This window comes from Coturnix japonica, chromosome 20 (assembly GCF_001577835.2).
Source record: "Coturnix japonica isolate 7356 chromosome 20, Coturnix japonica 2.1, whole genome shotgun sequence".
Taxonomy (NCBI): Eukaryota; Metazoa; Chordata; class Aves; order Galliformes; family Phasianidae; genus Coturnix; species Coturnix japonica.
In genome coordinates, this window is record NC_029535.1 from 2,806,431 (window position 1) to 2,950,609 (window position 144,179).

General features: G+C 43.8%; 4 long non-coding RNA genes across 7 annotated transcripts; all 4 read left to right on the forward strand.

Annotated features, from left to right (window-relative positions):
- Positions 1 to 13,487: 13,487 nt before the first annotated feature.
- On the forward strand, positions 13,488 to 19,108 carry LOC107322870. The gene is made up of 3 exons (XR_001559072.2): positions 13,488 to 14,209; positions 14,936 to 15,226; positions 15,391 to 19,108. It is a non-coding gene; the product is annotated as an uncharacterized LOC107322870 (long non-coding RNA).
- A 5,788-nt stretch (positions 19,109 to 24,896) lies between these two features.
- On the forward strand, positions 24,897 to 71,043 carry LOC107322885. Of its 4 annotated transcripts, XR_001559076.2 has the most exons (11): positions 24,897 to 25,051; positions 31,838 to 31,961; positions 53,151 to 53,287; positions 53,516 to 53,619; positions 62,575 to 62,703; positions 63,302 to 63,445; positions 64,026 to 64,218; positions 65,632 to 65,713; positions 67,011 to 67,072; positions 70,252 to 70,392; positions 70,935 to 71,043. It is a non-coding gene; the product is annotated as an uncharacterized LOC107322885 (long non-coding RNA). The 4 variants fall into 4 exon arrangements; XR_001559078.2 differs by lacking the exon at positions 67,011 to 67,072; XR_004309408.1 differs by lacking the exons at positions 24,897 to 25,051; positions 67,011 to 67,072 and adding an exon at positions 31,177 to 31,356.
- An 11,111-nt stretch (positions 71,044 to 82,154) lies between these two features.
- On the forward strand, positions 82,155 to 89,532 carry LOC107322886. Its single transcript, XR_004309410.1, has 2 exons — positions 82,155 to 85,046; positions 86,202 to 89,532. It is a non-coding gene; the product is annotated as an uncharacterized LOC107322886 (long non-coding RNA).
- A 14,877-nt stretch (positions 89,533 to 104,409) lies between these two features.
- Positions 104,410 to 106,942, forward strand: LOC107322868. Its single transcript, XR_001559070.1, has 2 exons — positions 104,410 to 104,444; positions 104,555 to 106,942. It is a non-coding gene; the product is annotated as an uncharacterized LOC107322868 (long non-coding RNA).
- The last annotated feature ends 37,237 nt before the right edge of the window (positions 106,943 to 144,179 follow it).

The following is a 144,179-nucleotide window of genomic DNA, read 5'->3' on the forward strand; positions in this document are numbered from 1 at the left end:
CTGAATTTATAGCCAGATTCATGTCACCTTCTGTTCCAGAAGCACCTTGTGCATCTACAATGTGCTTTGGCTCTTGCAGGAACAAGTCTTATACCTAGAAATTTCTTCCTGTACCTTTCCATTTTCCTCTCCACACTCTGGATATGTTTTGGTTTTACTGTGATGCTCAGTGGTCCATTCCAAGCAATAGTCAGATGCTTTCCTGGCTGTGGCTTTAACATTTTTCTCACTATGTAAATGTTTTTCTCCTCCAGTAATTTTCAGTTCTTAGCTCCTCAGGCTTCTGTGATTACATTTATCTAGAGCCCTACCAAAGCCAGAGATCTCTGTGGGTCATACAGTACTTCCAGCATCAGGTATCCTTATCCAGGAGCATCTTGTCTTTTTGCATCACCCAGTGCTGTCGATGCTAGTTCCTGCTTATCTTTCAAGGTGCTGATTGGCACTAAGGTGCAGTTGTTTGTGCACTCATTGCCAATTGCTTGTTTTGTGGTGCAGAAGAGCAGTGTGAGATGTAGATCATGAGGCCGCCATATAAAACCACGTGTGGGGAGGAGGAACTGAGAAAAGACTACAAAGGCAGGAGGATCCTTTTTCTTTATGCTTCAGTTTAACTCCAAATGAACTCGTTGGTTTTCGGCTTCTACTGAGGTCCAGGCAAGAGCAGAAGAAGAGCTCTCCAATTTACTCATGATTATTCCATCTCAGATATAATTGAAGCACTTTGCATTTGCTCCTAAAAAAGGACAGGATCGCTTGAGCTTTTGTTGCTCGCAGTGACTGCTTCGTTAGCTGCTCTTGTGTTATAATACCATTTTCAATAGTGTGAGGCTCGTAGAATACATCTGCTGCTCCAACATTTTGGGGCAACTGCTTTCAAAGCTGCCAGTTTTAGCAGGTGACGAGAGTTCTCTTGGGAAATACTGGAGCTCAGACTTCAGCAGACTGATCGTACCACAGTGGAGTCTTTGCATTGATTGCAGGGACTTCGCTTCAGGCCTTCAACTGATGCAATTTGGGATTTTAGAAAGTGGGGGATCTATAGAGAATTACAGTTTGCATTTCTTCCTTGCACACACCCGTTCGGAGAGTCCCACAGGTCCTGTAACCATGACGACTGAGTACCAGTTATGGATTTAGCCATGCCAAACCGTGCAAAGATGGGATATATCAATAACCCATTTAGAGAAAAGGGTGAGGAAAGATTAAAGGATTTCTCCTGATTAATGCATGCACAGTAAGGCACTGCTGGAAAAGGCAGCCTAAGCTGCTGTAACGGCTCACAGCTGCTCAGAGGTGTGATCTTTCTCCATCCTTCCTTCCTGCTGACAGGCCACCAGCCTGCTTCACGGTGGCCCATTGTCTTTCTGAGCCACACAACACTATTATTGCCCATGGTTTGTTTTATGTAGCAAATTAGAGCTGTGGAGGGAGGTGAGGGCTGTAGACAGGTTCCTGCCCAAGGGACGCAATGGCCCAGCATCCTGTCCTTTCCCTTCAGTAGTCGAACCCACTTATTGATGCCTTGCCTTGAATTACTGCATAGCTTGCAGAGTAATTGCCATTATCACCAGTGGAAGCAAAACCTTCTTGCCGTGCTGTCACGCTGATGCCACCTAAACCCATGGATGGTGCTATGAAGCACCTGCCAGCTCCAGCACATGGTGCCTGCAGCCCCGTGCTGCCCTCATGCTGCTTCATCTCCCGGTTGGCCACAACAGCTCCAAAGCCTACCAGCTTCCCTTCCTCTGCTCCCAGGGTGCAGATGGCTCATCTCCCTGGCGTGTTTTCATGAGACGGCATATTTGTTATCGATTAATTCCCACGCTGGAAGTACACCCGTCATTCTTGGCAACATATGGCAACTAATCTGTCCTTAAGCAGTTAATTAGGCACCATTTGTATGCACATGTCGCCCTTAGCTCACTGCAGATCCTGTCGGAAGCTGTTTGTTCTGGGCTTTCGCTTTCCTTTGTGTTGGAAAAATGAGATGTTTCTAATCCCTCGTTTCTTGTTTCTTACCTTGTTTCTTACCCTTTCTTACCCTTACTGTCGTGGTGTTATCTTAAAGAACAGAAGTAATGAGCACCTGCACCAGGTTGCCAATGCTGGGGTGATGCGATCTGGTCCCACAGTGCTGGTCTCAGAGTGGGATGTGGAGAATGCAGCTTTTACATGACTATTGGGGCAGGAGCTAATTTGGCAGGAACTGCTGTCCCTGTGCACTGAAAGGCGGCAGAACTTTTCAGGCAAGGATCCACTGCAAGGATCTGACAAGTGATGTGAGTTTGTTGATTGTAGATATAGAAACCAAACTCGGGGTCTGGAAGTGTCAGACCCAACTCTGCAACCGAAAGCCTTTTCTTCCCTAGTTCAACTTGTAGTTTAGTCTCTGTGTGTCTGACATCTGGAGGGCATTCTAACAATTTCAAGGGAAAAAAAAATGTGTAAATGGATCGATCAATAAAACTGTTTGTTTGGGGGAAATTTTCCCCCACTGGAAGGATAGAATCAAGGACTGAAAGGCGTGAGAAAGACTTCTCAGTGCTATCATCAATTATCACTTGCTGTCGGCTCCTGAAATTGAATGGAGAGCTCAGCGTCTGACTTGGTTTGAAGACAAAGAAAGCACGTGTTGCTCCATTACCTCCAACTTCAGTAAACTCCTTGTAAGCCTATGACAAATTGCTAATCTGTCTGCAATTCTTCATACCTGTCCTGTCTCCATTTTTGCTGTGCTTTTGTCGTGATTACTGCATATTCTATCTCACAGCATCTTGTAAATGACCTATCAGCCTTATTGAACATGTGGATCCCTCCTGTATTTGATGAGCTTAGGCTTGATAGCATGTGACTGTAGCCTGAGTTGAGCATGGTGGTGAGAGTTTTCCCTGCTGCTCAATGCAGGAGGCAGATTGCTAAGCAAGTTCATAACGAAAAGGTTCTGAATTCCCCCAGCAAGCGGGACTTTCTCCTATACTTAATAACAGCAGCTGTGTTAAGCATTTCAGTTTCACACTTTCCTCTAGTGTTTACTGGTTCTATTACAGTTTAATGCTTCTTTCTTTAGAAACAAGTATAAATGCCCTAACTACAACTAAACACAGAGCAAAAGCAAATGTTGCAACATGACTGGTTTGTTAATCTGTCTTTGAGTGTCTCTTCCCCCATTACCAGCCTTGTTAAGTCAATCTAAATTTTTGTTTCCTTCCCACTGTGACTGCTTTTTTCTTGTGTACAGCTGATAAATCCCATTCTTGCAATGTAATGTATCAGTCACAGATTCTGATGAATTCTTTAGGGTTTCCCCAGGAAAGCCTGAAACCTGAAGTGCAGCAGGAGCAGGGGGCAGCTGTAGAGAGCTTTTCAGCACTGTTGCTACTCATGAGCCCTATATGAATCCAGGACCTGTTGAACTGGGTAAGATACACATTTAACAGGAGGACATTACCCTTCTACAAAGACTTCACAGGCCATGTACAAAAAAGAGTAAGGTATGGGGAAAGATAAATTGATGTGAAATCCATCAAGGCAGATGCCTTGAGAACGAGTTCCAAATAATAGAGAAAAAGCACCAAGCAGCAAAGCAACACCACAAGGCTCCTTCCCATGTTAGGAGACAGATAATGAGATAGAAAGCATTTTTTACAGCCAACATTGTGGCATCCCCTGGCTGCTTGGGAGCAGCTACGTACTGCACAGTTAGCAGAGGGGACAGGTTTGCTGCCTTTCAGGGCTGCCCACTCAATGGGCTTGCCTGTTCTCTGATCGTGTTTTCTGCTATTCCAAAGCAAAGAGATCCTGTGGGGAAAGAATGGATGATACTAACTGCCAACTGTTATTGGTTTTGGCTGACTTTCCCTTGTAAGTGTGAAAGGATGGGACAATGCTGGTACTGGCTATGAGAAATAAAGCCTTAGAAATGAAAGGTGGCAAAGTGTATGGAGGTGGAGCACTAATATCTCTTTGGGTAAAATCTATCGCTCCTAGAAACAGTATTTTAAAGTTCAGTGGTATTCATGACTACATTCTCCTTGTAATTGCTCTCTGGTGTTACTGTCTGTGGGTTTTGGGGTCATCTAAAGGTGTTGGACACATAGCCCAAAAGAGCATGGGATTCAGCAGCAGCTCACAAACCAGCATTTACTGTAGCATATGTGGCTATTGTAGCATATTTCAGTGGCTACACTGCTAAGGATGCTCAACCCATGAACTTCAAAGCTCAGCTGGATATATACATACATAAGGGAAGTAGGTAAACATGCTTAATAGGTGACAGACACGTCACTTTGTCCTCTGTCTTGAGAGAAGAGAGCTCTTGGGAGAATGCAGGATGTTCTGTGCTTGTGTAGGGGGGTCTCAGTCCTATAGCAGAAATTGATAGTTTAGATTCTGGCTTAGGAAGTCAAACCCATCCGCTGTTCGTGGGTTGCTGTAATGAACAGGTCGTGTTAAGGAAAGAAACTACGGCATGGAGCACGTTTCTTTTAATTACTGTCCACTTTGAAACGTGTCAGCACGTGTTCAGCGCCTCAGCTGGGAGGAGCTGCGTCTGCCTCGAGGGCGGGGACACGGGTTGGGTGCAGCTCCCGCAGCGGTTCCTGCTGCTGCCGTCGGGCGCTGACAGAGCCGGGCAGCCCTGCAGCCCGAGGCCCGGCCGCACGTTGGATGCGGAGCCGCGTCCGGGCGGCTGCGGCGGTTATTGAGGCTGCGGAGGCCGCGGCTCCGTGCCCGGTGGGGGCCGTGCCGGGAGATCATCACCGCCCTTGTCCCCCCTGGGCCTTCTGGGCCCAGCACCGAGCACAGGCCGTGCCTGGGCAGACCCTCAAGTACCCACATGGAGAGGCACAGACTGGTTTTGCTTTTTTAAGAATTGCTCAGGTTTTTATTGTTATTACTTTGTGTTGTCCTTTTAAATCGGTTGTGGCCCATTGTTGAAACAAAAGTCCCAATGGAGCAACTGCGGTGGACCTTCATGCTGCCCTTGAGCCCTTCTTCCCATCCAAAGCCAAGTCCTCTGCTTCTCCAAAGGAACAGCCGCCTCTGTAGCTTCTGTGCCAGCGCCTGGAGGCCGCAGGGGCTCGGGCCGTCCGCTGGACTCCTCGTGCTGTGTTGGTGCAGCAGCTGAGAGGACACCAGTCCCAGTCCTGCCCTCTTGTCAGGCTCAGCTGGAGGCTGCAGGAAGCTGAAAGCCATCTGTTGGACTCCTTGTCTTGTCCCGGCGCAGCAGCTTGTAGGACAGCAGTGCCAGTCCTTCCCGTCTCCTCAGAGTTAGGGGAAGAAGAGGTGAGAGGTCTTGGGGAAGGCTGAGGATGGAGGGCGGGGAAGAAAGGGCGGCAGGGAGCAGCAGCTGGCGCAGGGGCTCTCTGGCGGATGGTGTCCATTTCAACGCCAAGATGGAAATGGAGAGCCCCTGGTGCGCCGCCGATGGAGTAGCAGCGTCGCCAGGCAGACACGATGTTGTGGTGCCTGCCCTGCCTCGATGGAGGTGGATCCACCTCCATGGGTTCATCCTGCTGTGGGATGTCCACCTCCATGGGCTCGACGCTGCTCTCAGGTGGATCGACATCCATCGGCTCCGTTTGCTGCTGCTCCCCTGAAGCCGCCGCTTCTTTGGTGGAGGAGGATCCATCCTCCTCCACGAGGGACAACAGGAAAGGTAGGAAATTGCTCTGTTAATTGCTCCTTGGGACAGAAGTGTCAACCAAGGCGCGAGTCTCACTAGGACTGATGTTCTGTTGTCAGGGTCCCTGTATTTATAGCAGTTGTCAGGGAGGTGCCTCGTGACATCAGTATGGCATGACACTGTGACCATAAGAATGTCCCACCATGACCAAAATATGGCTGTGCCGGGCAATGGGAGGCTTTGGGCTGAGAGTTGCCCTATGTGCCACTAGTGGGGCTCTGCAGGGCTCCGTTATTAAACCAGTTCTCTTTCGTGTTTTCGTCGCTGAATCCAATAAAGATCTGAAAGTTTTATGAATTGCATTTGTAGATGATGTTTAACTGGGAGAAGCATTGATTGCCTTCACAGTACAGAGGCCTCACACCACAGTCAGATTTGAGGGCAGTTTCTGTCTGCACGAAGTGGAGAAGTGCTGGGTTGTGCACCTGGGATGGGGCTGCCCGGGCTCTGTGTAGAGACTGGGGGATGAGGGGCTGGAGAGCAGCCCCACAGAAAGGGACCTGTGGGTTCTGATTGCTTCAAGTTGTCCATGAGTCACAGTGTGCCCTGGCAGCCAGAAGGGCCAGCCGTCCCCTGGGCTGCATCAGGCCGAGCTGGCAGCTGGGCGAGGGAAGGGGTTGTCCTGCTGTGCTCTGTCTGCTGCAGCCTCCCTTGTGTTTTCAGGGTGCCAGATGCACTGGAGAATGTTCTCAAGTTCTATTTTTTTTTTTATCTCCTTCATTACTTTGTTCTTTCATTTATGCTTTATGTAATGGTTATAAATGTTTCATTGTTGGATCTGTTTAAACATAGTTTTGCACGGTGCAACCAGATGACCACAAAATCCTATCATTTGAGATGTAATGTTCACTGTAATAATAGCTACATCATGTAACTTGTGACAGTGATGGTCCTAGCTGTCATATTAGGAGAGACACAAAAATGTGACAAGCGCTGGGTTTTAATTCCGTTAAAATAAAGAGGCTTTAAAAAGTGTATGTCATGAATTCACATCCATTTGAGAAATTCAGCAGAATTAGCAGTGAGAGCAATTAACCCATTCATACCTAGAAATGAGGTATTTAAAGTAAAACGTACGTTTGTACTTCAGGCCATCTACCCAGGCCTCTGAGATGCTCACATACCACTTTCTGTTTGTGTCCAAAAAGAGCCCAATTGTAGAGGCAAATTGTGCTTCAAGAATAAAATGAACCAAGTCAAAATCTGACTAATTGAAGAAGCTGCTTTAAGTCCATCCTCATCTGTGGCACTGCTGAGAAATGCTTCTGGAAATAAGCACACATGGACTCACTTGGCATGGGATTCTGCATGCACCAAAAATGAGAGAGAGACAGAAACCCCACGGGGACTCGGAGTTTGCTAATTTGCTTTACATTTCAGATGTTCTGATACCATGGTGATGGGCAACAGTAGAAAGGCCTAAAATAGAGTATAAGTGTTTTCAACAGCTTTCTCTTACTAAGTGCACTTCATACTATCATGAGAAAGTCCTCTTGATTTTTTTCCTCTTTCTCCCACTTCAAATAAATTGTCTAGTACCTAAAAGGTCATTTTGAAGAACTTTGCTTTTCTATAAATTACCGGATTTTGTAAAAACACTGAATCTAAGTGACAATCTCTTGTCTGACTGTATTTAGTGTCTTACTTTCAGACTTCCAAGAGAGAGCCTTTAACCATTCTCTCAACAGAAAAAGGGATGAGGGAGAGAGGAAATACCGCGCTGCATTTTCCTTCTGAATTTTCTATGTTTCTTGAACAAGAAAGGAATGACTATCCCAGAATAATTAGTGTAATGACATTAAAGAAGACTGCGAAGAGGCTTATCTTCTAAAAACATGTTTGTTTTTTCTTTCTGCAAAGAGTGCTTTCAATGGCACCCTGTCTGCTGCGTGGAGCTTCTTGATAGAGTTGCATTTGAATAAAAAGCAGCAGTTTGGGGGGATTTTGCTGATCTTGTAATTAGTTTTTCCCCGGCCTTCTGGAGCTAATCGGATGCCTGACTTCAATAATTTTGAAGGTATTTGAGACTCGTATGTTACTTGATGGAGCTCGGTTTATTAATGCTTCTGTCTACTTAAATCCACTACATGATCCCAGTGGTGACGAACTGGCAACCACAATTAGTGCCAGTAATTGAGAAGTAACATACTGCACATGTAGGGCTGGCTTCCAACCTGCTCCAGACCAGGCAGCCTCTGTACAGAACAGTGAGTTTTTAAAGGCTGAATTTATAGCCAGATCATGTCACCTTCTGTTCCAGAGGCACTCTGTGCATCTACAATGTGCTTTGGCTCTTGCAGGAACAAGTCTTATACCTAGAAATTTCTCCTGTACCTTTCCATTTTCCTCTCCACACTCTGGATATGTTTTGGTTTTACTGTGATGCTCAGTGGTCCATTCCAAAGCAATAGTCAGATGCTTTCCTGGCTGTGGCTTTAACATTTTTCTGCACTAATGTAAATGTTTTTTCTCCTCCAGTAATTTTCAGTTCTTAGCTCCTCAGGCTTCTGTGATTACATTTATCTAGAGCCCTACCAAAGCCAGAGATCTCTGTGGGTCATACAGTACTTCCAGCATCAGGTATCCTTATCCAGGAGCATCTTGTCTTTTTGCATCACCCAGTGCTGTCGATGCTAGTTCCTGCTTATCTTTCAAGTGCTGATTGGCACTAAGGTGCAGTTGTTTGTGCACTCATTGCCATATTGCTTTTTTGTGCGTGCAGAAGAGCAGTGTGAGATGTAGATCATGAGGCCGCCATATAAAACCATGTGGGGAGGAGGAACTGAGAAAAGACTACAAAGGCAGGAGGATCCTTTCTTTATGCTTCAGTTTAACTCCTAAATGATCTCGTTGGTTTTCAGGCTTCTACTGAGGTCCAGGCAAGAGCAGAAGAAGAGCTCTCAATTTCTACTCATGATTATTCCATCTCAGATATAATTGAAGCACTTTGCAATTTGCTCCTAAAATAAGGACAGGATCGCTTGAGCTTTTGTTGCTCGCAGTGACTGCTTCGTTAGCTGCTCTTTGTTATAATACCATTTTCAATAGTGTGAGGCTCGTAGAATAATCTGCTGCTCCAACATTTTGGGGCAATGCTTTCAAGGCTGCCAGTTTTAGCAGGTGACGAGAGTTCTCTTGGGAAATACTGGAGCTCAGACTTCAGCAGACTGATCTGTACCACAGTGGAGTCTTTGCATTGATTTGCAGGGACTTCGCTTCAGGCCTTCAACTGATGCAATTTGGGATTTTAGAAAGTGGGGGATCTATGAGAATTACAGTTTGCATTTCTTCCTTGCACACACCCGTTCGGAGAGTCCCACAGGTCCTGTAACCATGACGACTGAGTACCAGTTATGGATTTAGCCATGCCAAACCGTGCAAAGATGGGATATATCAATAACCCATTTTAGAGAAAAGGAGGTGAGAAAGATTAAATGATTTCTCCTGATTAATGCATGCACAGTAAGGCACTGCTGGAAAAGGCAGCCTAGCTGCTGTAACGGCTCACAGCTGCTCAGAGGTGTGATCTTTCTCCATCCTTCCTTCCTGCTGACAGGCCACCAGCCCTGCTTCACGGTGGCCCATTGTCTTTCTGAGCCACACAACACTATTATTTGCCCATGGTTTGTTTTATGTAGCAAATAGAGCTGTGGAGGGAGGTGAGGGCTGTAGACAGGTTCCTGCCCAAGGGACAGCAGTGCCCAGCATCCTGTCCTTTCCCTTCAGTAGTCGAACCCACTTAGTTGATGCCTTGCCTTGAATTACTGCATAGCTTGCAGAGTAATTGCCATTTATCACCAGTGAAGCAAAACCTCTTGCCGTGCTGTCACTGCTGATGCCACCTAAACCCATGGGACTGGTGCTATGAGCACCTGCCAGCTCCAGCACATGGTGCCTGCAGCCCCGTGCTGCCCTCATGCTGCTCATCTCCCGGTTGGCCACAACAGCTCCAAAGCCTCCCAGCTCCCTTCCTCTGCTCCCCAGGGTGCAGATGGCTCATCTCCCTGGCGTGTATTTCATGAGACGGCATATTTGTTATCGATTAATTCCACGCTGGAAGTACACCCATCATTCTTGGCAACATATGGCAACTAATCTGTCCTTAAGCAGTTAATTAGGCACCATTTGTATGCACATGTCGCCCTTAGCTCACTGCAGATCCTGTCGGAAGCTGTTTGTTCTGGGCTTTCGCTTTCCTTTGTGTGGAAAAATGAGATGTTTCTAATCCTCGTTTCTTGTTTCTTACCTTGTTTCTTACCCTTTCTTACCCTTACTTGTCTTTGTGTGTATTCTTAAAGAACAGAAGTAATGAGGCACTGCACCAGGTTGCAATGCTGGGGTGATGCGATCTGGTCCAACAGTGCTGGTCTCAGAGTGGGATGTGGAGAATGCAGCTTTTACATGACTATGGGGCAGGAGCTAATTTGGCAGGAACTGCTGTCCCTGTGCACTGAAAGGGGCAGAACTTTTTCAGGCAAGGATCCACTGCAAGGATCTGACAAGTGATGTGAGTTGTTGATTGTAGATATAGAAACCAACTCTGGGTTCTGAAGTGTCAGACCCAACTCTGCAACCGAAAGCTGCTTTTCTTCCCTAGTTCAACTTGTAGTTTAGTCTCTTGTGTCTGACATCTGGAGGGCATTCTAACAATTTCAGAGGGAAAAAAAATGTGTAATGGATGATCAATAAACTGTTTGTTGGGGAAATTTTCCCCCACTGGAAGGATAGAATCAAGGACTGAAAGGCGTGAGAAGACTTCTCAGTGCTATTCATCAATTATCACTGCTGTTCGGCTCCTGAAATTGAATGGAGAGCTCAGCGTCTGACTTGGTTTGAAGACAAAGAAAGCACGTGTTGCTCCATTACCTCCAACTTCAGTAAACTCCTTGTAAGCCTATGACAAATTGCTAATCTGTCTGCAATTCTTCATACCTGTCCTGTCTCCATTTTGCTGTGCTTTTGTCGTGATTACTGCATATTCTATCTCACAGCATCTTGTAAATGACCTATCAGCCTTATTGAACATGTGGATCCCTCCTGTATTTGATGAGCTTAGTCTGTAGCATGTGACTGTAGCTGAGTTGAGCATGTGTGTGAGAGTTTTCCCTGCTGCTCAATGCAGGAGGCAGATTGCTAAGCCAAGTTCATAACGAAAAGGTTCTGAATTCCCCCCAGCAAGCGGGACTTTCTCCTATACTTAATAACAGCAGCTGTGTAAGCATTTCAGTTTCACACTTTCCTCTAGTGTTTACTGTGTTCTATTACAGTTTAATGCTTCTTTTCTTTAGAAACAAGTATAAATGCCCTAACTACAAATAACACAGAGCAAAAGCAATGTTGCAACATGACTGGTTTGTTTAATCTGTCTTTGAGTGTCTCTTCCCCCATTACCAGCCTTGTTAAGTCAATCTAATTTTTGTTTCCTTCCCACTGTGACTGCTTTTTTTCTTGTGTACAGCTGATAAATCCCATTCTTGCAATGTAATGTATCAGTCACAGATTTCTGTATGAATTCTTTAGGGTTCTCCCCAGGAAAGCCTGAAACCTGAAGTGCAGCAGGAGCAGGGGCAGCTGTAGAGAGCTTTTCATGCACTGTTGCTACTCATGAGCCCTATATGAATCCAGGACCTGTTGAACTGGGTAAGATACACATTTAACAGGAGGACATTACCCCTTCTACAAAGACTTCACAGGCCATGTACAAAAAAGAGTTAAGGTATGGGGAAAGATAAATTGATGTGAAATCCATCAAGGCAGATTGCCTTGAAGAACGAGTTCCAAATAATAGAGAAAAAGCAGCAAGCAGCAAAGCAACACCACAAGGCTCCTTCCCATGTTAGGGACAGATAAATGAGATAGAAAGCATTTTTTTACAGCCAACATTGTGGCATCCCCTGGCTGCTTGGGAGCAGCTAACGTACTGCATCAGTTAGCAGAGGGGACAGGTTTGCTGCCTTTCAGGGCTGCCCACTCTAATGGGCTTGCTGTTCTCTGATCGTGTTTCTGCTATTCCAAAGCAAAGAGATCCTGTGGGGAAAGAATGGATGATACTAACTGCCAACTGTTATTGGTTTGGCTGACTTTCCCTTGTAAGTGTGAAAGGATGGGACCAATGCTGTACTGGCTATGAGAATAAAGCCTTAGAAATGAAAGGTGGCAAAAGTGTATGTATCGAAGGAGTAGAAACTCCTTGAGATCAAGGAGAACAGCACAGAATCAAGAAACCTTCAGTCATGGTAGGAGATTCTGTACAAAGGGGGGGCTGTGTGTTGAAGTAAGTCGTGTTTGCTGCACTGCTGCAGGGATGAGATGGTTTAGAAGACCTTTAGAAGTAAGCCAGCCCCAAAGGGAAGGGAACCATCATTGGAATTAACACAGCAACAGCTATTTGTATGCCAAAGTGACATAGGGAGGAAACTAAAAGGCCAAAGGCTCGAATGAGAAGTGGGTTTCAAGTGCCATCTGGGGAAAAGGAGAGAAAGAAGAAAGGAAGGAAGAGGTGGCAAAAGGAGGGAGGTGAAAGGTTGCTACAACTTGAAAAAGACATTTGAAGTGCCACTAGATTAAATGAGGAAGGGCATTGGGGGGAATATTTTGCTTTGTCAGAAGTTCTGAAGAACTGTGCTAATAAAGTGAGGTGAGCATCGAGGCTGAGGAGTCTAAAAGTGAGCAATGAGACAGCTCTGCTGCTCTGACAGATGCATGGCCCTCCACCTGCCAGAGCCTGGGTGTGGGACAAAGACTTGGAGTAAGAGGCATAAGATAAACAGCGGTGCAGGAAGGCTTTATATTACCAGGGATCAATTTCTTTGACATAAAGAAGGTTTCTTTAACCTCAGTTCTTTCATGAGTCAGCACTTCTGACTGGAAATGGCTTAGAAAAAAACAAACCAAAACAAAAAGGGAAAGAGAGGGAAAGAGAGAGAAAGAGATTGGACATGATTGCAGGCAGAGAAGGCAAATTTAAGAAAATCGGTGATTATGTAGAAAGAATGGAAAAAGATACAATTCTGTAGTTAAATGAGGCTGCATAGTGATTAGCCTGTGAGCAGAGGCAGAATTCAGAGTCTGTTTTTCCCCCTGATGATGGTGTCAAACATCCTGAGTTCCAATAGTGGCTCTGCTTGTTCTGTTTCTATTATAGGCAATATATGCTTTATCCCAGGCTCCAAAGGGACTGGGCTTCTCAGGCTCTAAATAGATCCACTGCTGTATGGGAGGGTAGAACAATGACACTTTCCTATTAACCCATGAACTTAGCACAAGCCAGGACTGACCTCCACTGTGCTAGCACTTAAGTTATCCAATTTGATCTCATTTGCACACATAATTTGCTGCCAAGGTGACATTACCAAGTGCTCATGGTGATGAGGATGTGTTATTTAGGGCAGGGGGAAATGAAAAAAATATGAGCTGAAAATCTGAGTTGGAGATAAGATTGTTTGAAGGGACAATGAAACCGAAAGTATAAAGATAATTGTAGGGTAGGGCTCGTTCAGCCTCCCTTTGAGATGCCTGTAGATCATGAAGCTATGCTGCTCAAACTGCTTGTGTGATTCCCACAGATGTTCTTAGAAAACCTGCTTGAGATTTCTCTTGGAATCATTTCTGCCGTGTGGTTTTTAAGTTTTTGTTGTAGTTTTCCTTGCTTGTTTTTCATCCTTTAAAGATGGCGAAAGACCAACAGTGCACTCCAGGGCTGGCTCAGGATTGGTTCAGACTGACACTGCAATCACATTGTTTTTTTTCTAATTACTGTACTAAATCCTTTTTACTTAATATTACAGCCACAAAAGGTTTGACTCTTTGGGGCAATTCTTGTGTGTTAATACATTTCTCATCTCTGTCCTTCTTTTTCTTCCCACCATAAAGGGAAGTACCAGGGAGCAGGAGGCTGTAGAAACTCAAGCATGGCTCTGTGACAGCATCTCTTATGCAATAAGCAAGAATCTTGTTTGGATGCAGAACGAGGATGCCTGGAGCATCATCAGCTCCATAACCATCATGCTGACTTTCCTCAAGAAAATGCACAACGAACCTGCTTTACTTCTGTCATGCAGCTGAAGAGGGTGACAGCTGCAGTGCAGTCAATGGCCCTGCAGAAAAGCTCTGAAGCTCTCTGTGTTTTTACCTCAGAGGGAAGGAGAAAGAATGCTGTTCTTCAAGCATCTGAATTATGCAGCTTAACACATGATTAGTTGATAGCCGAACTATGGTAACCCTCTGCATCCTCATTCCTGCTGTTCAGTTGTTATCACAAAGCCAAGCACGCAATTTTGATCTACATCTGTATATTTTAAAGCTCTTCAAAGATACACATATATAATGGCAATGCTAAGTCATGGCTTGAAGCAGTGATAGAGCACTTGGTGGGGAGGCAGGGTCAAGCCAGGGGAGCCCAGGTGCATGCAATAGAGACAGGATGGAGCGAGAATCCACCCCTTCCCACACCTCATTTAAGGGTTGGCAGTGGAAGCAAGGATATCCTGCTGGAGATCTTTGTATGCTTGAGGTCTTTTGAAGGTAAGCAGCTTCTTTATTTCTGTGGCTGTTGCATTTGAGCAAATCCTCACTTGCTGTAGCCTAGGACTTTGCTGCTCTGCTGTCATTGCTGTGCTTTCTATTGTGTTGCATGCATGCATGCATGCATACATACATACATGTGTATAGATATCAGTAGCCTTCAGAAACCAAAACCATCTTTTAGCTGTGAGGTACCACATGACAGAAGGATTCAGAGAAATTGTGCATACTGCTCACGTTCTCCCTGGGTTTCTATAGTTGGGATCAAGATAAGTAATGTGGGTACAAAGCAGCAGCTGGGCACTGCTGGACTCAAATCTCCTGGCCTTATCTTGTGGCCAGACATCACAACTACTCCTCACAGTGCAGGTAAGCTCCAAACATGGGTACACCAGCTCCTGGAACAGAGAGGGGAAGAGAATCAGAAGTGCTAAGACTGGCTGCTGTTTTTGTATCCCTTTGAGCTATAAAAATAAATGGGTGGGGGAAAAAAAACCTTTTTTAAAATGCTGGAAATAAGTCCTAATAATTTTACATATTTCTCCTCATTTTACAGCATTAGCTATGAATACTCCTAATGAGTCCTTTTATGAAAACCTCTTCTGGTGTGGGGGGAAGTTATTAAGCCTCCTACAAAGGGATTTTATGGTTTTAATTATAAGCAGGTAATGGTGTCTATGTAAAAATTACCTTTTGACTTAGCAATAAAACCCGTTTTCCCCCAAGGTAAGAACTCCATAAAGAGAGCATCGCACAGCAAGGCAGTGGAGAAGTCTGCTCCAAAATCAAGAGATGCCTATTGAACAGCAGCTTTCGAGAAGCCCTAGAGAACCATTGACCTTAGCCTGGGTGCCTGCGTGTCACCTGCAGCCCAATGAAACTGCAGAAGATAATGTGAGATCATGAGGTTTTCCAGGCTGCTTTGCTGTGCTGCATTAGATCAGCCTCAAGACTTCTGTAACAGGGTTGATTAACACAGGACCTTCCAAAAAACACAGCTGGTGACTGATGCGTAGTGTAAGCACTGCTTCTCTACTTTGAGCTGCTATAGTTAGAAAGAATGCTCTATGCAGCTTACCCACCCTGGCTTTCTTACTGGTTTTTACCTACTCTGCAGCAGGAATTGCTTGTATTTGAATCTCAGGCAAAGTCCCTGTATTGAAAGAAGCTTTCTCTTTTAGTAGGGACTCAGATGAGTGCTGGGCTGCCTCCAGAGCTGCAGGTTATCCATCCAGGAGACACTTGTTCTTCACTCTACATGGCCTCAGGGCTGAAGGCAGAAAGGGATCCAAGGGCAGAGGTGCTGGCACTGGGCTGCAGCTGGGCTGGGGTGACCACGGTGTGATTAGGGGCAAAGCAAGATGCATTGGCATCTTCTAGAGGAGGTTGTTCTGTCTCTTCCTCTCTCTCCTTCATGTGTCAGTGAAACCATGTGAAGAACAAAAGAATATGCTTTGCTCTTTAATTACTGGTCAAATTAATTGTGGTAACTGAGCAATATGTTCATATTTGTTTCTTTTTTGACCCCTTGTGGGGTTTTTTTGTTAGTTTTTAGTTAGTTTGGAGAACTGTGTGCACTTGAAGTCCCTTGAGGGAGAAAGATGGGACAACCTCACGGGGATGGGGATCCTGCTCTCTAGTCAGGGCCCCACAGCTGGTGGGAAGAACTCAGCTGCTCTCCTGCTTCATCACAGCAATAGGGTGAGCACGAGACTTGCTCCTTCTTCAGCTGCTCTGCTGGAGTCAGAGATCACCACAGAGAAATCAAAAAACCCCTTTTTCTGTGAGCCCTGTTCTAAAGAGGCAAGTCAAAGTTTGAGCTGTCAGAACAGCCAGGGCCAGGAGTCACCACCACCTTTTTTCCTCATTTGAAAGGGACTGCTGGTTTGCCTCCTGATGTGCAGTGTGTGGTTGGCTGATTATTAGAGGCAGTATTTTCTTGGTGCTAGGTCCCTGAGCTGGCATCAAGTGCTGAGCTCAGCTGTGTGGTCTTGCAGGCTTCTTGTGACCTTGAGGAAGTTGTTCCATTTTGCTTTGCCTCCTCATCCACCCCTCTTCCTTCTTCCCTTCCTTCCTGTCCACAGGGAGGTAAATTCTTTGATGAATGAGTTGTCCTTTTGCATAAGATCAAATTCTCTAAAGAGACTGAGTTACTGTGACTTAATGAGTTAATTACGTCACTTGTCTGTCAGCAGTAACGAGCTGTATGTGCGCTCTTAGCTGGCTCTGCCAGGAAATACAAGCATTGGTTTAGAATGCCATAAATAGAATTACTTCAACTAAGAGTCCTCTGCATTAGGAACTAGGAAATAAAGCAGGAGGAACAAAGCTCTCTGAATTAAAATGTTTGTAGAAAGCATAAAGCTTCATTTTCAGAGCACAACCCTGGTGTCCCAGCACACATCTCCATTGCAGAGCCCAGTGAGGCAGTGGTGGGAGCTCATCTTGCAGCAGGACCTCTCAGGGTAATACAGCATGATGGGCCCTTCAACAAGAGGGGTAAGCCAGTGCCACACCAACGGCACGGGTAGGACTCTGGTGCTGATGGTGCCAGCCATCATCATGGTGTATGTAGCTTCCTGCAAGTGTCAGGCAGGTCTCTGGTGATGGATGTCACGCTCCAGACCAAACTGTCCACACCATGCACTTAAACTAGCTAGTTATTTGACTAAGCTGGCCAATGCAAGTTTTAATTGCCTTCTTAGAGCTGAAAATCTGAGAAAGAGGTAAAGAGCGAAGAAGTAGCTTGAAACTGGAGCCTGTAGTTTGCTGTCTTTTAGCTCTCCTTGTATATAAATTCTAAGGATATGTAGACTGTTATGGCTCATCTGTATCCCTCTAATCGCTAATGAGCTGCCTTTCGTGTCTTAAAGTTAAAGTCATAAAAGTAAAGTGTGTTTTCTACTGCAGGTCCATTTCCATTCTTTATACAAATGTCCTAGTGCCCTTTGTAATGTATTTGCTAGAAATCTTGACAGCATTATTTGTTTTGTTTTTCTATCTAAATGCAATGCTGAGTGGAAAAAGGCTCATTATCTTCCTATTTCTGAAGAGGATTCTCTGCCTTTGAAAGGTGCTCTATTAACAGCCCTAGAGATAGGGAGACATACAGAAGAGGCACAGCACAGTTGGGCAGCTTGAGCCCCCTTCCTTGCTGTTGTGTTGCAAGTGATGGATGAGTGGTACTTTGCTTATCAGTCCTGGACTTGTGGGTTCAGCAACCAGGAGGCTCATCTGTGCCTCATCTTTTCCCTTGCTAACAGCAATGCCAGATGAAAAGATATTTACCAAATCTAGGGAAATAACCATTTTGCTTTTTACAAGTCAGTTTTTTCTTCTCTGACTTTGAGACAGTTGACTTGTAACAAGGTGACCCTGGTATTCGTATTTGTAATAATCATATAGATCACAGAGGTATCTGATGGTTAACAAGCCTGAATTTCTGCAGTACCAGCCTCTCTCTTAGATTTCTTGAGGTCTCCCTCCTGTGGTATTTTTGTGGCTGTCTCTGATACTTCTTTGCTTTCTCGTATTCTGCCTTTTAACTCTTCAGTAAGTGCCAATTCCCCCAGTCACCATCTGTAGCCTTACTGTGCCCTTGGTGATGTCCTCTAGGTCCATTCTGCTGTTCCTATATGAATCAGCCCAATATGGCTGTAACATGGGAGAGCTTTAGTCAACCAAAAGACCAATGCAATGATTTAAAACAGGTTGCTCAATTTGATTTCATTAAGGATTAACTCAACTCATGGCGGTATTTTACCCCAGTCTTACGGCAGTAATTCCAGTTACCCAAGATACAGAGGAGATAGCCCAGAAATCTGGTGATAAGCGGAGGCCCGTAATCTTTGGCAATATATTTCCTTCCTTTTTGAGAAGCTTGTCATTATGTACATCATCAGCCCTGGAATTGGGATGGCTTTCTGAGAAAGAAGGAGGACTTGCAGTTGATTCTGAATCCCAAGTTTACTAATAAAAGCCTTTGTTTCCTGGTGAGAAAAGGAATCTGCTACCAAAAGAAAAAAAAAGGTGTTAGAAATGGGAAAGCAGAGAGCAATAAGTGAAAGGAGGGTAGGAAGGCAAACCATTCTGAATATCTTTCTTCTCTGCTTAAAAACCTGCCATTCCCCAAGGCAGCAGCAGCTCTGTGCCCAGCTGCATCCTGGCTGCATGATGAAGATGGCTTTAAGCCTCCATAAGGTCTACCCAAGGCTGCTGGCAGTTATCTATTAGATGGAGCTGATAGATGATCTCCTCCTTGTGTGTACCATGTGCACGTGCTACTTTTGTGATTCTCCACATCTTCAGAGAGCCTTCATAAGCACATCTAGGGGATCATTTGAAGTCCTTTGAAATCGAGAAGGGTCTGTCTTTTTCCTCCAGTGGGCTTTGGCTGTTGGGATTATCCCTATTTCACAGCAGTTTTATTTTCTACTTAGGAAATTCCTCAGCAGCTTTTCAGAAGAGGTCAAAGAAATGGCATCTATGCCTCAGGCCTCTTCCTGGGACTGTGATAAGATCGTACATCAGCATCAGTTCCAAGCTGCAGATGTTTGAGGACTTAAGAAGTGAAAAGCAATTTTAAAAGTGAACAAAAACCTCAGGTAACATAGTCTGGCTCAACAAACCACTCGTTATGTTCAAATCTTGTTAATCTCATTGGGAATCTGCTCTGTGTTTTGTTGTATTTCATCAAAACATAAACCTCCTGGCTCCCACTTAACCCAGCAGGGAGGTTTGGATTTATTTTCTCTTTCAACACATTCACCAAGGGTTTTCAGAACTTGCTTATGAGTTGTAAGTGTGTAGGGTCTTGTGAATTTATGGTCACAGGCTCACATTGCTGAAATCTCATTTTTTTGGAGAGTTCTTTCCTACGTATTAAAATCATTGGATGTATGTCTTTTTCCTCCCACCTGTTTTTCTTATTTCCAGTCATCCTGTCTGGTCTGCAGAAGTATTAGCTCTGCGATCCTCCTTGCGCAGCCACTTTGGTTCAAAGAAATGCAGATTGGGATGCTGCTTCACTTCAAAGAGCAGTGAGCAGGCAGGGAAGGCACCTTTTGTGCAGGGAGCTGCTTGCGTGACTGTCAGTGCTTCAGCACCTCCGAAGATGTCTTGCACCTGAGAATATTTCTGTTGTTAAAACGTACTTATCCATTTTGACTTTGACAATTAAGTATCGCATTGATTTTTCTGGGGGGTATTTATGGTTGGAAAAAATGCATCTTGATGGAGGGGGAAAAATACTATGATCCTGTGTTCTCCATATGCCAGGCTTCCTGCCATCACCCAGACATCTCTTCCAGAGTCCTCTCTTCTATACAACCTGCTATGCCCCCAGAAGCCCTGTCAGTACAATCTAGTTAGAGGGTTAGTTGTTGTTTATTCTTGAGAGTTATTGTCTTCATCCCTTTCACAGCTTTGGAGCTATTGAGTTGTAGACATTGGCAAATACTGACTTTTGAACTCTAGTAGTTCTAATTTTAAAAGGGATGGATGTGTTTATTTATGAAAAGGGATTTAAGGATGACACACAGAGGACTCCATAGAAAGACAACGTGTTGTTGGAGGCAATATATTGTAAAGTGCAATATTTAAAACAGTTTCAATTCCTTTTTCATTATTGCTGATACTGTGATACTGTGATTGCTAACTAAACCTGATGCAGCTATTTTCTTTATGAACAAGAATCTTTGAGCCTTATTTTTGTCCTGCAGAATGAAAACAAACAGGGAACAAGAAGAAACTTCATGAGGTCACCTCTGGATATGTTGTAAAGTTCCAATTGGGTAGGCTAAAAACCCTTTGAACACCCTTCTGTTAGTGCCAGCATGCTTCTCAGTCTTCTCTCCAACTGTTGGTGACTTAGTGATCCATCCTCTGGCTTATTTATAGGTTCTTCTTATTCAATATCTGAGGTGTATGGAGCACATCGTTGCCTGGTAGAAAGGTTGTGATGACAATTTGCCAACGTTGTACATGGCCATCACTTTGATATTCGAACTTGACTGAAGGTTTAGGTGGCCCAGTGCCACTGGGATGTCAGTTCCTCTGAACTGGGTAACAAAACATCTTTGGAGGTAGAGAGAAGTTGTTGTTGTCCAATGATATATTTAAATTTCCAGAGCTGCACCTGGCTGGGATGATTCCAATGGGATGCAGCCCCACTAGAGACAGGGCTTTGAAAGTTGTTATCTATGTGTAGAGAGGCGGGGGGTAAGATAGTGATGGGCAGTAGCATAAAACTTGTGCTTTATGATTTCAAGTGAGGAACAAATTGTGACCAAGGATATTGCCTATCTGTTCATGCTCTAAGGAGGCGAGTTCCTCTTAGGGGAACGTATTCCTCTTCTGCTGCTATTTTTCTTTCTCAGCTTTGAGAGTGACTCCAACCATCTCTTTCCTGTCAGCACAGCATATGTCTTCTCTGCACTGCTGTTATCTGAACAGAATACGAAATGAAAGCTATTTCCAGGAAGCACAGCTAATATTAAAACATGCAGAAGTGCAAGGAACAGGGAAAAGAACATCCCAGCAGTTATTTGACTCTCCTGAATATAGTGTGGCCTGCCAAACATTCATTGGGTACAGGCAGCTCAGAATAAGCAGACAGACTCTGAGCTGTTGTGTTTTACAAGGCTTATCAGCTGTGTGCCTTGTAGCCTTTGTACATTAAGTTAACACTTAAGAGTTGTTTGGTTCAGTGTCTTTATCACCCAGAAAGCTGGGGAGCCTGCAGTGTCTTGTCTGCCCATTAGAGTCTCTGGTGCTCAGGTTGCAGTTTTTGTCTATTTGCATGACAAAGATCATTTGCATAAGTTGTCTTAATGAAGGACAGAGCACTGTGCCTCAGCGTGGGTAAGATACTGACATAGTGGTGTGAGTTTGGAGGGCATCAAGAGAGGCAGAAAGTTTTGGAACCTTTGTTCTGTGAGACACCGAAAGCTCAGTAGGTTCCCTGATGGAAGGATTCCGACTGCCCCTAATGATAACACAGGGCACCCACAGTGTCTGCTGCCAGCTCAGCACTGAGGACTCTGGGCTGAATGGTGGATGTTCTGTAGGAAAGCAGAGTTACAGGTTGGTTTCTGCACTAGAAAATGAGACTTGACACCGTAGGGAAAGACAGTGAGCTGCAAGTAACTGTGAAAGGAATGATCTCTTGGGCTTGGCGTTCTGTTATCTTTAAATAAGACATAATTTAGTTCCTAAATCTGAGCTCTTATTACTTTAATGTTAAAACCAATATGACTGTCAACCCTGTCTGTAGCTGAGAATAAAGACAAGAATAGGAAAATGCAGGAGATTAGTGTGACATTGTTTAATTTCCAGCGAAACTCAGGGAGAGAGGAGGGATCTCAATTTATTTTGGGACTACAAATTGAGAGAGTTTTTCTTTGTTGTTGTTCTTGTGGTTGTTGTTTTGTTTTTAAATGAGATTCCAGCAGAAGGGGATAAATGAAGACAAGTGGCTGACTCAGGCATCCTGAAATTAGCTCTGAAGCTTTCTGTTGTAGTCCGTCATTACTCTGTGGACCTGGGAAGCAAGTGGAAAAATAAAAATGAAGTATTAACTGAAAATACCATTGTAACAAACTGTTCAGTTATAAGGGCTAAAAAACAGCTTATTTTCATTGGTCCTTACATGTTTTCATTTTGCTACTCATTTCTTGTTATACAAGGCATAGATCTCTAGAGGGAGAGAAAATAGACATATGGAGAACCTACCGACCTGTGTCTGCTATTTAGACTTTGTACACGTGTTATTCTACTACACGGATTTGTTATGCAGTAATAAATAATATAATAATATCTGAGATTTATATAGCACTTTCTTATTCCCAAAGATTCCAAAGCACTTTGGAAACAACAGGACTTAATTGTCTTCTCGCTTTGCTTTTATGCACTCTTGACTTCAGGGGAATTACTTGTGATTTACACTAAAAATATACAAAAATTGGTTATCTTCCCTCTGGAGCATGGCTAAGAGGAATCATAGCAATTATGAAAGATCACTTAGAAGCATGATAAGCCATTTAGGACAAAGAATGAAAGCAAAATTATTTGGCTTAACAGGACGAATCAGAATGCAAAAAGGCACAACTGGAACTTGGTTCAGAGCCTGTGATTCAGAACCATTTTTTTCCACATTGGTCCCTTTGAACATGAGATCTCTTAGAGTCTTAAGTGGCTTTGGGGTAATATGGGAGACACAATACTGAAATATCAGCGTATTGCTTTCATTTGCTCACGGTTGTCCTCTTGCCCTCATAGGGGCTTCACTGCTGACCTTGTGGGGGTGATGTGTACCTGAGGTTTGAAATGCATGAAGTTGACTTCTAGCAAGAAGTAATTCCTTGTGAGGCAGCCATTGGAAACAATCCTACAGTTTTTTTGCTCATCTATAAAGTGAGTGCAATCTAAGTTGTGTAGCAGGGAGATTGGTGTCCTATAAAGAATGACAGCGTGTATTGCAGCACTGAGAGCTGTGTCCTCAGCTGGCAACTGAACGTTTTCCTTTTTATTCCAAACACACACGCACAAAAAAATAACGCAGATTTCCATTTCTGCAAAAGCTGATGCTTTAAAAATCTGCTCCAAACGATTCAATTGATGCAGAATTATTCATTAGGAGAGAAATCAGAATATTCTGATGTTCTAAAATGCTTTACTGTTTTGAACTTTCCCTCAAAGTGATTTATTATTTTTTTCCTGCTTGATCTTTTAAATGAGGCAGTACAAATAGTGTTCAGCCAAGACCAAAATGGAGGAGAGATTAGATTTTATTTTTTTTTTCCCCTTCACGTATCTTCGATTTTTGGGCTTCTTAAAAATATAATGTTTTTGCTTGGATTAGAAACTCCTATTTTATTATTTAATTCCTAAAAAGAAATCCATAATTGTCACTCAAAAGTAGAGATACTGAAGTTATTGTTCTGACATTTGACCTTCGGAGCCAGGAGGGATCAACTCCTTCTCTCTCTATCAACTCAGCTTTGGCTGAGGCAGTAAAAAGGAGAAATCCTCACAAGGATGATTAAAAATGGATAGCATGTCTACAGTAACAGTGTTCTTATAGGAAGTTCCTGCATTTCCCAGCTTGTGTAGCTTTTGATTTGAGCAAGAGCTGTCCTTGAGAGCTGTGTTTAGCTTCATTTAGTGCAAGCTTCAGACAGTCCCTTTTTTGGCTGTTTAAGATCGCAGATGCTTTCAGGGCCAGCAGGACAGGACCTGCCCTCTGCTCTGCAGCAATTGCTGTGTCAGCAAAACTTTCTGGATTGGGCTGTGCTTAGCATGGTGATGGGCATCTCGTGTGTCCATAGAGAGTTCTGACTTTGGTTAAATCAGCATCTCTGTTTTGGTAGTGCTTGTGATGTGCCATGTACCAAAAGAAGACAGTCTGAGGGTCGAGTCCAGGTGGGCAGGATTTGCTGAGGTTAGTGGGAGGTACCAGAGGTTGAAATTCAAGATGCAGTCACAAAGTATGAGATGGGCTGAGATAACCACATCGGCAGAGGGGATGGATGTTATGAGTGATCATGAGCACACTTCTTAATGTACACTGAGGATGTGCTCAGTCCAAGAAAAACATCATCAGCTCTGCCAAGGCAGAACTGGGAGAGGCATCTTCCCAGAAGCTGATCCCAAGTGAACAACTTCCTCCTTCCTGCGCAACCCATCTAAGGCCACAGGTCTGGATGCAATTTAGTCCAAGCAGCCCTAAGCCCAGTGAGGAAGAAAAAATAGGAAAGATTTGAAAGCAGGAATTACATCCTCTCTGAGGAAAGTAGGAACGATCTGCAAAGTTTACTGCACAACAAATGAGAGCCAGTGGGTGAAGGCAAAGTGAGCCGGCTATTTACAAAATATACTTGTTTGTTCTAAAGGCTGAAGTGGTGCTTCAGAGAGATATAAAAGGAGGGTGAGAAGCAGCAATAAAGCAGGGCTGTTGTGCAAACCAGCAGTTGCCTTCCCACAGGAGCACTCCCAAGCCCTGCCGATGCAAGACATCATTCTGTGCTGGAAGTGCTCTGTAAGGGCTGCAGGAGACTTTCCAGGCACCCACCCGTGTCTCGGTCTCAATCTCTGTTTTCTCACTTATGGATCTCTAAGGAGAAGATTCTGTTCTGGGTATTAAGGGCTGTTTCTCCCTGCCAGCAAGCTAAATGGTGCAGGGTAAGTGGTAAATACCGAGGGAAGAAAGGCAATTTAGTGCACGCACAGAGCTGGAAATGCAATGATTCTTTGCAGATAAAGAGGATGCTCATCTCAGTTGAATCACTCTTGATCCTATGGAGTTACCCCACTTTATGTCACTCTTCAGAGGTGAGTTCTTTGAAATGGCCTTGGAAGCAAACAGGCTGCCATAAAGTCCTTGAAAACGAGCTCAGCTCATATGTAGTGTTACTTATAAACTGAACTTGCTCTCAGGAGGCATTTACATATGAATCCTGCCAAAATTAGTTTCAAAGTGCAGTAAATGGTCTGAACTCTTCCTGTGCTGAATGTCAGCAAAAGAAATGGTTAGAAGTAAGTTCAGCTTCAGCTTTTCCTGGCCATGCCTGTAGATATTGATTCAGAAGACTTCCTGCATGCAACTCAGCCTCCTGTGCAATTCCTATAGCTGGAAAAGGGAAATTTGCAATAATCTGAGCTCTCATTTTCTCATCTTTATTTCAGGAATGACATAGAATGGGAAAGGACGTTGCCCTGAGTGAGAGACCTCACAGAGCCTGAGTCGAACACCAGCTTTGAGCCCTTTCTGATGCTTCCCACACTGACTGCTGAAGGAGCCTACATGATTTTCACAAACTGTTCCCAAGGCTGACATTACATGAGGTGAGTCTGGGCCCTGGGGAAGCTCTCAATGGTTTTCCTGGGCTCTCTTCAAGGCTATCAGAAAACAAATACAACATTCTGGGATGATATAGTTACACTTGCTTTTTGTGAACTATTGATATTAGCTGTATTTCGTGCACAGGGAAAAAGCATTACCCTATTCTCCCTACATCACTGCATTGAAATCCTATGGTTTTGTGTGTGGTTAAATTTCTAAGACACTGTGGAATGCTGTTCTCTGTTCTGTGTGGGTCAGCTGAGGCTGTCTCTAGGGGCCAGGCCATGGTGCAGGAGGAGGTGCTCAAGGAGGAAGGAATGTCTTTTTCCCATTGAGAAGTATGCTGGTGTTCTGCAGTAACACCAGCATGCAGTTACAGCGATGCTTCCAATTACCTTCGTACGAGGTCTTTTTCAATACAGCATTTGAACAGCTCATAAACTTCTTAGTTGTTCTTGAGATACTTCTGTAATGGAAACTGAGGTTCAGTGAGCTGCGTGACTTTCATTGGGTTACATGAGGATTCTGAGAAACCTGGAAATTAGTCTCTAGTCCCAGTGTTGTTCCGTAACCACTGAGCTCCCTTCTGTAGCATTTTGGGACAAGGCTATAAGAGCTCTGCGTGTTTCCTAATAAAAGTTAGCAAGACTTCACAGTACTTCTCCTTATCCTGTTTGCAGCACGCTCCCCTCGGAGATGCTTTGGCAGGAGTTCAAAGCTGAGATTTTCCGTAGTGACTACCATGTTCTGCTACCTTGGGGCTTACAAACTAAATCCAAGAAGTAGCGAACTTCAGTCTTTCTCTTCTCCCAAAGGAAGAGAAGTAGCTACCTCTTCTGCAAGCTCCCCTTCATTATTGTTATTGAAATCAATAGCAGGAAACAGTTGAAAGTTAACGTTTTTCGTTCCCACTGTCTGTAAAACAAGGCATGGATGGAGCATCTTTATCACTTCAGCCTATGAAGAACTGAGGTACTTTTATTTGATCGAGTGGTTTAGTATGCAGGAAAGACGATGCTCCTCCTAAAATAACATTATAAGCATAATCAATAGAACAGAACTCCCGTAAGAAGAGAGTAAGCACTTTCATAAAAATAAATAAATAAAGCAGGCTTAGGTAAATAATGCTATGGAAGGGCAGAATAGAGACTTATAATGTTCCATTCTTCATCTTCTATTTAGTCTTTTTGCTTCTAGAAAAAGATACCCTTAGACAGTTTCCTCTGGCCCTCTACAGCTTCACATGCTTGCTGGTGAAGTGCTGAAAGCTGCTGTGTTTTTTTTCCCCTCAGCAAAACATGTGCCTGAATTTGGTGACCAGCAAATCCCATAAGAAAAACAAACTTTTCTCAATTTGCATTCATCTGTGTGGAACTGGTATAATATAATGGCTCTGCCAGTTTATTCGAACATCTGATATTTGCTAATATGCTTTGATTTATTGGCTTTCTTTTATCACAGTAAAACTGTATTGTTACATGCTTTATTTCCACCCCAATCCTCAGCATGAACAGTTCCTGCTGGGCCTTCACAAATTAATCTTTGATATTTTTTCCTTGCGTCTTGCACAAGCAGAGAGCACCATCCATCTCAGTTTGAAACTGATTATGCTCCAGCTTTCCTGTGTTCTCTTGTCTGCTCCCCTATCCCACAGCACTTTCCACTGGCCACATGTGTGTGTCCTTGTCCCAGCACTGCCCAGCATCTCCAACACTCAGCATGGCTGGGTGCACAGTGATGTATAGTGACAATAATGCAAAGATAGTACAAGAGAGGTGGTGATAAGTATCCAAAAGGTTATTTAAAGGAAAGACCCAATAGAGTCCTCCAGCCTGCTGGAAAACACTGAGGCAATCTCCACCAAGTAGCAATCTCAAAGAGATGGCAAATAGGTTGGCATTTAGATTTAATTGTCTCTTTTGACAGATAATAATACCTAGGAAATTGGTCTTGCTCTCCTTTGTTGATGTTTTGAAAGGTTTGGGTTGTTGCATGTAAATAGGAACGTTTAAAACAAGTATGGCCATTGTAAGCTCCGTTCTGGGTAGCCTAGGAATGAAGGAAGAACGTTATAAGGCAGCAATAAAGGCTCTAATTTTATCAACGAAGTTTGAAAGCTGGACTCACAAAAGGCTTTAATGGGAGGAGCAGGACGCCGGGTAACTTTTCCTTAACACTTTTAGGTACACTAACTGAGAGAGGGCTAATCAACTTTAAGTGACTCTGCTTAATTCACTGGAAACCATATGATCCACCACTGCGACAGCTCTTTTAAATGGCTTGTTCCATTATCACAAACAGTTTGGGACCCTTGGTGCACAGACGAGCGCAGAGCCCGAGCAGCAGAAGCCAGCAAGACTATTTCCCAAAGCTGCTGGAATTTTTATGATTGCTGTATTTTAAAGTACTTACAAACATACTGTTAATCTGCTCCCAAATACACCTATGTTTTAGGATCCAGATAAGTGCATTTGAATGCAAATGTGGGTAATGCAATGCAAATTGCTTTAATGAAAATGAGGCTGCCTCTTTAAAAGCACTGGCATTACCAAAAGAATACGGGCTAATATAACTTCCCGGAGTACACAGCATCAAGACTGTGCTTTCAGAACAAGGCACTCACCAAGGAAGGCCACATAAAAAAAGAGGAAAGTACAGCGAATGAGGAAGAGAGAAGTGAATAAAGCTGAGATGAAAGGAAAGATTGGAGAGAGCAAACTGAAAAGGAACAAGGGTGCTACAGGAATCAGTAGAAGATGAAACTTGTGTCTGTTCACAAAAGAAGGCAGAACTATGCTGGCACAGCCCAGATACAGCAATACATATACAACTAAAGGAAAATGAGAGTGGGTGGAATGGTTTTAATCTGACAGTGGTTTTGTAATGAAAACCCCTAGGCCAGTCTTGTTGCAGATCTAGCTGATGCCAGGTTGGGTGCAAAGGGTGGGATTTCCTCCCAGGTTCCCAGGCAGGAGGATCTGGTGCCATAGCTGTGCTGGGAATCACATCCTCTTCTTAACCCAGCAGCTGATGCTGGGTCTGAAAATGCAGATGAGAGGAAAAAGAGATTGCCTACCTTTGCAATCTAAGATTGTTTTGTTTTGAGCTGGGATCTGTGTGCAAAAGGCAGGAGAGACCTGGGATTGCTATGGTAAGCACAAACATTCTTGTCTTGCTGTATTGCACCAAGAGGAGAAACAGAGGGGCAGAAGAGCTATGCTAGCTCTGAGACTCTTGCTGGGGCTCCATCCCTCTTCTATTCAGCACTTAAGCTCCTGAGTATTCCCACTGACTCTGGTGGAAAGGATGCAAGATTTTTCTTTTATGTGGCAGTTTCAAATATGGCAAAGAAGGAACAACAACAACAACAAAATACATACATACATTTATATATATATATATGTGTGTGTGTGTGTATATATATATATATATATATTATATACATATATATATATATATAAAAGAAAATCTTCCCTGCTCCAGATATTTTCCTCCTGCCTTTTGGTTTCTCTTCTTCCTAAGTACAACAAGTAAATCTTCCTTGGTAGAAATAACAGAAACGAGTGGCAGCTGTTGCCAGCACCTCTCTGCACAGCCCTGGAGAAAGAAGTCTGCTCGCATGTCTATGTTGTAACAAAGCACACATTTGGATTTATGGATACCTGGTTTGCATCTCCCTGGAGGAGAAGGGAAGAAGCAAAGACAGTTTATAAGCAGTGTGGCATCACAGCGTGGAATGACGTTTTGCTTTCCAGCTTTGTGCTGTCGTGCTGCAGCAAAATAACATTTTGTGGCTGCAGGGTTGGCTCCTGAAAGTCATTCTCTGGATCACAAGTGCTTTGAAATCTCTTTTCTCTCTTGCACAGGGCAGTGGATATTTAGCACACCTTGGTGGATTAAAATGATTGATTACATGAGTGCCTGTGACTGCCAGGGATGGTCTTGAAGTCTCAGGTGGTAATTCTCAGACTCACTGATTACTAATCCCCTCCACAGATCAGCTTTTTGGTTCATACCTTCAGTGTGATTCAGAGTTGTGTGAAGTGGCCTTGTGAAGAAGAGCAATCCCAGGGCTTGCAAACTTGATGGGGCCGTGCAGAAATCCCTCTTTCCTTCTCAAATGATTTGTGTGGACAGAATCAAATGGCTGTCTCCCTTTCTACCTTAGTGTGTCCATCTGCAGCTGAGGGCTATGCGGCACGCTGCATTGCTCTCTAGCATGCTGCTGGATCCATCTCTGTAATGCTCAGGGAAGTATAACTGTCATTATACAGTCCCTTCTCTAATAAACTGCCTACGGAGCCAGGCTGGTTAAAACACATTTGTATGAGCCTGGTGCTAGGCTGCCATTTAAAGCTGGATAGTTTGCCATGGGCTGGTGAGCTGCAAGTTGATCAAAGGCCTCTGCTGGGTCCCAGTGATTACAGGTCAGTACGAGTATCAGTGGTTACAGGTCAGTATCAGCAAGTTTTATCTCTCCTCCCAACTTCCATGGTGATGTATTTAAAGGTCTTTTTCTGCTTTGTATGTCTGTAAAGGGGGACTGTATAGCAGCAATGCAAAAGTGCATTCCTATCCTTTGTATCTGGCCAATCTTTGTAGGTCAGATGGGGAAAGAAGGGATGGGGGTGGGAGCAGGGAGAGCAAGCAGAGGGCAGATGGCCCCTTCATCACCCTGCCCTCACTGCTTTGTCCACAGGACAGCACAGGGTAACAGGTTATCATCGCAGCCAGCAGCTTGCAGACCCATCCATAAAGCAAATAGCAGTAATCAAAAGGATCAGATTAGAGCATGACAGACAAATAGACAGACTGTTGCACCCCTAAAGTGGAGATATGTGGGCAGCATGCTCTATGTACAAAGGTCCATCACCAGTCCATGTGTGAAGAAGCTTCTTGAAGGAACCACCACCACAGCCATGGCAGCTGTGCCCTGGGGCCTCGCTGTGTCTCTGGTTCCATTCTGCTCCCTTGGGTTGAAAGGAGCTGAGCTCAAACTGTGCCTACATAGGAAGCATATTGCAGTCTGCTGCTTCTCTACTAGGTTTGTGTCAAATCAATCTTAGTGGATTACACTGCCTTAATAAATGCAGTCCCATTTCCATCAGCTCCAAGGCTACAGCCTGGTTACTGCAAGCAGCTTCTATAGCTCAGTACAGAGACATTTTACTGTGCTGGGGGTCATAGACTCAGCCCACACTATCATTCATCCTGGGCTACTCCAGAAAGACAAAGGCGCACTGCTTCAACTATTGGCAGTTGGCACAAAGGTGGTGCTCATTGCAGACAGGGCTTTGCACTGAGGTAGCCCCATGTAAACATGCTGATTTCTGCTTCTGGCCCTCTCTGGTTTCCAGACATCCCGAAGACATTAAGAACAACCTGTAGAGAGCAGCAAGAGGAACAAAACTCAGTCACATTTCTTTTTTTCTTCTTCTTGTCAATTAAACAGGATTTATGTCGTACCTTTCTGTTCTGTAATTACCCCCCAGGATTTATTTCAGATGGCTCAGAAAGCCAGTGTACCTCCAGAACTTTCTAGTTGCTGACAAGAGTTATTGCTGCACCTCCTCATTGTCTAGCAAAAAAACAACTCCCTTCGTTACTTACTTTTACCTTACTGAAGCAAAAGAGGGTATCCATTGTAATTTCATTCCTTATACGAGTCTGCATAAAAAATGGGCCCTCACCATGTCAGGTAAAGTGATTCCCTCGGATAAATTTAATCACAGATCACAGAGAGCATTAATTAACCCTTCTGCACATTGAGCTCTGAGAGCTCCCCTGTGCTAACCCAGGCAAGTTTGCTGCAGAGAAATTGTCATTAGTGACGAGTGGAGGCCAACCTTGTGCTTCTGGTGAAACAAGAAGGATGGGCTGAGGCTATGGAATTTTCATTTTGGGTTCATTTCAATAACAAAATAAGGGATGTTTTATTTTTTTGCATTGCTGCTTTGAAAACTGGCACTTTCAGATTCTATCTGGTTGCTTGTGGTTTTTTCTGAAAGCTAAAGAATGGAAAAGGGATTTGTTTGCATTTAAAGGAGAGCTTGACAAAAAAGAGAAATATTGACTTAATTTAGGTAGCATTCCCAGTAAACAAGCTGGTAGGTTTTGTTTTTTTTTAATAATAATTTACATCCATTCCTCTGCAGAGTGTACCCTGTGAATTTCTTACCCAAGACAAAGTCCATCATTCTGCCTTGCAGGCTTTCTTGTATGTATTTCTGCCGTATTTACCCAGAAATGTGGGTCTAAGGAAGCATCATATCAGCTGAAACCACCTAGGGTTTACACAGGTCAACAGGTGGGTTTGTTTTATTCATATGTAGCCTTGTTTCACGCAGCCCGACCTGAGTTTGTGCCCAGATTTACTTCTAGCACACTTAATTAGGACTACAAGTGGTCTCAAAGTCTTGCACATTGGAGAAGCGGCCAACATGTGCTAGACAAGCACACGCAGCAGTAATGCATAGCTTCTCCCTACAGATGCTGACAGGTGATTCCACCTTGGTTGGGTGATGTCACAGCTGTATGTACAGTGCCACTGGAAAGACGGAGCAGTTGCAGTTCCAATCATGTTAAGCTGTTCCTTGTTAAAGTGTTGTGATTGTTCCTCTTTGGGATTAAAACTTCAAATCTGTGCTTTAGATGCCCCTGGTCCCTGAGTGTCTCTGTGCCTGCAGGGCAAACCCAGAAGGGAGACTTGGTGTGGGATAATAGGAAATTGTGTTTGTGTCAGATATTCCAGTGCTTGTGTAATTGCAGCTGCTTCTGAATCTTTCCAGACCTCCTGCTGCTGCCATCCCTGCTTAACATGGACCTCAGCATTGCTCAGCCTCAGCTGTGCTCATCTCCCACTTCACATGCTGTCAAATGACTTCTCCAGACGTTAAAAAAGAACAACAAAAGGTATGAAATCTCAGTCGTGTATTAAATTACTGTTAGCAGGTAACTCCAAATTGGACTGTGTAGGTAGGCGAAAGACAAGGAAATTTAACACTTTACAGATTGCCATGAACAGAAAAGTGCTAATATTCAGCAAAGGAGTACATACATTAGAAACAGCATCACAGTCTTGATAGTGATTACACAGTACCATGATGCTGCCACCATTAGTGCCTGTAGCAGTGGACCTGAGGGGGTTCTGACCAGGGGTATGTATTAACTGTATGCTTGTGTATATATTAACCCATTAAATGTTGCTTTTTAGTGGGCATTCTTGGGTTTGCAGTATGGCTGGTATGGTGGACATGCCACTGACCCTATGGGATGTTTGTGACATGGCACCAGGCAGCTGTAACTGCTTGGGCAAAGCTCACATCTGTGGTCTGCAGAGCATTCACAAGCTGCATTTGCCATTGTGAGGCCTGGTGCATTCAGGGCTGTGCAGGCCATCTCCTGCTCCTGAAGTTTAATGACTGCTGGTTCCAGCTCATCCTCAAGCTGCAAATCACTTCGGCTGTGGGTGGCTTTGGTTTCTGCTGTCCCACAAGATGGGCAGCACCAGGATACTGCACCAAGTTCAGGAAGGGTGATGGCTTTCCCTTAGGTTATCTTCTCAAGCTTTGTCTGGAGGAGCATATGGCTGCCTGAAGCCTGAAACATCAGACCAGCCCTCAGCCTGGCAAGGAGAGATTTGCTCACACAGACAAGTGAATTATTAATGCAATTTGCAAGAGGTAACCTCACTGGATCACTTGCACAGCTGCTTCTTAGCCTGTGTGGAGAGCTACAACTATGGCAAGGTTAATACAGAGCATCCATCATTTCTGTTAATAGATGGCAGTGCTGCGTGGATCCCTACTGTGATCTACCTTTAATTATTTTTTAAGGTGGCCTCTGTATGTTTCTTTCAACAAAGGCTGTAATGGAGTGCAGAGGTCAGGTCTGTGGGCTGACTGATTAAACCTGCCCATCACACTTTCTGTACAGGGATCTTTTCATTGCAAGTAGAGTCTCTCAGCAGAAGAAATGGGTAGGAAAATGTGTTGTTGTGGCCTGTATTTGTGAGGAAGCAGTTTTTAAATAGATTCCTTTAGTTTTCTCTGCTCGTGGGTAAGAGTATTTATTTTCCCCCAATCCAAAAGACAGAGGGGACACTGAGCTGCCTTTCCTGGCTCTAGCCCCAGGGGGTGATGAGGGAGGAGGGCACAGCATTTCTGTGGGCATCCCTCATTACTGCTCTATTAGCGGTCAGGAGTACTCACAATATTTCAGTTTCATAATAAGCACTTTTAAAAGGTTGCCCATTACCTGAGAATGCTATTATATGCAGGGATATCACTTGCTTTTATCTGTCCTCCGGGCATCCAGCTGAATTCACATGGTTTATACCACATGAGCCCAAAGCACAGGAAGGATCTGGGGTTTACCAGATTAGCACACCTTACCTGATGGATTTAACAGTAATTTTAACATGCAAGAATCCATCCAGAACAATCATTTCTTTCTGTTCTGTCCAAGAGGGAAAAGTTCATATGGGGCCTATGTACATATAGGAGCTTATGAAAAAGCAAAAATTAATACCCAAATAAGCAGTGAAATAAATTCATCTTCATGGAAAAGCTTATGAATTGCAAATAGGGAGAGGTAGCATGAACAGGACTCCTGCCCTGACAGAAAGGGAAAAGACTTGGGTCTTGGAAAAGAGAACTGCATGTCAGACTCAAGGTAGTGTGACAAGAACTGCAATAACCCCCATTGTCGTTGTTCCATGGTCTCTTCTGTATTTACCCTTACAACAGTTGGTTATGAGGTAGGAGTAGCAAATATAATCCACTATAATATGAATAAATATAGTAAAAATAAATGATTGTCATGACCAGGATGGAAAATTGGAGATTGCTTCAGATTTGTGCTTGGCTCACTTCCTCTGGCATGCAGAAAAGCCACGAGTACTTGCACCTGCCCAGCCTTGTGTCTGCTGTGCAGCTCTATTGAAGAGCACTGGGAGCTACTTAAATTTTCTTGGCTGAACCTCTAATTGGACCTCTAAATTAGGGGTCAGGAAGCATGGAGAAAACTTGCTTGCAGAGTAGATGTCTGACGCAGTTCTCATCCCGACACACCAGCTTGTATGCCACTAAATAACGTCCATCCTCAAACCAATGCAAGCCGCTAAGGGGTCATTAAAATTCCTTTTCAGTCCTGATCATTAAACAAACCATACGAGAGGCAGACTCCGTACCTGGAAAAAGTGGCATGTTAATGGAGATGCACCCAGCATAATTGCTGTCATCCATCACCCTTGCCCCGCTGATATTGACAAAGTGCAGCTAAATATTTAAATAAGCCATTTTTCTTCAGAAGCCGAAGGATTAGATGCAGCCAAATTTCTCAGTCTAGTCAGCAAACGATACAAGTCCAGGGATTAAAGAGGATTTTCTGGAGTGAATGAGAGCTGCTCCTGCATTATGTTTTGTGAAAAAAAAATATTCCTTTCTGCCAAGACTTGTTTGGGATGAGAAGGGGTGGAGAGACGACTCTCCTTGTCATTGAAAGCAAGCAAAATAAAGTTAGTTCCTCTGAACTTGATGCTCTTGATTTACCTTGAAGGTGTAGTTGAAGGAATCTGCGCTTTTCCCAAGCCCCATTCATTACACCTGCACTTCTTCTAGGAACACTGTATTTAAGGTGGAGATGTTGGGGTTGCAAGGCTACGCGTGTTGGATTTGCCGCACTTCCATGGAAGGTTCATTAATGGTGAATGAAGACCTTCACAGGAAGAAATTGGTACTGACTTTTTTTTCATAACCTAAGTGTAAATTTTTTGCTTTGGTTACTGTTGTTTGTTTGTTTTTCCTGGGACAAAATGATGTGTTTTTATCCATGCATCTTTAACCATAATTGCATTATAGATAAAAAAGCAAAACAAGAGAGGAGCAGAGTGAACCAAACTGATTCTAATTAAATTAACCTATTTGATCTCACCCAAACCAAGAACATCAGAAATTTTCCTCTGAACCTTGAGTTTCAAAACTGACTTGAGTTTGAAGTGTGATCTGGAGGGATCTCCAATCAGTTTTCAGGAACTCCTGATCCCTTTTGGGTGCTCCCCTCAGCACTGACTAATGACTAGCTGGAAGCATTGGTGATTTCTTTTTTTCCTTCTGGAAGTGTGAAATCTTACTTTTCCAATGGCTTATGTGTTGGTAGGGGGAGGAAAAACAGATTTGCTTTTGCGCTGCTTAAAGAACATTCGCATGTCTTAGCATTTTGTAGGTGGTGTCCTGGATGTGTTGGTCTGACCCGGTTTGCAATCTGAGCAAAAACCTGTCCGTTCTCTTTAGGAACGGTATGAATAACAAGAAGAATTGCAATAAATGAATTGGCCGCAGCTATTCAGCTTGTGCAGTATCTGGGGAGATACTTTTTTTCCCCTCCAGCACTTCATTTCTCTTTGCGTATTCACTGTAATTTCCTGTAACATCTGAACTTGGGTAATGCTTGGGCAGAACTCTGTGTAAGGCTCCAGATATTACCTCTCTCCGTGGTACATCTGTCCAGCCATTGCATGTGTTTGTCTTGTCAGATTCAGTTACGTACTTCTTCCCCTTGAATCAATCAATGTCAGGAATCCAAAACTCCTGCCCATCTCAAGGGAAAGACACCAGAATTTATAAATCATGGGGAAAAAAAAAATGAGAATGGTAAGATAAATGTTTCTCAGCTCAGCCTTGCAAGGGGCTGTGGATTGAATATTTTCCTCTAAATGACAAGAAATAAAACTGTTCTACCCTGATATTATAGAGAGCAGGCTTCAGTGGAAATTAAGTAGATTATTCCTTATGACTTTATTGAAATTCTACAAGGAAGTCCAAAAAATGCACGAGCCTGTTGCTTTGCAGGGAGCTCAGCGTGTTTCATCTTTGTGAATTGATAGTGATACATAAATGTCAGCTTTATTGAACATGTCTCCACTGTCTGGCTATCCAAACAGTATTAATTAACTCCCAAAGTCCTGTTCCAGCATGCATTTGGACTCATTTAAAAACTAGCACTAGAGCAGTAGTTAGACGGATGCAGACTAGAAATATGGTGCACATTTTTTAGTGAGAGTAATTAACCACTGAAATAAATTACCCAGCGGCAAGGTGGATTCTTCATCATTTGAAGTCCTTAGCTTGAGGCTAAATGTCTATGTAAAAGATATGTCATAGCTCCTGCAGAAGCTGTAAGCTTGAAGATGGGCAATCTGCAGGACACGTTTATGTATTTACATCTCCATTGACCTGGGTGTGTAGGAGAGTTATTCATGTTCTGTGTACGGGTTACAGAAATCATGGGTGAGATGCAGCTCTCCTGCTGATTGAGGACAGGAGTTGGCACCTGGGGGCAAGTCTCCCCTATCTGCTGCCCACAGTGAAGTCATGCAGTGGGAGCAGAGCTTGTGTCGTTCTCACATTTCTCTCAAGTGCTGAGCAGAACACTCAAATCTGCTAAATGTCACCAATGTGGAAAACGTTTCAGAAATACCTTAAGTAGATTATATATGTAAATACACAGACATATTTTTTTCCTGTTCTGGGAGATCTTCTTTTGACTGGAGGCAGCCTGGTGGGTCTTGTCTGGTGGGGTTAGTCTGCTGAAATGGGGAACTGGTGAAATCTGGGCCAACCACCCAAAAGTATTAATCAACCCAAAAGGGAGGGAGTAGGTAAACTAAGGCAGCCAGCTGAGCATGAAGGGACATGCATGGTGAGCCTTGGGGCCCTCGGTCCCAGTGGAACTGAGCTCCTGGGGTAGCTCCATAGGATCACCACTGCAGGTTGGTGTCAGACAAACTCATCTCAGCCTAGCTGGAAGCTGGCGGGTAATGCGATTAAACAATAAGCATTTTGTCACAGTAATGAATGCTGGCATCCGTCTTTCTGATATGATTAAATCAGTCTGGAGACAAATTCTTCATTCCTGACACTGGGTCACTGCCGGTTGTTCCATTTTTTTTCTTATTGTTATTATTTGTTTCGTTAGCTGAGAAAGGTGCCACAGGCAGTAACAAGGTCACTCAGGATTAATTCCTTCCTCTGTAAACACCAGGAGCACTGGGGCTTGCTTGTTTGTGCCAGACTCTGCCTGGCAAAATGGTGGCTGGTTCCTTCCTTGGGAGAGGGATCCAACCCCATGTGCACATGCATGCAGAAATAACTCATTCCCATTTGCTCAGCATTCTTCAGCCCTGGTCATGAATAACAGAACCTGGTGTGAGGTGCTGAGAGGGATCATGCCATGAGATGTGCAGAGAGCAGTTAAACGGCCATATAATTATTGCCACTAATGAAAAAGTCCCTTTCATGGCAGTTCTGATACTTGTAGGTTGAAGAAGGCTTTGTGAATAGACGAGCAGCCGTTCACAATTAACTTGGTTATTGATGGCACTCCATAAATGTTTAAAAACACTGAAAGAGAAGTAATAAATGGTTGATTTGTTTGCTTGGCTGCAGCTGCTGTAGGCTTGCACTGTTAGCGTATAATTCCTTATTCCACTTAGCAGCAGCGGATATATCTTCTCTTACCTCCCTCTCTTTTAAACTGGGCTAATGAGATATCTTCTGCATTTTCTGCAGGCTGAGAGGAGCTGCCTGTGCTTCAGCTCTGATAGGGAATGCAGCAGGCCAGCACCCAGCTCCCACTCCACTTCCAGAGCTTCATGGCATTACTCCAATTCCATCCATGGAATGTGGACACATTTCCAACCTTCTCCTGAAATCTGCCTTTTGGTTCTTCCCTGACATCTGTACTTGGCTTGAGAACGTGGGGTGATGAACAAAACTCCTGTTCTGTCGCCAGGGAGTGCCTGCCTCACATTCGCATTGACTGGGGCACACATTAGTGCTCATCCCTCCTCTGGATCTGATACAAAATCATCTGGCCTTTTGTGCCAGTGCAACCTAGGACTTCCTTCCATTCATCATTAAGATCCGCAAATACAGTTTGCACTCAGACTCTGATCCAAACCTATGCAGTTTAAAGGCCAGTGCATGAATCTTTCTCCCAGACTTGTGTTTTCTTTCTCTTCACTAGCTGCTGTAGCAATTCATAGGGCACAGATTATGAGTTTGGTTACAGGATTGCAGAGAGGAAAAAGTAACTGCGTGATCAACAAGAAATTATAACTTTGGTGCTGTGGAATCAGCAGGCAGCACTGCTGTATGGCTTAAAAATAGCTGTCCTTGTTCCATGTCCTTTTTCACTCGCGGCAATAGTTTTTAGATGCTTCTAATCACTCAATTTGCTTTCCTGTGGGCTGGCAGGGGCACCAGCTACAGTAAAAAATAGTCTTTTCACTGGAATATATCTTTTCAGAAGGACAAGATTGTTCTTCTTGTCTCTTCAAAAAAGTCTCTGGGAAAGGGAAATGTTTGCTAAAATTCTCTTTAGAGTTACTGCATATTTGATGCGTTTGTATTGGCTTATGGTGCTGCAGGCTTGGAGCATCAAAGCCCCTCTGCATTGAAGCCTCCCCACTTCGTCTCGTTAGGAAAAAGGCTGGTCATTAGCATAAGCTTTCTGCTTTCAGTTTTCATGAAAATTTCACTGAAATGGCTCAATCCACATTATAGAGATCTGCAATGTCCTGATTCACCAAAATAATCCATCCTTTCAACTGTCGTGGTTCCTTACCTGCTGCTCATCGTGTCATGAAGGTAAGTGCTCAGCTCTGTGATGACTGTCCAAGAACTTGTGGTCAAGTACCGTATGATTTAGGGCTGAATACTATCAGAGCTCAGTAGATGGAAGGAAAATGGCAGGAGGGACCCACTGAATGGGAGAGTCTGAGTTGGAAGATGGTGTCTCTGGGATGGATCTGAGGCCATCATGGTTAACAGCTGCAACATGAGCTCTTAATTTTGCAGCAGAGAGGCAGTGCTGTGTGCACATGAACAGAAGACATCAGGTAGAACGAGGGGAGCATCCTCTGTCCTTGAGGTGCAGATGGCTGCTGGAAGACTGTCACCTTCCAGCACTGCCTCTCAGCAAGAGATATGAAGATCCTACAGAGCTCTCAGAGAAAGGCTGTGAGAATGACTCAGGCGCTGGGAAATGAGCTACATGTCACAGAGAACTCTATTCATTAGCTCACTGGAAGTTGGAGAGGAGATATTACTGCTCATTTTAAGAACATGTTCATGGAGAGGAGTCATGAGAGTCAAGAGCCTTTTGACCTTGCAAAATAGAGCCTAACAAGAAGGCTGGAAGACCAAGCATGGAGAAATAAGACAGCATTTCAGGCTGAGCAGAGCACGCTGCGGGCTTGCAAGCAAATTGTGTATAATGAGATTTGGTATCTTAAAAGAAAAGAATTTCCTTCCAATTTTAGTGCGAAGTTCTCTTCCTCGTGTGTCAATGCTGGGGAGCCTGGCTTGTTCGTGTTGCTGTCAGATTTGAGAGCTGCAGCCTCTCGAACACTGCAGGTTGTGCTCACACGGCTGCTGCTCCCCAGGGCAGGGAGCTGGGCTCTGGTCATTGAATGCAGGAGGGGAGCTGAACTCTGCCTTCTTGCATTTCTTTGATGGTTTTTGAACTTTAATTGAGCTGCAAAAATGGGCTTTTTAAAGAAATTCGAATCTTTCCCTAGGTGGTTGCAACAGCCAGGCAAAAGAAACAGGAAACTATGCAGTTCTTTGGAGACTAACTTTATCCATATATTTAAGTATTTAAGTGGCATGAATGGAGGCTGGGAGGAAGGCACCGGAATGAACTTAACCCTTTTCCTAGAAAAGGTTTGGTAAGTAGCATTAGCAGATAGAAAATGGTGCATGTTCTCTCTAAATGCCTATCTGCAAAGCAGGAACATCAGGAACATCATGCACTGGCTTTCAGTGGAAGGGAAGCTAGGAAGAGAGGCAAATCAGCTCTTTTTAGACCTATTTGTTGTAATTTTTTCCTTTTTTTCTTTAATTTATTTTTGCCATGTCACTTGTCCAGCAGCTTCAATCTAAACTAAGTCTTAGTGCATCCCATCATAGTACAGCACTGATGCCTTTGACCCATACATTTTGAAGCACTTGCACTCTCTTTTTGATGCCTGCTTCAATGTGTGCTATATTAAATAAAAAATAAATTAAATAAAAAGCTTCATTAAAGCAAGAGGCATTTGATCCAGTCAGCCTGGAGCTCTGTGCCTCCATAGAAATGAACATGAGGGGAGTTAATGGGGGATTTCAGGGGACTTGACTGTACCGGTGATAATTGAAACAAACAGACCTCCGTGGCCTGAACTAATTCAGCAGAGCTATATTCCTCTTCCTTTTCTATTATACATTCAGTAGTTTAGCACTCCCCAGCTCCCCACTGGCATTAAGAGACACTTACAGCTGTTCTCGTCTCCCTAATAACAGCACTCTGTAGAGTTAATGGTGGCCTCTGAGGGCTGATGAAGTGATGTGGGGCGCTGCCGACACCAGCCCGAGGACTTACCATATGCCTGGGGAATTTCACCTCTGTTTAGACTCAATTCAGCCAAAACTCCCAAGGTGAAATTCCATTTAGGTCGGTGCATTTCTGCTCTAACAATTACAGTTATGTGTTAAGTGCTTTCTTTTATCTCTGCTGGCCTGGTGTCTGTTGTGTGTAGCCAGATAGACGCTGCCTTCACCCCTGCCGTGGCTGTCCAGATTGCAGATGGAGAAAGAAAATTGAGATTTCAATGGGGAAAGCTTTACTTCCAACAGAAGTAAATAAAGAAACATGAGAAACATTGACAGCTTTTTATGCTGACTTTCTCTGCTGCTTTGCTTAGAGAGCAACAGGAAAAGAAGTAAAGTAGTTGTCCTTTCTGCCTGATGCACTCACCCATCCAAGAAATCTTATACAGGATTTCTTCTGATTTTATAGCAACTATGCCAGAAAGCAGATTTGTGTTGGTCATTACTTAGCATGAGCAACAGTGCCCAAATGAATAAGAAAGTGTCTATGGAAGGTAGGTGGCCAGTGACTTCTGTAATAATGCCTGTGCCTATCTCTGCAGCCATGAATGGGTGATAACAGCCCACGGTGCTCCTTGATCCAGAGAAAGTCCATAGTGCTGCCCTGGGTTGGGTCTGCAGACATCTGCCAGGCTTTAGCCCTGCTAGGGCTGTGGGCCTGGATATTCTATAGGGACAACAGGGTCTGTCACTACAATGCACGTGGGTCCAACCTGACAGTTATAAACATGAGCCCATTTCAGCTCCTTTCAAATCTAATGTTGAATTCAGCCACTGTGAGCATGGAAATGCATCTCTGACCTTTTGAGACTGTAGCTTCTATCAGTCATGTCTCTCACTAATTGCTGCCGCAGTTCACGGCCTTGGACGGAAGGAAGAGCGTTATAAAACTGCCCTCTCCAAATATGAATAATTTTAATTACAGTCAACATGCTCTTCATGTGAAACATGGTGAATTAAGTTTCCAGCTGGCTTTTTTAGCAGCATCTCTAAAATGCACAAGCATATCCCGGCTGGGCAAAAGATGGGCATGCTTGTGTCTGGGCTTACTGAAATACCACTTTGTAGGCTCTGGAGCTCATGTGTGTATTCCTGCTGCATATGCCTCCATGAAGCTGTCGTTTCACAGGAGAGTTACAGTTTTTGCAGATGCAATTAGGAAAACCTGCTTTAAAAAATGTGATCTTATCTGTTGCTCTCTTAATATTTTTTCTGTTGAGGTGCTGCAAACAAATAATGAACCTTCCCGCGTGCTAATCCTGTGTTTACCTTCATACCACAACCTCTTCTTCTTTAAATAATGACTTTCTTCTACAGTAAGGTTCATCAGGAAAGGTGCAGGTTCTAAACCTTAAAGCAGCTGCCAAAGCCCTGGCTTGTAGTTGATTCCTATTAAGCAAAGCCCTTAAGTGTGAGTCTCTACTGAAAGCCTAAGATCTGCTTTGGTCTTCACTGAATAGAGGCTGATTTAAAATTGTGCTTGCATACCTTGTGTAAAGAAACATGCAGCTGGGGTTTCTCTTCTTTTACATGGCTGTGAATCAGGCATAAATTCACTGAGGCCAGCATTACATGTGGGAGGAGAAGCAGGATCCCGGTGTTTTAGAAAATAGCTGTGAATATTTCAATCATCTTAAAAACTAAACCATATTTTCAGGTAACTAAAGCTATCAGTCATAGCTCTGCTATAAAAATCGACCCTTCACCTGCCAGAACATGGCCCTTTAGCTGTTCCATTTGCTCGCGTCTCCCTTCTAAGAAAGATGTATTTGAATGTTCATGCAATCAAGCTATCGTGTTGGCTGAGCATCCTTCGGGGCTCTCTAATATACAGTAATACAGCTATCACTTTGTGTCTAATGCGTTATAAAAATGCCATATATAATGCTACCTTCTTGGCTTCCTATCTTATTTAATGAAGGGTTGCGGGAGTTTCATTTACAAATGGTTGCTCTACCAATCTTTAAAAAAAAAAAAAAAAAAGGAAAAGAAATGGAAGAAAGAGAAAAAAAAGAGTGAGGATGCTACTGTCAAATGCTCTGTAATTGTGGTAGTGTGGATGGAAGTGGGCTTCCTATTCCCTATAGCACAAAAGCAGAGTCATAATGATCAGCAGCAGCACATCATCACATCTCAGTCCTGCAATTATGTCTTACATTTGTGTTTATTTTCAGCATTTCTTACACCTCCCATGTATGTGAATACAAGATACTGGGATTCAGAAAGTCTAAATAGACACACTTAACCCTTGATGTTGGTGACATTCCTCCCCAAATTAATTTATAAAACAGATAGATGTGGGAAAGCAGAAATTGATACCAATAGCTTCCTGAGTAGCTGGCAAGTAGGGTGTTTGTGCCTCCTGTTACCTGACTGCTCAGTAATCTTGTCCTATGTATTCAAAAAGAATTTGTCATGAGCAATTACTTCCCTGTGCTGCAATTCCTGCAGTTCCCAGGGACAAACTGAACTCCAGGCTCTGAAAAAAAGGTTTGTGGGAAACTCATTTTTTTCCCCACCAATCATTTCCGATCCATGCCTCCCTTTTTAGAGGCTCGCAAAGGCTATGTAGTCATTTGTAGTCTCACTTTTCCTAGTCAAGTATTATAGGTGCCTGACTTTGCCCATCTCTAATAAGCAGGCAGACATCTGAAAGGCTGCTCACTGCTTCTGTGGGTTCATTGACATTTTGAAAATGTGCTTCTTTTTATCATCTCTAAAATGTCTTCCCCTACAAACATCATACTTAGGATGATTTATCAGCCTTTCTGGAGGTTTCTGCCGTCTAGTGCTCACTGGGGGGTTTTCTAGAGGAGTGCAAGGGTGTAAAAATGTTACAATTGAATGCATACGTATAAGCATACATCTATCCATGTGTAAGTACAGATGCATACATATGTATACCTGTGTGTTTCACACAGTGCACCAGGACAGTCACCAGCCCCAGAAGCACCGTGTACTCCTTGGCAGCATGCACAGCTTCTCCTGCCATAGAGGGGCTTTGGCTCTCCATCAATGGAGCACTGGTTTGAGATCCCACTATATCCCACTGAGAAAGGGCAAATACATTTCACCCTTGACGCCAAGGATACTGCTATTGAAAATTCAGATGTGGATCTATCAATGTCGGAACTGTAAAAAACATTGACTTCCATATGCCTGTCCAGATTTCTCCCTCGCTTCCCAGATGGAGGTGCAGATGCTGTGTTGTGTTTGCAGAGTCAGCCCATGAATCCAAGAAAGGCATATTCTGGGGCTGTAGATACCCAAATGGAAGGGCTTGTTTGTTGTCAGAGGATGCTCATGTGTCCCGCCTGTTTCTCCAGGATGGTCAAAAGCAATAACTCTGCCTGGGTTATTGGTGGCCTCAAAAAGCCAGACAAGTGGCTTTCTGTTCAGAAAGGAAGTCAACTGCTTGTGAAAAGTGAGCAAAGGAGAGAACTGTTGAGTCATGGCCTGAACCACTGATTGAGCACCTGGGGAAAGGACTGGGTCAGCCCTGGGAGCACAGGTGAAGGCAGTTCAGCTGTGGGAAGGGGTGGAGCCTGGCTGCACCTCTCTTAGACCTCATTGAAGGGCTGACAGCATTGGGGAAGGATCTTTTTCTGGGTGAAATTTTCTTCTGTGAATCCCTGTGAAGTCTTCTGATATGGGTGAGCAATTTTCTTCCTTTCCTTTATAACACCTTTCTATTGCGCTGGTCTTTCTATCATCATACCTCTGTTGTAATGCATTTCTCATTGTATTAATCTGTCCAATTGCTATTGTGGCCTAAGAGGTCAAGAGCAGAGATTTCAGCGAGTTTCTAGTATATCTAACTTTGACATCAGAGAAAGGTCCAGATTTAATAGTTCTCTGTGATAGTATATGCTGTTGGGGTGCCATGAAGAGGCAGAGACTGAAGATGCAGCTCTGCCTTCCCCACACCTCTCCTGAACCATAGTGGTAATCCTCCACTCACTGCTATCAACACTTGCTTTCTTCAGCCTTAATAGGATTTTCAAAGACTTGAAGCTGTCTGGCAGCCTCTTGAATCCTTTTGGAGATAATCAGACTGATGTGTTAATCACATTTATGCTGTATTTAAAAATAGTGGGATAAAGTCTGAAAAGTGCTGAGCAGCACTCTTCACCTGCAGCTTGTTTACAAGCAAAGCAGAAAGAAAGGTGGCAGACAGCATAGCAAACAAGGGTGTCCAGATGCCTTGCATATGGATTAGAGAATAACCCAGACCCCGATTATTCACTGGATTGAGGTTCCTTTGCTATAATTGAGGGTGAGGAATGGAAAACTGCTGCCTCAGCTTGATCCCACCTGAGGATAACCACCCCAGGCTGATCCTTCCTTGGCTCTATGAACAGCCTGTGATCTGTGGGATTTATGCTATGCATGATTAGGTGTGAAATGGAGAGGAAGTTTATTGCAGAACGCTTGGCGTGGACTTGGGAAGTAAATTGATAAAGATGACATGTACATTGTCAAGTTGGGTGTTCTTAATTTATAGAAGCCCCGAAAGCCATTACTCAGTTCTGCCTCGTGCAATTCTCCTTGCCAAATCCTTGTGTATTTATAAGAATAAAAAGGAAGAATTGGTTGAATATAGTGGAGCCCCATACACACATGCGTATACTCATACAGAATGCTCAGTTTTTGAGGTCTTATGGTCCCTCTATAAAGAGAGTGCTTTTAACAACAGCAAACCAGTGTAGAGACATATAAAATGACTTAATTCTCCTTCTTCTTCATCCAAAAGTTATCTTGCATGTAATATAAACTACTCTCTTCAGTCTGCTAATTGAGTGCAAAAGTAGAAGGAAAAAAGGCAATGCATTTAAAATTTCCTAGAACCACTAGAGCACATCACAGCCTGAAATGATCACCTTTGGTTTCAGGGAATGCTTGCTTGCAAATGGAGTAAATTTGTTACTCTGACTTCCAGGTGCTTTTTAAACTGCTAGGGGAATACATAGGCTGCAGTTTCCCACCTGCTGTCCTGGTCCCAAGCAGGCACAATGAAAGGAGAGGATTCAGTTGTCCTTATTCTCTGTACTGTAGCGAGCTGGAGATGACATTGGGGCATATCTGCAGCATCTCAACTGCCCTGAGCCTCACTGCAGTGATGGCTCCAGTCAGAGCAGCCTCACACACATTAGTTGCCCTTGGTGAAAAGGCACTGTCCATGTTAGTTTTGGATGTCACTGTTAATGAGTATGATTATTCTCCGGCTCACACGTCTCTTCCCATTAGCTGTGGCATGCAGCTGCTGACACCCTGAACATGTTCTCTTTCTGCTTTGCATCGTGCAGCCTGCTGCATAAATGGCAGTGCAAATGTTTCCTTGATAATTTTGTCACACCAAATCTGATCAAATTTATTCCGTCTCATGCACACGCACATACACTCAGAGACATTTGCCCCGCAGCATTAAAGCCAAGCTCTGCTCTTCCTACTTGAAAAAGCACAGCAGGAAGCTGTCCAGGCTCAAACTGGCCTGGTTCACTCCATCCTGTGGGCTTTGCAGATCAAATAGAAGGCATGGTGGCAGTGCTCTTGAGATAAAGCATTGTTTTGTGGTGCACAGGGTCCCAGCCTTGTACAGATCAAGTTGCTCTGTGCCTGGATTTGATAAACCTTCCCTGTAGGTTTATTTACTGGAGGCTCAATTAATCTGTTTGCCATGTGCTTTTAGATGCTCAAATGGTGTCAAGAATACAGTAAGAAGAGCTGTTTCTTAGTTACAGGGCATCAGCAGCTATTTCTAAACCTGAGCTTCTGAACTCTAGCTCTTGCCTTAGCACACGTGGCAGCTCCTGGATGGTGTCAGTTCCCAGGCTGAGCAAGGCTGGACTTGGTGTGACTTCTCAATGAAGAGATTCCTCAGAGGCTTCTTTGAAGCCCAGAGCTGTTCCAGAACCTGAAAGATGAAAGCATCTGAGCTGGGTTTGGGAAGGAGCTATCAGAATGTGAGCTCAGCTGCCAGCTTCTCCTCCTGACATCAAAGCTCATCTATTCTCATTTGCCACGGCCTCCATATTTCAAAGGGCAACTAATTCCACTTTCTCTCTCCTCCTGAGACCCGCAGTTTGCTGCTTGCCTTTTTGATGGTTCTATTTTGTATATTCTACTGGGGAAACAGGTGAAAGCCAGGTGTGCCTGGAGACTGCTGGCAACATCCAGCTTCATTCAGTCATTGCTCCCTACCTGGAAAGCTCTGAAGTGAAATCAGAAGAAATCAAACATCATGCAGGAAAGCAGGGAAAAAAAAGCCCCAAAAGCAGTTTGGCTTCCTGTGATATGAGGAACTAAATCCATCTTTTTTTTTCTGATATGCAGAAACAAAAAAAACAAAAAAAAAAAAAAAAAAAAAAAAAGGGGGAAAAAAGCATTTCCTGCTTGGGAGTGATTTTGTTTGCTGATGGGTTGTAGTTTTGTTTGACAGCAGATTTAAGGCTGGAATTTCTCTGCAGTGTGATATCAAACTCCAGGACTCTTTGAATGCCCAGCAGCTGGAGCTGATATGTACAAGGGTTTAGATGAGGCCTCACCCTATGCTGTTGTATTCAATCCGGCATGGCAGCAGATAAGCATTGCCCTCCACTCTACAGCTCATGCACAAGCAAAACAGAGCATTAACAGCTGCTCAGTGTGTTGCATCTCCATTTCCAAAGCATTTTACGTAAAAAATTAAACATTAGCAGCTGTTTGCGAGTGAATATGTAGCAATTCCTCATTTGGCGTAATAGCCCTGAAGGACTAGTAAAACTTTTATCTATTCCACTTGGTGACATTACTGGGAAGACGCAGATCTGAACAAGGGCAAGTAAAAGAACATTATAATTAGGGGCTTATTGATTGCCTTAGAAAAATTAAATAGGAAGGTTTCATGGGGTGGAAATGCAGTCATGTTGTTAGGCATTCGGTGGGTCACTGACATGGCTTGTGTGTCCCGAGTTTGTGGAGCTGTGAGGCTGGAGGCAGCAGAGAGCTGCAGGAAAGCATCACAGGAGCAAAACCCAGAGTTCCTTCAGCTCTGAGGAAGCTTCAGTGGTCAGATAGCTGTAGCAAGCACCCTGTGCCCTGTGGGCACAGAATTGTGGAGCTGTGAGGCTCTGGAGCATGATGTAGGAGTGACCCTTCCCCTGCCTCAGCGCGCCACTTTGGCCAGTTGTGCATGCTATGTGATGTGGGCCAGGAGCACAGGCAAACTGCGCGTCCACAATTCAGCCTGCTCTTGACCTGAGGGAAGGAAGCTCCTTTATGCCTCTCAGAGCTGTTTCTTGGGTTTTAGCAGATCCTGGGCAATGTCACTGTATTGGTGATGTGCTGGTCATGTTTTTTGGTTTGTTTTTTTTCTCATTGTTTCCATGGGGCAACTGGAACATTTCCAGCCTTTTTAAATCTCCTGCATCTCCTGAGCCCGTTTACCCCCCCATAGGTAGCAGTGTGGTGGTTTGCAGAGGTCCCAAACTGTCTGTGGGTGGGGGTCCTGCTGCAGGGCTGGAGGTGGCTTTCAAGAGCCACCAAGGTCCATTGCCATGACTCCATGAAGCTCTGCAGCTCGTTGTTACAATTACTGGGGGTCCTGAGGCAGCCCCTGAGTCAGATTTGCCATGTCTCTGTGTCGTTTGCTCTTTGAATGCATCTTGCTTTTCCTCTCTCTAGCAGACATGTTGATAAGTGCCACTGTGCCCCCTCCTGTATGGTTGTCCTGTGCTGCCTTCTCCTTGTCTACCTTTGGGAAGTGATGTTCTTTCTCTACTGAGAAGTGATGGAGGTGGTCTCACTCTCTAAGTACAGAGAGCAGCCCCCCACCTCTAGGTTAGGACCTGGATTAAATTAAATAATGCCTTCCCACCTTTGTTAGTGACCTGAAGCCAAAGGGATCAACTGGGTGCTTCACTCAGCTGCTTGCCAAATGGTGTGCAGCTCTACTCTTAGAAGGTGGCTTTCTGTTCTGGAGCTTCAAAGAGGCAGTTTAATGCTTCAGCTCTGTTCTACCTGAATTCCTCCTCATCCCCAGAGTATTTTAAGCACAGGCAAACTGATAATTCTCTGTCAGATCTGTGTCTTTATAGTGACAGGCATCCGGCTGATGTAAATCACATTCCATTGAAGTCAAAATTAGGAGCTTGCCAAGTGTTGCATAAGACCGTGTTAGGCCATTTATTTTTATTAATTATTTTTGGTGGCAAATTATACAAAAATCCCTCTGCTGTGTGAGCTGTCCTTCATGGTGCTCACATTTTCTTTTCCATGCCTTCTTTTATATAAAAAGCGCACAAAGTTTTGCTGCTCTTATCCCCACGGAGTTGTTAATATGGACCACGCGTCTCTACGCTAACAGGGATCCTCAGAATGCTGTGGGGGTCTCCATGCTATCCCAGCTTGCTTTTATTGGGATTTGACTTCTTGGCACATGCCAGCTGGCTTTCTGGAATGGCAGAGCTTAGGGCTACGTGTGCCTGGGTTTGACCTGGCTCTATCACAGGAAAGGGGTAGGAAGTAGAAACCCAACCTGACCCTGCCAAACTCCTGCCCACGTTGGGGGAGCATGGGGTCACATCAGGACAGGCTGTGACAGTGAGGGCATGCAAAGTGAATGGAAGAAATGAGGTTGTGGCAACATCAAAAGATCGCTGCATCAAAGGATAATAATTGCCAGAACAGGAGAGATTGGAAATATCTGATGGCTCTTTTATGAGATTACCAGTTATCAGAATGGGGAAGAAAAAAAATGGAATTAAAAAACTTGTATGCTGAAAATGAAGGGAAGGAAGAGGAATGGCAATGTAGCGTTTTGGGTCCCATTCTCAAAAACAGAATGTCAGTGTCTGTGTGGAGACAAAGCCAGCTCTGACCCTGTAACGCAGCCACCAGAATCCTTCCAGGCTGGCAGAAATAATGTGATTTGTGCCTGTCTGATGTCAGGATTGCTCTCTTAATGTGTGTGTTTCTATGAGGAGGTGATGCTGGCATCAAACCCGATGTCATCCTGAGCCATCCGAGTGATCCCGGCCGTGTGAGCAGGTGGAGTTCTGCATCCACCAGAGCCAAAATGAGAACTTAATATAATCATTGAATCACCAAAGTTGGATAAAGCCTCCAGGATGATCCAGTCCAACCATCCACCTATTGCCAACATTTCCCTTTAAACCACATCCCTCAGTACAACAATGACTTGTTTCTTGAACACAAACTCATACGTTTGGTGTTGGTTCCTGGATGATGCCAGCTTATGTTCTCCTGCAGGTTCCTTCACTTCCTCTGACTGGCCCATAGGGCTGTTCTGTGCAGAGCAAGCACAGTTGTGGCTGTTGTGTGCCTCGTTTGTTGGGCACAAATAGATTTCCCTCTGAGGTTAAGGGGGGAAGACTCACATAGCAAAAAATTCAGTCTTTGCTGTTGTTTCCTGCAACATCAAGCACAGCACTTGAACCTGTGTAACTGAGGGGATGGAGTGAGCACGTAATTGCCAAATTTACAAAAATGGGGGAAATACAAAGGGAGAATGGCGAAATATTAAATGATCTCATTCTCCTGAGCCTTAATGGAAATGAATAGAAGCTGCTAGACAGCTCAGGAAGGCAATTATAGGGAAATAATCTGTGGTGTTTAGTGAAGCAGTGATGTGGGGCATGCTGAACATGATGGATCTGGCTGCTATTTCCAGTTAATAATAAAGCACTTTAAGAAAAGGCGGTGATGCACATGTTTGTGCTTTTATGTCTGTTTATAAAGTAGAGGAACCAGAGCCAATTTATTTATCTATTTATTTATTTTCCTGCCCTGGGAATTGCCTTGGACCCTGTGACCGAAGTGGCTGTAGTAGCACGCTGTTCCCCTTAAGGCTAAGCCTCTGTGAGATGCTGTTTGCTTTTGTGAAGTTGTTGGCCTTCTTTCCACCAGCCCAGCTGCTGGAAAATTGTGGCTTAGGGAGCTGTTATGCTCTTTGAGAGCTGGTGTGTGCCCTGCTTGATAGTCATTGTTGGCTGAAATCTCTGATATAGGTCAGGAGTAGTTAACAATGAAAAGTGTCTATGCCTGGAGAAAGGAGGAAAAAAAAGTACTTATTAATAAAGTCAAGCAGGGAATGACTTTTTCTTTTCTTAAACATTAGGTCTTCCTTTCTGCTGCAAGGCTGTAAAGGCGGCTGGGTAAGCTGTGATAAAAGAGCCTCTTAAAATTGGCTTGAACTGTTATAAAGGTTTGAATAGTTTGTTTGGGTTTTCTTGTGCTTGTCTCGCTTGGAAGCAAAGTGCCCATGGTCATAAGCAGTGCTGCCTGGTGCAGGAAATGAAGGTGTGGGTGGAAGGAATGTGTCCATGTCCTGCAGAAAACCCTGTCTGGGTATCCCTATGTAGCTATGGGTGAGCCAAAGGGCTGGTTCTTAGCACTAGGGTTCTTTTGCCTCTCTCTGGCAATAAAAGCCAGAGAGCAAAAACCCTCAAACTGACTTCATATGACGATGAGGTGTGAATGAGCCTCCAGGAAAATGTAATTGGTCCTGATGAGGCTGTATGTGCTGTTTCTGCTGGTACAAACAAGTCTCTCTCTTCCTACTTTCTTCTACTGTAGATCCTAAATCCACTCCCACCATTGCATTGCATTGCCAACCTGCCAAGTGCAACCACTGGGCATCACTGAATTATTCCGCATTTTATTTGTGAGATCCCAAATCCTCAATTTGATTTCCAGACCAAATATACTAGGATAAGCCCAGAGAAAATTACTAAAGATAAACCCATTTAAATATTGATCTGGAATGAAACAAATGAAATTCCCAACTCTTGAGATTTCCTTGTTGCTGATGATTTGCTAATGAATCAGTCTGATGCAGGTTGGCAAAAAAGACATTTCCCAACATGAGGGACCCATGTTTGCATCTTGCACTGATTATTTTATGAAGTATCTTCTATACCAGTAGGCTTCAACAAATCAGGTGAGCAGGGAAAGAGAGAACCAAAACATGATGCTCGGGAGCATTTCCACAAAATGCTTTGCAGGAGAATAACAGAATCCATGAATTTATTGTTCAAAGATTTATTTGTGAGTAATATTTCATAAACTCTCCATCTCACTTTAGAGCTGGGATGTGCTTCATTTTTTCTCAGAAAAGGAAAAAGGAGATGTGTGTATATATACCTGTTTTTCTGTGCAGGTGTATATAAAGCTGGTTCAGCGCTGGTTGAATGTTGCAGCCATAGATTTGTGCCCTCTGGTTATCTACACATTGTACTGAAAGCTTTTTCTGTCTATCTGTATGTCCCACTTCCAACTTTGCACGTCAGCAAAGACAATCTGTTTATTCAGCACGTAGTCAGTTGCTCTTGTGTTCACACCAAAGCCAACAAACTTATGTAGAAGACCTTAAGTGGTAAGATCCATGCCTACTGGAAATGTATTTTCTTCTGTATTTATAAAGAATACATAGATTGCTCTAAGCTGGTCTCCAACAGACTTTGATTTCCTCAAGGCTGTTTATGGATCCTTACAAAGAGAAAAAAAAATGGCGTAAATGCTAGGAATTAATGGCAGTTCTAAGGAGTAAAACTGAAAATCTGAGGTGAAAATGAGAAGGGTGAGATTTATGCACAAAATAGGCTACAGCTCAGAGTGCACCTTTGGTGAGGAGGAAGAAACTAGAAGGGGACTAGAAGGTAGAGGATACCTAAAGAAGACAGTACATGGTCCAGAGTGGGAGAAGAGACCCTGCTTGTGTTTGTGGGTGTAAATAGGGAGGAGTTTATGTAGCCATCATAAAATCACAGAATCGTAGGGGCTGGAAGGGATCTTTACAGATGGTCAAGTCCAACCCAGCTGCTAAGGCAGGTTCTCTACAGTAGGAAACACAGGGAAACATCCAGGCAGGTTCTGAATATCTCCAGAGGAGGAGCCTCTACAGCCTCTCTGGGCAGCCTGTTTTGGTGCTCTATTATGCCAAAGTAAAGAAGTTTTTCTTGATATTCACATGTAACTTCCAGTATTCCAATATGTGTCCATAATAGAAGTGGCATCCTTGTCCTGTCACTGCATTCTGGTGATAAGAGTTTGGCTTTATCCACCTGATTCCCATCCTTTAGATGTTCATAAACATTGATAAGATCCCCTCTCAGCCTAATCTTCATGCTGAACAGCCCTAGGTCTCTTAGCATTTCTTCATACAGGAGATGCTCCAGGCCCTTAATCGCCTCCATCACCCTTGTCTAGATTCCTTCTAGGAGATTCCTGCCTTTTTTGAACTGGGGAAGCCAGAAGTGGACACAGACCTGGCCTCAGCAGGGCAGAGTAGAGGGGGAGGATCACTAGTAGAGGGGAAAGGAAACTACCAGAGGGAGCCATGCTTGCAGAGGGATGCTTGTGTGTATTCAGGGCAGGATGCTGCCTGAAAACAATTCCATCAGCTTGGATTCCCATCTCAGTTCCTTTAGATTTCCAGTCACGCCCTGGATCCGCAGACTGCCATCAACACCTGCTCTCCTGCAGCGTCTGGTGCTCCAGAAACCCCAGGCTGCCTGTTGTGAGGCCAGGGATTGTGCAGCTTTCCCAGAGCCTGGCATTTTACATTGTTTGTAGTCTGCATTTTGGTGTCATTACTCAGTGGTATAAAAGTGCGTGCATGCGTGTTGGGGGGGAATAATTGTGCCATTAATGATTGCTATTTTGATTACAGGATGCAATTGTCACTGCGGTTGGAAGCCAATCAACGCGTTGTGAGTGGGAGCCCGCTGGTACTTTCCAATGGTCCTTGATTAAAAAGGAAGCTCTTGGCTATCTTCAAGCAGCAGGAGAGGAAACAGCACGGTGAAGGTGAGGCAAGTGCCAGACTCTCTCTCCTGATGGATCACAGCTCATTTTCACCCTTGTTTAGTCACACAATCTGATTTTTTTTTCCTCTACTTGGAGGCCTCCATTACCCTTTGCTTCCTACTGGCCAATGTCTAGAATAGCTTCTGCTCTTCAGTGACGAAATCTAAGTGATCAGCCCTGTGTTCTGCTGTATTTTCCTGCAAATTAAATAGCTGTATGCCTTCACAGTGCACCTGCAGGTTATGCAGACTGTTGCTGGCCTCTTCACACACTCCGTCTCTTTGCAGTTGAAGAAGCATGCAACTGGAATCCAGAGCAAAGCAAGTGACAAGGTACAGGCATCTAGTTCAGTAGAGCAATAGGGCATTTTAATCAAAGTGACAGCTGAAGATGAAAATACATGATTTTTCACCCCAGATTTCAGATGTGTGGATTTTCAGATAGTGGAATTCCTCATAGGAAATTTCCTTGCATCACATATGTCTTTTTATTATGGAAGTCAGACGACTGCTTTTAGTAACAGTGCAGAAATGTATTTCTATGTTTAATAACTTTGGCCCATCTCAAGGTATAGGAAACTCATGAAGGAAAAAGAAACACTTTTCCTGCAGTTTCACACTGCAGGAAACATTTTCTGACTGATGCTGTTGGGATGTTTGGGATGTTTCCCTTTGCAATCCAAAGTGAACACCAGATAGGCTTATGGGGATGCAGGGTAAAGTATCTTTAAGCATCTTTACTCACTTTAAGTGGATATATGGAGTAGTATTATCTGTATTGTAGAAATCAGTGTTATTTCTAATGTACATTTGTAGATCAACACTGATATCTCGCTCCTAATAATTCCTAGCAGAGAGGTTGGCTCTCACCCCAGCCCACAGAGAGGATTTCAATTATCTGGTGGGAAACACATGGCCTCTGGTACCTGGAGTGCTCTTGTCTGGCTTGAGAGTTATCTGATCTTCTGTTTTGCTACGGTTAAATGAAAGTGGAGATGTATTTGGAATTTAAAGGTGTATGTTCCTACATAAGCTGTGTTAGCCATTAATATGGAATTGAACTTGCTGCATAAAAAGGTCCCTGTCAGACCATGGCCTTGTACTGTGATGTGTTTGCTACATGATATTCAGCCCCACAAAAAACAACAGAATGTAAACAAGCTTCAATAGTCACTCAGTCTAACTGCAGGCGTCTGTGTCCTATGCTTTCAGAATCATTCCCATAGCTGCAAAGGGGTCTAAAAACCTTATTATGCTCTTTTCCCCTTATAAACCTTGCTAATGCATCCTTCTTTTTAGCTTGTTAAATGCTGAAAGGCAAACACTCAGGTGCAATTGTCATAGCAGAAAGAACAATAACAAAAAAAAATCCAACTTGAAAGATCTCTTGATATTGGAAATAATTACACGTCTCCAGTATCAGGTCTCAGGCTGTTTTCTGTACCTTTTCATTACCCAACCAATGTGACAAAGCAACCTACACATTCCTAAATAATTCTTTAAGAAAGAAAAGCCTCTTAAGGGATGAAGTGGATAGCTAGCATGCATAACAATGGTATCTTTGTTCATTAATCATGTACAAGTGAAGGCCATCAGGGTAGTGGGTTTCAGCTGATACCAGACAATTTGAAACTCTGAAGACCTGGCCTGAGTTTGATCAGTTTGGCTGTACTGTGGGGGGTGGCAGGCAGGAAGGCATCACATGGCAGTGCGCAGATTCAGTGCAAGGACTAACCCAACATCAGAGAATGTCAAGTGCTTCTTGTCTTTGATATCTGAGAGCTGATTCTGATCTGCAATTGGTGTCTGAGAAAGAAAGCACGTCACTGCTTCACTGGTAGTTATCTTCTGTGGATGATCTATTCTGGGAGTTGAAGCCTAAACCCAAATACTGCAGAACAGAGCCTCTTTGGCTTCAGTGGCCTTTGAATTGGGGAAGGATGTTTTCTAGATGCCTCTCAAAGCCCAGAACCATTCCATAAAATTCTAATGCTCTTACAGGATCAGGAAAGGGTAGAGCTAGTACTGAAATAGGGCACATGTCAGGCTCTTGGCTATGCTACTTGGTAGACTCTCTCTTTCATCTTCTCTTTAGCCTCCTGCCTCTCTATGGGCAGCCTTCCCTAGTCTCCTGGTTTGACCTTACCACCGTGTCATCTTTTCAGCTAAGAGCAGTGATCTTGCTCCCACCAACAGCACTGCTAAAATGAAGATAGATATATAGATGGTCAGACAGGCATTCTGAGCCATTCTTTGCAGGCTTCATGCAGTGTCATGGGAGCCTTTTACTCTTCTTTTGAATGAACTTCAGCTTCAGTTCTTGTCAATCTTTTTTCTGTCATCGGCAGTTTGCCTTATTATTGTTCTCTCCCGTGTTGAGGTTACGTAGCATTGCTGAATAAAACAACTCCTGGCAGACATTATTTTAAGACCTCACTGTTGACCAAAGCCATCCTTACCCTTTGTTATTTATTGTGTTGTCAGTCATTAACCTACAAATAGAGCCTTTCTCCTATGCCAGGGTGGTCTTGCTGCTTTAAGACCCCTGATGAGCAACTTCATTGAAGTCTTTTGTGAAATCCAGCTGCTACACTACATTGACAAATCCTTTCTATATACAAGGTCATAAACCTTCTCAAAGAACTCCAGTAGATTTCTGATCACAACTTCACTCAACAAAAGCTATGTTGACTCATTCTGTTTATTCACACACCCACTTATTCTTTTCTACATTACCTTTCCATAAATTTTCCAGTACAGACAATTGTTTCCTTACTAAAAGAGAAAGAATGGAAGAGGAGAGTCACCATCCTTTAAATTTAAACTGAGTGATGTTCTTAGGAAAGCACATCTTGAATTAACACACTCCATTTTTCTGTCTGTCATTCCTGTCATTCAAGGACCAGGGAGTAGAAGGAGCAGGCAGGACTTTGGTAGAAGCAGAAATACAGACAGCAAATAGATTTACTTATGCTGGCATTGTGGAGATAGAGGTAGGGGAAAAGATATTTTGAAGAGTAGGATGAAATTTCACGGCCAACTGCCTTGGATCTTTGTGGGCTGAAATCCTTTTGAAGATTCTCTGTATGGTGGTTTTCTGGAGGAGATAGTAGTAAAAAAGATAACGAAGTCAAATTTCCTCTGATGTGAAAATGCTTTTCTAACTTTTAATTTTTCTTTAGCTTTTAACTTTTCTGTTGGAGGGATATTTATTTCCTGGGTTTAGTTTGCCACCTGCAGACAAAGTGTAAACGAGAGTGCTTTAGCACATAGCCATATGTGGTGGATATTTATAGGTGACACATGTTCTGCAAGGAGAATGGTTATTGAACTTGAGTTTTATTTTTAACGTTTTGCCCAGAAATCCAACCTAACGATGTACACTGAGAGCCTGAGCTTCTGTAACTGTGGCTGAGTAAACCTGTAATGCTCTAAGGGGGCAAGAGGAAGCTTACCTCTATTGCAAAATGTAGATCTGACTGCTCTCCATGCCTGCAGCAGTAAATATTCTCGGGTAGAGCATGTCAGATCGTTTACTTCAGTTATGTAAGAGAATGCACACAAGCAACAACTCTCTGGCAGCCCACAGACTTTCACCCAGAAGCTCTATCTGTAACAACACCGGTGCTGCAGAAGTAATAATAAATCACAAGCTCAGACTGATCATCTGGAGCAGGTTCCTTTTAAGCTACAGCCTGTCCTGCTGCTATTAAAGTCAGTGACCATTCCATGCCCTGTCTTTTTGTCACTGATGCAGAAAATGGACTTTCTCAGCCTTCAGAGGCAACCCGGTATCCACACTACTAGGCACGTTTTCCATGTTTTACTTAGCCTGGATGGCTGATACGCTGCCTTTAAAGTGAGGGCTGTGCAATGTTGGCAGCATGTGCTGCTACAGCACCTCCTGCAACAGATTCCTCTAGCAAAAAACTTCATTTGGGAAGGACAAAGAATACAAAATCAAGCAACCTGCAGCGCCCAGATGCTCCATTTGTAGGGAAGTATATATATATTTAACTTGGATATTAATGCCCTCTTATGATTAGACTCATGTAAGTGGTTATGCTTGGAGCTCAAGCTCAGAATTATTGCATGACTGAAGGTACCTGGAGTTTGTCATTGAACAGAGGTAGTGTTTCTCCCTGTCACATTCTTTGCTTGCATAAAGTGAGATGCTGGGCACAATTGTGGTGGGAAAGATTGTAAAAGAGTGGTGATGGAAAGGAAAAAACAAGGAAGGAAAGACACATTTGTTTATAGGTGATGTCAGGAAAAGAAATAACCTCCACAACAGTGTCTGGGCCTCCAGGGCTGTGGGGGTGGCACTTTCCACCTGCATGAAATTTACTGAAAACATAAAATCCAACAAGGAGAAATGTATCATTTGTGCTGATAGCGAACTACAGAGATCCAGCTGGAGAAATTACCTCCCATCACTCATCCTCATGCAGGATCACCTCTGCTCTTGTCATCCAGAAAGGCCAGCTAATCAGGGTCTGCACTGCACGGCCGTGTTATCCTCTTGGATTACTATAGGCAGACAATCTCAGGTGAGGTTTGGCCAGGATTCCAGGTTCATTTCATCTCCTGTGCAGAAAGACATGATTTTTAGACAGACTTAAAGAGGACAGTTATAATACCCAGAATGATAATAGTTAGTCATTAGGAGTCCTTCTGAATGTGTTTGCAGCTCCTCTTTAGACTTACTTCATATTACACTAAGGGTTTGTTAAATTATTTTCCTGGGTGGTAGCTTTTTGTATTTTCCCAGGAAGCTGCTGCTTTGATCATTTTCTGAGAGAAGCCACTAGGTTAAATGGTCACTGGCTCTTCTTCGTGCTGGCAATTTTAATGTTAGTCAGAAAGATGTGGGTTGCCGATGAGAGACAGAGCGATAGTAGCACTGCCCCACAGCTGTCCTATCCCAGCCTGACTTCCAGCACTATTGAAAGGAGCCTGAGCACAAACGAGCTGTGCTGCTCTGCCCTGTGCCTACCAGCAAAGGCTGCAATCCAGCTCTGCTTTCCATTCTTTTTTGTCTTTGAAGACAAAAGGAAAGTAAGGGTGAGAGAGGAAAGCAGACAGCCACCAGAAAAGAAATCTGACATCAATGCAGAAAAGAGAAAAATCTCTGTTCTGGAGAGATACATATGTGGCTGTATAAATTCCTTCTTGCACTATGCTTTGCACACTCAGTCAGTGCTATAGGCAGCAGGAAAACTTCTTCTCCCATGTCCTCTCACTTCAGTTTCTATTCTGCTTGCTGGCTTTTGTTTGTCATGGTCAGAGGCTGCTGTGGTTGGGCTGGGGATTTTTTGGGCCCTGGTGTTATCTTGAAAGGGTGTGTATGCATAGAAACATAGAATCATAAAAGCTTTAAGTTTGGAAAAGGTGTATAAGATCATCTAGTCCAACCCCAACCCATCCCCACCATGCTCCCTAAGCATGTCCTTGCATAGTTCTTGAACAGCTCCATGGACTGTACCTGCACTGCCTCCCTGGGCAGTCTGAGCCGATGTCTCCCCAGCACTCTTTCAGAGAAGAAAGTTTTTCTGCTCAGGCATGAATTAAAGTAAAATTTTATCATCTTTCTATGTATTTTCACAACTTGTTGTGGGGAGAAATAAGAATATGGTTAGAAATGTTTTTTAATTGAAAAAAATGGGATGTTTCTGATTGCTGTTATCTCCTGCCATCCCTCCCATTAGCCAAAGACTCAAACAGAAATTGACTGTCAGGGCAATAGATTGTTTTTCTTCCCTTCAGCACACTATTTTCTATTTAACTCTCTCTCCAGTGTTTGTAATTTATTTTGGACGTTTCTTCATCTTCCATTCCTAGCCTGAAAACGCTAGAAGTTTTAACAGTAGCCCTAGAGGAGGAGAGCTTTGTGATGCAGATGAGATTCCGGCTTGGAAGCTGCGCTGAGTTCCTGGTGATGCAGGTTTCCCAGGGGGAGCTGCATGCAGCTGTACAGCCTGCAGAGGTTCCTGGGCTGGTGACTTGTAGGGACAGTGTGAGGACACAATGGGGATACGTGCATCCTATGCAACATGTTTCTCATGAGCATGGGTGCTGGCTGTGCCTTTATGTCCCTGCACCTCCATTTAACCTCTGTGAAATCAAACCAAGAACTCTTTTCTGTCCTCTTCTGTGTTTGTCCTCCATCTCTGGTCTGCAGTTCTGTGGTGAACAGACGCCGTCATCCCGGGATAGATCTGCGTCTGTGTGCATGAGTGTGTGTGTTTAACAGATTAAGTTAAAAACAATCTTTATCGCTTCATTTAACTAAAGCATTTTTCCAGACAAGTTCCTCTGCTCGAATGTTCCTTCTAATTATCATTTTCCCTTTACAATATGTTGTGTCATGCTGCTTAGGAGAAAGCTCATAGTGAGAGCGAGCGCTGGGGATGCACAGGAAATATGTCCTGGCTATTAGAAAGTTCAGTGAAGCACTGACTTTTATATCACCGCGTAGGGATGGGTGAAACAGTCCAGAAAAAAAATGCCCCCAGCTGAGCAGCAACGCAGGACTTAAATATCTCTCTTTCCCTATGCTTTTTTAAGGTTTCTCCATCAGTTGCAAGATGATTTTTTCTCCCTTTAAGTGTTTTTATCTGAACTGATTGGCGGCAGAAGCGGAGGCTGCGTTTGCTTGGGGCTGCAGCCCCTGCCAGGCTGAGTGCTCTGTGCTCTGAGCGCACGGATCTGCCCCAGGCTGTTCCTTGCTCAGAGGGAATGAACTGGAGTCTCATTCATTTGTTTTTATCCCAATTCCATGAGCTGTTTGCAGCTGTTAATTTAACAGTTTAGTGCTTCCATCTTCCATGGGCAGGACCGATTGCTTCAGTGCCTCAGACATCGAAACTTCATTTCCAGTAACAGGACTTGGAGGACTGGGAGAAGGCAGCAAAATGCTTCTGCTCCAGTGATCAGGGACGATGTGGTGGCCACGGATGTCAACTGAGAGCTGTTTTATAAAATGAATCTCTGTAAGCTGCTTCTCTACAGGGATGGAACAAGAACAGAAAAGCTGTGAATTCAAGGCCATCTTGGGATGATTTTTCTAGGACATGGAGTCTCTGCAGTGCCAAGGGACCTCAATTAGCCCAAACAGCTAAAGCATTCCATCTAAAGAGTCTATGCTCTAATTCAGGCTGGCTACATATCTTGAAATGCATAAGATTTCAGGACCTTTATCTGTAGGAATTCATCAATCTGAACCTGGAAGTATTGTATTACTTCAGCATTAGTTTCATGAAACTGAGAAAAGAGGCAAGCTGCTATATGCCATCTACTTATGGAAGAAAACATCCTTTGATTTTACATCATCTGAAGGAGTGATAAACTTAAAAATCACAAAGCTCCATTCAAAAGTTCTTACCCACAGACTGCTCATGAGTTAGTAGTGCTGAAATCAATAGGAGTCCATTCAGTGCTTCAAAATCAGCTTTTACTCAAAATTGGGATTTTTCCCCCTCTTCCTTTAAAGAAAAAAAAAAACAAAAAACAAAAGGTTTTGGTTTTTGTTTTCCAACCCATGTGTTAACTTGTCAGATCTGCTGTCAGGCTGAGGTAGAAGCTGAAAGCTTAATCATTGTGCTTTATATTTTTATTTGGAATTGTGTTTATTTACTCCTTGTTTCGTCAAGTCTGTTATCTTAGAAAGAGGAATTCATCTTCCAGCTGGGTTAGAAACTTCTATAGTCAAATTTGCCATTGCAAACACCTACACATACAATGAGAAGTTCTCCCTTACTGCACATCTGCTATGCTGCTCTGTCACCCTCTGGCTCTATTTTGAATTCTAGTACCACTAAAACAAAAAGACTTTATCGGAGATTTCAGTGTTAATTGTGACATTGTATTTTGTTTCAATACTAAGCCGTTCTATGGCACTTAAGCAATATTTCATGCAGTGAATCGTTGTCAGCATCAGCAATCTAAGAACAGGAGTTGTTGAAAAGATTGCCATTGGTGTTGGATGCCATTCAAGGTCAGCCACACAGCACTAGAAATCTTGCTGTCCTTTCTGTTCTAGGGCACTTCACAGGGTATTTGTACCACACAACTTCAGGTATCTCATTTATTCAATTAATTTAGGTACTTGATCTCCTCTAGTTCCCTCTGTAATCTGTGGGTAGCAGGGAGAGCTACTCTATGGTGTGACTTAGAGCAGCTAAATTAGGTTCCTGTTTGAAATGCTGCTTCATAGCAGGCTGAGTTTCTCCTTTAATTAAAGAGAAAGTCAAATTAGACTAGTTAGTCATCTAAAAATGAGCAGTGTGAATTCCTGCTTTCGTATACTTACCTCTAGCATCTAAATGAGAAGAGACTTCCATCAAGTCCTCCTTCCATAATATATGCCACCTTCCCCTGCAGCTCACTACGCCAGGCACAAGCATGAGAGGATCCAAGACTTTTAGAAGAAGCAACTTAGTCACTCCCACTCAGTGCCCACACTTAACTCAGAGCTGGAAGTCCTGAATTTTCACCAGTTCAACCAGACCAGTTCTTGCCCTGCACTACACTAGAAAGTGACAGTACAGCCCACCTCTGTGTTCTGTTGGAGCTCAACGAGCACCCCATGAACCACAGCTCCTGGCTTTATCCAAGGTTTCTGTGCTTGAGTATGTATGATGATTTCTAGGCTATTCATGAAGGAGCTTGAACGCCCTTCTCAGAGTCACTGGAATATATAGTTTTGTCCTGTTGGACGTTGCTGCCAGGGTTGTTTAGGATCTCAATGGTAAGAATGTTTTTTTCCTCTGATGTACTTTGTTTATCTCTGTGCTTTCAGCACTGGCATTATTTATTGGCAATGATTTCCACTTCTATAATTCTCCTTTGAATGGTCATTTGCTTTGCTGGACAACATTTAAGGCATGAGATCAGTGACTTTTCTCATGGCCCATAAAATAAGAAAAACCTGCAGTAATGCCATTTTTTACTTTATTTCTTCCTGATGGAAATCCATATTTGGAAAAGGTGGCCAGACTCAGAATTCATTGGCAGGCACTGGGGAACTTACATAGTATGAAATCAAACTGTAAAATATTTTTATTAGTAGGTGTGAACATTTTCAAAGAATCCTTGTGATCAGCAGAGTCTTCCAGGTTAGGTAAATAATCCCAAAATGTACAAATAAAGTAATTTTATGGATATTTGAGGTTGCCTGGTTAGACAGCTACAGTTATTATATGAGCTGTTACACCCAATGGGAATTTTTCTATGACTTTATTGATTTAGCTTATCTTGCAGAACTGGAGTATTTATAATGTTTTGCAGATACTCAGATGCAGCGGAATTCAAGCATGAAACTAAACAGCTTCTCAGATATTATCTATTCAGCCATCTGCTTGACAGACAATGGATAACCTTCTAGATTCACGGAGCTGCATCTGCCTTTTAATCCAGGTAAGCGGTAAGTAGCCAGCGTGGGCTTTCTGAAGTGGGGAACCTCAAGGTCAAAGGAGCATCCACACTCATAGTAAAAAATGCAGTTTACAAAATCTTCCTAGAAAGGGAATTCGAAGCACAGCCTTTTGCATTGCAAACCAGTCTTTAAGGCAGGCATGTCCAACCCGCAGCCTCCTGGCTGCATGCAGCCCAGCCCAGCTCACAGTGCAGCTGCTCTTGCCCAGCCCTGGGCATGCTCCTATTTCTCACTGCAACCAAACGTGTGTGTGATCAGCACTGTCTGGGCTGAAACCAGGACACAGGGAGGGCACAATGCAGTGCTAAGTCAAGTTATGGCAAAACGTTGTCCTAAACACAGTCCTGTGGACAGTGACAAATATGTAGCCTTGCTTTCTGTTTTAATACAGGAATTTGAGATTAAGTTTCAAGATTGAAGAAAAAAAAAAAAAAAAGAAATTGATTTATGTTTGTGATTCCATTTTCAGTCCAAGTAAATGCGTTACCTGCAACCAGACCTTAATAAGCTCTTTCTTAGCAGAGGAAGATATCCCTTGCTTCACAATCATGCCTTATTCTTGTCATTGCTTTTTGTCAGTATGTGCATTTGTGAACAACTTTTGCCAGTTATGAAGCACAGAAGAGTAAAACTCCATCAAAAATCACCATTGAACACCTTGAGAGTTCTATGTGAATGGCATCTGCTGCCACTGAACCAGACTGACGCATTCACCAAAACAAGGTCAAACAGCCTGTTCTATGTTTTTCTTTTTCTTCCTTTTTAATGTTTTATTAAAAACATTAGACATTAAAGTGTTTTCTTATATAATAACTAGAGTATGTATTTTATGAGGGTTGCTCTGAAAATAATGCCTCCCACTTTATTAATTTGACCCACAACATCAGAGGTGGACGTTGGTCAGGTGACAGTAGAGGCTGAATCTTCCCATCAGTGTTTCATTCCGTTTTGCTGCCTTGTAACAGAAGGTCAGTCTGTCAGAATGGTGTCTGACTCTGACCTGTGGATGAAGCAAAGGGGAGAACTGAATTCCTCCTTGTGGAAAAAATGTCACCCACTGGCATTCATTGACTCTTGCTGAATGTTTATGGAGACCAAACAGTGGATGTGAGCATAGTGAGCTGTTGAATGGTGCTTTGCAGCAGGGGCAACAGTGAGTCACCTCTGCTGGTATAGATTTTTGTGGGCACAAAATGCAGGCTCTTGTTCATATCCAGCAAAAATGCACAGCAAATGGTGGTGATGATGTTTTGTCAGTGAGAATTTGCACTATCAAATGATGTTATTGTGCTCTTTTCATCAGTGGTAGTTTCCATGGAAATAAAGAGGAGGCATTACCTGTGGAGCAGCTAATGTATATGTAGCCCAGAACCATTCCTCTGCACTCAATACAGCCCAGGCAAGCCAAAAGGTTGGACAGCCATGCTCTAAGGCTTCTGCTCATCCAGCAGAGATTGCAGGGACTTCAGGTGATCTTCGCCTCCTACTGAACCAGAGTGAGTACTGAGCATCTCAGGAAGCTGCTTGATGGTGACCTGCTAAGAGAGAATTCTTTACTGAGGTTATCCAGCAAATAATTTAAATGGTGAATAAATACAACAAAATCATCATCTGCCTGTGGATAATTGGAGAGCAGAACAAGAGGCCAAAGTCAGATTATTCATCCAGCTCTGCTAGGATTTTTGGATGGGACCTGCTCATGATAGGCTTTGATCTAGAGCATCTAGTCTTTTGTTTCTATGAATGCCAGATTCACCCAGACATACACTGGCCGACTGCAAAGAATTAAAACTGTGCTCTTAAGCTAACCAGTGCATTCACATACATTCAGGTTATTGGTGAGATTTTTTTGTTTATGGACCGTAGAAGAAAATATATTCTAATATCAGAGCCATTGGCTATGTTAGTTGTTACAAACTGCACCTGGTGCAGAAATGGCAAAAGACAGATATACCAACTTGGCAATTGTAAATTTAAGCAACTGATTTCTTAAGTGTTGTAATGTAGTTCCTTGATGGGAAAAAAAACAAACAAACCAAAAACACAAGGTGACACAGAGTATGACTTCAACACATCTCATGCAGATACTATAGGAGCAGCTACATCAGTGTGAGAAGTAGGAAAGCAAAGCAGGACTGAAGTCAGTGAGTGTGGATGCTTTCACTATTGAGGTGTGCTCTGGAGACTGTAAATTGAATTACACAGATTTGGGCAGATTGAGCGATAGGCATATGCTAACAAGTATAGATGAAACACTGTAAAACTAAGTGTTTGGGTGCCGTTTAATAATCAGTGTAAAAGACAGGTCTGCACCTTCTGCCTTTGTGCCAGTGTCAGAATTCATTTGCTGGGTGGGATGGTCCCTGTGCCCTTTCCAGGACTTGATTCTGACTTCATGATTTATTCGGGTGGTGAAATTGTGTGTTTTTACTTTGTCTGCAAATTAGTTTTGACCCAAAGCCTGGAAACATCAGCAGAATAAAAACATCCTCGTTTGAGTGAGATTTGAATTGAAGCTCATAAGTAATTTGACTCAAACGACCAGACTTTGTGAGTACGCCCATGATTCAATTCCGTCCAAGCCCGGGTTTGGCATCAAGTGATGAGACTCCTGAAAAGAACATTCTGAGTCTTTTTAATACATCTTTTGGTATTATAATCTGAGCTGTGCATTTTCAATGCATTTCCTCTCAGCCCAGCTTGCAGTTTTGATTATTCTTATGGAAGAATACTGACTCTCATATCAATCACAAGACTGCAGAAGCTGGGCTTTGAGGAAGAATTCAGAACTTTCACTGCTAAGTCAAACCAAATATACATTTGATAGTAAAGGAATGTAATCAGAAATGCTGTGTCTACCAGAAATTGGTGTTAAAATTATTTTGACTCAAAATATCTTCTCTCAATAGGTAAAAGGGGAAAAGGTTTTATTCTGATATCATCAGGAGCAATACTGCACAACTTAGGATCTCCTGCCTTTGGCCTATGACTGTAAGTAACCATTATTTGTATCACTGCTATCATATAATCCATGTTTGTGTGGCTGTTATCTCTGTCATTGCGAAGTAAAAATGAAATAATGGTTTAATAGTGTCTTCTGTTATGGAGACCGTTTTATATTACTTACGGATTATGCTCATAATATTTTGCCTAAGACAAAAATAAGATTATTGTTCAAAAGAAGCTTTAGGGTGTCAAAGATGTTCACATTTAGAGGAATGGTCTAATTTGAGGCAGCAAATACTGGGAATTCTTGGGAAAAACAACAGACTAAATAAGATACGTTGTCAGATGACCAGAAAATAAGGATGCATTTCTGTACTGGGGAAAAAGAAGACTGCTTTCTTGATGTTAATATTAAAGAGTATGGAAAAAAAACTCTAGCACTGATATTCTTTTCTCCCCTCAAAACTTATTCAAATTCACCATAATATGGTGATAAATGGAAAGGTAAAAATCCATTTGGGCAACGAGGTGATCGACTTTAACGGCCGTTTCATTTGATTATTAGTTCCAGCATTTAAACAAAAAGAAATGTTTTCTCTTTGTCTGTTGTTTCCCCTAATGGCAGCAGTGGCTCATTTTGGTTTGGTTTGTTTTTGCCTTTTGTTGAATGGTGAGAAGAGGTTTCAAAGGTTGCGTTTTACATTAAAAACAAAGATTTTTCATTTGTTTATCTAATCTTCTCCTCACTTCCCTTCATTGCCATGAATTGGAAGGTGACAAATGACTTCATGAGGGGATGAGAAAAAGCTTCTGCAGTGACATTTAAATTGGAACCAAGGTTTGATGGCATGCAGATGATTTAAATACATGTCACCAATGCAAAACTATAACGGCAGATTTTAAAAATGCTTTTGCTTTCTTTATTGTCATTTTACATGCATCTGGAGAGTGCTGTGATCCAATGGAGCCATTGTAAATAAGCTGCAATAGTTGTCTTTCCAAGCTTTTCCTTTACTTGCATTCCTCAGTTGAGCTGTGTTGTGGGGACTACAAATAATGATGGAAAACTCAATGCTTACTATGCAGAGAGAATCAGCAGTGATAAAGTCACCTGGCAGTAAGCACTCCTGACCTGTTTTTAGGTTTACTGTTCAGCAGAGGGTCCTAGCATGTCAAATTCCTGTAATTCAGAACTCCTCACCACTAGCCAGCAAACACAATTCATCCTTTCTCTAAACATATGAAGGAGGCAGAGCCAGGATCACCATCACTGGAAGCAGGGAGATCATCTTCTGCATTCAGCACGTGCCTGATACACATGCTTAACACACACCCTTTGTAGTTCACAGGAAGATCTCCATCCTCCTCCAATAAGAAGTACACTGCCATCCCTCCTAAACCCAGGTGTGTGCTTTTCATTATCCTCTCTTTTTATCTATAGGAGTCAGTTGGGATTAAATTCAAACCTATAAACACCACTGACAATTGGGAAAGTGTGGGTCTCTACCTGATTGTGGTAGTTGTGCTGTTTGGTTTATTGGTGAAGCAGAGCTTCTTTGTTTGGGGGTACGACTGTGTTGGTGCAGTGATTCATTAACACCATAGCCAAAATCCAACCGTGTCATGCAGTGTGGGAGAAGACCTCCAAATCCAGGGTTATTGATGTTTAATTGGCATAAAGAAGCCCAGTTTCCTTTGTGCTGTTTTACAAGCTGGGCAACTTTGATTTCAGCAGATTCTCAGACCCCATTAACTAAACTCTATTAAATAAAGGCAGACCTAATGATTAAAATCTTTCGGTGCCATTCATGAACTGAGACATTTTAACAGTGAAAGATCTGCATAATTCCCATGAAACAACTGATGTGTAGATATCTGATATGGTGCTAAAGGAATAGATTAATGCTTTTTTATGTTTAGCTTCTTCCCTTTAGGGGAATGGGAGATGAAAGGGGAACTGGCAGTTGTGTACCACAAGAAACATATCTGCAATCCATGAAGCAACTTATTTGCTTTCTATCCCATGCTGACCTGCTTATGTTGTACATTGTGGCCTCTATTTGATATATATACAAGTATGGAGAGGAAAAAATCTTCATAATCTTTTTGTGAAGAGTTGGACTAAGGGGTAAATTTGCTGTTTGCATATGTCACAGTCTCATCTTTGCATCTTGCTGCCCTTCTCTCTCACCTTACACAAAGAGTCAGTGCCTGGATGAACAGTGATGGTTCCTCAGCACACCAGAACGGCATCAGCTTCTTTGTGGAGGGAGTATTCCTTCTTTTGTCTTGGCAGTAGAATACTTTTTTGTCTATATACGCATATGTACGTATTGAAGCTGAAACTTCCCTCTCATTAGCTCTATTCACATCTCTTTTACCTCTGTGCTTGGTATGAGAAAGCTTGTAAGCCACAGAATTATCTCTGTTTTAATTTTCCTTTATCTATATCATTCCTGAATGCAGTCATTGTTTGGGGTTTTTTAGTGCTTCTTATACTGTTAGCTCAATCTACACTCCAAAACAGTCCTTTCAAGTCTTTGTTGTTCCTCTGTCTAGTTACTATATTTCACAGCCCTTTTGTTTTTCTATTCCATCACTTTCATCATTCTTGCTGTTAGACCCCCAGTTGTGCTGCCCCTTCTTTGTACATCCCTCTCCTTGTCATCAGGCAGCCTTTTCTCTCCTCCATCAGATCCAGCTTCCACACATTCCCTCCAGCCATCCTTTCCATCTCTTTCCCTCTACCCAGGATCCCTCACCCCATCCAACACTCAACTATTATCTACATTCTGCCTTGGCTCATCTGTCTTTGCTGGAGGCTCTGCTGGGCACAGGCTCAATCTTATTTCAGATTATTAATGGGGCTGGGAACCCCTGGTGGGAGGCTGAATTCCACATTTCCAGCACTGCCTTGCAGAAGTACAGCATCACCGCTTGAAGGCTGCGTCTTCTCCCCACCATGATGACTTCAGACACCGAGTTCAGGCAAAAACAGCACAGCATAGCACATATGTGAGCGTAGAAGGTCTGCGTCTGTCCTTTCACAAGAGAGATTTATTGTGAAGATGGTTCCACTATTACATTACTGAGCCAACTGGAGCCAGCCATGGAAATCTGGGCCAAGGCTAAAGTGAAATGTGCCAGAACAGCATGAGAAAGGAGCATTAAATCTCTGGGCATCTGGGCACATGGATGGCAGGGGATGCAGCTCAGCCAGGGCTGAGCGGAGCAGCAGGTGTGCAGCTGTTTGGTGGGGCAGCACTGTGAGAGGAGTGCAAAGTGGGGTCTGGGGAGACAGAGATGGCTGCTGGAAGGAAGAGCCATTCTGTAGAGCTCCCAAGGGCTGCTCTGCTGCCCCTCTACTCTGTGGGGAACTGGCAAAGAGGGGCTGAGCAGTGTGATGGTGCCAGTCACCACTATTGCTGGGTTGGTGCCTTAGTGCCATGGCTCACTCGCTGCCTTAGCCCACCCTGGGGGCTCGAAAGGGAACAGAAAGAACCCAAGCAGGTGAGGGAGAAGTTACAGAGGGGCTCAGTTGCTCAGTTGCCTTGAATTCCTCCTGGAGCATCCCTGCCTGCTGCTAGAATATAATGGAAGATCTTGACCCAAGAATTTAACACAGTGAAGGACATTTCGGGGACAATTGCAAAGCATTCAGGAGAAGGATTCATGGAGCGGAGGACCAGGAGGGACTATTATCATCATCTAGTCTGACTTCCTGCATAATACAGCTCCGGAGACCTCAGCTAATAATTTCTGCATCAAGCCCATAACTTTTCTTTGAGTTATAGCATCAATTTTCAAGAGACATCCAGTCTTGATTTAGAGAGGATAAACTTTGGGTTCTTTTTATCTGTCTTCCAGCCTTGGGGGTGCACTGACATCTGGTTTTGAGCAAACATAAAGGCTCACTACCAGCTTATCACAAAGACTAAATTAAATTAAAGTGGAATTTTTCACAGTGACTTGTTCATCCACGATTTGGGGATTTGAGCTGCACACCCCCAAAATGTGAATCGTTTTGATAACATTCAATTAATTGATCAGATTAATGGTTTCACAAGGTTTCGTCTTTCCTGAAGATTTCCATCCCAGAGGAGCTGACCTGACAGGCCCCATAGCGATGCTTCATGTGCCCTTCCAAGGTGGGCTTTGGTCAGCTCTCGCTCCAAAGCATCCAGAGCCACAAATTAAAATGGCATAAATGAGACTGAATAAAACAGAGGTTAATAGATGCTGATGTGGGAGTAACTGGGGCTGTCAGGGAGCGATTAAGCTGCCGAATAATCTTCCACCTGGAGCTGTCAGGCCAGTGTCTAATGTTTCATTCAGAGAAGCAGCTCTACATTCCTGATGAGCAAATGACAGAGAAGATTTCAATTAGAACTGCTCTGCGCCTCAAATCCTGACATATCCTGATGGTTTACTTTCAGTCCTCCCGCTGTTCTCCAGGGGACACCAACCCATTAATAACACATTTTAAGATGCATATCAGGGGCACTCCTGTGGTTGATTAGCAGGTAGCCATCAGTGGGAAGGCGAGTGAACCTTTCTCGAGCTGAGAATTGGCTTCATTACAGGTAGTTGGATGGGACAGGAAAGAAGACTGAAACTGCTTATTTGTGGGAGCTGCTCCTGTGATTACATCCCTGGTGAGGACAGCAGGCATTGCACAAGGAGGAACCTGCAGTGCTGTTGATGCTTCACTAGCTCCAACCAAGGTACGACCTGCAGTACAAGTTCCCTTCACTTTTCACCTAGCTCAGAGAGAAATCAGAATAGTTCACCAACTCAACATGCATTTAGTGCAGAATGCCCTGAGTGGGAGGGGAGGGGTAAGGAAATCTGTTTAGGTGAAGGCAAAACATTTTTGCTTGACAAGTGTTTTCTTTTTTGCTTTGAATTTAACGTGAATTAAGAAATGGTTGAGTGCCACAAAAACAAAATGAAAGCTTTCATTTTGGGTCAAATGGGATATTGCTGTTGATTGAAGGTGCATTTTCGCTCCTTTTCTATCATTATAGTGGGGAAAAAAAACAAAAAAACAACAACAACAAAAAAAAAAGTTTCAGGTCAACACAGATCAACTCTGGTTTATTTTCCAAACGAACTAAAAAATCCATTACACTCACAGCTGTACTCGCAATATCTCTGCTGCTCTGCTCCTGAGGTCCCCTATGGAGCTGTCAGCAAAACACAAGATAGAAAACAGATTAAATTGCTTTTTTTGTTGTTTTGTTTTGTTTGTTCCTTGATCTGGTAGAGACAACTGTGAGCCACACCTCACAGCAGAGCTGAACCTCCCTCTGGATCCCATTTATGGGTTTTAGAACTGGCTTCATCCCCATCACTGTGGAGAAACCAACCATCCCAGGCAAGTCCAAGGTTTCATTCATGCTTTGGTGGGACAGGCTTGTGTTAGAAAAGACCATCAGTGTGCTTTCGAGTTGGCTGGGTTTGAGGAGAGCAACTTTTGATACAACTGATCAGGAATATGTATGAACATCACAAGTCCCAGATGGTGGGGGTGGGCGGGGAGAGCTTTCTTATGGGCTGGGGGGGTGTTGATTCCACTGGAGAGCAGCTGTAGCTGTAAACAGGTGATTTAGGATAGTAATTCAATTGAAATAAAGCCACTGCATCAGAGAGAGATCTCATACCTACTCATCTCCCCCTGCATTTCAGTCGCTCTTCTATATCTTCCTGCTCTCCCTTGTTTATACATGGGATATTTCAGGCTGCAGAAAAGTCAGAGAGCACTTTGCCAATTTGCGCCTTATGAAGTCTGGTTTCCTCATGCTAATATGTAGCAATAGACCACTGTTATCTGCTGCAAGGCACTGCTAGTGCTGTGCTCTGCAACAACAACAGCCTTGTGCTGCTCAGTCAGTCCCTCTGCTGCTGGCCAGGTGCCCCAGGACTCTGCAGCAGTGGCAGTGACTGATTGTCCCGTGAAGTCACAGCAAGTTGGGTGAAAATAATGTCCCCACTCTGTTGAACTTGAGAAAAATGGTTCTCAAGCTGTTTCGCTTCTCAGGGAGCAGCCCAGTGTGCCACTATCATGTTCCACTTGCCTCAGTGAAAATCAATGGGAAAGTGGGTGGAAAATGCTGCCAGGTGTGAGCCTTCAGATGAAGCCAGTTGGGGTTTACAGGGAGGATGTGAAAACAGCTTTATTTTTCCCTCCCCTTTGGGCTGTGACAACTGAGCCTGGCTGAGAACAGCCTTATTTACATCCATCTCTCTTTTCAGCACCCCTTGGTTCATCCTCATTTCCACTCCCTGCATGCAATAAATCTCAGCGAAGAGAAGTCAGCTCGTGTCTGGGGCTTTGCTTTCCTCCCGTTTGCACTTTGCAAAGGGACATGCAGGCAGCAACACCTCTGAGCTGGCTCTGAACCTCAGGAAATGTTGTCAGGAGGGAGCATCATTTTCTGACTCACTCTTTCCTCTTCACTGGGCTCCACAGGCTCCAGCGGGGATTTATTGCTTCGTTCTCTCCTTTATCCACCGGGCTTTACTTTAATGAGTGCTCGGAGGGCTGTTCCACATTACTGTGTTGTGCAAAGGGGCACAACCTCAGTTTGGGATTTAAGACCAGAGCTCCCCGCTGCAAGGCTTGTCCCTACCATAATGTTGTCTCTGTGGATAGCACTTATAAAAACCCACAAGGAAAGTTAATGTATTATTTTGCTGGCCTGCATTGGTGCTGTGCGTGTAGGACCAAAACTATTCTATGAGTTTCCAAGTTATGTCAGGTTGGGTTCATCAACAGAAAGTAAAATTTGGAGTGAGCATGCTCTGGAGTTTGTCTTGCACCTGCTGAGCCTAATCAAGTTATACAGCATGGGACAGAGATTTCCATTTGATCTACTTATCCAGAGCACAGAAAGAGGGAAGAAGTGGTCCAGGGTTTGGCTGACGTCTTGTAAATGCCTTTTGTCTACATCAGCATTTGAATGACAATAAATATAAAATAATTCTTGTGATAATTGCTAGGTTCTGGTATTTTTAGAAAACTATTTGTAGAAGCAGAGACAGAGCTGAGAACTTCTTTCCTATAGGCTCCTTGAGACTAAAATTTCTCACATGTTTTAGGAAACATCAGTAGGAAATGCACTGTAAGCTTTTTCTTCCCTGCCTCTCCTCTCACTTCTGCTCCTGGTACCTTTGCTTTGACCTTGGTGAGGGCTCCCATATTTTTAGTTTCTTGGGTCTATGATGCTTCCCGTCCTGCTTTTCTCATCTAGGGCTGCCCCTGCCCTATTGAGCTATGAGCTCTCAGGATGACATCCACCGTTCTCCTTTTGATATATGATGCAAGTCCAAAGCCAGACACATGGATGGAAATGGACAGTGCCTTGGCCATGAATATGCTGTTTTTTGAGGTACCCTGTTGTGTGTTCTCCCATGATGTGTTTACCTCTTGGAGAGTGAATGCATTTCCAGAGTCATCACATACTCACACAAGGGTCATCAAATGGCATCTGCTGCCTTCCCTGTACTGCGGCTCCTGTACCTATCTTTGAAGAAAGGTCTCAACTCCTACATGGAGAGGCTGTGGCTGAGAAGGGACCCAACACTTGTCCACTACAGCTCTGCTCAGGTTCTTGGGGCAATTTGCAAATCTTACTTTCATCCACTAGCATAGGAGAGAGGAAGGGGCCGTGGAGGCTGGGCTGACAGTCACCCAGTAAAGCCAGGGCTGGCTGCTCTGCAGTGCTACACAAGGGGGTCCTGGGCAGTAGTGTCCTACAGATAGATTGTCAGGAGCAAAAGCCCTGCAAAGAAGATATCAGCACTGTTTTTGAGTTTGCAGCTCCCTTACACACCCCACTGCGTGTCCCTGTGGATGGGCTCAGTCTTGGGGCGGACATGCTCATAACTCTGGGGAGGGAGTGAAGAGCTCGCAGGGGTTGTTCCTACCATCTGTGCCTGTGAGTGATGGCTGAGCTGTACCTGGGAGAGGAGCAGCTCATTAGGCATTAGGAGGGTTTGCTGTATCCCTGTCACTCTGCTTTGCTTTCTTTTTATGTGCGTGTCAGCAGCAGGAAAGCAGGATTTATGGCCACTGCACAGAGTTCCTAATGCCTGCCCATGCATAAGAGGTGTACAGTACAACACACAGCATCAGTGTAACAGAAGTTGTTCCACAGGCTGTAAGTGATGAAACTTCACTAAACAGAGCCTCCTTTTAATAAACTTGAGAATAAAGTGTGAGCAAGAAAGGAAGGAGAGGTGGGGGCAGGAGGGAAGGAGCAGAGGCAGCGAGCTTCTAGCATCATTAACTGGCAGGCTCTCTTTGACATGCAGGTCTCCACCAATGTGCTTGCTGGAAGTTTAGTGGTGGAGACAGCACACCTAATGGGATCTCAGGGGAGGCATCCTCTCGCCCATGGATAACAGGCTGCAAGACAAAGCTGTCGGCTAGCTCTGATTTACTGCTCTCTTGCAGCGGGGAGATAAAAGTTTGCACTTCTTGTAGCAGAGCAGGCAATGGGACTTCTTATGGCAACGCTACGTCAGAAATGAAAAATCTATGAGTGACTTCAACCCAGCAGGACAAGTAAGGGAGAGAAATGTGAGAACCTGGTGCTTTACATTTGAAACGTGCCTACTGCATCAAACTCATTTACGGAGAACTGCCTCCTCCTATAACTCCTTGGCTCAGTGCCTGCAGGAATGCCTTCCAAGTCAGGCTCATGGCAGGAAAATCCTGTAGAAAAGAAAAGATCATTCAGTCTCTGAATATTTATTTATTAGCAGATTTCCAAGTGACAGGTTTAGAGTTGGTTTTTACCCTCAATAGGACGCAGCAACGTGAGTGTTGAGATGAGGTTTTGCAGACTTCAATTTTATGTCCTGTTTTGTATTTCCCGTGCAGCCTCAGCCCAATCAGCCTCTCCTTGCTCCTCTCCCCTCCCCACCACGCAGCCATCAAGGCAGTTCGCAGCTGGCCGTGCTCTGGCAGAGATGTTCATTAGAGCCTGAGGGACAAATAGGAACGACAGTCACAGAGACAACAGAAGTAACTCAGGAAGAGTTACAGGCCTGCAAGCGTGGCTAACCATAACACAAGGTCATGGCTCTAAATACATTATAATCTCCAGGAGAAGCACCTTGCTTTTAATTTTGCTGATAGCAGTTGCTAACAGGGATGAAAGGCCACAAGCAGGGCCAGCCTGAGGGCATAGTATTTCTATAGGGCTTTGGCTGGGAGAGAGATGATTTTTTCTATGCAGTGTCAAGGGATGTACCCAGGGGATGTGGTGGTGCCTGAGAATTCACAGGCCATGGCAGTGTCCAGAAAGTCCCTGAGCTAAAAGGGAGGTGAGGCTGCAGGTGATACCCCTGGCAGTGTGCAGGGCTGGGTGAGCACTTGATCTCATCTTCTGCAATTCTTCCCGCATCCATAAACAAGTCTGAGAGGTAATATGACAAAATGGGAACCTAGAGGGGGAAAACAAGAAGCCAAAGGGGAGCATATGTCCTTCTATCCTCATATCTGCTCTTCCCCAGCAGCATGTTGTGGATGAAAAGCAGAGGATGTGTACAGTGGGGTGATGTCTCCTGGGGATGTCACTGAAGGAAATGTCTCTGGGCATGTCCTCAGGTCAGCTCCCTTGAGTTCATGTCTGGTGTCACTGCTCAGTGCTGCTGAGCCTACCCTCACCTCAGCCTGCCAGGATTTATTTGGCTTTTATTTCACTTTAGATAGGTGGCAAGAGATGTACAGGTGTACAGATGACTCTGGAGTGGAGTCAGTGTGCATAAGCAAGCAGGGAGAAGGGAGACATTCTTCTCTTTAAATGTCATCTCAAGTCTTTCTGGAGCTGCCTATTTATCGTCAGTCTATAGGTCCACAAGATGATGAGATGGATAAAATGGGATGATAAGCTTGAGCTGGAAGAGAAACTATCATCAGACCTGTTGATTTATTGCTCTTCTCAATTCAGGTGGATTTAGGGATGAAGGAAGGATAAATCTTCCTCCTACTTTTTTCTACTCTTAGGTAACCATTAGCGCTCCATGGACCGCGATTTTCATTTCCCATTGGCTTTGAATAACTCAGCCGGGGACTAAAACTGAAAGGTAATTTCAAGAGGCAAAAAGAGTTGGGAGAAGCCCAACATTTGTATTTAATTCTGACTTAAATTCTGGCCTTTTTTAGGACTTGCATTAAAGACAGACTGATGGGAATGCTGTTGTGGCAAGAGGAGAGGACAAGATTGCCCACTGGATGAGGAATTATGGAGCAGTCCTCAAGGAAACCCCAGCAATCAGACCGATCCAGCAGAGGTACAACTGGTATTGCATTCAGAATAAGGGCACTGGTTTTTACAACCATGTAGTCTCCTCCAACTATATTTATCTGAGGCTGCCTACACCAGCAGTGCTTAAGCCAAGAGGGTGCAGGAATGTTTGGGGTTCTCCCCACAAATTCCTGTTTTGTTTCCCTCCTTCAGTTTGAAATGGTGCTTATAGACAGAAGTACAACTAAGTGAAGACTGCTTAACTTGAAGGAAGCAAATGGCCCTATGTCTAGAATATCCCCCCTAATGGGTTAAAACCCTCTTTCTGGACTGCCATAGTTATCCTCTAGGATGGTTCCAACACTGCACTGTTCATCCTTCACCTCACCGTGTACTTTCAGGCCAGGCACACAAACACCACGGAATCACCTGTTCTTACAGGTGCTCTGGAGAGGGCACTAGAAATTAATATAGATCATCTTTTTCATAATGGTTACAGTGCATTTTAGAAAGTGCCACCAGTGTTTGGTGTCTCAGTTTGCTCCATGAAGTCGTGGTTGGGGCTGCTTTGCATCTACCTGCTGATTACTCCATTCTTTCCCTTCCCCCATTAGGAGAGAAAAAGATTAAATTCACATTAATTAAAAGCTAATTGATGACAAGATGACAATACTAATATAGAAGCTCGTGGTCCTGAGTAACAAGCTGCTACATATCACCAGTCCAATTTAATAAGACAGCATCAATGTTAGCCTAACTAGAGAAATGTTCTTGCTAACTGTGGGAAATAACTCAAAGGCTTGGCTTGGTTGTCAAAGGAGAATGGGATGAAACCCCACAGAACCCAGTGGGCACAACCCAACTTGTGCTCCCAAAAGCCCTGCACCAAAAGGCTGCCTTGGCACTGTGCACACCTGGCTGCACAAATGAAGCCAAATCTGTGCAAGGATGAGGGATGCTGTGCACAGGGCTGGGGCCTGGCTGGCTCTGTTGGGGCAGGGCCTGCTCAGAACCAGCCTGTCCTGAACACACCATGGGAGCCAGCCACATTTGTAGGCTCTGGCAGCACATTCATGCTGCTTTGCTGGCCTGAGCATTCAGCCCTCCCCCTGGGCAAGGACAGGCATAGCAGCAGTGCCCATGTTCTGTCAGAGCAGCTTTGCTTGAACTCTCTCAAGCCCTCAAGGGGAGGAAGCCTGTCTCACCAGCCAGCAGGGGATGGGATACCAAACCGCTGTGCTGCTGATGGCCTCACACCCCTCCTGCCTCCTCCATCAGCTCTGGGATCAGCACATGCTGTAGTAGTAGGGCACCCAGCCCCCGCATCACTGCCTTGAGATGAAGATCTGTTACCTGAAGGTAGCAGCTCTGAAGGGCTGTGATTAATTAATGGATTAATTGAAATCCATCCTTTTCTTTATATATATATATTTCTTGGTTTTGCTGTGAATCTCCATTCTTGGCTGATAATACTTCCAGCAGTTGGGAACTGGAATTGTGGAGCAGAGAAGGCTAAATATAATCCAAACCCATGAGGTCAGTTTGGATCATAAATCTGCCAAGCCATCATGGAATCACAGCATGGTTTAAGTAAGAAGGGACCTTCAGATCATTGAAACTAATCCCCTGCCATGGCCAGGGACATCTTCCATGACAGCTGTCTGCCCAGGGCTCCATCCAGACTGGTGCTGAGCACTGCCCAAGATGGAGCACCTGTAGCTTCCCTGGGCAACATACTGAGTCATCCAAGGAAGCAGAGAAGAAGAAACCTAAAGGAAGGTGCCAGCACAGCCCTGCAAATGAAATCAAAGGAGAAGACAGATTAAATGTGTTCTGTATAATGCAGGCTTGGTTTCATTCCAGTCCATTTTGTAAGCAAGATTTCATGTTTCCTCTGAGTCTGAAAATTAGAGCTTTATGGAGCTAGTCTGGGTGAGACTTGTGACTTTCTTCATGATTTTATTGTGCCAAAAATGATCATAAAACTGCAAGAACACCTTTTTCAGTAGGTCTGACTCTCTGTAGAAGGCGTATTAAAGTACATGTAATAATAGAGCTGTGCATCAGCTCTGCCCTGGGACCTGAGACGAGGCCTGTGCTGGGACAAAACAGACCCACAGAGCTGAGTTCTGCTGTGAATTGGGAACACAGAGGCCCTCGGCACTCTCTGCTTCATCTGATGAAAGGTATTCTGAGGGCAGCTATGCAGAATGAGGAGCACTGAGCACCAGCAGGCCCCCCTAAGGACAGATCTCTGCAGACAGACCAAGGGAGGAGCATCTCTCCTGCACTCAGTTGGCACAACAATGCTGGCTCCTACCAGGAAATGTGCTCTGACACACAGGAGAAGCAAGGTTTGAATGTTTTCTCCTTTGATTCCGGGGTTTTGTGACTCATTTCAGGAGCTGAGAGTGGATGGAAAGTGGGGTGCTGTGATTTTGCTGGTCCAGCTTCTGATGGCTTATTGGATTTATCACGTTCTGCTTTCATGGTAGAACTGCGTAAATGTCAAATAGTCATATATTATTTTATAAACATCCTTCAGAGACAAGATTGAAAGTGGCTTCAGAGCTGTTCCCTGAGGGATTTGGTCACTGTCTTACAGACAAGAAAAGAACTGCTGGGCTGGGACTTTGTCATGACCAGGCAGCACCCCTGGGACTCTCGCAAGCTGCTCTGATCTAATCCTCATGAAGCCTGACCCTTCCTTTCAAATGAAGCCTAATCCATCACCCCTTGATTGTGCAAAACATTACCCGCTGACAAATGTGGTGATAACAGTGCTAATAGAGGCCTGACGGATGGCTGGGGCTGGCACTGCAGCTGCAGCTCTCCTGCCCAGCAACTCCTACCTGAGCTTCAGCATCACTGTGAGCTTCCTGTTCACAATGGGACCTGGGAGAAGAGCAGTTTTCCTGGAGCTGCCCCATACAGCCCAGTATTTTGGCTGGTCTGTGCCATGCCCTGCCCTCCTGGGTCTGCTATGGGAAGGACTGCAGCCAGGTGGGGCTGCCTTTTGCTGCAGGGCACCAAGCTTTTTTGCTTTCATCCAATCCAGCACAAAGGCATAAGCTTTCCTATTAGCTTTTATTGTTATTGTTAGTATCTAAATCGTGCAAGAAAAAGCATTCACTGACCTACTCTGCAATAAACTATAAGTGGTTCTGAAGACCATGAAGATGGACAACTTCTTAAAAATGCAAGGCAGAAGCATTGCACGCTCTATTGGGTTTTTCATTAGGATTTTTCTCTCCCCCTGTCTATTTCTCACACCCACTGGATTATGAATTTACATGCATTGTAATGAGAATAACTACAATCATGATAGATAGGATTTTTTATATATTTTTTTTAATCTTTATGTAAAAAGCTATGGAACATAAGCCAGCTGTCAAAGTTTGAAGGAATCAGCCCCGTTTTGGTCATACAATTTCATATTTCCTGTGGTGGGGATGCAAAGTGAGTCTGGGCTGCAATCTAAATTCTGCAGGGAGTTGTGGTTGACAGAAATAAAGCATGTGTTGAGGGTGCCACGTGAGCTGAACATAAACATGAATTAAACTCTGCAACTGTGAAGGAACTGGGGCTGCTGCAGAACTGGTGCTCAAACCATAAATTTAAAGCCTAAGAGAATGGGTTGGAAGCTGGTTTAATTGCCACAATAAAGGGGTAACATGAAAATTATGGGTGTCAGAGCAGATTAAATGTACTTCAGGAATCAGAATACAACGTTGATACATGATAGATGGATGGCAGAAGCCTGAAAGATGCTATTATGTCAACATAGTTGTATAGAAAATATGGTTTAGTGGTTAAGAAGGGTGAGTGGAAGTCAGGGGCTCTTGCTAGGGCACAGCATCTCTTTGCATTGTGGTGTAACCTTGGGCTGAAGCTTCTTAGTTGGGTTTGTTGAGTGGGAGCATCTTGCTCAGTCCCTGGGTGCTGTGCAACCGTTTTGATAGGTCTGGGAATCAACCTGCCCTTTGGAACACATCATATGCTCATTAGAGCAGTCAGTGCTAACACACTTCTGTTGGCAATGGAGCACAGGCTGAGTGTCCCCACACAGCACTGAATGTAGATGTGAATGTGGGACAGCAGATAGCTCACCTAGCTTGGGGCACCTACACCTGCACTCAGTTCTTAGGCTCCTTTTGCAGTCAATAAGGAAAATATTCCCAGCCATTTCTGGACTGCAATTCATCTCGTTGCTTTTAGACCTAAGCATGGATACAAGAGGGGGAACTGCTAAGGAATGGCTGCATGGGTTTCCCCAGAGTGCACACCGGTAAGAATGGGAAGGCATACAGTGGAGGCATCAGTATTTACATGTGGGGCTATGCTGGTGTGGTGAGAAAACAGCAGATAGAGACTGCATTCAGCTGCATGTAAATGAGAGCAGGACAGTGCTTGCTCATATGGATCCTGCTCTGCTCACACTGTGAATGAATGAAAGAATTGCTCACGCAAGCACTGCATGCTGAAATCATTGCAAGAACTTCCTCAGTGCTGCAAAAGAGGTGCCATGACTGTGCGGCTCCTGCAGTCCATCTGTGGGTGAAGGATGGCTGTCAGCACTGTCTGCAGCGGCTGCGGTGCGGTGGCACTTAGTCGATAGGAGGTGACAAGGGCTCTCAGAAGGGATGGAGTGTCACCACGCTGGCAGGCAGAGGCAGACAAACGAGAGGCTTTGAGACAGAATGCGGTTGCCAGATTCATAGCAGTTTTTCTAATAAGGCTGTGGCCAACAGTAGGAGCACTAGGAAGGACTTGTGCCACACAAAAAAAAGCTTCCATGCTATCTCCCATTTCCAGAAGTGGGTCACTTTGGCCCAGCCATGATGAAGCAAAAAGAAAACAAATTCCCCTCCCAGCAAAAGAATCACAGAATGGCCTGGGTTGGAAGGGACCTCAAGGATCATGGAGATCCAACCCCCTGCCACAGGCAGGGCCACCAACCTCTACATTTAATACCAGTCCAGGCTGCCCAGGGTCCCATCCAACCTGGCCTTAAACACTTTCAGGGATGGATGGGGCATCCACAGCCTCTTTGGGCAGCCTTTTCCAGCACCTCACCACTCTCATGGGCTTTGCTATACAACTTTTTCTGGTATTTCCAAACCAAGGGCATCCAGAGGAAGATGCATTGCAGGCTGCTGGTTTTCATAGCCCCAATAGAGTAGCTCCTTCTGGCTGCAGCAGGTTGTTGAGTTATACAGGTTTGGATGCAGCTTAATTTCAGAATGGGTACGAATGGCACAAGAACAAGGTAGTGTCTACAGGCAGGCAAGGTCAGATGAGGAAAGATGTCATCCTGTGAGCAGGATTGCTCCCATGGTGTCATCAGACATCTCTGTGTCTGTGCTTCTGTGTGCAAAGGAACTACTTATGAAGGAGTTCTCATACAGTGTCTGCCAGTAGCATTTTGGAGAGCAAAACACACACACACACACACAAAAACCCTCCAACAATCTCAATTCCCACTATTAACTTTCTGAAACTGCAGGAAGTGGCATGTGTATCTCAGGAGATTCATGTGTACCTCAGGAGACACATGTACATCTCAGGAGACACATGCATTTCCTAGCTGTACAGCTCCCTTGGTGTCTATCCCCCTCTATTCTTTGTCTGTCTGCTCACTTCAATTTAGGGGAGATCTCTTTACCCTTGCCAACTCATTTTCTTCATTATTTATCCATTCCTGACTCCATTGCAGGCTGCCAGTGTTGCTCTGGAGTCACACTGCCTGTGGATTTCCTATATTCTTCACCTGCTTCTGAAAGCCCATCAAAAGCCTCCATGGGTAGAACAGCTGCAGGAGGCCATATTTTGGGAAGTTTTCAGAGCCTCTCACAGCTTTTCTGCCTATGGCTGACAACTCAAAGTGGTGGAATTATTCATTGGAAATAAAGCATTGGAGGAATATAGCTATTGATTGTTATGAATGATTTATGCACTGTTGGTATTACTGTAGCCTTTATTGGTTCTTTATGGATTGAAGCTGTGCTGTGTTAAACTTTCCACGTATCTGCCCCAACTCAGTGTCTTTAGCCAAGGACAGTGAACCAGGCAGGTATGATAGGTTTCACAGAACCATGGAATCATTAATGTTGAAAAAGACCACTAAGATCATTTGGTCCAACCATCAGCCCATCACCACCATATCACTGAACCTCGTCCCCAAGTGCCACATCTCCACAGTTCCTAAACACCTCCAGGGATGGTGACTGCACCACCTCAATGGGCAGCTGTGCCACTGCATCACCGCTCTTTCTGAAAAGAATCTTGTCATAATATCCAACGTGAATCTCCCTCAGGTAGGTTGACCAATCCTGTCTGAGTGGCAGTGATTGTCGCAGCACAACCTGCCCTGCTGTTAGCAAGCATTCTGTGGGCATCTTTTCATAGGTGAACCTGAATGAGCTGTTTGGAGGAGAACAAAACAGCCTTTTTCATTCCTCCCATGGGTTGCGCAGTAACGAGCCAAAACAGAAAGAAAAGCTTGCAGGAAAATGGAACTGATGGGCAACAAAAGCTGGCAATATTGAGAGAGCAGAAGGCAGGTTTGATATTTTTTACTCTGTCTGCGTGCAGGTTCCCTTTGTGAGCTGCCTGTTCTCATGTTTGCCTGTTATGTGCTGAAGTCCATCTGTACTCTCACACACATTTTAGCCCAGAGTTGGTGTGTGAAATCAGGCTGACATCTGTTAGGGTTTGGTGTTCGGTTGATGGGTAGGGTCCTGCATCCCTCGGTGCTGCTTCTGCTCCCTGTGTGCCCTGTCCTGGCCCATCTGCCTGTGAATAACACCGCTGGGCTGAGCCTCAAACCTCCTGTGAGATGAACGAGATGAGCTTCTGAAGGAGGCAGGCACCATCCTCACTCACAGTGGATATTCTCAGTCCAGTGAGAGCAGCTTGAATTCACTGAATCGTTACAAAACAAGCTGAATCTCATCCTGGATTAGCATGTGCCCGCAGGTACTGCTGAGCTGAGCGGCACGAAGCCTGTGCCAGACCCCAAAGTAATAAAAGATAAATGATGATATCGGTAAGCTGGCAAATTAGGTTTAAGTGATATTGAACAGCTTCTCTGGTGCCCCATTACCTCTGCCCAGGTGACCAATGGATTTGTTTTGAAGGTGCTCTTTCAGCAACCTTATATAATAAGTAAGTTGTGTTTGCAGTGGATACCAGATAACAGTGTTCTGGATACACAGCAATGCCTCCCACAACTTTCTGACTATTCAGCATTCTGTTGAGCCTCACGTCTGGGAACATTCCTATGACAATTTGCCATGGTTTATCCCAGGAGGAGCCCAGCACCGCAAAGTGATCAACTTGCTGCCCCTCCAGTGGGGTGGCGGAGAGACAAAGATAAAACCTGTGGGCTGAGATAAAGGTACTTTAGTGAGACAGAAATCAAATGGAAAATAATAATAATAACAGCAGTAACAGCAATAATAATAATGATAATAATCCCCCAAACAAGTGATGCACGATGCAGTTTCTTGCTGCCAGCCCACCAAAGCCTACAATAGTGCACCCCCTCACCCAGCTTCCCCAGTGCTATCATTCAGCATGGCACCATATAGCATGGAATGTCCCTGCTGTCCTGGCTGTGTTCCCTCCCAGCTCCTAGTGCTCAGCTAGAAATCCTAAATCCAAACTGCAGCACAGCACCAGGTGCTAAATAGCAGATTAACACCATCCCAGCCAAAACTGGGACATGGTTATTTACACCACCACCACCCCTGCCCCCTTCAAGCTTTGCTGTTTTTCTTTCAGGCAGGAAATCTCCCTGCTTTGGCAGAGCCCTTAGTAAATACATTTTTATTTACGTGGCTGTTATGTTTCTGTCTTCCATCAGGCATCCATCTGGCTAAGCAGACATGAAAATATTAATCACAGGGGTGTTTAGACACCCACTCCAGAATGGGAAATTCAGAAATTCAGTGCAAGATTTTACATCAAATTTCATTTCTAAATAGCATTGATTTCACTTGAAGAGGACCAAGTACTTGGAATGTTTTCATGCTTTCACTTTTTTGTTTGTTTTTTGCACTCCTTTTCTTATGACCAGCTGGGAATGTTGGTCATTTTAGATGAGTTTTTTACTTAGAAATCATTCTAAACATCCTGAACAAAGATTAAGTGTGTTTAATATATAAAAACAGAGTCATAGAATGGTTTGTGTTGGAAGGGACCTTTAAGATCACGTAGTTCAAACCCCCCTGCTATACACCTCCTACTAGACCAGGTTTTTCAAAGACCCTTATAGAAGTGAATGGACTTCAGCCATGGAAGAAGTTTGTGCTTTAATAAAAAACAACACTCCATTGGCCTGGTATCTGTGTTAGGAATAGGTGTGAGCTTCCAAAGCAGAATTAAGATCTTTGTGCTTAAACTCCCACATACCTTGTAGCTTAATACAACCAGAAAGCTGCTGCCTTTTTTTGCCCCTTGAATTCATGGAGCTACAGCTTAGCTATAAGCCTTTATTGTATGTTTTTGCTTTGGTGGATCTGCACCTTCTAAATTGTAGCTATTATTGAAAGTAATATAACATCACTGAAAAGGGATAATAATGCCACAGCTATATGTATTTAATGAATACCCAAAGGCCACGAAGAAATAATTTTGACCCAACAGTGCCCCTGAATATTGAGTTTTGCCTGGGAGTAAAGACAGATTTAAAACATAATTCTGCAGCATCTGTTCTGCCATCCAGCAGCAGCAGACTTTTATTTTATTTTATTTTATTTTAAAGAAAACAAAGCCTAAACTGGTAGAAAGCAGAGCAGAGGGAGAGGGCAGGGGGGAGGCTATGGGAGGCTGTGGTCCTGCAGCAGCTCTGCGGGCTGCCCTCAGGGGTGGGAGAGACCTCCTGGGAAATGTTCTGGAGCCATGGAGCAATCCTTGCTTTTTGTTTCTTGTTTCCTGTTTTGAACTGGGTCGATGGGCACTAGAATACCTTCCAGGCACCAAGGTTTGTGGAGTCCAGAATGAGTGGCAGAAATCCTTGCGTTTTGGAAGCAGAAAGTGTGAACTATGGGGTACTACACCAATGGAGGAGAGCCAGTGTAGAATCTGTTTCCAAAGAAGAAAGCCCGCCTACTTTCAAAGTGAGTCATATTAAAGGAAAGGAAATAGGAGAGAGCTACCAAGAGTAACCCAGTTTCTACTAGAGATCATGATGGATCATGAGTCATTCTATGGAGAAGAACGACCCCACCTTGGTGACTAAGTGAAGATCTTTGGTAAAAGAATCACATTTCTTTAGAAAATAAAATCAGTTTTCATTGACAAAAACAAAGCTCCTCTCAGAAGCAGAGACACGGTGGAGGCACAGCGTTCAATCTCTATGCAGTGTGGAGTGGTGGTGGCTCACGAACTTAGCTTGGTACTCATCGGCCCCTTGCAGTTGGCTTCACTGTCTGGGCAAAGCACAGCTACACTGTGATTTTCATTACACTATGCTTCCCCCAGAAGGAGAGGGCAAGATGTGCCCTGGTATTCCTGTTGGTTAGAAAAATGAGGAGCTGAAAACAATTTGTCTCTTCTGGGGCATTCTGATGGAACCGCAGGATATAGGTACTTTATGAGCAAAAAGTAAAGGAAAAAGATCCATTTTCTGTTCAGCTTTACTGCTTAACTGGGTCAAGCTCAGGTAAATACTGGGAAGTCCCAGAGAGCCTAATACACAGAGTATGAGCTTGGAGGTTTAGGGTACCAGCAGGACCAGCTCAGCCCAGGTCAAAGAGAGCAATTAGTTCTCCCTGCCACACAGAACTCACAAATTGCTTTGGAACAAGGGTACCTCCCCGTGCATCTGCTCCTCTCGCTGATTTAGATGTTGCCACCTGGATCCTAAAAGGCTTGTATTTGTTTATCCATAATAGCTTCCTTTGTCTCCTAAGTATATATTAGTTCAATGCAGCTCCCTAAACTGCAGCAAGCTCCCCATGTGTGGTTAGGAATTATAAGAATAATGAGTTCATTAAGAGGCGTTGGGTGGATTAAGTCATGCACAAGGCCTGGTGTTATAAGAAAGGAGTTCTGCAGCCCAGTGTGTTACTATAATGTTATAAGAATCACAGCAAAGAAGCACCAAAAAGTGATTCCTGATTTGGCCAAGGCTCTCCCTGATTCCCTCTGGACACAGATTATTGTATTTCTTTTCTGAATCAGATCTCCACACTTTCAAACTTGTGTTACAGCAATCCCTATTCCTTACACAGACCACTGAAATTCTCTTTTTTTCCCCCTCTTTTACAGAGGCTCATTTATGAGATACGTACAGCTGAGGACTTGATCTTGGCCACAGCTCAGGTGATACGTAGGGCCAGGACGACTTTCAGAGGAGAAAGACAAAGGTCTGTTTGAAACTGATTAATCCAAAAGGAGATTCAATCATATAATATTCCAAGGTTGATTTAAATACATGGAGCCAAGAAACAGGGAGAAGGTAATTATGTCAGTCTCTTGGGTTTGAGCATTGCAGGGGCATTACATGTGACATGTGAGATCTCTCCTGATCCAAGATGCTCTCATAGAATAGGCAAAAGGTTGATTTGAACTTCTACAGTTTGCTTGAACTGGCACAAATGCACCAAGCTAAAGTTGATGGAGCAATTCTAAACTATACCTGCTGAGATCTGCTACTGATCAACACATTTTCTTGTACCTTCTTGTTGACTTGAATGTGTTGTACAAGTGTATATTATTACAGCTGGCCCTGAGACAAAAAAGTAACTCATGTTATAGGAAGAACCGGCCTTAATACAAGATAGATGTGCAGTTCACTACCTGAACTGAGCTTCCATTGAATGTGCAAAGCAGATAAATGCATCTGCAGATGCAATTTGGTTTAAAAAATTGTGTGTACAAATAGCACGTATGATTCAGTGCTCAGTGTAGGAAGCAAGCTCACATGATCCATCACTCTGGACTGTGCTTTTTGCTGGTCCTGCAGCAAGTGGAAAGTTTCCAAATGCCTGACACATTGGGCTTTCTGCTTTTTAATAGGTACTTCTATTCCAGAGTGATGAAATATACATATACAGTTAGTGCTCCTACCTCGTTGTGTTGCCCTTGGAGGGGGCAAACAAACCTTAGTGACCTGCTTTCTCCTCTTTTTCTTGAACAGTCCTTTAATACATGCAGCAGTCATCCTGAAATGCATTCAGTAAATCATCTCTGATTACACAGTTAAAGAGCACTACTCTATATGGGTCATTTAAAACATCTGCAAGAGTTTCATTGATGAAGACTTTCCGAAAGGAAAGTGACAACAAGAAAGATCTATTGAATTTTGAGTCACTGTATGCTGGGAGTTACATTAGAACCTAAATCAGATCCAGCATTTCACAAGGAAAAGAAAACAGAAAAGTCAAGTGAGATAAAGGGCTGTTTATCCATAGGAAGACGTGATGTGTGTAAAAAGAGCCACCTTGCAAAAGGCTTGGCTGTTCCACACGCTCCCTTAAAGAAGATACAATTAGAGCTTAATCGCTTCTCTCTTCAGTTCAAAGCTCCCACATCTAAGTTAATGAACACGTATGCCAAGTCAGCCCTATCTGCACCTTGCTTATCTTGACCATTTTAAACAAGCTGCCTCTGTGCTAACATTGCTGTGTGCAGAGATTGCACATCCCGGCGTGGGAGCATTGCCCTGTTCAGAGGTTGGCTTTCGCTCCATACAGAGCACTGAGGATCAGATGTAATTTCTTCCTTCTAAGGAAGTCCTAGCAATTAATTTACAAATAAGTTGATAGAAAGCTAATAGATGCTAAATTAACCACAGGAGGGCTCCTGATCTGTTCCCTGAACCGCAGGAACATGGTGGAAAATTACAAGAAGAAAAAAATCAATACAGAAAGAAGTTGGAGTCCATGAAGTTCAGGCAAGGTACAATTGTTACTTGACACCAGCATCTGCTTGCATAGTAAATTAGTTTATTAATGTGCACAATGCAGCCCACTGCTTTTCAGGCTGCTGTGTGTTGTGGTGAGGCTGGAAGAAGGAGCCAAGCTTTCCAAAGCCACGTCTGGACTAATAAAAGTAAATATACCCCCTATTATTCTGACAGTGAGGCTGGTGGTCTCACATCCATTCCATACAGCTGTTCTCCTTCTGGAACTGTCTCTTTCAATGCAGTGTCCCAATCTCAAGCACACAGGCTGGCTTTTCCCTGTTCCTCCCCAGCCAGCAGGGTGTCTCTTTCCCTGTCCATGCACAACACTACGGTTTTATGCTGTTGCATCTTTGACAAGCATGCTGCCAAGGCCAGAGAGTAGCAACATGTGTGTCCTTGGGGCATGGCCTCTGATGTTTGTCCATAGTGTCCATTGACTTCATCTGCTTTACAGCATGCTGCCCTTGGTGGGTTGACATTGCCCTGTACTTGCAGGTAACTGAGCACTTTCCTTTCCTTATGTGCATACACCCTTGTCAGTATTGAATCATATAATATCCCGAGTTGCAAGAGCCCCAAAAGGATCATCAAGTCCAGCTCCTGTATGTATGCTCACATACACTCCTGTACAGGCTGTGGGCTGGCAATTAGTGATAGCACACACACACCTCACTAAAGATCTCAGATCAAAACGATGGGATTATTCAAGGTATGTGATTTCAGTCCTTTAATTTTTGCTGTGGTCATATTTAGGGAAGTGTGTGCCATGGCCATGGGCTCTTCATGGTTAATTCTCTGGCTTAAGGTGGAGCACATAGTGAGTAGCACACAGGCTCCTCATGTGTCAGGGCAGCACTTCCAAATCAATGCCCATCACACTTTGTCTAACATGTTGTTTTCAACCCCAGGAGCTGCTCGTTCATCCTGCAGCCTGAAGAACCAATAACACCTGCAGCACCCAAAGTCCGTTGAAAGCAGTGAAAGCCAATCCCCAAAGCCTTGTAGTAGTGATGAGCAGAAAATCACAGCAGCCAGTGTTGGAAAAATAGGAATTCAGCTAAGGCAACAATACCTTGACAACACTTGGCACTGCAAACATCACTTAACTTGACAAACAACCAGTAATAGCTAGAGTGAAAATAAAGGGTTAGGCAGGTAGAGAGATAAAGTATGAAGAACATGCTGAGCAAATAACAGCCTTTTGAGAATCAACATTAGCATAATTACTAAACATAGGTAATTGCTGAAATAGCATTTGCTGGCAGCGCTGATGTTTCTAAATGCAACACTTTTGCTCTTCCCTATGCAATCTTCTGCTAGGACTATAGAGTGTGCTTACACTCTGCTTTTAGCTGAGAGAGAGCCAGTGTGGAAATTGGCACCATCTGAAAGCCAGGGGAAGAGCACATTTAACGCCCTGGAGCCCAACCATCCTTTTTAAACAAGCTTGTCATAGCCGGGGCTACATGCCTTGTTAAAATCTATATGTTATCCCATCAGCTCAGCGATTGTCTCAGCGCCCTACTCGATACTTGATAAGATTGGATGTTCTCGAATCAATTCTTATCGATTTCTTGCTGCTGAAATAGGATAAGCATGTGACAGACACAATGAGCATTTAGTGCAGCAGATCAAGCCATTCCAGCACTAGGAAACAACTTGGCTGCTCAAAAAAGAAAAAAAAAAAAAAGAAAGAAAGAAAAAAAAAGGGAAAGAACCCCAAAATAGCATGCAGTGCATCAGCCATGATCAAAAGCATTGGCTGGTGCTGCATTTGGCTACAGTTGTGATGGTACACCAATAGACTGGGTGGAAATGTAATAACAATAAGTTAATAAATGAGGTTACATCAGTGAAAGGTATGGAGCTGATACACACTTATTTATGAGCTCTGTATGTGATGTAGATACTGAGTTCATGCTGTCCTGCCTACTACAGCTCTTACTGCATGTTGCTGCATAGGGCAGGTAGGAAGCTGCTGGAGACAACAGGTGGCATCTGCCTCAGTGAATTACTGGTTCGTAACCATAGGGAGGGGAAAAGTATCTGTGCACTGTCAGGTGTGAACATTCCTCAGCCCACAGGGAGAAGGTTGATGTAGATGTTCAGAAGTCATACACAGCTAAAAAATCTTTTAGATTTTAAAATTTGCTGTGTGCTGGTTTTGAGTTTGGAAACTGACGCCCACCTCTGCCCTATTGGTTGTCTTGTGTGGGTGTGCTAAGAGAAATGGATGCAATACTGGCACCAAAGGGGAAGGACTATGGGGTGCCAAAGTCTGGAGCAAAACCATGAGAGCTCCCTTCTGTGCTCAGCTCCCCCAGCACTGCTCTGTGGTGAGCTCCATAGGGCTTCACAGAAAGCAACCCAGGCACCTTCCTCATCCAGCAAAAACTGCATTGCCTAAGGACCCTCTGAAGCCTTGAAAACTTGCATTTGAACATAGTTCCCTTGAAGGAAACTCAAGCAAGAAGCATGAGCCACTTGGTGATCCATCCATCAATACAAGCTAAAAAATGGCAGATCCTTCAAAAATAAACCACAAAAGCCTTCTATTGCTGAACACGGTGGCATTTAGATAGACAGGCATTTCTTTAGGCAAGAAGATCAGTATTTTGCTGTCATTCATTAAGGATTTACCAGTTTTGTATTGATTTTGTTGTGGCCTCCTATGTACTTTAATTGCTGCAATAGAAAAACAAGTTGCTATACATGACATTTCCTTTCGGAGAAGCTGGCAACAGAATTGCATGAACCACTGGTAAATTCACTGATTTCCCTTGTGAGTCAGTAATAAAATGATGACTGAAACAGCTTGTCCTTTTTTCTGTTCCAAAACAGCTATGTTTTTTATTATTATTTTTTTTTCAAGAACTCTTGCTAGCTGTGAATTTAAAAACAGAACTTTCCCTAATTGCCGGATAGCATTATAGACTTTGCAGTGGCATTTCAAGGTTATTAACTCTGGGGGCTTATTGCTTTCATCTGAGGCACCTGAGTGCTATTGCTTGAGCAAGCAGGGATGTCCATGCTGTGGGTAACATGCACCCAGGGCTGACCAAGAGCAACTGGAACAACTGACAAAGTGGTTTCTGGTATCTCATCATTAGACTGACACATGGTGCAGCTCTCAGGACTGTGAGCTGAAATGCCTCCCTCACTTGGGATGCCAACACAGCTCCTCACCTGAGAGGTTTGAAAGCTACTGTTGTAATAGTTTGTTTTCTGTACTTAGCCATCTGCTGATACCCTCTGTCTGGGTTTCCATAGCCGTATTCTCCTCACTTTGCATTTCTCATCCTGACCCAGCTTGCTGGTATATTTTAAAGCTGTGGCCCATCTAAAAGAAAATCCAAAGAAGGCAGTAGATGGAAAACAGTTCATTCTGTTGAAAACTCTTTCAGAGTTAGAATCCGTGGCAATACTGACTATTCTCCCTAGACTGGTTTGAGTCCCACTGCATGAATTAATGTGGTAAGAAAAAAGCTGCAGAATTCTTCCCTCCAGCTGCTTGGTTTGTGCATATTTAGGCACTGGGTTGAGCAGCGCTATAAGAAAACACCGATTAATGACTGTAATCCATAAATAAAATAAATTCAGCATGCCCATAAGTGAAATTATTCTACAGCAGAATTACTGGCAGTAAGTCAGTACTATAAGCATTGTTGAGAAGGATGAGCTGGGCTCTCCCAGCAGCATGTGAAGGCAGAACCTATTTCAGACAAAGAAGAGCTGTAGGAGTGAATCCAGGAGTGCGTGCAGTTTGAGGATACACAGAGTCTGCTTTCTAAAAAGCATGATTACCAGAAGTGGCACAAACGTGCTCGGTGCAGAAAGCAGAGGTGGGCTGAAGGAAAACTGAAGCTTTCTTTGCCTTCTGCTGATCACGCTTCAGAGCCTCTGGAAACCTCCACAAGGAGCATTTGCAGGCTGTTTTGCATGGCCATTTCAACACAGCCCAGCTGGTTAATGCTAACAAATCTGGGCTGGTAGCACTTCCTGAAATAAAACCCATCTTAACAGAAGAAGAAAGTCTAAGAAGAGAAAAGGCTGGTGGTATTTTTTCCCTCATTGCCTATGTACTTCTCAGCGACACGTAAACAAAGCCAACTTGTTGATGAGAAATATGTCAATCAAAGAGCTGCTGAATGTTCTGGAGACAGTTATCACTGGATGTTTTGACTAAATGTCTGAGAGCTCATGCTCTTGGGAAATTTCCCAATAGATCTGAAGATAAACACACAAGCTCTTGGCATCTCTCCTGACTGAATGAGAATCTGAGAACTGATCATTATTTACACTTTGTGCACCTTACAAAGCACGTAGTGAACCTTTCAGAAGGGAGCACCGGAGCATTTCACAGTGGTGTTTATTAATGGCAATATCCCAGTGAATGTTTAAATTCTGCCGGGGTGCTTGTCTTCATTTCACATCATGTCACAACACAAACACTGAGCTTTGTCATATTCACCTCCAGTCAGTGTGATAACAACTGAAATACAAAGGTAACAAAAATCAGATAAGAGAAATCTGGAAAGCTCTCCATCAGGGGTAACATCAGAGGCATTTGGTAAAGCGGGGAGAAGGAATCTGCTATTCAAAGCAACTTCCCTAAGCGTTCATTTAAGTCAAAAGTTTAATGATGCCCTGCTGTGAGAGATCCCCTGATGCTGAATGATCCTTCGTGGGGCAAAACTGCCACATGGAGGCTGGGGCTTTAGGGAGGCAAGATGAATTGCTGCGAGGTTGGCCAAGGGAAGCACGAGGTAAGGCTGACAGCCAGAACTGAACATTACTGAACAGATTTTTAATCAGAAAGCTCCAATTTTCCATCTCTGTTAGCAGCGATCTTCCTGATTTGTTCAGCAGGAACATGCATGGGGGTGATTTTTTTTTCAGTCGTTTTTGTGACAAGAATAACAAAGCAGAAGTGATTTTGTTTTCCACCCACATCACAGATACGCTTGTTTTCCTTTACCTGTTACAAACAGTCCCTCCTCCATAACACCCATCCAACTGGCAGAAACACAACCGCCCCATGGCCCATTGAGCAGCAAACGGATCTGTGAAATGTCATGGCATTAACCAAGATTTCACAGATCAGCACAAGGAATAAGTATAATGAAGAAAAATAGTTTGTTTACAAGAGTTCACCAGGCTCTGTTACTGGAATGAATGAATGATTTTCCTAATTCCTGAAACCCATAGACTTCCACAGTTGTGCATCTCAGCCATTTATTGGCTTGCCCAGACTTTACATCTCAATTAGGTTGACAGTATAAAGTCTGGTTCAGAGTAATCTATTGCAGGTATACACTGCGTTAGTATAAATACCACTGCACAGCACTGCAACAGAATGAGCATTTCATCTGATCTGCAAAATAACTTTCTCCCCCAAGCAGTTGGACAATGCAAGATGGGCAGTGTGGTGTGTGTTGCACTGGCCATCAGTCCTCTGTTGTTTGATCAATACGGGAAATGCTGTTGACATTATTCATACCCTGAAAGCATACCTCTAGATAGTAACCGCTCCTCTGTGTTTATACATATGTCTATATACACAAACATGAAACCAAGGTCACCAGCCGTGCTCAAACCCAGCTCCGGATCACTGGAGGAGAAATTTCTTTGGCAGACAGGATGAATGATTAGGCTGAATGTTTGTTAAGTTTGTATCTTCAGGAATAACTTCCGTACTTTCTATCTGACCCCACTAATGCACTTCAGCTCCGGCAAACCACAGTGGGAGCAACATCTCTTCTTTAGCCCATTCAGTCCCTAGCTGGTGATCTTAAGAGGAGGGATGGAGGTAGACCATCGTACAACCTCAGCTCACAGCTCAAACACAGTATGAATTACATCAGGCCTCCAGAGATGGCTGTCTGTCTGTCTGGTTATCACCTGTGCCCTTCTGAGCCAGCTGTGGTAGCAGGGGTGTTCCAGCTGTCCTCATTACTTCCACCATACTGGTTTTGGATGTTATTCCTCCTCCTCATGTTGAATAACCAATCTAGGCCTCAGATCAACAGAGGGCAGCTGTATTCCTGTTCTTGCAATTAAAATTATATGAACCACAGTCAGGGAAGAACAGGGGTGCTGCAGCTTTTTTCTGCATAATTTTAGATCTGTATTCTGCCCAGCCTGCAAACCAAGGCAATGTCATTCTGCTGTCGAAAACAGTCCATATTTGCTGATCCTTAGAGGTTTCCACAAAGACCGTTGCTGAGAAAAGTGATAACCTGAACTATCGTCTCCATATTTGAGCAGTTTCTGGGTTACTGTTCATTTACAGTCGTGTTACTGGAGCAGTTAATTAGAATAATTTGTTTGCACAAAATACTCTTCTAAAATGCCTGGATCCAAACATATGACTTTCCTAATTCATAAAAAGTTAAAGTAAACAACTCGAGAGCAAATAAACACAAATCGTAATGAATTTTTGATTCTTTCAGCATTCCTGAACCAATCCTGGGACCTGCCAGTCTCATCAATATTTTAATATGTTCAGGGCTTCTTGAAAGTAAGCAAATGGCCATCAGTGAGTAAGCTCTCCTGTGTTTGCTTTTCAAAATGAGGTGCTCAGGTAGGCTGCATGTGTGCGGTAGTCTGAGTATGTTTGCCTCAGGGGCGCAGAAACCAGGCTTAGGCATCTGTAAATGCTAAAATCTTGAATATGTTCACATTACACCCAAGCTGCAGATTATGTTAAATGTTTTCTCTCCCAACTAATCTGCTAAACACAAACACAGGGCAGATGGGAAACCAGTGACTCGGGCATATTAATCTCCGAGCGTGTTACTGACCTCTATCAATCCTTTCAACTGGGATCTCATTTGGCAAATAATGGGAATATCACAACATGTAAAAAGAGTCAAATTCACTTTGCGCAGATTCAGTCTGACAGTGTTACCTTTAAAAAAAAGAATCACAGAGAAACAATATTCTGAAAGAACCTTTTTTTCCTCCGGCTTTCTGCACTGAAACTCCAGGTGATCATGAGTGGCAGCTCATTCCTCAGGACCAGAAGTCAGTGAGGGAAAATCCACCAAAAAAAAGTCATTATAGACAGACTGGGAAGAAAACTCTATCGTCAGACTGCAGCTCAATAGAGGCAGCTCAGTTGCTAAGAGCCTCAGAGGATGGTTGGATTTAGCTGAGCACTGTGCCTGTGACGGCTCCATGCACCCTATGCTAGTAGGTGGAACAACCTGCAGGGCTGCTACAGCGTACAGCCCCAGAGCAAAGATCCAGCTCACACACCTGTGTATAAATTAGCCCCCCCCCCTGCATCTCCACTGATATTAAAGCTCTGGAGGATGCTAGAGTGGTGTAATTATGCCAACTGCCTGTGGAGCTCTTGCTCTGTGCAGGACAGTACCCTGCCCTCCTGCAGGCAGTGCTCACCCAGGGTAGTGAATTGGAGAGAGCTGCAAACATGGGTACAATGCATTGGGTCACAACTTGCCTTACCTGTGTGCTTTGCTCACTGTGATGCAAGTGGGAATGATGCACGGAGGCGTTTGGAGACAATTACTGCAGCCAAGTCCTCTTAGTGTACTTTCTTTTCTGTTTTTATAGTAGAGTGGAAACAGCTCTCTGTTTCTGCTAGGTCACAATGTCCCTTAGGACCTGAATTATACTCAGTTGTCACCAAAATGACAAATGATGTATCCTGCTATAAAGGCCAACCTCATGTCAAACCTCAGCACCCTGCTCCAAGGTGCCAGACATATTTTACCTGGGCAAAATACATGTATATTTGTTCAGAAACACTTGGCCAAGCAATACAGAGGCTTTCAGCTTACAGTTCTGGGTCACTGAAAAGAGCTATGAAAGTACAAGCATCAGATAATTATTATAATAAACAGAGCTATTTCATGGACATCACCACTCACAGAAGTCAGTGTTGGTGCATCTGTAAATGTACTGATACTTATTAAAACCAGCAATGAGCTAGGTATGCTATACAAGTGTGGAGCCCCATTATTACATATAAGCACATTCCCTTAATTGCCATCTGAAATTGTTGCCTCCTAAAATTCTGTGGGTGGTTGGAAACAAAATACTGAAGATTTATACAGTCTTGAACTGGCAAATTACTTACTGCATAGCTCAGTTTAGCTTTCTGTAGCTGCAATAAATGTGTATCTTGATGATATGTTTAATATTACATTACATTGTGCTGTTTTCCATTGTGCTGAAATACATTTTAGCATTTTTCCACACTGCAAGATGACAGAGATCAATTACAAAACCATTAAATGTCAATTAACATCTTTGCAATCTGAATCCCAAATGAACCTGCTAAAAACACTTTGTTACATGTCATTTATATGTATAAATTCTGGTTACATTTTTAATGAATGCACGGAAAAGTAATTACCTATTTACTGCTTATGTAGTGGTAAACTAATCCCATCGCTGTTCGTGGTGTCCAAAGGAAAACTAAGATTGGATTTGCAAATCGGAGTGGCTAAAACAGGCTGTGAAATGCATCGTTCATTATTCAGCTGTACTATGTAGTGCCTAAATATAGATTTGGGAATCCAATTTTCAGCACTTCAGCAGGACCATTTTGTCCTATTAAGCTGCAAAGTTGTTTTTTAGCATGGTCTAGGCAGTGCTGGTGCTCCTTATTAAAGAGCTTAAGCACTGTGCTGCAACTTTGAAGCTTTCCTGGAAAAGGCTGTCATTACATTAAAAAAAATCACATTTTTTAGCAGCAATTTAGACGAAAATGTAGTCAGTACAACAGCATTAACGCCTTCACTCATGGGAGAATGTAGTCATTGCCCTTGGGATGAGGTCTTTCCCCTTGCAGAAAATAAAGAAAGCATTTTTATTTATTGCAAGCAGTCAAGACTTCGGTTTGGCATTTTAGCTAAAAATGAGCACATCTTTGAACGCTGCAAAGGAGATCGTATCACCTTCGTCACGTGTCAGTCTCAGTCCCCTTTGCTAAAAGTCTGCTCCGTTTATCTGGTCTACTAACAGTGCAGAGGTTGAAGCTGTGAAGCTCTGCTGGAAGCACAGCTCCTTTACCAATGACTACAGAAAGCTGAAGGGAATGAGCCTCCTGAATCACTATGTTAAGATGGACAAAAAGGGAATGGTGCCCTTGCTAGGACAGACCTGGCCCAAAAGCAAGCTGCCTCTCAAGTCACTCAGGCCAGCACCAACACTTGCAGTTAGAAGAAGCATGTTTATCTTCAATGGGGGTTGTTCACTTGTCTTCCTTTCCCATCTTGAGGGTTTATCTGTGTGGGAGGGAGATCAAAAGGGCTTTTAAAGCCACTCAGGACTAGATAATGCACAGGCCCTACAAGAATAAAGAGTTGCCAACTCAGGATTGCTTCTGCCTCTCTCTCCAGGCTGGCAAAGTACAGTCTTCCCAAGGCTAAGCTGAGGATCAAAGGGGGATGTAAACCTCACAGATCACAGCCTTCAGGAAGCAATGGGGAGGAGTTGCCAAGCCCTGGCAGGCAGGTGGAGAGTGGAGGTGGAGAGGAGCTCCAAGCAGTGTGGGACCTCATGGACAAATCAGTCTGTAGTGGGCTCCTGTGAGAGCCCCCAGGCTTTAGGAGCACAGTGAGTGCTGCTACATCTTTGTTCCTTTCATCCATCCTTCTGTTCTTCTTGGCAAATACACCATGCTTTGTCTTCAAAGAATCTGTAATTAGAAAGTACAGTTCTCAAGTCCTAAAGGCGAAGTATCTGCAAGCTGCATGCAAAAGGGAAAGACCAACACTGAGCTGCACGCAAAAACCTTCTGCTATGGGGACATGCAGCCTGCAGCAGGGCTGGGACCAGCAGTGCCCCATGACCTGGCTCTGGCAGTAATTTGGATGGAACCGTGAATGAAAACACAGCCACCCTGCTGTACCACATGGTCTCCTGGCACTGCCATCATTCTTCCTCAAAAGCCACCCATTAATACAAGGCCAACCTGCAGGCCACAGCTTGCAATAGGGCTGAGCTCAGCATGGATCTTGGGAGAAACTTAGACTCATCAGAAGTTAGCCAGACATCCTGTGAAGGCAGGCACTGTTCCATATTAATTCCTCCTCTTGGGTATGCTGGGTCATGCCAGATGAAGATATTAGGGAATTCTCATTAAAATAAATGTGCATTGGCCAGCAGACCTTACCGCATGGCACTGCAAAGCCTTTCTTCAGTATCTCCTCTAATTTTTGTACCAAATGACTTCACACAAGGCTAATAACACTAACTGGGTAGGAAACAGACCAGTGGTAGCCCCTGCTGCCAGCTCATCCCATCTGCAGGTAGAATAAAGTGCTGCCTTGGAGGAGCCCAAAGCCATGCTTTCCTGCTCTCCTGGGGCAGAGCAGAGCATCAGGACAGGGGTGGCTTTGCTCCTGGAGCCTGTCAGTTCAGGAAGTGATGCATTTTTGTGGTTGGCACAACTTTTAACTGAAAAGAGGGCATTAAGAGCTTTATTAAGAATGGAGACTCGAGAATATTTTGCTCTTCAGGCATTGCACTTCTGAAGACGTTCTGGTGGCTCTAATGAGAGCAGATGCTCCAATATAAATTTCAAGAGAAAACACTGGAGTTTCCCTCCAAGCTTCCCCTAAAACAGAGTCACAGGCAGAGTGGCTTTCTTTGTTCAGTTGTTTTCGGAATGTAATTTGGTAATTTGGTTGCTTGTCTGATAAATGTCTGACCTCTGATCCCAAATACAAGAGACAGAGTAAAATGCAACCGAATTTGACAGACAGAATTTGTCTACTGTGTCTGAAGCACAGTGAAGCAGCCTGGGGAGAAAAGCATTACAGCAAATTATGTTTCTTTATCCGGCTCTGTGAATGGTGCCAGGTCAGCTCGAAGCAGGGGGTGAGCAAGTCTTATAAAGCACAGCACCCTCCCAGCTCAAAAGCAATGTACCTGCTGCTCAGTCTCCAGGGCTGGAGATGCACACAGACAGCCCAGCTCCATAGGTGCCTCTCCTTTTCAGGGAGTGGGAAATGCTAAGGAGACACACAGCAGAATTGGTCCCAGCACCCTGCCCAGGGCTGGCCCAGTCTGGCACCGCTACACTGAGTTCCTTCTTATATTGGTGTTTTTGACAAGGCTGCCTAGATATCCTTAAAATCTATAATGAAAATAGCTAGAACAGGGTGTGGAAAGGAAAAAGGCTGATATCCTCACTGGAAGAGAAGACCTTGCCCCAGAGCACTTGCATTCTAATCCCTAAATTCACATAGTGCTTTTCTATCAGCACAGTGGCTCTTGATGTATCTTCAAAGTGATGGGAAAAGGAGATGAGGAGATGGAAGACTTTTTTTTCCCTGTGTTCACTACCGGGATTGCAACTATCAGACTTGCCCAGATGTCCTCCATTCCTCCCACGTTAGAGCCTGCCTGCTCCTTTCCTGAAACATCCATCACACTTCAGGTCAGCTCTTCTTTGATTTGTAGGAGATGGCTTCCCAGACTGCCTCCCCTTTAATCATTCCTCCGACAGAAGCCTGAAATGAAAAGCTGGGGGGATCCAAGTAATCCATTTCCAAATGTAAAAAAGCCCCAAACACGGAGGGAAGAGTGGAAGGGAGCGAAGCAGTCCTCTGAGCAAACAGCCTGATTACGTCAAGGGACAGGAAGAGCAGTGCTTGGAAATCAATACGGATGAGGCTTTGAAAAGGTTGACTGACTGCACTGGATTAGCTATTGATTTTTGTCATTTTTGCAGCTAGTGCCATGCTCTCCACCCGCTGAGGCCATTAAGCTCTCAGGCCTTAATCTTCTAATCTCCCACTAATAACAACAAGACAACGGCCCGGTGAGCTAAGGATCTCACGGGATGTCCAATAGCCTTGGTGAGGTACCAGGTGTGCCAGTGTCTGGAGAGCAGTCACAGGATGCCCAGAGATGCCATATAGGAACCATAGCCAGAAGGATCCAGGATCCATCTCACACCCCAAGGCCAGCTGCAAATCAGTGTTTACTCACAAGAACCTCCAACAGCTTTTCAGTTAGCACTGGAGACATCACTTTTGCAGAGTCTCCCTGATCATTGATTTTTATTAAGGATAACTGCAGCCAAGAGTCCTGCTTGTTTTCAGGTTAACTCTGGTAGAGATGCACAACAGCGTGGGCTCCCTCTCTGATGGCTGAAGGGCTGAAGTTACATCCAAGCATCATGCCATCACCTCAACTCTGTGCACTCAGCACAGAGCTGCAGGGAAGTCAAAGAAACCCTGTTCTTAATTTGAAGTAGGAGTGCAGAAAAGGGATATAGGAGGGAGTCAGCAGGTCCTTACTGAGTGGAAACGAAAAACAGTAGAGGATGAAAGGAAAGGCTCTGGTGTGATGAAGGCAGCTAAGATAGAAAAGATGGATAGAAAAGATCTGGGCATAAATGAGTGCTTCCAAGGCTGGGAAACAGAGCTAGCCTCTTCCTGTTCATCACTCTGTATATAATATATATTATATATATAATATAATCTCTGTTTATAATATATATAATATATAATTTATTTATCTATTTGAGAACCTGAGAGCTCTGGCAGAAGCCACACATGCTGATAGAGGTTAGGGGCAGTTGCAGCACCGTGTCTCCACGCTCCCAGCCATGCTGTGTGTGCAGAGGGCTGATTAGAGTCAGCCCGCGGTGCCTGCATTGCAAAGTGAGTGCTCAACTTTTCTGAGAATCTCGGCCTAAATGTTGACAGTTTGATCCTGCTCGGGTTTGGTATTTGTTTTAAGATCCTTTGTGGTTCTCAGAAACTAAGGGATTATTGTCAATGTACAAAACAAATGCTCTCTGCCAGATTTCATCCCTTTGGAAGCAAGCGGATAATGCTCCTGGAATAGCAATCACCCATTTGCCCACCTAAACGGGCAGCAAACAAAAGCAGAGGGATGTGCGTGGGAGCAGATAGAGCTTCTCCATTCACAAATCCCATGCAATCCAGAGCAGGCAATGCTACGCTCTTCCTTGAGCCCTCTCACCAGGCAGCTGTCCAGCTGGCAACAGCAAGTCAAATTGAAATGTTCTCTCACTTTCTATTCAGATTGATCCCTGTTTTTTTATGGCTGGTGAATGGCTTCAGCCCTTCTGCCACGTAAGTCCTCCTGACATTCTCCAGAATCATAGGAAAGGGAAAAGAGATGAACGAAGGCACAGGAACAAAGGGAAACGACTGATTTCTTCTGCCTCCTACAGCACACTTGAATTACCCGTCCTGAAATCAATGGGCCTATTCAGAGTCAGTTCTGGGGCAAATGACAGAAACTCTTTAAGGTGAATCACTTCATGGTCACCGAGATGGAAATAGTTCTGTCTGTGGTTTCTTTTTTTTTTTTCCCCTAGAATTAATTGATGTGTGTTTTAACATTCTTTCAGATTTATTTGCAAGTATTTAAATACTTCCTCTTAAGAGTGGCTGGAAAAAAAATATACAGAAATCTTCATTTAATCTGAACTGAGGATTGTTTTCATTTGCTTGAGGAATTAAAACAAAACAAAACAAAAAACACCACAAACACTGTTTTCTTTCTACTCCAAATTATTTTCCCCTGTTTTCTCCAAACTGAAGAAAACAAATCCCTTAATTTCCCAGCTCTCATCAACATCCCCCTGAGGCTTAAGCAGAATGTTTCGAAAGAAGCATTTGAAGGGATTATTACTGTACAGCTGCTGGGAAGGGCCAGACTGGAGGTGGGGGCAGAGATTAGGAGACACAATCTCTCACCTTATGAAGTCAGATAACTTGGGGGAGACCCATCTGTGGTGCAAGTCACTTTAACTCAAATGTCCATTTTATTTCAGTATTTTATTTTTCAGAGGAATTCCAGTTAAAAGCTGATTGCTCTGAATAGCTATCAGTCGCCTCAAGGAGATCACAATTGGAAAAAATGAATCCCCTGAGCAATGCAGCTTGCTTATTAGGTAATACTGTCGTGCCTGCTTTGCCATGCTGTTAGGTTGATTCCCTCCATTTATTTTCTTTAAATAAAAGGAATGGGCTGTGAGCGGTACAGGGAGATGCCAGCAACAACCAGGAGAAGAACACGGGCACCACTTACATGACAAGTCTCTGTTAACCTGTGCATGGAGGTGAGTCCCCAGAATGTAGGTGGGAGGTCTGTGGGACCTTCATGTACAGTGCTGACCTGTTGTCTTTCTTTATGATTAGAAGAATGGTAAAAGCACTTGTCACAACTGACCATAGTAGCTAGCTCCATCACTTTCCTTTGCAGACTACACTTACATTTGGACTGAAGGCTGTACAGCACTGTGGTACTTTGCACAGGAAGGAGTTCATGGGATGTAATACATAAGCAGCACCCGAGTAAATATCTCCAACACTGCTCTACACTTTGCCATCTTCCACACCGCAACATTCACAGGCTCTCTCACGTCTGTCACTTCTTTTGAGAGGGCAATGCAGGGTGATCTCCATCCCAGCAGAGAGAGGTTGCAGCCTCCTGGTGCTCACACCAGCACGTAAACCTTGCCGCACACGCAGTGACAACAAGGCACCATGTGCTATTTATTTCACAGGAGGCAGAACACTTTCTTTTTTTGTTTTATCTCTTTCCAGACAGTTGGCTCAGTTTAATGGACTGTCTTTCAGCCTGTGCATAATTCTTCTCCAAATTAAATTCTCTTAGAAGCCCAACATAATACAGACCATGTTGTCAGCTCATTACTTTTACATCCTTTCTTGTTCTGTTTATGTGAGCAGAGGTTTAATTAACTATAATCTACTGTGTAGGCAACAGAGAAAAAAAAAACCAACAAAAAACACTTTACTTGAAGGTATGTGTTTCTGTTCTGTTCTATTTATGAACATTTTTGGTGGTGGTGGTGGGGGGAAGAGTTAACCTTTCTACCCATGAGCAGGGCTGGCAGTAGGTTTCTATGCAAACGCTTGAGGAAGCCTATGACATCCACATACATCTGTTCCCCTCCTAGGCACCCCCAGCAGCATCCTCTTCTGCACTGAGGTTTGATCTAAGAGGAAAAGCAGACCCTTTGTGGGCTGCAGCCTCACAAGATGACAGCACAGGCTGCTTCCTTGGGGGAAGGCTGGGTGGGCAGCAGCAAGAAGCAGCTCTCATCTTCCGCAGCCCAAGCTGACTTGCTGGGTGTGTTGCACCTAAGACTTCACATGTGCCTATGAGGTCACTGCTCTTTGTCTGGTGGCAAAGTGATTTTTCCACTAGCAAAACAAGGCTTAGAGCTTCGTCCTGTGCGCTGTCATGTATTCTCAGACTATGGATTAAAACATTGAGACAAGTTTATAAAATGGACGTCTGTTCTGCAATCATTTATAAAGAGATCTGTTTCATCCACAAATTCTGCTTTTACCTGAAGAACTCTCCCCAAACAAGCCCACACTCCTGGGCAGAAGGCAATAAGCACGCTTGGTTTTGCACAAATCAGAGTCTGCTGTTGGGTTGGACTGGGGTTAGGTGGGATTTGGTGCATGGCATGCATTTAGATCTCACCAACCAGACTCAGAATCTCTCGAAGACTCACAAGCTCCATTCAGAAGCTAGCAAAAGACAGCTCTATCATTCATGATTATTAGATGCAAAAATCAAATTAAGCAATTAAGCTGAATTGAGAGAAAATGTTGCTGTGCACTTTTTACCACTGTGCAGTGCTCTCTCTAGTTCGTATGCAAAGAAGGGATGTGGCTGAAAGTTTGCTGGCTTTCCCCCTTGATCAGAAGCTATTCCCCATCCCGTTCTGCCCCCAAATCAAAGGTGCTCTCCTGCTGGCAGCTGATGGCCCTGCCACATCCGTGCTGGGTAGACTGTCAGAATGGGGTTATAGCCAGTGGGGCAGGTGCTGTCTTGGGGATAGTTCAAAACATTCCCAAAATGTGCTGCTCTGTAACTGCAGTCATCAGATTTACATACGAAGCTACACCACCTAGTTAAGGATCTTTGTTGTACTGCTGAAACCTCAGTCAGGTTACCTCACTAAGGTCACAGGAGATTTCCGAATAATTTATCATAGTTGCTGGTGTCAAAGCACCCTAGACATTACAAGAGTCTGTTACAATAATTTCAACATTCAGTCTCAGCTCATCTCCCATTTTTGTTGCCTTACACCCCCATATCAATAAAGAAGTGGACTCTTTGCTGAAGGCAAATCATCCTGCTCTCACATCCACTGTGATGCCTCATTTCTTTCTGATCATCTCATCACCAGTGCCAGAAAACTTCTATAGCAATGTGTATGCATGAGCATAGGGCTTAAAGGGGAAATCTCATTAGATGTGGCCTGACAGGACATGATTCACCAATGGTCTTCCAGGTAGTTAGAAGGTCTGCTGACAACAAGTATTATGTTGGGAATAATTCCCCAGAAAATCCAAGAGATGCCTACTAGTAGAGTAATGGTAAGGGAAACTGTGGTGGAAATGCCAAATCATGGCCTGAAGCAGTGACTGAGCACCTGGTGGGAAGGCAGGGCCAACCCAGGTGAGCTCAGTTACATGTAATGCACCTGAGTGACTGGAAGGGGTGGATCCTGGCTCCACCTCTTCCCAGACCTCATTTAAGGGTTGGCAGCCTAGATGAGGGCATCTCTTGCTGGAGGTTTCTGCATATGTGAGGTCTTCTAAAGGTAAGCAGCTTTTTTTCTTTGTTTCTGTGTTTGTGACTGCTGCATCTGGCCTTGTTTTTATTTGCTGTAGCTGAATGCTTTGCCACTTTGCTATTTTCATCCTGTTATAGCATTACAGAATCATATTCAGAAGATCTATGGTTAATGTGTGGTCTATTGGGATCTTGCAGCTTGAAAGCAAGCCAGGTTCGGGTCACAGAAGTGGAGAGCTGCAGGTGTTGCTTTACACTCTCATCCTTTGCCCTCAGTAGTGCAGTGTTCCTCATAAAATGTAATTAAGTCTTCATGAGCCCTTTCTGATGGTCAAGATGTTCTCTCCTCCCACCCATAAACTACTTGCAAGATGTCACTTTTTCCCTGGGCGCCCAGCTTTATTCAGGTTCATCTCATTCACTTCATTACCATTTCGTGGATTGTAACGTTTGGACTCTAAAAGCTGAGGATTGATCCCACATTGCAGATTGAGCTCCCTCCTCCTTGCCATGGGAAGGTGACCTATGCAGTGGATGCTACAGTGAGTGCTCTCCTATAGGGAGTGACTTTTGGCTTCCCACACAAGCTCCAGTTTGAGGTTTCCACCCTCCAAGTGGCTGCAGGGCTGCAGAGGATGGTTATTGTACTTACAGAATGCTCCTGTGTGCACCAGTGAACAACACTCGCTTTCACACCAATGAACACAAATGAGCTTGAAGCCAGTATTTTCTCAATATGAAAGACTATTTGTGCAGCTACTTTCTGGCATTCCTTGTGCTCTAATTACAGCTACTTTCTCTTTCTTTGCTTCATTAATGAAAGAAGACACGTAAGGCTCAATTCACAAAGGCATTTAAACATCCGACTCCTGCTGAAATCCCTGGTGAATCTCAGCGGTAGACACTCCTCAGCTCTCCTTTGGTTCACAAAGTAGTGCTGGGGACCTGCATGGCGTTACTTCTGCTTTGTACTAAGCTTGGGCGATTGAAGAATGAGAGCCTCTGCATTTGCAAGAGAATGTTTCAGTGACAGAAATATGAACAGGGAGGCTGATGATACCAGTGCTGTTTCACAGCTCCGCACGTGATGTTGTGGGTAACCTTGAATAAGTCCCATCTTCTGTCTGCAGCCACCCGGCACTGCCTTATAAGTTTGTGAGCCTCTCTGCTTTCATGTCCACAGATAATCCAGTCTGGGCTTTCCAGAGGGGACTGGAGGTTTATGTCCCCTTTGGGATTCTTACTTCCTCAGTCTCTTTGAAAATGCCAATTTTAGAGATTACTGCAAGGAAAGAGCAACACGAACCAGAGCGGGCAGGAAGAGTCTGTCAGTCAACTTGGTGTTTCCATCTTTAAAAACAGGAAAGAAGACACCAGAAAAACATCATGGGCAAAATTAATTGCCTTATGTTTATAACTGGAGGATCTGAAGTTTCCTTCTGGAGTCACTTTTAGTCTTCCTACATCTGTTCGTAGGCAGGGCTGTGGTCTCCTGCTTCTGAGTGGCAATGTGTCTGTAGGCAGAACCTGTTGATTGTTTACCACTGCTGTTTTGCCTTGCATCTCTGTCACATTTTCCAAGGGCAACGTGATTCACCGACAAAAGACTGTGCTTTGGTGGAAAGCGCTGAAGAGTGGACTGATCCTCCCCCACGTGTCACTGCTGCAGGGCACGCAGGGAGGACCCCAGATGCATTCTGGTGTATGGAACTAATAATGTTTAGTGTTCCTGTCGTGCCCTCAATTGTACTGCTGGGTTGTACTGCTCTCTGTATTCAGTAAATTGCAGGGGAAGAGGGCAGTTAAAGTTTTTGTTTTCCTCCCTTTCAGATTTTGCCTTATAGACATCAGACACTCCAACTCTGGCCTCCCCACTGCAGAACCCAGCTAGGATACAGCCTGCTATAATCAAGTGTGAACAGTTTGTCATATGATGGAATCAGATAATCGTGTAGGTTGGAAAGATCACTAAGACCATCTAGTCTACCTGTCATCCCCCTCATGCTCATCAGACCATGTTCCTTAGTGCCATACCTCCATGGCTCTTGAGCACCTTCAGGGACAGTGACACCACCTCCCTGGGCAGCTCTGCCACTGCATCACCTCTTTCTGAGAAGAAATTTTTCCTAATATCCAGGTGTCAGATGTGAAGACACTGACTCTAAAAGTCACAGGGAATGGAAGTGAAACGTTAGGGTGCTATCAAAATCCTTAACAAAGCTGAATCCGCTCATCTCATCCCACACCTCTGTGGTAGGGGTGCAGGTCCTGGTGTGCTCACTCACAGCACGTGGCTGGGATTGGCAGGGGCATGGGGCTGACATGGACAAGCACGAGGTGCTCATGGGCCTGCAAGAGCGAGCCATCAATTTCATCCCAAAGTGGTTTTAGTGAGAAGCCACGCAAGACAAGGAATGAATTACTGAGCCCATTCATGCTTAGTGAGTTATTAAGTGTAAGGGCAAAGTCTGCAAGCACTCTCTGTGCTCAATGTCTGAGTTAATAAACCATCACTCAGAGACCAGAGAATCTGGCTGCAGCACTGAATGGTTATTATGAACCGTATTCTTCCTTCTACAAGTTGTGTTTGCTTGTTAGGGGAAGATGCTCAGAATGTGCAGTGCTTTACCCCGTGCATATTCCTCTCTTTCTGTACCCATCACCCAGGTCTGCTGCCTTGATTCCTGCAGTCTGGTTTTACAGCCAGTGGCAGCATTACATCAGAGAGCATGATTCAGGACAGCTTCTGGGTTTCTTGTGCAGCCTCATACTGGACACCTCTGAGACAGGAGAGAGGCTGTGAACAAGATGAAAGCAAAGAAATGGCTGCAGGCCCCTTCTCCACATGGGCTCGGTTAGGTCTCATTCTTTCTCCTTTCCTCTCCCTTATTTCAGAGCTGTGGGGTTTGTGATTTAGAGGCGGCACTTCAGGAAGACCCACGGTTCCATATATTTATACAGGCATCCATATAACTCAGGCTCTGGAAATACTTGTGAAGACTTTCATGCAAATCTAATACTCTGAGACAGACTGAGTTCCAAAATGCTTTAAATTGTGTTGTCTTTCAGTGCCTCTGCTTCAAGGTCTAGAATTGCACTTTGTTTGGGAATGGTTGTATGAACTCGCTCATACACAGAAAATGATGAACTAAATATCCTAAAAGTTCAGGGAGGACTCAATAAGTACAATCATCTTGCTTTAAGTCTTACTTTTCTGAGTGCTTCTCACTTGCTTCCAATTGTAAAGCTCCTCTCTCCCTCGTGCTGCTCCCACCTGCCTTTTAGCCAAGACTAAAGAGTCATCATCTGTTACCATAAAAGAATGAGACTGTATCAGCATATCCTTGCAGAGATATTTATTTCACTGAGCACTAAGCAGAGGGAGGGCTGGAACATTTGTCTTCTATGCAAGGGCTGTTGCTTACCTAATATTTCTTGTAAGAAAGATCCTCTACCATCTCAGAGGTCCACAGGGCTTTCCAGTCCCATAAACCCAGTCCTCACAGCTAAAATAGATGGTGTTTTTCAGACTTGGGGTTTACTGATGTATATAAAGAAGCCATACCTAAAGGAGAAAAATCCCATCGTCTTGGCAGTGAGAGTAGCCAGAATCATGGCCTAGTATGGAATCTAGCTTTGTATCTAGCTCAGTTCTGCAAGGGAGCTACAGGAAAGAAGAGGACAGTCTGCTTAGCAGAGTCTGTTGGGATAGGACAAGGGGGAACTGCTTTCAAACTATAAGAGGGCAGATTTAAACTTCATGTAAGGAAGTTCTTTATGATAAGGGTGGTAAAGAACTGGCTCAGGCTGCCCAGGGATGAGGTGGGTGCTCCATCCCTGCAGCCATCCGGGGTCGGGCTGGAGGGGCTGTGGATGTCCCTGTGCATTGTGTGTGTGTGGGGGGGGGGGGGGGGGGGCAGTTTGACCCGCTGGCCTTTGAAGATCCCTTCCAACTCAAACCATTCAATGAACATAAGACACTTATTATATTTTTTGTCTTTAAATGTTAGAGTGTCATCATTTTGCATGGTCATCAACACAGCTTGTCAGAAATAAGTAGGTGATGTATTTGGATGTTCTCAAAAAATTATCTAGGTTTCTTATTTTAATTTATTTTTGTCAGCATAATTGTCTTTAGTGCTTTTGGTGACAGAACTCTGCACATCTGTCATGTACTGTTTCTAGTCAGTTTTTTGCCTGACAATGTTCATGTATACACATAGTAAAACATACACACTTTTCTTTCCGGTACACCTTAGAATAATACATTATGAGTGGATATCTCGGAATGAGGGATTTAAACCATATATTGAACCTACAGCTGTAGGCTCTGTAGTGAATTGGTGATATTTTCAATGATGCAGAGAGTTGCAGGATCCTCTTTCTTTCCAGTGAGTTTAACACAGCTCCATTCATTGCTCTTAGAAGAGCTTTGAAGTTTTCGTGCTTGTGTGGAAATCCAGTATTTTCCAAGTTAAATTCAACCTCTTTTCTCCCCCAGCCTGACAGCAGCTATGCTATACAATACTTTCATGGCATATGATAACTAGCTCAGAAAGAACAAATGGTGCTTTATATCTGGGCCTCTCTCTAGAACATAATTATATCCCATGTGAAAGGCTCTGCTATTAAAGATGATCATCAACAAACTCAGATGGGGTCCATGTGCCTCCAACTTCCATCAATGTCCCAGGAACTCAGGAACACGTAGCAGCATTTCATGAAGCCAAGATCCCCCCAAAATGAGCACACTGAGTTATTATTCTGCTCTTTTTATTAACCATCATTGATGAAAATAGGTGGCATTTGATTATTTCTGCTTGCAATCAGTTCACAGCACCTGACATTCTTCTTGGCTGAGGGCAACAATCCCCATTTCAAACCCTGTTCCTAACAATTCCCATTTGAATGGGGATTGGTGGTTTAAATACTTCTGAGAATTCAGAATTAGAACTTTAGATGTGAGGACGAGCACAGAGGAGCTGTGAACTTCATGGGAATAGCATTGGGGCACCCAGAGCTTTGTCCTGTTGGGTCTTGAACTCCCAGAAGGGCAGAAATTGCACAGCGTCCTTATGCAAGCTGCTCCAATGTCTGACTGGCCTCATGGGTAAAAGTGTTTTCCTGATATCCAACAGGAACTGCTCCTATTTCAATTTACACCCTTTATCCTGTCCTCCCTCCCATTGCTTTGCTGCTGCTGCAAAGTGCCTGGCTCACCTTGCTGATGACCTGTTAGGTGCTGGTGTCAGATCCCTGCAGCCTTCTCCTCTGTGAGCTGAGAATGGTCCCCATGGTGTGTATGTGGGTTGTCACTGACACGTGTTGGGGCTGTATCTATCTCAATACCTTAGGAAAAGCAGGGTGGAAAAACTGTTACTATGGTCTCACATTAGAATTCAGAGCAATTTAAAAATGAAATTAGCACAAAATAACCACAGACAAAATATGGTAATTAATGTCAATTACCCTGGTTGCTATAGAAATGTGACTGAAACTAGCAGAAGTTACCGATAAGTTCAAGGTGAACCACAATTGTAAGTGGTTGGCTTGGTCTTTTTTCTCTAGCAGATTAGGACTTCTTTAGATCTTCTGGCTGACAACCAGTTATCGATAGAACTTAATCCATTTAATAAGCCCATAATCACTTTAATCCAGTTGGCTCAAAGTATTTTGCAACTGGTTGCTGTAGTTGATTAACAGCTGTCTTTTAAGAAACAAATAAAAGCTATCTGTTCACTGCATATTCATCAGCGTTTCAGGAAGAACTGTTTTCTGCAAGGCAGGATTGAATGTGTAGCAAAATCTTTGTAAATTATAAATGTATAACCTTAGGGTGCAAAGAGCTTTTAAGAGTCTTTGATTTCATTAACATGCACCAACATCCCTTTGGCTTTTGCAAAATGTAATCAGGAGCAAGCAAAGGAAACCTGACAAAGGACACCTCCTCCACCAGGTACCTTCAGCCACGGATGTGCCCCTATTGCACCAGGATCTGCTGCAGTGGTTGACTGATAATTCTGTGGCCAAATGTTTGAAGATGTGTTTTCTTCTGGTTTGGAACATCTCCCAGCTATTTGTGAGATCTCTTAGTGAACTATAAATTCCTCACCACTCCCTAAAATGCTATTCCTGAAAACTCCATTTCAAGCACGATTTATGGCTTGGATAACAAATAGAGATGTCTTTGCATCGTTCTATTTTTGCACGGCACTTCAAAGAGTGTTAGCAATACTGGGCAACACATAATGGGGCATCGTAGGCTTTTTGAGATGCTGTGTAGCAGTGTAAAACAGTTCAGATGAAGATATGCTAACCATGTCTATAATAACAGCACACTTTGTCAAGCAATTTCAGATCTCCTAATGAAAAAGATCACTTTATAGAGGCTTGGCATTAATAACTATAATGATTACTTGGTTGTTCAGCTCCAAGAAGTTTCTGCAGTCCTCTTAACTCAGGATTTATCGTGCTGTGATTTATGGGTCTCAGGTTTAGTTATAAATACCGTCTAGCCGGAGATTCTTCCACATCTGTGCAACACATCTGAGGCTGGGAGCAATTCTAAGAGTTCTGATGAACTTCCCCTCAGCAGTTCATGAAGCTGAACCTTTAGAAGTTTTAAAGAAAAGGAATTCAGGTGGATTTTCTGGATTCAGGCTCTACCTCGTCATTTGAGCTTGCCTGAAGGGCAGTACAGAAGGATAGCTGGTGGGATTGATTTTACCAGCTGAGGTCTCAGCTGTCACTTGCAGCACCTGGAAAGAGTAATCAGCTTGGGGCGCATTTCCTGGCTTGTCTGAGTGGTTCTTACAGACATCTTTTAACCATTCCATACCAAGAGTAGATTTTGCCTCCAGACACTCCTCACAGCTGGCCATCACAAAGAAGTTTAAATACTGACTGAGGTGATAGTGCCCTGCAGGAACCATTTTGGGGGCTATTTCTGCTTATTAAGCTTGGCTCCACAAGTTACTAGGCTCTTCTAGGCTGGAACAAATTGAATATAATAAAGACAATGCAGATTAATGGCTGATTTGTGTTTACAGCTGTAGGGAGTTTTCTTATTCTATTAAGTTTTCAGCTGAAGTTTTGTCTGAGTCAAACTTGAGATGTGAGTGAATCAAGATAGGGCTTCAACTCTAGATTGAAACTTGTATCTGGAAATTGGAGTCAAGCCCCCTGTGATCCTGGGTCCACTCCAAGCAAGGAAGACTTCATCTGTGCTTGCAAACAAAGGTCTGTGCCAACAGTAGACTTTGAGATGAGCTGCTCTATGCATTCATCCAAATATTAAAAGTGGAAAAGAAATAACGCTGAATGAAAAACAAACTCCTGTGTAAAGAGGGTGTTTGAGTCAGACTCAACTTTGTGCTGTAGCTTCTTTCATCCGCTGCTCCTCACAAAGCAATAGGGTTCCAAGTTTATTTTCCCATGCAATCAGTGCCTGAAAATGCCATTCACCACTAATAGAACTCTTGCTCATATCTCATTTGTGATAGCTAAGACATATCTACATTATGTGTTCATTCCTGCAAATAAAAAAGGATGGATTTTTCTCTGTTCTACATGGAATGAACATTTTCTGTTTCTCCTTCAGGCGAATTATATAGTAGAATTAATGGGCCTGCAAGTCCATAAACTAAAGTACATTTTTGAAGTGGGTTACTTGTACCTTGGTTAATATTGTGTATTATTTTATAGATGTAATGAAGGGATTAAAAACACCCAGCTTGAAGTGCTTTCAGGCTGCTCCTCAGGCTTTAAGATGATGTTTTATTTAATGCATTTGCAAGCTAGGGAAAGAGGAATGGTGTTACATGCTTCTTTATACAGTTTTGGAAAGGAAAGGGTTTGATTTCAGTGGGTTTTACTTGAAGACTGGAGGGAAAGTTCAGTCACAGAAGGGAGATGTGATCAGGAAGGGATGAAGAGGGACTGGAATGGTCAGCAGGGCAAAGAACAGAAGGAATTCCCAGAACATTAGTGAGGCACTGGCATAGGTCGCCCAGAGAAGTGGTGGTGCCTCATCTCTGCCGACACCCAAGGTCAGGCTGGATGAGGCTTTGAGAACTGATGGAGCTGTGGGTGTACCTGTTCAGTGCAAGGGGGTTTGGACCAGATGGTCTTTAAAGGTCCTTTCCAATTGAAACAATTCTATGATCATTTATGAAAATAAAGAGGAAGAAAGCATTTTAATGTGTCTTTCTCAGATTAGCAAAGGCTTTGAAGGAAACATTTCTGTTAGGGAGGAAGGACTTTCCACATGGGCTGGATGATGAGGGCAGTGATGGTCTCGATGCCCACAGCTGAGGTGTGGGCAAGTCTCTTGGTTTCCTAATGTAGCCCCAAGGATTTGTGGGGAAGCCAACACTGCTTAAAGTCCCTGGAAACAGAAGGAACTTTGTTTTCTTCCTGTGTGTACTCATACAGCTGAATAAAGCACCTGGTAAAGGAGTACCTTCACACAGAAGATCTTACATCTTAATTAAGTTTGGAATAGTGTCTGGCTAGTGTCATATCACATAAACCAGTGCTGATTCAGATACAGACAAAGTATTCCCAATTTATGGGCCTCTCTGCCGCTAGTATGAAACAAAACTTTAGTCCTATCTTTTTCTTGACCTGGGTAAGAACTTGACAGTTTCAGCTGATGGCATGTTTTGCAGATGCAGAGGTAGGCCTGAGGTCTGAAGTGAGTTTGAAGATTGAGATACTTGGTTACATTAGGAAATATCACCTAAAGGGAGATGGAGTAGCTCAAAAGAAGTCCTTTTTATGAACTTCCAGAGAAGCCTCCCCTCCTCCCTCCATTTCAAGTTTTGGGTGAATATTCTGCTCAGTTCTTCTCTGATCTTTCCCAGTTTCTACCTTTCCTGAGGACAACCTGGGGCAGAAAGTGGCACTTGAGAGTGCCAGGAGCCCTGCAGACCCCTTCTAGCCTGGGGTCCAGCACCTCTGTGCTGCTCAGAAGATATCAGCATCTTGGGACTGATGGTCAAACGTGCTGTTTGCTGCTTTAATGGAACTTTCTGATATGGCATTATCCATTTTGTTGATTTTCAGCTCTGCAGCTGATACTAGTTTTATACAAAGATTGTAGAGTGAGTGTTCCTAGACTGGAAGATGTGGGATTACTTTGTACTTGGGCCACTTTTGTTTGATCCTCATTAATTCCTTTCCTCCCAAAACAGTGTCATCTTAAGAAGAAATATTGCAAATATCTCATTCTCTGCACAAGGGTATAACTTCCCAGTGAGTTTGTTTTCTGCTTGCTGGCACTTACTAATGCCTAAAAACAACTTCTACAAGAAGAAAGCACAAGGCAGCAACTCTTTGCCCATGCAATTACAGTGATTGTCTACACAAATCAAGTGTTTTTGTATGCAAATGGCCAGTAAGCATCTAGTGGATGCAATGGCTTGAATTTCAATTTGCAGTGAATAGAAACATATGCAAACACGTGTTAAAATGTGTATATATTAATATCTTACAATCATCAACCTCCTTTTCAAATATTATTTGGCTCACGTCATTTAAAAACTCTTCAGCGAGCCATATGTAACCTCTTACAAGTGAATAGTGATTCTTCTCAAAGTAACGATCACTGTTAACTCCCAGTCACTATAATGCTTCCAGATACGGTAGGAAGTGCGTTCCCAATAATTAGTAATTAGCAGTAACTATTTTATGGAGCAGAAAAGAGTTGATTACAGTTGTTTTATCAGATGGTATAATAATAGGAAAAAACTTGTTTCAGAGAAAGGAGGAAAAGGGATGATTTCACAAAGTTGGCTCTCACTTGCCAGCCGTCCATCACCAAAACTACAGCTTCAGGGATCAGGAATTATTGATTTCAGGGGGATTAACTCTCAGCTACAGATAGTTCAGTTTCAGGGCATCATTTGTAAGCTGAGCTGTAGCCATAAACCAGCTGGCACTGGGGGCCTGATCCAAAACTCACTCACATGACTTGGACGGCAATTTCAGGGCGATCTTTGGGTTAATAGGTCCCCAGCTGGGAGGGCAGCTTGAGAGAAGTCTCAGTTATCAGAGCATCTGGCACAAGGGAGAGGCCCATTTACAGACAATTTCTTCAAGACACGAGAGAAGTGGTTTCTGAAATGAGGAAGGGGCTTCTTTCATCAGAGTGAGCTGCGCGCACCCAGCTCGCATTAATTCCTTCACAGCCTCTACTGCCCTTTGAGCTGGCAGAGAAAGAAAAGCAGGTAAACATCAGGTCTGCTCACACCAGGCTCTCCCTTCTAACACTTACCGAGTTAATTAATTTTTGCTCAATTTGATTTGACATTCAGATCTGTGATGTGTTTATCCTTCTAATGGGCACTTCTCCCTTTTCCTTGCTGCCTCTAAAAGGTTTAATAAATGATGGAGAATTTTGGGTGGGTAATGAGCCTTTAATTTTGTACTTATTTATTCATTAAGCTTTGGTAGTATCTGGAAAACAACAAATTGAAGGGCTGTCTATATGTTCCTTAAAAAAACATATCAGAATTGCCTGCAGCCACGGGTCTCTTATTGCCTTTGCTCAAGTTAGACCTGAGCTATCTCAGGGATTACATTTGCTACTCTGTAATTAAGATATATATCATCATAATGAGTCATATTGCTATGAAAACCTCCATGGCCTACTCAGTCCTTGGGATTCCTCTGGGGACTTCAAACAATAATGCCAGGCAGATTTAGCTCTAAATGTCCTTGTGCAGACCTGAAATGAAATTCATTTCCCATTTTCCTGTCGGTCCCTGCACATTTCTGTTACTGAGAGCTCAAGCTCTGCATGGCGGCTGCAGAAGAGTCTGTTTCCCATTTGAAGCCCACATGATTTAACAAAACAGGAAGGAAAGACAGAAAAGAAGGAATAAGGCAGTGAAATAAGAAACATGTAAGACAGTAGTTGATATAGGAATGAAGGTTGAAGAGCTGGGGGGGAAAGAAATACAGACACAGATCACAGAGCCAGTCCTCCATAGCACCTTGCTTCAGTGAGCATCAAGGTGGGACAAGCCCTGCTAAGATCTGGTTAGACAACTCCTATGAACTGCACACAGCAAAATCTGCCCCACAACTGTAATTTTAGATCTGGTGATGTTAGCAAAAGTTGGCAGACAGCTGGATACCAGCAAGAAAGCTGACTGGGAAATGGTATTTTTTCCCCACAGATCATTTTTTTCACAAATAATACTGAACTGGGAGAAGGAAATTTTCCATTCATGGAAAGAAAAAAAAATAAAAACAATAATGCAACCAACCAACAAAAGATATTCTGTCCTATGAACAGGCAGGATTTAAAGGAGTGGTATTTTATTTTATTAATCTATGCTGTTCTAGAGCACTAATTTTGCTTCCAGAACGACCTTCTTCCAACATCCCACTTCACTGAGCCATCTCTTGGAACATCCCATGATAACGGGTCTTTCTGGGGCTGCCCTTCCATGCAGCCCTCCTGCTGCTGTGCTCTCAATTTCTTTTCTCCTCCCTCCTCCTCCTTCTTCCAACTTCTTTTCTCCTCCCTTTTATTCTTCACATTTACACGTGGCAGATGCCTGAAGTAGGGACTGCTGGAGAGGCAGCAGCAGTACAAAATGAATGGTACAGGTGCACAGGGAAGTGATTAAGGTTGGAATTGAGAGAGGAGCAGGGCTAAATCCCTTGGAGATGTCCGAAGATCCCAAAACAGCTCTTTACATCTTGCAGTCTGATAATCTGCACGCAGATTCTTGTTTCCCAAAGCACTTTCATTTTCCCTTCTATCCTAATGTGGTTTCTTGCCTAATTCCTCATGTGATACCGTGCTTTCAACACTCTGTACATGTGCATGGGAGTAAATGTGTGTGTGTACAGATTAACCCCAAGATTTGCCCCAGAACTGCTTTCTATTCCATTTTATGCCCATCCATACTTTCCTACTGTGCTGCTCAGCACTCAGGGAGCTCTCAGATAATCAGCTGATACACACTTGCTATTGTAACCCTATAATTTTACCTAGTGGGTGGCTCTGGCATGGCTGACAGTAATGGGAAGGAACACAATGTTGTGATTACTAATTGTTAGCAGGAATGTCGCTTTTTACCTCTGCATGCAGGTCTGTGGGTACATTTTGTGCCCAGTTTCTGTGATGTCATTCATAGCTTCCATAAGCATGATGTTTTTCACTCCCAGTGACAGCTTTTCCAAAGCTAATTGAGTTTTGCTGGCTATCTTTGCTATTTTTCACCTGCCATACCCTGTATGGGGCTGATTTACTTTGGAATACTTATGATCCATTGCAGGCTTGGAGATCTACCACCCCAAATACTTCTTCTCCCCATTCAGGCAACTAATACTTTCACAATAGACAGCTTGAACACAACTGATAATTATGTTAATAACCACAATAATTAATAATTATTCTCACTTGCTGCTCACATGCCCTCCTGGGCCAAGAGCAGTAGGTCCATAGCCCATGATGCTGGTTGGTGCCATCAGCAGCAGCCTGCAGCACCTTCTCCTTGTGTCTCACTGCCCTCTTGCTGTCTTTTATCAATCCCATGCTTTGGATCCAGGCTGGGATGGATGGCACTGCCTGATTTGCTATTTGTTCATCAGTGACAGATTTCTTTTTACTTTAAAAGCCCAATTGTTTACCACAGCATTTCAACATTTCCCTCATAATTGCATTGCCTAGAAATCAGGCTGTGCACACAAAGCAGGAAGCCAGATGCATCCACCCTGCTGCTAATACAAGAACCCACCCAAACAAGCCATGAGAGCCCAGCACACACCAAAAGAAATGCAGCAGAGTTAGCAGGAAGGCTGCAAAGGAGAGGCTGAAGGTCCATGCCCAAGCACCTGAGTTCCCTCCATGACTCCAAAGGGACCTCCTGGGCTATGTGACTATTTCTCATCCTGCTATGTCTGGTGGCAGCTCCTCCACCATTAGTGGCATCTTTTAGGGCAGAAAACAAACTTTTTAGGGAGGCTTTTGATGGAAAAGTTCCACCATCCCTGCTCAGCCCACAGCATGCAGGACCTTCCTGCTGCCTCAGACGTCTCCCCTGTGAGCTTCACTGCACCACTGGAGCTGCTGAAGGCAGCATCAGAAAGGCATATCTGTGCTCACCCAGTGTGGCAAGGAATAATAAAAGGGGGGGAAAAAAGATGCAGGCTGAATATTATGCCTGAATTTTCCATTATTACTATATCACTGTGTCAAAATTGAAAGCAATGTAAGATTTCTCAAGAGGGGCCATCCATAATGCATTGCAGAGCTGTGTGTAGGTGTTTTATGAAATGTATTTTATTCAAACCAGTATATACAACACTAACATTATTGAAAGAAATTGAAGGCCCAGTCTTCTCTCCTTAAAATATTCATTATTCATGTTATAGTCCTTTAACAAAAACTAAAGACAAATGCGTATTATTTTATTTTTTTTCCTTCTTTTTTTTTTCCCATTCAGACTTACCTGCTATTCATCTCTGGTGTCCAGTGGAGATGAAATGTCCTCTTATTATTCTTGCATTAGCTTCTGACAGTTCAATTTCTCTGAGTGCTGTGTTTGAGACAACCCTTAACAAATAGCCACGTAGGTAATTGCTCTGATCCAAATTCCTTGCCAAATCCTTTAGATCTAATGTAGATGGCAGGCAGTAGGATGTTGACACATTCTGATTCAGCCTTAGCAGCTGACTCTGTGAGGCTTTTTCTTTTGATAAATATTATTAGAATAGCTTTCAACACATGCACACTTTCATTCTCTCCTTCCCAACAGGGTCCTGCAAAGGCATCGTGCCAGTAATGCTCCACAACCTTGTCTCTGACTTCATTTCGCATCACAGAAATGATGAAGGGTATTTTGTGGTTTTAAATTGCTATTACTTTTCAGGTGACTTTTTGAAAGAGAGATCATCTCATCCATTCGTATAACTTACTAGCAGCCCAAACACCTAATAACCGCTGTAAAGCTGTTGTAAGACAACTTCATCTCCAACAAGTTCATGGCTATCCTGTATATTATGTTTTTCCCCGATGAGGTTTAAGGAACTCATTTGATAGAGTTTTCACTTGGAAATATCAGATGTTTGCCAAGAGCAGGGCTCTCCTGGGTGAAGCACTGTGCATTCCAAAAGCAAAAGCTTTCTTGCCTTACACCAGTCTGAAACAGGTTCAATAGGAGAAAAAAAGGAGCATCATAGCTTTGGAGGGGGGAAACTGAGTCAGGAAGATGCTATGGACCGTGCTTCTTGTATCATGTTTAGAGGTATGAAGCACCCAACTTGTTTTCAATGATATCTAAATTATTTTCATAATCTTTGAAGGGGATCACCCTGAAGGGCCCATTTTCTCAGGAAGCTTGTGGTAGAGGTGCAGGGTGACACAGCTACTCCTCCATTTTAATCACGGGCTCATTAGCCCTTCTACACACTGCCATAATTTGGCTTTGTCCCCCCCAGTGGGGTTTTGTGTTCCAGAAGATTTTGCCTGTGATGAGTTGCTATTGATTTTCCCAGGGTGCCATTAATCTTTTGAGCACTTTTAAAATAAAAATCCCTCTGGATTATAAACACGTCTGTACCTTTTTGTCACTGAAATCAGAGCTGAAGATGCTGTCTCCTCCCTGACCCATCTCTCTCACCTTTCCCTTGGCTAGGTGTACTTACATCTATCAAACAAATGCAACGAGCCCTCTGGCAGCAAAAGCTTAATAACAAGGGCTCAGAACCTTCAAAAAGACAAAAGGAGACAGACTGCCGAGCTGCTGCAGCTCCTTCTCAATGTAGGGTGTTGTGTGGGAGCATTCCCAAAAGGGAAAGTGCCTCTAGTTCCCAGGGAGCTGAAGGAAAAATGCTTTTCCACCAGGATTGGTACTTCCATAGACCCTGCATTTACTTTTGGTCCCTGGAGAGAGGAGAATAATACGTGCCATAGAGCATGAACGAAGAAGACTTCTTTGCATTTGGAACACCGCGTCATATGCGTGTGCGCAGATGGAACTAGGAATTGCTCACAAGCAGGAATTAGCTTTATTTTCCTCCTTGTTCCAACCTGAATTGGAGTACCAGAAATGTCTGTCTCGAACTGCAATGTAAATAATGAACTGATGCATAAAGATTACTGCCAGCGGGTGATGTTTTAGCAGAACACGGATGTGTGCCATGGGCTGAGAGCTGTTTGCATTGTGTTCACAACACAGTGCCACGCAGAGCTGTTTAGGACTGCCCCAGCAGATCCTCCTTCCATTTGGCCATAGACATGTTCTGGGAGGGCCTGAGAGCAGGTATTGGTTCTTTGGTGTTAGAGGTGAAATTCCTGATGGGAGAGAAATCATTTACTGATATGTTACCTATCTCCAAGGCTCCACAGACCTGGAAAAGGCACCATTCAGTATCTCCTGAGCACCATGGGGAGCTGGCAGCAGTAGGAGATCTGTACCTACTATCTGAGCCATGATTGATTGTTCCTCTATACTCAGCACTGGTACGGTGTTCAGTGTTGGGCCTTTCACTACAAGAAAGATGTTGAGGTTTTGGAGTGTGACCAGAGACAGGCAATGGAACTGTGAGGGGTCTGGAGCACAATTCTTATGGCGAGAAGCTGAGGGAACTGGGATGGATCCGTCTGTAGAAAATGAGGCTCAGGGGAGACTTTATCACTCTGTACAACTGCCTGAAAGGAGGTTGTGGCAAGGTGAGGGTCAGTCTTTGCTCCCGGGTAACAGCAATAAGACAAGAGGTAATGATTTTAAACTGCAGCAGAGGAGGTTCAGGCTGGTATTAGGAAATGAGTGGTGATGCAGTAGCACAGCTGCCCAAGGAGGTGGTGCAGTCACAGTCTCTGGAGGTGTTCAGGAACTGTGGGGATGTGGCACTGAGGGACGTGGTCAGTGGGCATGGTGGGATGGGTTAGTGTCAGTCTTGGTGATCTTAGCTGTCTTTTCCAACCTTAATAATCCTGTGTTCCCATACTATCTCTTCTCTCTCATTTAGCATACAGATATTTTAAAGCAGGTGAAGCATTGCTTAGAAATTTCCAGCACAAGGGAAATTCTATCTGAGTTTTCTGAGTCATCTGCACGTGCACTTCTACATCTGATCTACCAGTTAAGTAAAATGTTGGCATAGCCCTTGAGAGAGGCAATAAATGTAACTGTGAATTTGCACAGACAATGGAAGAAGACACCTGACAAGCAGTAGCTGCATTGCACAGCCCACAGTGCTGCAGGACAAGAGAAGAGAGTCCATGAAATCATTATGGTTCCCAGTTTCTGTCAAGTCCCATTGTCACTTGGGTGGTGCTGGGTATTATCAAACACGTCAAGTTACATCTGTTATTATTGTAGGAGGAAAAAAAAAACCACTTATTTTTGGTAGAAAAAAGATATTATGTATGTAAATGTAGTGTATTTATCCATTTTTCAGCTACCAACAAGTTCTTAGTCATATTTTCCTAGAGGGTTTAAGTGATTTTGGGGTCTAATAAAGAATGAGAAAGTCTGTTCATGGGTGCAGAAAAGGCTTGTACAAGGGCAAACGTATCTTCCAAATCTGAGGGAAAGGAAAGCTTTAAAAAATATCTAAGATTTCCTACAAGTGCCTCATTCACAATAGGCTTTCATAATATGGTTACGCTAAGAGGAAATGAATGCCTCTCATTTGAGGCTATTACCACAAATGAATTAAGTGAGCAGATACCTTTTGGAGACCGGTTTTAAAATCTGGATTCAGCTCAGAAACTGAGCAATTCCAAAATGTTCCTGTTAGCACGATGGCACAAGAACATGATATGCAGCACAAGGATCTGGTGCCCAGGTTAGGACGACACTTCTGCATATTTAATGTGTATGTGCTGCACTCCGGCTGCACTTCATTACCAGTGGATTTGGCAGGATGTAGTCGGCGACTTTATGGCAAAATAAACAAAATGAAAAGATGCTATTTTTGAAAATCATCTGAAATAACAGACTTGGAGTAGTCCCAGTAGCTGCCATCCTGACCCTACTGAAATCAGCAGAAGATGAGCGCTAAGCAGATGTGCTGGCCTGGATGTGAGTGAGCAGCTTCACTGCTCTCTGGCTCTGTTTCTTCACCATTAGTCTGTTCTCAGAATCAGGTTGGAAAAGTGTGCATTGAATCAAATTACAATTGATTATCCTGGCTAAATATGTTTACTGAATCACATAACTGGGGTAGTGCATGTAAATCTAGATATGGTTTACGCCTTGTTCAACATGAACGCTCTGTTCTCTAAGAATCCCGAAGTTCCTTTGTTGGAGGACCTACTGCTTCTCAGTAAGTCAATGCTGTATCCAGGAAAGGATTGCTTTCAGATTTAAAACAACCCTGTACTTATGCAAACTCTTGCTTAGTCCAAAGGACAATTCAGGGATCCTCGGTGGATAAAGCTGGAGTTTTGTTTGTTACCAAAAAACATTTGAGTTTGTAAAAATAACTAGTTTAGTTTGCGACAAATTCCTTTAGCTTAAAAATTAACAGCAAGGATAAAAAACTTCTTAACCACCTAGCCTATGCGTTCAGTCCATGAGCATAAGGATTTATAACCTTGTTAGCAATTAATATCCACTCTTCCTGCAGTAACTTCTCATTATAGCGGGCTTTTTTCTCTGTACTCTTTTTTAAATAGCATTTGCTGGATGCATTACGATTTCCTGGTAAAAGACATTAAGTCTGAATCTTGTCACTAATTTGACAAGGTGGTCACTGTGTTTCAGCCACTTGCTTTGATATTATCATTAAATGTACAATAAAGCTGCTAATTTCTGAGCTGTTCTGCTCAACACACACAGAAGGGCTCTCAAACCAAGGACAAAAAAAAAAAGGGTAGAATACTGCTTGACATGGAGACCAGTTTATTAGATCCTCTGTAAGTACATCTGTGGATAAATGTGTCTCTTGTGTTTTCTCAATATTTGAAACAAGATGATACAGAGAAGGGCACGCAGCCCTCAGCCCTGTGAGACTCCGCTATTGCATAGTCATAAAATAAAGATCTTTCTATTGCTTTCCACATCAAGTATCAACTGTGTGGAAAGGCACATAAGGACCCGCAATCAGTTGTTTAATTAGATTTAAATAAGAAAATAAGAAAAAAACACAGACATTCAGACAGCCTACTTGTGCGGAACTGATATGCTTGATTTGTGAGAATTATGGGCAGTAATCAAATTATCATTTCCATTAGATTTTTCACTTCCACACTTTCTGTAACTCAAGTGATTCATCTCGTGGGTGAATATAGAGACACAGACAAATGCTTGAAAATGCTTTTTGGAGCTGTTTGTGTTTAATTTGTCACATAACAAGTTCATCTCACCTAATTTTCCAAGAGCTGAAGCTGTTATTACACAGACGTACAGAACACCATGGCCACAGAGCAGCAGAGGGAAGAAGAAACCAGGCTTGGGAAAAGGATGCTAAGAGACAGCAGTGTGATCTCCTGCACCTCAGGGAGGGATGAAGATCAACAACTGGAAACAAACAGTTACAGCTCTTTCCTTATCATATACATGACAAATTCCTGGAGTATTATTAATTTCTGGTGATACTTGCAATCAGTCGATCTCATTCATTTTTTAAGTTGCTCTTATTTGCAGTGAATGGATCTGTTTCTCAGCTGGATAGCTGCATTCATTTTGCAATAATGGTGTTTGTTTGACATCTGAGAAATTAACAATGCAAATGCCTCCGTATCTTCACAACACATTTAAAATAAAATATCTCCTCATGCAGAATTGATGGCATTGAGTGCAAAAAAAAAAAAAAAAAAAAAAAAGAGCTCTATAATAGTCAAAGCATTTTTCAGAGCCCATTATAATGCCAGGCACTTGGCTGTGGGGAGCTGATTGTCTCTCAGGGCCCTGCTTTGCTCCCCCAAAAAGTGAGGGAATCCTCTGCAAGGTGTAAACCTGGTTGTGGCCATCTCTGCAGTGGATGCAAACATGTGCCCTATGGTTCCCAAGCAGTTTTGCCTCCAGATGGGACCAGATAATCCCAGAGGACCCTGAGCACCCCAATACATTGCAATGAGAATTTGGCAGTTATGCTTTGTGAGTCAGATTCATGTGGTAATACGAGAAGCTTATTGACAATAAAATATTTTTAATGCTTGTATTCAAAAATAAATCTGGAAATGTTTAGTGAACACTGGAAGTGGAAAGGAGAGGAAGAAAAAAAATAATGGAAGGTGCTATATTAAAAAAATCTCATTATATTTGAACATGAGTAGTAGTATTAGTAGTAGCAGCAGCAGTATTTGAGGGCTGGAATGTAGTTTGTTAACATACAGAAATAATGGTGGAATACATTCCTGCTCTGTCTAACAAGAAAGCTCACGACTCTTCGTACTGCACAGTAGATGCTGACCTCCCACTTCCATAATCCACTTATACTTGCTCGTTTCTGCACTTGTGTTGTTCCATAACCCCGAGGAAAGCCCTTTGTTTTAAAAGCCATTGATAAATTGTCATTTACTGGAGGCAATAAATGCCTTAAAAATTTGCATAATGTTTTTCCTGGTCATTTAAGGCCGTTGCATATTACATTAAACCTTAAATGGCAGATTTTTATTATGCATTAAGCCACAAATAGTATTACGGATCCACCAGCCTCACTGGAATATTTTCTGTTTTCCAAAATTTAATTGTGTTACAAGCCAAGGCAGCTCATAAGCTTTAATAAACCTCATTACTAAATTGGGATGTTGAACTGGCAATTGCAGATCACTTACATTAACTAAAATAGACACGTTGCTTTGCCAGCAGGCCTGTGAGCACTGAGGTGGTGGGAAAGATCTCCAGGGGTGGACTGAGGACCTGTCCAGCTTGGAGAGCACTTAAAAGCTTGGATTCAGGTCTTCTCCATGCTTCTAAAACTCTGGTATTGGAAGCAACACGTGTATTTGTCACAGAGTCATAGAAGCATTTGAGTTGGTAGGGACCCTTAAAGGTCATCTACTCCAACCCCTCTGCAGGATCCATAAAATAAACTCCAGAATATATTTATAAACATATATAAACTCCAGAATAACATATTCCTCCAAAACCTTCTTCAGGCAGAGGGATGTAACAGCCTCAGGATGATGCGACAACTGGCACAGGAACAGCTGATGTCCAGGTGAGAAGGAGGGAAGAGGACTTTGGGAAATTGCACCTTTTTTTCTGGGATCATGGGTCACTGGGGTTAGTAAATCAACCAGGGCCATCAGTGATAGCTGATGTCACCTGAGAGCTGCTTCAGGAGACAGTAAGTCCATTGGAAGTCTCTTGTGGCCATCAGATGGCTTTGAGTCAGAGCCCAAGGTCAATCTTAGCTTAAATTTACCTGGCAGTGCAATTTGTCCTGATGTGAATAACTGGACTCAATAACAAATGCTTGGCTGCCGTGGACCACCTCACCGCCTAAATTAACTTGCTCAGCTGGACATTCAAATAAAGCTGTTTTAAGAATGCAGTGTACCATAGAAAGCAATTCGTTTCTTTAAGATTTAGGACCAAATGCTTGGTTTGATTTTGATTTTAGAGAAGGCAGCAAAGTGGGTAATTTGAAACTTAACATATTTCTCCTCCCTGAGATCTGAATGCATTAAAATTAGGTGCAAAGTGCTTCTAATTTGTCAGTCATTCCTTGTGTAATTTTATTCCTCCCAGAAAATTGCCTCTGAGTGTGCTTCTCCCTTCCTCCACCTCCCTTCACCGCACCAGGCTCTGTCCCTTCTCCCATCCTTGTGCTGTTCCATGATGCCAACTGCTGCCCCCAGGTGACACCTTCCTCTTGCCACCTACAGAATAGCTGTGCAGGCAGGGTAATGATAAAGGGGCAACCAAAGGAGCCTTCCATCCAACAGAGGGCTGTATGGTAACTGTTGAAGTTCCAACATCTATAGCTTAGGAAGTTCAGATTGATTCCTGGTTTAGAAGCATCAAAAGTGCATGCAGCATGGTATGAAACCTTAGCAAAACACATCAGTTCTTGAGGTTTGTCAAAAACTCTTGCATTTACATTCTTTTCACAGAGCAGTTTGAGAAGGTTCATAAAGTCTGAGCCTATGTTTCAGGGCTGCATTTCATGCAAGCTGTGAGGAGACAGACAGTTATCTGCTTGCTTCCAGAAGAGTCAAACACAACCAGATGGTGGGTGCAGCTCTGCATTGCACGGAGATACCAGGGGTAACCTTCACCCAGCAGCCCCACTTTCCAACTTTGCTGCAGCTCTACAAACTCAGGTAATGAGTGCTTAACCCTCTGGAACCACAAGAAATCAGCCTAGCAATAACATGGAATTGTCAGAGAATGTGACTATCTGCAGCCTGGTCATAAATTCTGTTCAGAATTTAGATGTACTGTTGTTATTTACAATTGGAGACCCCTTAAGCTCAGCCTGAACTGCTTTGATGATCTGATAGCAGCTGCCTTCTCTCCAATGCAGAAGTGCTGGTTTTGCTGTAGTGGATTGGTTACTCTCTGAAAGAGGCCAATATCAGCTCAGGGTAAAAATCTGCTACTGTAGTAACAGGTGTGCAGTGCTGCAAAGGGACAGATGCAAAAAAAAATTGGGTTGAAATAACAAGAGATGTTCCTTTCTGATGTTCCTTTATCACCAGTTTTGAGCGCTCTGATGAGTTCTTGTAACCACAGTGCTAGAGTCACCCCTAAGTCCAGCACAGTTTGGGCTCCCTGCCCTCTCAGCAGTTTTGGGATTTCAGTGTTTCATTGCCTGACTGCATTCTGCGTGCAGCAGCTTTTCCTGTCTCCTCATCATAGACTGAGATGCCCTTAATGGTCCTGAGTGCCCCAATGTTTCTTTGTTGTGTGGTACACAGAGAAGAATATCTGTCTGTGGGCATCACACTCTTCAGGCCCAACCTCTGCCAATGCCAGGGGGATGATGGGCATGGAGGTGTATGCAGAAGCTTGCTATGTAGCCATAAAATGTCAAGGGTTTTTTAAGAACAGAAATAGATGGAATGCAGTGATGTTGGACGACTGCTACCCAGGACCAATTCTCCGCCTTTCAGGAGCTGGTAGCTTCCATCATAAGCTGCCACTTGCCATGTGAATGCAGCCTTTCAGGTTGGTAAAGAATGCCACAAACAGCCAAATTTACTCCTCCCCTTTCCCTTTTACCTCCTACACTCTCTACCATTCATCTGGGACAATACAGGTCACCTGGAGGAATTCCTCCCACCTGCTGCTCATCTATAGCCCATGGGCATAAGCAAAACTCAACTAATGCACAAAGACAGCAGAGCTGCAGAGGAACTCACCCCATTCCGTCGTGCCTTGTGCACCAGCAGCAAAAACCTTTCCTTGCTTTTCACACTGGGTTTACCCTTCAGCTCTGGTAAAGGAAGGAAAAGAAAGAGGTTGTGGGAGAAAAAAACCCTCAAGTTTTGATTTTCAAAATGAGCAAATTGACGTGGAAGTCACAGATGGTGAATAAATATGGGACGCAGAATTGTCATTTGGCAGCCTGTTCTGACCAATTTAAGAGGGAGACTGTTATCCAGTTTGGTTCGGGGAAAATACATTCTGGGCAGCAGTGAGTCATTTAAGAGGCCTCATTGTTTCATAAAATATATTTGGGTTTGATACAAACACAATTAATGCAGCTTTCTAATATTGTGCTTGAATCAAACCCAAAATATTTGTTGTGAACGTTTATTCTTTGATGTCATTTATCAGTTCCAGGTTCTTTTCTGAAGGCTTAGATTTAAAAAGAGACTTGCAACAAAGAAAAAACATTTGGGGTGACTTCAGCTGGTACAGCAAACTCCGTTCTTGTGCAGCACTTTGAGATGCGACTCCAAATTATCTGACAAATGATATGTTCCAAATGAAGTCCCTCATTACCCATGCTTTTCTATTGCTAAGTGCTGCACGGCATTCTCCATTATTATACTGCTGTATTTTGGGGACTTGTTAAGCTTTGCTTGCTGGGTCTCACGACTAAAGCAAAAGATTTGAATGAGGCATAGCAAAGCCAGCAGTGCTGCCAGCTGAATCCAACTGCATTTAAGCTCACGCTTTGGCTTCCCGGCCTTTGAGGAGACAACACAAACAGCTCCTGACTCAGAGGCTTCTTCACTCCCAGCTCTCCTTGATGGTGTTTAGCAAACTGTGCTTTGGAAGCAGAAAACAAAGAATATCGCTTTATGAACTGGAATGCCAAATGATTTTGTTCAGTGTAGAAGCAGCTTGTTGTGTCCCATCTTACTCCATTTTTCCTTCCCCAAAATGTTTCCTAGCCAGTGGCTCCTGCAAAACCTTCTTTTCCAACATGCAGCACTCAGAACTTACTGCAGTTGCAGAGCAGATGCAGCATCCAAGGTCCTGCTGTACAACTGCCAGTTGCTGACACTACAGATGACAGGGGGAAAATCAGATCTCCAGGTAGACATCAGTCCCCTTCTCCAATCTATTAACTCTGTGGAGAGAGGAACTGGACACAAACATTTCAGTTTGCCATTCAGGTTAGGAGCCTCATGGCGTTGAGCACTGCAGCTGATGCTGCTCTGAGACCAAAGAGAACTGAGCTTTTAAAGCCAGTGCACAAAGCCTATGCTGCTGTATGCTGTCCTTCACTGATGGGGAATCAGGCCCATGTGTGTCACTGCTGATCTGCAGAGCACAGCACTCTGTCCCACGCATCAGTGCTAATTAGCGAGATTTCTGCTTCAAATTAGTGATGCCAAAGCACTTTGAGATCCACACATGAAAAGAGCTGCAAAGGCCAAAGTGTTACTCAGCTCTTTGGTCACGGTGTTTGAAATAGAAATCATTTAATAGCCATGTTTGCCCCTAACAAACAGGTAGTTGGTAAATGAGCCCTGTCCCAGCCTCCCTCAGCATCACAAGGAGGTAGGAGGGGGCCCTTTGAAGATCCTCTGCAATTACAGCCCAGTGCTGCTGAGCCCTGCTGGGCAGAGGCACCGCGGTGTTAATGAGTTTCAAAACACACACAAGAACCGGAGCGATTAGGACTCACCGAAATACCTTCAGTGAGAATCCTCACTGAGCCAAAAATAGGCATCTCGTTTATTAAATATCTCCAAGATGAAAGCAGCTTCTGACTGTATCTTCTCTGCTCACCACATTATCATATCTGTGATAAAAAGGCCAGTCGAGCTTCATGGCTTTGGAACACATCATGCAGTGATTAATGTTGGTCTTTTTTTCTTCCTGTTAGATGATATTGGTACAAAGGGGAAGAGAGGAGAGGTACCAGTGCTGTTGGTACTAGTTATATGTCATTCTTTTAGCTAGCAGAAAACAGAAAGGACGGCTTGACTACCAACCATCTATCTATTAAATATATAACAAATAAGTCAATTATTTCTATGAAAAATATATATATATATATAAACTAAGTTCATGGTATATTTACTCTATAAATTGTCCATCCATGCAGACTTGGAGCTTTTCTCTGAATACCTTCAGATTCAAGTTGATGATCCAAAAGCCCTGGGCTGCTTTCTGCTTGTACCCACTGCAGCTCACTGCTGGGTGCACTCACCCTCCTCCCACAGCCCTGCTGGCCTTGCCCAGCTCTCGGAGCCCCATCCCCTTTCTCCTCTGTTCCACAGAAGCCCGGAGGTGCCTCACACCTCCCTGCCCATCTCAGGCTGCCAACACAACTGCAGAAGCTCCAAACCACCCAGCCCTGCCAAGAGCTGGCTCCTGCCTGCACAGCTCGCCAGCCAGAGGCAAATACATGAACTTTAGAGATTATCTAGTGGGAATATTCCAGGAATTTAGATTTCAGCCACAGCAGTAGGGCCATACATCATTAAAGCTGCCTCCCCTGCCAATGTAAAAAGCAAACAGTGATGATTTAAATCAGGGTTCCCTGGTGGCTCATTTAAATCACTTGGATGGAAATCAGTCCACCTTGTCACGGAGGCATAGGTAGGAACAGAGGCTGTGGATTCATGACTCCCAGGTCAATGCTCTGTATTGCACGCAGGCCAGGTGACTGTAAATCCTGTGAGGCACAGGGCATAATAAGCAACTTTGTGAGGTGATAAAGGCTGAATCACCCTAATACCTGTGAAACCTGCTGAACTAAAACACTTCTGGGAGACACGGTGGACAGACGTGAGCCCATAAACTTTTCATTGGGCTGGACCCCAACCTGCCCCATCAGAACCCAACCACAAGCAAATGTTGTGTGTGCAAATGGCTGCCCACAACTTGACCAACTTGATGCTTCCAGCATGGAATGGGTGGCAACTGACTTCAGTCCCCGTGGCACTGCACTCAGATGGCTGACCTTCACAGGTGCTGCAAAGAAATCACCCCAGCTTATGAACAAACAAACAGATAAAAAGCAGATGGAAAGAAAATGAAAGGTGCAAGTAATGTCACATCAGTGCTCTCTCCAACAGGTTTATGGGAGTGCAAGGGAGAAGAGGGCATGGATTTAAATCCCTCTGACAGTTCTGGCTGCTTAGTTTCCTTGTCTTCCATTTCATGATGCAGCTCTGGCTCAGTAGGGCTCATACAGCATTTAGCTGTCTCCCACACTATATAAAAAGCTGATGCAATCTACACACCAATAAGGGGGAAAAAACCTCCACTGAAAACAGCAGTCACAGGTGGCAGAAACAATTTCTGCTGAGGTGCCTACGGAAAGCTCAGTAGTGCTGGGAACCAGACAGGACCCATCACAGGAACATATCCCTTCTGTAAGAGCACTTCAGTGGCTCAGCTCCTCCTGAGCTGATTCCAGCCACTACTTTTTAGCAGATTAACAACTTGTTAATGAGGATTTTAATTCACTTAACACTACACTTGGCTCTGTTTAGGGAGTCTTCAACTTTTCACTTTCAAGTACTCAAAGGCAAAAATAATAAATAACCAATAAGAACAATTATTGGTATTAGAGCAAGGGCAATGTTATCATACTTCTTCCAAAAGACTAACTTACAGGTATTATTCTGCTTTACAGATATTACTCTGCCTTTCTTATGCTTTAAAACAGAGGTGGAAGCCTGGAAGCCAACAAACACCCAAGATCTGATAGCTTACAGTGTTGGTTAGGTCTTGAGCTAATAGCTGGTGCCCTGATTGAATGTGATGGGGTCAATGCTTAGAAACACAGAATGGAATCATAGGATCATCAAGGATGGAAAAGACCTATAAGATCATCCAGTCCAACTGTTGACTGATCCCCACCATGCCCACTGACCACATCCCTCAGTGCCACATCTCCACAGTTCTTGAACACCTCAAGGGGTGGTGACCCCTTCCACCCCCCCACCTCCCTGAGCAGCTGTGCCACTGCATCACCACTCTTCCTGAGAAGAAATTTTTCCTAATACTCAACCTGAACCTCCCCTGACACAACTTGGGGCCATTCCCTTTCATCCTATCACTGTTACCTGGGAGCAGAGGCTGACCCCCACCCCACCACAACCTCTTTTCAGCCTCCCTGTAAAGAGTGAACTTGTGTTATTTTTTGCTCTGCTCAATCTACAGCGTAGCCCACCAGTCCTCCCAGTGCCACCTCTCCCCAGGACGCTGAGCCCCAGCTGCTGGAAGTAGTTCTTTTTTGAACTGCTGTTATATTCATGCAGCTTCAAGCCATGAAATGATGAACCAAGAGCAAGTCAGTGTCCTCATCACACCTCTAGGAAGTGGGGAAGGATCTGAGTGTTTGGTGCCTTCTTCCATATTCCTGGTAACACAACGACCTTTCTCTCTGCAGCTGGCAGCATCGTATGGGATCAGCACAGAAAGATCAAAGAGCATTATGGTAAAAAGTGGTGGGCAGTGAGCAGGCTGCGTATGAGCGAGAGCAGGAGGAAATGTGATAAATCTTTGCTGAGACCTTTGAAGGTAGGTATAAGAGGCTAAAACAGAGAAGTCTGAAGAAGAGTATAAATACGATTGGGATATGGCTGGAGCTGCAAGATCTGTTAAATTGAATTTCTGTTGTGTGTAACATCCCCTGTATATGTTAATTGGTATGTGCTCTAGCAGTCTGATTTAGTGTTATTATCAAAAAGGGTTCCTCGACCGCCTTTGTCAAAGGAAGATTACAAATTATTCCAGATAAGTAATGCAGCTAAAGACCTTTAGAACTAATTGGCCATTGTGCAATCCTGTTAATATCCTTTCTTGTCTAACAAAAACCCAGAAGGCAATTACAGGCAAATACCAAAAATCTGTACCTGGTCTCTTGCATGAAAATATGATTTATATGCCCTTGATTTTTCCTTTCAAGAGAAGAAAAGGTGGCAAATGATCATCCATCAGTTCCCTCAGCTGCTCCCTATAAGACCCAATTGTGCTCCAGGTCCTTCACAGCTTCTTTGCCCTGGGGGTGTTGCTAGAACAACAGGGGGTGGTTCGGGGGCATCACCCTATGAGCTGGTGCTGTCTGTGGAGGCCTTGTTGGATCACCTGGCTCAAGCTGGAAGAAACCAGTTGCAAGCATGAGGATTTCTAATTTGGTAAATGAGATAATACAGAATTAAGAGGAGAGATTAAGCTAATAGCTCTTCTGGGTCTTTAAAGTTGTCTAAAATTCCATGCTTTTTTATTTTATGCCCTCAAGCCAGAGCAGTTTTCTGGGGCATCAAAAACTGTTGCATCTCATCTGCAGTGCTGTTCACCTGATAAACCTGGCAGCACATTGCTGCAATGCTATGCAAGGGCTCCATCAGGTTGTCATCCTAAACAAAACCTCAAAGCTCTGTTTATTCCTGAAACTTATGACAGAATTAGTTCTGGGAACCCAAGGAAATAGGAGAAAGAAAGATCAGAAGAGGCAGATCCTGACTGAAGCACTTTCTCTGCAGTGGAGCAAAGCGTTCAGGTTGTGCGTGTAAGAGGGAACTGCAGCCAGATGAAATTCTCCTGCACCCAAAGGAGCTCCAGTCACTGCATTTTGTTATCACTGTAGTGGCCAATGAGCACTGAGTGACTCTGCTGCTCAGCAGTCCAGGTGGGCATGGGGCATGTACATCTACAGACATATTTTGTCTTTAATGAATTACTGTTTTTCACCAGGTTGTATTTTCCCTATGAGGCAGCCTTCAGCCTCCGTCGTAAAAGGGATCTTAGGAAATCTCATTTAAATTTCAAGGACCTCTTAGGGATAGTTGCTAATGGTTATGCTAATTGGCATAGGGTCTGAGTGACAGTTATGTCCTGGAATGATTTGCAAATCACATTTTCTTGGAGCTTATTAGCAGACTCATTAACTGTACAACAGTACATTACTTTCAGAAATTCAGATCTAAGCAGAAAATTAAAATTATTTGCTAAATGACCTAATAAAATCGAGCAAAATGTGCTGAGAAAGTAAAAACTGAGGTATATCAAGACTCCAGATTTTGTCTAAAAATAATTTCAATTTACCATTGATGTTCACCCCTACTCGGAGTATTTTTAGCCCAGGTAAAACTCAGTCAGAAACCAACTTGTCACACCCAGAGCCAGCATTAAGATTTACTGCAGCCTTGGCCAGGGCTTTTTCCTAGCAATGCATCCTGTGCTCCCTTCTGCACGTCTCTGTTTGAAGAGGTCTTTGTAATAACTGAAATCCACTGTGAAGTCCCAAACAATGAAGGAATGAGAGTTCAGGTATGTGGTTGTACTGAGAGGTGAGACGACAGTCACTATGAAACCCCCAGAGTGATTAAGGTATGATATCCAACTTCCTTCGGCCTTTGTTCCAAACTTCACAGTGTTCACCTGCAAGATATATCTTAATGAAGATATATATTTAAAATGTTAGAAAACTGCCAGGATTTGGTGCAAATCACAAACACACATTTCAGTGAATATAAATATGATGTCAGGACGAGCAGTGCCAGTCTTTGAGGGAAGAAGCATCTGAGGAGTAACCTTTATGACAGTGTGTAAATGCATCGCATTGAGGCTCCAAATCAAAGTCTGCTCCCAGGTAAGCCCCCATACACCTGGCAGTAACGGACTGAGGTCCCATATCTGCATTATCTCCCACCAATCAGAATTCCCTGGAATTATACCCCCCATATGTGAAGTTTGAGAGCCAGGTGAATGGTTTCCAGCATCAGTTCTACCTGCTTCATTTCTTCTTTTTGTTTCTTGGCTCTGCACCCATGAAGCCAACCCGTACTATTGTAAAAGACATCAAAGTCCTCACGGTGGATGTCAGTGCATGAAAGACAGAAATCTCTGTTAACCTCTCAGGCAACTCAGACTTCACCTCCTATTCAGAATTAAATGAGGTGATTTCTGTTGGCTCTGGATTTTATTGCAAAAGGTTTAAATACCTCTACTTAAGAAAAGCTGAGCCGTGGCAGCAGTAACTGATGAGCGCACAGTTTTCTTGGCACAATGAAGTGTTTGAAAAATTCTCAGCAGTTCACAGCTTCTCATGGGCATTGTTGTACTTGCAATTTATGTAGGGGCGAATAAAACACATTCTGGTTTGTGACACTTTTTTTTCATGCACATGCAGGTTTTTAATGGAACCCATAGGAGATATTTCTTTCCCATTAAAGAAATCACCGACAAGAAGATCTTTAAACCATCCTCACAAAAGAAGGAATCTGATACCATTGATGCACAATTAAAAGCTTTTTTTCCTGAATGAGAAGTTCAAAAGAACCAAATTTTGAACAAATTTTGTTGTTATTGTTTTTGTTTTGTTTTTTAAAGGAAACTGGAATGAAATCTTTTGATGTCTTGGAAACAATCACTTCACATGGAAAAAAAGCCCACATTCAGCTCTAGTGGTTTGGAACTGAAATGCTTCAAACTGCGATACTCTCAGTAAGGGAGGAAACCTGTCAGGAGAAAAAAGATGCTTTTGAAGTGTTCCGTAGTTTGAGTATTGAAATCACAGAACCAGAGAATCATAAAGGTTGGAAAAGACTGCAAAGATCACCTGGCCCAGCCATTAACCCATCGCCAACACGCCCATTAAACCACATCCCTCACGATAACATAAATACAACATTTCACACCCCTGTGGTGTCCTTCATGTGACAGCAGATCTGCTCTAGATCATGGATATAAGTTCAAATGGAAGAGAACCATGAGCAGATGGCAAAGTCACCCCTGGAAATCTGACAGCCACGTGTATAAGGATCAACTCACCCTGGCACCCAGCAGCAAGTGGGGTTGTGTGACACACTTTGCTCTTATAAAATGTAGGAAGGGCCCATCCTTAGGGACTGGGTCAGGTCCATTGAAAGCTTTATTCCCAAACTGTAGTGGAAATGCTGTTTTAATCCAACTATTCTAATATGGTCCAGGCTTACAGTGCTTATACACTGCTTTGAGCAGTCTCACTTGGAAAGGCCAAGTCTTTTATCGCATTGATTGTGCAGGGAAACCAAGCTCTAGGGAGATCTGCTCTTTAGGAAAATCTTCTACATGCTCCTTATGACACAATTTGTCCAAATTTGCTATAGTGTCCCTTGATAAATATGGAAACCATCTGTAGGAAAGAACCTGGGACGAGAGCCGGGACTTTGCAAAATGGTGTTCTTTGGCAACTAGCATGGAGCCAATAGAATAATGTCATAAACAAACTAACAGCATGGATGAATGGTGCCTCAGGATCCAGACATCCCCCAAACTGGACAGGGCCGTGCACAGAAAGATTGGCCAATGGATGAGAATAATGTTGATAACATTGGTGTCTTGGCTGTTGCTGAGCAGTGTTCACACTAAGTCAAGGGCTCTTCAGTGTCATGTGCTGCCCTGTGGGTGCACAGGGAGCTGGAGGAGGGGGAACAGAACCTGGGGTGGGGGCACTGCTCCAGGACTGCCTGGGCATCAGTGGGATGGTGGGGAGCAATTATGTATGTTGTACAATGGTTGTTTTGTGTGTCCTATAATTATTACAATTATTTTCCCTTCCTTTTCTGTCCTATTAAACTACTTTTATCTCAGCCCATGAGTTTTACCTTTTTCCAGTTCTTTCTCCCACACAGTGGTGTGCTGCTTTGCTGCCTGCTGGGTTAAACCACAGTGATCTGCAAGCTACAGCCATTGTTTCAATGCATTCAAGCTATCCACAGGCTGCATTATTCTAATGATGTTACAAGAGGAAAATGTCTCCAACATTCACCTTTCTTAAAAGAGTACCTGAGTATTAGCAGCCCATCCTGCTGGCTACTTGCAGTTTCTCCCTGCAGCTCCATCTTCCCACTATTGCTGTGTCTGTAGTAATAAAAACAAGGCAATAATTTAGCTCCCATGTTTGTTGTACTGAAGCTTGTTTTTTATCCCACTCTCTTATCTTCTCCATTCAGAGCCAATGTATCTTATTGCTTTGCAGCAAACACGGTCAGAGATGAAAGATTCTGCCATATATTTTCCTTCATATTAAACCACAAGGCTTTATCCTTCTCTTTCTTTTCTCAGTCTTGGACTTTATTGTTTCCAGCTATCTCTGCCACATGTGATTTTGGCTTTTGTGCGGATGTGAATATGTGCATTTCTCTATTTATCCTTTTTTATCACTACCAAACAATATTGTGAGCACTTTAAAATAACTGGCCACTGAACGCTGGTTCAGAAGTTATTTGATGCAATAACCATAGCAGGGCAGACTCAGTGTTATGCAGATATCAGAATAAAGCATTCTGGAAGGCTTGCAGTATTTCCACACATTCTCCTTACCTGCCTAATGCATAACTGCATCACAGCAGAACAAAGATCACGTAGAAGCAGTATTGCCAGGCCAGATCCTGCCCACTGCAGTGCAGAGGATGAACCCAGAGGACAAGAACTCAGATAGGGCTCAGCAGGAGCTGTGAGACTGGATAAACCAAATGATGTTCTCCTCCTATCAGCTGAGTACAGCCCAGCTGCAGGTTAGGATTAAAATTCTTGATCACTCAGTGGCACAGTTAATTCTCTTTACCTCTATCTCCTCCCTTCAGATCTCAGGTGGGTTTTTTATACTGAAAGGAGCAGGCTTTGCTCCAGACACAGTGGACATCATTTCTATCCCGCTGAGGCAGAAATGGGGGTCAGGAAAAGAAGTGGAGTTTTTCAAACTATTTAAGTAATAGTAGTTCACCTTTTTAATTTATACTTGGAGAAATGAATGGAAGAGAAACCAGAAAGATCAGGGTGCCTGAAGGATTAGCATCTGATTTCAGTTTAAAGAAGTAATCACATCACCTAATGCAGTCTCCAAATGCCAGAAGCTGTGTTTCTCAAGAAAATGAAATGAATTGGTTATACCAGAGGGAGGAATGCTTAAACTATGAAACTCATAAGCGCTGCTCAGCTATGTCTTATCCTAATTCTTCCTTTTCCATTGTAGCTCCCAGCCCTTTCTGACAGGGCATCTCAGCCAGCTCCTCACCAGGACAGCAGCACATCAGGATGAGTGTGCCCCAATATCACACCCACCCTGCCCTGGGAACCACTAAAAGAGCAGTGATGTGGTGGTACGGCTGCCCAGGGAGGTGGTGGAGTCACCATTCCTGGAAGTGCTCAATGCCTGCAGAGATGTGACACTGTGGGACACGGTCAGTGGGCATGGAGGGATGGGTTGGGGTTGGACTTGGTGATCTTAATGTCTTTTCCAAACTTAATGGATATTTGATTCTATCTGTAAGTAGATGGAAATGGTTTGTACTCATCCAGTGTAGAACCAGTACTCCTAGCCATAACCTTGTCCTTGCACAACTTCCAAACAATCAAGGCTCACTCATTTGGCAGTCCTCCTGTGTACATATAGAAAGCCAGGTATGGCTGGATGCCATCTGGGCTGTGCTGGCAACCACACTGCTGTCTAAACAGTGCACAGAGAGTCGGTCAGCTCACAAAGCCATCAGGTGCCAACTTCATAGAGAAAAGCTACAGCTTTCCCATGGATGCAGTGCTTGCAATGCCACAATGAGATCACACTCGTGTGCTTTGCTGTTGTCCACCCACTGTGCAGCTGAAACAGTGGGTTGGAATGAGAGAAATGGAGACCCAATGGGGAACGCTGCTGCATGTGAATTCCTGTTCACACCTCTAATTAGTGTCAGTAGAATTGCCAGTGGTGTGGTCACATTAATTACAATGTGAATGACAGCTACAATAGCTTTGAGACTAAGGACAATTTCACTTGAGTGCCAAAGAGGACATGTCTTTGACACAACACTAATACTGAACATATTAAAAAGTAAATAGCGATTTAAAGATTGTAATATTTTAATATTAAAAATATCTACAGAATAGCAGCAATAGAAAAAGGTGATATGGATGGAAAAAAACAGTCCAGAAATACAGCTTGTGTTGGTGGCAATTCCAGAAGTTTCTTACAAGAAGAAGCTATAAATACTTTCATGGTGGCCATTAAGCCTCCCCAGATCTCAGCTGGTAGGCACCATCTGTTCTTCTGGCCTTTGCTGTAGAAGGGCATCCGTGCTCTGCAAGCACAAGTGCACAAGACCTTTTTCATGCTGGAAGCTGCACAGCCCTGCATGGTGTGAGGAGCAGCAGCAGCATCACAACACAGCTGAGGAAGCCTGAGGGGTGACTGGGACCATGCATGAGTTCAGCTCTCAGCTCCCTTCATCATGGGGAGCCTGAGGCTTCCTAGCACTGTTCAGTGACCATGGCTGGGTGGAGGCAGCCCAGTGTCAGTGCTTGGCCATGCAGATGTAGATGAGGATGTGTCCTGTCAGAGGGTATCTCCACCAGGCAGTGTGAGCCGTGATGGTGACACAGGTGGACATGCCCATGGTAGCTCTGATCTGTCACAGGCAGCCAATGAACAACTGCAGTGCATCTCTCCCAGTCAAACCAAGCTGCAGAGATCTGGAAATGGTTGTGGCTGGCAGGGCAGCCCGAGCTGCTACTCCTTCCCTACAGCCTGGCTGGCAGAAGGCAATTCCTATCACACTTCCTTAACACCTTCATGCAAAAAGAAACAACTTCCAAACAATACAGACAACTCAAAGCTTGCTGCAAGCAGCATTCTGCCACTGAGTGTTAGCAACATTGGGGATTTTGTTGCTTTTTTTTCATATGGAGGCATTTTGCTGTCCGTTCATATCCCTGGTCCTCCTGTGCAGAAGTGCATTTTCTCTAACATGATAGAGCTGACAGGCAGTGAGAGCTGTGCAGCTCCCCAATGGTTAAATCTATGGGAAACCTCTGGTGTTTAATGAAACCCCTATGGAGACCTCCATATTAGCCATGGTTTAATGCTCTGTAATGGCAGCGAGTAATTTATCTATGAGCCACAACTCCCAGTTCTCTGTACATTAAGAGTTATTTATGAGGTAATTTTAACAGTTTCACACTGGCTGGTCATTATGTTACTGAAGGCTAACTGTCGGCAGTTGTAGCCTGGGAGGAGAAAAATACTTTCCCTGTCACTGCCTGAGTATTAAACAGTGACACGGGAGTGCTGGCATGTGGGCAGGAGCACGACTGGGAAGGGATGGCAGAAGGAAGAGCTCCACGAGGCACCTTTCCTCTCCATCCTCTTGTGAAAGCTCACAGCACTGGTGCTGAGGAGCAAAGGGAACACGAGGCAGCCTGGACATAATGATGGGCTGAGATACAGCAGCACAGATAGGAACTTTGCTCTGGTCTGATGGAGGTCCAGCTGGCACAGAAGCTACTGAGATGCCACCACAACCATGGTGAGAACAGTGAAATCAGTGAGAAACTGATCCTTAGGTACACAATTTGAGAGCTGGTGGAAGTTTTGGTAGCAACAGAGGATGGTTCATTTCTTGAGGTTTGATTTTCCTTTATGAAGTTTCTTACAAACCCCTCCACCCCCCCGAAACGTGTAACAGCACATTAATCACTGGGTAAGGTCAGTGCAAAGTGATCTTATATGCAAAAGGTTGCAGAGTCCCTGAGGGCCAGATCCTGGCTCATCTCTCCCTCCTGGCACCATTTTTCCCTGCAATACACTGCAATATAGAGCCAGCCCCATTGCATGGGGATAACAGTGTTGGTCTATTAGGTAGCCTCAAACCATGACTTGTATTCATTTTGTTGGCACTGTGCAAGCCAGAAATTAAACCTCCTTTTTTTTTCAACCCCCCTCCCAGACCTTTGGAGGCAGATGTGATGCTGCACAAATTTGCAGAGCAGATGTGCTCACTAAGAAGGTCCTGTAGACTGGAAGCTCACATCAGGAGAGTTTACTCTAGGGAAGCATCATTCCTTGGATGTACATCTGGGTTTGCTGAAGCCAGTTAAAACATATTTGCTGATCAGAAGGAGCCTCATCTGGCTTCCTGGATTCAGCCCAACAGAACTACTAAAATGAACCTCCTGCCCCCACAGTCCATTTCTCTCAGTGTGAAAGCTTCCACCTCTGTGAGGCGTGCTCTGGGACAGGTGAACATGCCTGAGACACCTGAAACCTCAGAGAACACACAGCTCTCCTCCTTTCAACAGCAGAAGTCACCCTTAACACTCGTAAAATACTGCATTCCCAGTGACACAATGCTCAGCCACTTTTGCTGAGACCTTTTGAGAAGGATTCAGACTGAGACAGGTCCTCAATGCAGAAAAAATCAGTTATAAGTAGCAAAAAAGGCCTTAAAATGAGAAGTGCTGAGTCAGCCTTACAGTGTATTGTGGCCTTAGTATGTATTTGAACTGGCCGGTAGCAAGGCTGAAGGAAAAACATCTCAAGGTGTGAATAGCTCTATGGGCTATAAAATATATTGTACACAACAGGGCAAAATCTAGTATTCTGGATAGTAGATCTCCTTCCTGGCAGCAGCTATGTGATGAAATCAGAACTTTCAGCACATACTGAGCAGATCGATACCTCCTGAACCGAACCTGTAAAGCTCCCTGAGAACCCCCAGCTCCTCACTCACTTCACCTCTGGATTTCTATAGGATTTCTTAGAACTAATTCTCAATCCATCCCATGAGAACTGAACTCCCAGAATTGGACTTCATCATTTTCAAACATCCGAATTTCCCCAGCTAGAGAAAGACCAGCAAAGAGTGGAGAAGGCATCTCCTCACCCACCCAGGGCCCCCATCCACCACCATCCCTTCATTGCTCCATGCTGGAGCACACGTATTAATTCCAGTTCTCCATCCTACACCCCATCTCTGCAGTCCTTCAGACAAGATCTATCAAAGAAAGGAAAGCAGTGAGTAGGTTGGAGAAACCCCTCAGCACAGAAACATTTGCTTTTCCTTCCTTTTTCCTGTCCTGAGCATCAAATAGACAGACAGGCCAAGGAGCATCAATTCCACCTCTCTTCTCCTTGAATTCCTCTGGACTTTCTGCTTCATTTCAAAGTAGCATCAGACAGTGAGCAATGGGAGAGATAGCACAAACAATCCCTCCTTGGTTCTTTTATAATGCTCTTAAGTGACCAAAGAGAAAAGAACCCCCTTTAGTTGGAATTCCAATGGACACAACTGCAGCGATCCACACTGCTGGGATGATTTACTTACACCTGTAAACTGGGTACTTTCACAAAGCCATCCGCAACTGAAATCAATGGAGGTGCTTTCATGCTCTTCCAATTTCTCCACTTCTATGAGTCTTCTGGTCTTAAATCACTTCTCAACCTCAGGGTTTTACTTTCACTTACATGAGTTACATACATGAATGGCATCAGAGGAAAGATGTACGTGTCTGATAAATTGAAGGTGCTCACTGCATACCTGGGAGGGGGAGCCAGGCTGCTGCAGAGCAGGGTAGGAACAATCACCTTTTAGCTCCTGTTTTGGATTTGTTTTGGCTTCTCCTGGCTTCCTATGAAGCCCCCTAATTCCTGTACCAGGGGAAATGGTGAGCAGTCAACCTCTACCCAGCCCTCCCCTCTCTCTTGTAGTTTTACACATCTCCAGGTCTTCCTCAGCTGTTTGCTTTCCAAGCTGTCACAAAAGGAGTAATAGCACTACAAATTATGGGACATATTTACAAACAAGCTATTGTGGTTTCTTAAAATCTGGAGCAGCTACAGCAGCCCCCCCATAGGGTAACATTTGTGTATACTGCTGATAAAAAGACACTTTTGTGTGAAATATGGGAAGAGGAAAATCAATGTAATTTCAGCTAATCATATGAAAGCAGTAACCATATTGTGATTATTGCAAGAGTTTTTCCATTTATACGCAGTGCAAAGCTTCCTAGCAATGCTAATTAAATCTCCAATTTGTCCTCATCACAGATATAAAATATAACAGTGACAAAAGAACAAATGAAAAATTATGGCCTGGGGCAAAGAGTAAGTTTAGGCTGGAAATTAGAAGGTTTTTGCATTAAGGGAAATGAGGTATTTCAGCATCCTCCTGTTTCTGTTCGGAAGACTGAAAATGTCCGTGTGGCTTTGCCTGGCCTGGCACAAACTTCACACCACCCAACACAAAGAGATTTACAACAGGTGCAGGATGGGCAGAGAGATGCTCCCAGAGGGAGCCCATTGCAGGCTTCTCATCCACTGTATGCATGCATGGGAGAGACCAAGCTGATGGTGCCTGGACTGCATGAGCAGAGCTTTCATTGCCAGGGCTGACAGTGTTCACTTGGCAGGAACTGGGGGCTGAGCTTCGCTTTTTGACCTTCACAGTAGGAATCAGAAAGCTGTTTCCAACACAGTAACGTGCCGTGTCTTCAAGCTGGTGATTCTATAACTTATTTATTTATGAGTACTGGAGTATTTTCAGGTTACACAGAAGCCATCTCCAGCTGATGTAGGCAGGGCCCAAACAAATCACTGGAAAGAGAGCAGTTCTTTGTGGTGTTCGTTTGACCTTGCCCTTCTAATTGCAGTGCAAGAGAGGCCACAGGAAATGACTTTTTTGAACCCATGCAATTTGAAGCCAACTAGCAAGATGCTTCATGGCAAAGCAGAGCTGTGTGTAACCAAACCATTCAATATTTGCTGTAGCAAACACAGGATGGAGGGCTCAGTGGTGCAGGAACATGAATGTAGCACAGGAACCTTTCCATTGCTGCTTTAGACTTAAAGAGTTCAATGAGGAACATTTTTGATGATCACTGGGCACAGTGCTTTGCTGGCAGAAGAGATTCCTACATGACACAGGCTACAGCAAAAGGCAGAAGGAAATCCTGGTGAAAAACAGAGAAGATATGGGGCTGGTGTGGTCCTGTCAACCTGCACTGAATGCTTCAGGAGAGCCATGGGTCTGCCAAGGGCTGTTCTGGGATGGCAGTGATGTGTAGGAAGACATCCATCCCTTAAAGCATCAGCTTTAAGAGGAACAAACTGAAAACACTGGCTACCAATAGAGAAGACCACAGCAAGCCAGTCCTCTAGCTGTGTTTGGGTACGGTGTGCCCGCTCACTTCATGTTTTTGGATGTAACTCTTCACCAACTGTATGGCAGATGAGGCTTGTACAAAGCCCACGCTCTGACTATAAAACCACAGAGGATCTCAGTTGTTGCTACGCAACATTCCAGCAGTGCAATTATTTGACAACTTGATGCCCTCCATGCCCTCAGTTTTGCTGCCCACTTTGCTCCATCACCATTCGATGCAGCTCTGCTGACACTCAGCGGGGTGTTGCTGTTTCCATGTGCAATGAATGGCCACCTCCTCACCAAGAAAATAAATACAATCCCTGCACTATTCTCAGACCAAGGCTCATGTCACAGAGCTGCTTCTCCATCTGGAAAACAGCAGGCTTGTTTTGTTGTTGTTTTTCCTGACAACGGTTTGTCCAGTGAGATTTACTTCAGTTGGAAAATGGATATATATGCAGCCCCTGTCATTCCCCTTGCAAGGAAGTGAAAAGCATCAAAGCTCCATCAGAACTGGCAGACAAACCCTTGCTCTTCCTTTGCCTGCAGCATCTTTCCTGCCCCTCCAGCTGCTCTCAAAACTTATCTTCTCATTTACTTTATCTGAAAAAATGTATTTGTGAAGGCCTTAAAGTGTCATCAGTGGGAATCCACTGCAGAAGACATTACTGACAGAGTTCTCCTCTTTAGATCTGCTTTCTACAGCAAGACAGATTTCACAGTACGGATTTTGGAAGCTGCTCAATGAATCCCTTTCGAGAAGAACACAAGAAAATCCATATGCTCAGTGGTTGCAGATTTATTAAGTAATTGCTTAGGGATTTTAGGCCACATATACTCTGCTTCAGGTAGTTTCAGGAGAGTATGGTACAATCCTATGATAGATTCAGGAACATCCAATATTCTGTTCCATATCAAACTGAAAGAGCAAAATACAAACCCTGACCAGAGCCTTTCCAGTACTTTCCTATCCAGCACTGTCCCAGGTGCAATCTTAGCATGAATACACCAACCTCCTGTCATCAGTCAAGTAAGTAATAACCTTTTTACCAGCCTCTGTATGCTCATCCTTAAAGCAAATAAGTATTTCTATCGAGGTCAATATGACCATCCTTAAAACCACTAACCTGATGAAGTACAGGAACGCTTAATCACAATACAATGACTAAACTTCTGCTTGAGACAGGAGCATCCTGAAATAGTGTGCAGTTAATTAGCAGGACTAGCTTGCCTGCAGGCAGGGAGATCAGCCTGGCCTTTCACTGACCAACTGCACTGTGCTGTGTCTGCACAACTTGGGGACCCTCCAGCTGGGGGCAAACCCCCAAAAGCAAAGGGAAAGACTTCATACTGCAGGACTTCAACTCTCTCAGAGAGATTGAAAGGTACCAAAAGAAATCCCAGCTTCTTAGAAGAGTAATGCTTTACAATGCCAACATCCACTGAAACCCCCTTACAAATCACAGCCTGAGCAGCACTGCCTGTAGCTTCAGTACAACTAAGCAGGCACACAGACCGTGATATTTAGCT